We start from the raw sequence: 144,179 nt of genomic DNA, 5'->3' as shown, positions 1-144,179 counted from the left end.
CACCACCCACATTCAGGGTGGGCCATTCTTCCCTAGAAGCACCCTCAGAGACAAAACTCTAGGTGAATCTTAATCCAGTTAAGATGGCAGTGAAGATTATCACATGAAGGATACTAAAAAAATAAGGTATAATGTTTACTTGGTGCTATACATGCTTTGACTGTGTCATGATACAGCTTAAAAGAATGAATACATGTTTGTTAGAAGACATGGACTGTATGTTCTCTAATTAATTACAACAGTTTTCCATGAGAGAGTTGGTTTGAAATTGCTGTTAAACATTAGCAGCTGGAATTCACAAAATTCCTACCAACTGTTTCTTATGAAGTAAGTTTTATAAAGGAGAGATCATTAATTCTGTTGACATTTTGCATGCTAGCTAAAAAACACTGGTCATGACAGAAAGCCAGACTCAAAACTAAAATAATAAGTTTCCATTTATAATTTGAGCTATGTCTAGTGCATGGAAAAACAAGTAAATTATATGAACTTTTTTTCATGATGAGAACAGATCAAGTGGTTTACTAATACTTTGCAAATTGTAAAAAGAGCTTCTGACAATAATACATCAGCTGTGGAAGCTATATGAAGCAAGAAATTAAAGCCTGCCAAGGCATTGCAAGGCTCTTTATTCCAAAACTGAAATTAACAAAGACCAATGAGCTCCCTCACATGTCCAAAAGAAGAAAGCCCCAATGTATGTTTTAACTGATGCTTGGTGTGTGTTATTAGCATGACAGATGGTGGTGCACCAATTACTTCTAGAAGTAAAGAAAACTCCTTTCTTCATTAGTCTCTTTCTAAAGCATCTAGCATTTTTGTTCTTTGTGAAAGCTGACTTTCGGTGCAAGAAAATTCCACACACTGAAAGATGAGGACTAGATTCTTTATCTAAGGAACAAAAACCCTTTGAGAATTCATAGAAACTTTGAAAAAGGTACTGGGCAGTGAACAAGAAAAAGTCTCAATTATTTTTAAGTCACCGAGGGAATGTATTGTTAAGTTGTAAGCAAAACTGTCAGCAGTCTCTTGAGGTCTCAACACAATGGGCAACCACTTGAATTAATACTTTAATTTGCCTTGTGCTTATTAGAGGACATATGGCAGGCTTCTGTCTTGGCTGAGAAATGCTCTGATTTTAATTTTGCTAAAATTCTTAGCAGTCATTTCATGCTGTATTTTGATGGGAGGCTAATTTCCAACACTCTGTTAACAAAGTCTCTTCAATGAGTATGAGGTTTTAAAATGAAATTTGCATATCTACCACATAATGATTTAGTATTCAATCTCATTGCTTCTTTTTTACTGTGAAACATGATGCAGATTAGTAAAAGCATTTGATTTTACACCTTTCCCGTTTTCTCACTGATAGATATGTTTGGATAAATCTGTTATTATGTTAATTTCTTTGTGTTATCTTTGGTTGCCTGAAACTATGGAACAAGAGAATGTGCAAATTTTTGGAAAATAATAAAATGATTCTCAGCAAAGCAATCACAGGAACACATTCAGCTGTGAAATTCACCATGAATTATACAAATACTTTTGTATTTGTCCAGCATCAAAATCACTGAGAGAAAGGTGAAAGCAAGATGTTCCTTTAATAGCAGTATATATTTGGTGATATTTGAAAATTCTGTGTTATCTTTACATGAGTAGAACAGCGAACAGCTGAAAGAGGAAGCACTAGAAGGAAGGATGCTTTAATTGCTTTGAGTTGGATGGATTGGGCTTTGGATTAGAGCCATGGCTTTAAAAATATTGACAAATGGTAAATTCGGAAAAATGACAGATATGGGTTTCAAAAGTGGTCCCCATATAACTAGTCAGTGACAGTAGTAATGCTGAAAGTGAATAGGAATTTGAGGTTGTTATAGAAACATTCTGACTAGATATCTAAGTTTTCCCTCTAGATAACTGAAGTGAAAAGGCTCTATGAATAATAAGAAAGGTGTAAAAGTGAACGAAGATGATTAGATGCAGATCCTCTGGGCTCAGGCATAGCCGAAGAGATGGAAATACTTAGACCTGTGTAACCTATTTGAAGAAATGTAAAGAAGCTAGGTGAACCTGTTCAACATTTTGAGGAGTTTGAGGGAACACTGGTGTATTACAAGGGACCATTCTTAGAAGACTTTGGGTTTCTTAAAGTGTCATCTGCTGTCCACAAAGAACATCATGCTTCGGTAACTTGTTTTGATATGTAGTGAGTTAATTAAAATTACTGAGTGTTTACATTCACTAGAAACTAGGATGAAGGTATCATATTATTATGGAAGGCTTGAAGGTACTTCAAAGTCCCTGGCCGCTAGTTTTAGGCTGTTAATTCATGCAAAATTCAGTATCATTTTGTTAAACCATCACTCTCTCTGACTCCCCCAAAAAATGGAATGAAAAGTCTTTTTTTAAAGGTAATGAAAGTTACAGAGCAGTTTTTACAGTGGTCCCTGTAATAATAATGGACCACAGGATTTAAGCTGTCTTTCCAAAGTGTATAAGAAGGAGCTGTATTAATGGAATGAATATAGCTTATAGTGGTGCAAATCGCCTAAACTGACTCCCTTTTGCTCACTGAAAAACACACACACCCACACCCTCACACACACAGTTATTGTTGTTGGAAGAGTCTTATGTATCCAAAGCTGTCCTTGAAACTACTCTACCTCACAAGTGGTGGGATTGCAGATACGTGACGCCACTACTCTTGGCTCTCATTTCCTTTAGGACAAGACAAGTAGGTACACAAATTTGTGTTTTAAATGAATAACCTTTTTTATTTTATTTTATTTTATTTTTTTAATTTATTTATTTATTAAAGATTTCTGTCTCTTCCCCGCCACCGCCTCCCATTTCCCTCCCCCTCCCCCAATTAAGTCTCCCCCCAGCCCGAAAAGCAATCAGGGTTCCCTGTCCTGTGGGAAGTCCAAGGAACCCCCACCTCCATCCAGGTCTAGTAAGTTGAGCATCCAAACTGCCTAGGCTCCCACAAAGCCAGTGCGTGCAGTAGGATCAGAAACCCATTGCCATTGTTCTTGAGTTCTCAGTAGTCCTCATTGTCCGCTATGTTCAGAGAGTCCGGTTTTATCCCAGGCTTTTCCAGACCCAGGCCAGCTGGCCTTGGTGAGTTCCCAATAGAACATCCCCATTGTCTCAGTGTGTGGGTGCACCCCTCGCGGTCCTGAGTTCCATGCTCGTGCTCTCTATCCTTCTGCTCCTGATTTGGACCTTGAGATTTCTGTCAGGTGCTCCAATTTGGGTCTCTGAGACAGAGACAGAGACCCAAATGAATAACCTTTTAAGAGATCACTTTGTCTTCAGTTTCTTTGTGCTCCTGTAACAATTTGCTTCTTGGGACTGAGGCGATGTAAAGACAGTATAAAGTTGTTTTTGCTTCTGCTGAGAACATTTCACTATTCACCTATCATAAAAATTAGATCTGCTGTGACATGCCTAATTGATTGCTCTGTCCCAAGAAATGATTAGCGCTTAAACAAGGAAAGTTCATAGGTTGATACCAAGGTGCCAAGAAGGCAGGAACCCTATCTTTTTGCACATTTTACTAGTTTTGGAAAGACATTTAAGACAGCTTTAGGTCTTAAATGCTGGAAATACCTAAGTATTTGTTAATTTAGATATATTTCAATTCTAGAAGATTAAAATGAGGATCAGTATTATTTCTTACTAAAAAGGGTTTTTCCTTTTTTGATTATTTATTCTTTAAAAATTTCATATATACCTACAGTATATTTTGATTATGTTCACCACCACTTCCCTCCCTAACTTCTCTTGCCCCACCTCATCTCTTTCTAATTGTACTCAATGCTTTGTTTTAAAGAATCTTTCTTTTCTTGTATCTTCTTATGAAAGGTTGAGATCTGTTTCCTCTTCACTACTGGAAACTTTCCTTTGCTGTCAATCATTTAGCCAGGACATGTCCATTATTTGAGTAAGAAATTCAGCATTACTCCTCAAGAGTAACACTGCAGAGGTGATGTTGGGGTCAGGTGATTAAAAAAATATCTTTTTATGATCCAGAGCACATCATATGAGGTCCAACAAATTAAAAAAATATTAACAAAATCAATGTTCCACTTGACTTGTGAGGTCGGCTTGACTTGTGAAAGTTAAACTACCATAGTAGCATGCCTTTGAAACATGAAAAATTCAACATGAAGTACTGTATTTAGCATTATTTCACCTCATGTAATTTTAAGGTCTGTGCTTTACTTGTATATCTGCCGAAATTTCAGGGTTTAATATGTAAGAACCATGGAGAGACAGGCTTCCTGAGGTTATAATACCAGTATTGTATTAGCCACAAAGCCATTGTTAAAATGAGAAACTTAGAGCCTGTGATATGGCTCAACAGATAATGGTGCTTGGTGCACTTAAGTTCCATCCCTAGGAATCACATGATGGAAGGAAAGATCCACTTCTGAAAGATGTTCTCTGACCTTCACACATACACACACACACACACACACACACACACACACACACTATACATATGTACAAAAAGAATAAATAAATTTTTAAAAATTCTTTTTGATATTATAATATACTTGTATCTTTTCTGCCTTCACTCCCTGCAACCCCCATATAAACTTCTTTGCTCTCTTCCAAATGAACACCTCTTTTTCCATTAATTATTATATAGATTCTTAAATATAACCTGCTCAGTCTGTATAATGTGTGTATGTATGTTTTCAGAGCTGACCATGTACCCAGTTGTGCTCTTCCCTGGTGAAGGCTGTTTCTTCTGCTCTTATCATTTCTCCATTGTCTGTAGTTCTTTGTGTAAGGCTGAGGCCTCTTGAACTTTCCCTTGTCCATGTTATCATGTATATTGGTGTTAGCCTTCTTCAGCCCATGTTTAGGCAGTCACGTTGAACAGAATTTATGGGTGTAGCTTCTGATGTTTCTGGGAGATGCAATGTCACAGGAAACTCCCGGTACCTCTGGCTCTTACAATCTTTCTGCCTTCTAAAATATTCCATGAGCCTTAGCTGTGGGAATAGTTTTGTAGATGGATCCAATGGGACTGGCCTCCAGAATCCTCCATTTCGATTGCTGTAATTTTCTTTAATGGTTTCCATGTGATTCAAAGCCTGGTTTTCTTGATGAATGGTGAAGACTTCATTTACAAGGCTAGACATTGAAAAGAGAATACAGAATGTAGCTGTATGAAGAGGCTGGGTGTGGTGTACGGGGGGGTCTGTGGTTCAGGGCAGGTAATACCTAAAATGAAATTTTTAAGTGACAAATTTATACAACAACTGGTTGATCAGATAGTAAGATTAATCCAGAAATTCCAGAGCCAAAATTTTCTTTGCTCTCTTCCAAGTGAATACCTCTTTTTTACATTAATTATTATATAGATTCCTAAATATATTCTGCTCAGTATAATGTGTGCATGTATGTTTTCAGGGCTGACCATTTACACAGAAACAACCAACCAAAAGGCTAAGAGTATCATCCATTTGAACTCTACAGCAGAGACTTACCTGATTTTCTTTAACCTGCCTACTTAATGTTTCCACCAATGTGTCTTAAAAGTGCTTTTATTTATAAGTTTTTGTTCTGTTACTACACAACCTTCATGAAACTGTTTCTGGAACATGGATTTTTTGTAGTTTGTTCTTTAAGACTTTCCAGCTAATTTCATATCTGCACACTCAACTCTGTTCATTATGGTTTTGTAAAGTACTTTAACTTCATAATGGAGTATGCCACTGACTAGTTTATATTTTATAGATTATATATACTACATAATTTATTAATTAACCTGTAATGCATGTTAATGTCTTGTGACATGAGAATCTCCATGTTAAGATGAAGGCTGATTCAAAAAGAGATGATGTGGCTGACCACAGTGACTAAGCTTGAGACTTTTTCCTGTATTTGAGATTTTGAGCCCCAACTCTGTCTTTCTTTTTTTGTTTATTTTAATATTTATTTATTTATTAAAAATTTCTGTCTTTTCCCCACCACCGCCTCCCATATCCCTCCCCCTCCCCCAATCAACTCCCCCTTTCTCATCAGCCCAAAGAGCACACCGGGTTCCCTTCCCTGTGGAGAGTCCAAGGACCTCCCACCTCCTTCCAGGTCTAGTAAGGTGAACATCCAAACAGCCTAGGTTCCCACAAAGCCAGTACGTGCAGTAGGATCAAAACCCAGTGTGATTGTTCTTGACTTCTCAGCAGTCCTAATTGTCCACTATGTTCAGTGGTCCGGTTTTATCCCATGCTTTTACAGATCCAGTCCAGCTGGCCTTGGTGAGTTCCTGAAAGAACATCCCCATTGTCTCAATGTGTGGGTGCACCCCTCATGGCCTGAGTTCCTTGCATGTGCTCTCTCTCCTTCTGCTCCTGATTTGGACCTTGGGGTTGTAGTCTGGTGCTCCAATGTGGGACTCTGTCTCTATCTCCTTTCATCGCCTAATGAAGGTTAATATCCAGGAGGATATCTATATGTTTTTCTTTGGGTCCACCTTCTTATTTAGCTTCTCTAAGATCACTAATTATAGGCTCAATGTCCTTTATTTATGGCTAGAAACCAAATATGAGTGAGTACATCCCATGTTCCTCTTTTTGGGTCTGGCTTACCTCACTCAGGATAGTGCTTTCTATTTCCATCCATTTGCATGCAAAATTCAAGAAGCCATTGTTTTTTACTGCTGAGTAGTACTCTAATATGTATATATTCCATACTTTCTTCATCCATTCTTCCGTTGAAGGGCATCTAGGTTGTTTCCAGGTTCTGGCTATTACGAACAATGCTGCTATGAACATAGTTGAGCATATACTTTTGTTGTATGATAGGGCATCTCTTGGGTATATTCCCAAGAGTGGTATTACTGGATCTTGGGGTAGGTTGATCGCAAATTTCCTGAGAAACTGCCACACTGCTTTCCAAAGTGGTTGCACAAGTTTGCATTCCCACCAGAAATGGATGAGTGTACCCCTTTCTCCACAACCTCTCCAACAAAGGCTATCATTGGTGGTTTTTATTTTAGCCATTCTGACAGGTGTAAGATGGTATCTTAAAGTTGTCTTGATTTGCATTTCCCTGATTGCTAAGGAAGTTGAGCATGACCTTAAGTGTCTTTTGGCCATTTGAATTTCTTCTGTTGAGAATTCTCTGTTCAGCTCAGTGCCCCACTTCATAATTGGGTTGATTAGCCTTTTACGGTCTAGTTTTTGAGTTCTTTATATATTTTAGAGATCAGACCTTTGTCAGTTGCATGGTTGGTGAAGATCTTCTCCCAGTCAGTGGGTTGCTTTTTTGTCTTAGTGACAGTGTCCTTTGCTTTACAAAAGATTCTCAGTCTCAGGAGGTCCCATTTATTTAATGATGCCCTTAAATGATGTCTGTGCTGCTGGGGTTATACATAGGAAGTGATCTCCTGTGCCCATCTGTTGTAGAGTACTTCCCACTTTCTCTTCTATCAGATTCAGTGTGTTCAGCCTGATATTGAGGTCTTTAATCCATTTGGACTTGAGTTTTGTGCATGGTGATAGATATGGATCTATTTTCATTCTTCTACAGATTGACATCCAGTTTTGCCAGCACAATTTGTTGAAGATGCTCTCTTTTTTTCCATTGTATACTTTCAGATCCTTTATCGAAAATCAGGTGTACATAGATTTGTGGGTTAAAGTCCGGATCTTCTATTCGATTCCATTGGTCAACTTCTCTGTTTTTATGCCAATACCAAGCTGTTTTCAATACTGTAGCTCTGTAATAGAATTTGAAGTCAGGGATGGTTATGCCCCAAGATGATCCTTTATTGTATAAGATTGTTTTTGCTATTCTGGGTTTTTTGTTTTTCCATATAAAGTTGATTATTGTCTTCTCAAGTTCTGTGAAGAATTTTGATGGGATTTTGATTGGGAATGCATTGAATCTATAGATTGCTTTTGGTAGAATTGCCGTTTTTACTATGTTGATCTTCCCAATCCAAGAGCAAGGGAGATCTTTCCATTTTCTGGTGTCCTCTTCAATTTCTTTCTTCAAAGACTTAAAGTTCTTGTCAAATAGATCTTTCACTTCCTTGGTCAGATTTACCCCAAGATATTTTATGCTATTTGTGGCTATCGTGAAAGGTGATGCTTCTCTGATTTCCCTCTCTGCTTCCTTATCCTTAGGGTATAGAAAGGCAACTGATATTTTGGAGTTGATCTTGTATCCTGCCACATTACTAAAGGTGTTTATCAGCTGTAGGAGTTCTTTGGTAGAGTTTTTGGGGTCGCTTATGTATACTATCATATCATCTGCAAATAACGAAAGTTTAACTTCTTCCTTTCCAATATGAATCCCTTTGATCCCCTTATGTTGTCTTATTGCTATTGCTAGAACTTCAAGCACTATATTGAAGAGGTATGGAGAGAGTGGACAGCCTTGTCGAGTTCCTGATTTTAGTGGGGTCACTTTAATTTTTTCTCCATTTAATTTAATGTTAGCTGTCGGCTTGCTGTAAATAGCTTTTATTATATTTAGGTATGACCCTTGTATCCCTAATCTCTCCAAATCTTTGTCATAAAGGGGTGTTGGATTTTGTCAAATGCTTTTTCAGCATCTAATGAAATGATCATATGGTTTTTTCTTTCAGTTTATTTATATGATGGATTAGATTGATAGATTTGAGTATGTTGAACCAGCCCTACATATCTGGGATGAAGCGTACTTGATCTTAATGGATAATTTTTGTAATGTGTTCTTGGATTCGGTTTGCCAGTATTTTATTGAGAATTTTTGTGTTGATGTTCATGAGTGAGATTGGCCTGTAATTCTCTTTCTTGGTTAAGTCTTTCTGAGGTTTTGGTATCACGGTGACTGTAGCTTCATAAAATAAATTTGGCAATGACTCTTATGTTTCTATATTGTGAAATACCTTAAGGAGTATAGGTATTAGGTCTTCTTGAAATTTCTGGTAGAATTCTGCATTGAAACCATCTGGTCCTGGGGTTTATTTGGAATGGAGGTTTTTGATAACAGCTTCTAATTCTTCGTGACTAACAGGTCTATTTAGATTGTTCACCTGATCTTGGTTTAAGTTTGGTATATGGTACTTATCTAAAAATATGTTTATTTCTTTTGCATTTTCCAGTTTGTGGCATACAGGCTTTTGTAGTAAGATTTAATGATTCTCTGAATTTCCTCTGTGTTTGTGGTTATGTCCCCTTTTACTTTCTGATCTTATTTATTTGTGTGTTCTCTCTTTTTCGTTTAATTAGTTTGGATAGGGGTTTGTCGATCTTGTTAATTTTCTCCAAGAACCAGCTTTTTGTTCCATTGATTCTTTGGATTGTTTTCTGTCTTTCTATTTTGTTGATTTCAGCCCTCAGTTTGATTATTTCCAGTCCTCTACTCCTCCTAGGCATGTCTGCTTCTTTTTTTTTCTAGAGCTTTCAGGTTTGCTGTTAAGTCTCCAATGTATGCTTTCTCTGTTTTCTTTAAGTGGGCATTTTGTGCTATGAACTTCCCTCTTAGCACTGCTTTCATTGTGTCCCATAGGTTTGAGTATGTTGTCTCTTTATTTTCATTAATTTCAAGGAAGACTTTAATTTCTTTCTTAATTTCTTCCTTGACCTAGGTGTGGTTCAGTAGTTCACTGTTCAGTTTCCATGATTTTGTCGACTTTCTGTGGGTAGCATTGTTGTTGCCTTCTAACTTTAATTAGTGGTGATCTGATAAGACACAAGTGGACACTGATATTTTTTTGTATCTGTGGAGGTTTCCTTTGTTACCAAGTATGTGGTCAATTTTCAAGACGATTCCATGAGCTGCAGAGAAGAGGGTATATTCTTTCCTATTTGGGTGTAGTGTTCTATAGATGTCTGTTAAGTCCATTTGCTTCATTACCTCCAATGATTCTCTTAGTTCTCTATTAGGTTTCTGTCTGATTGACCTGTCCATTGGTGAGAAAGGTGTGTTGAAGTGTCCTACTACTAGTGTGTGTGGTTTGATGTCTGCCTTGAGTTCTAGTAATATTTCTTTTACATAAGTGGGTCCTTTTATATTAGGGGTGTAGATATTCAGGATTGAGACGTCATCCTGATGAACTGTTCCTGTTATGAGTATAAAGTGTTCATCTTGATCACTTCTGATTGAATTTAGTTTGAAGTCAGTTTTGTTAGAACTTAGTATGGCCACTCCTGCTTGTTTCTTAGGCCCATTTGCTTGAAATTCCTTTTCCCAAACCATTACTTTGATTACATGTCTGTCTTTGTGGTTGAGATGTGTTTCTTGTAAGCAGCAAAATGTTGGATCCTGTTTTAGTATCCAATCTCTTAGCCTGTGCCTTTTTATAGGTGAATTGAGTCCATTAATATTAAGTGATATCAATGACCAGTAGTTGTTTATTCTGGTTATTCTTATTTTTTTTAGTAGTAGAGTTTGTGTGTCTCCCTTCTTTGAGTTGTGCTGGTGAAGGGTCACTAGATGCCTCAGTTATTGTAGGCAGTGTTGGCAATGTTTGATTCCTTGGGTTGTGATTTCCTTCTACTACTTTCTGTAAGGCTGGATTTGTGGCTATGTATTGTTTAAATTTGTTCTTATCCTGGAGTTTTTTGTTTTCTCCATTGATAGTGAATGATAGCTTGGCTGGGTACAGTAGTTTGAGCTTGCATCCATGGTCTCTTAGTTTCTGTAAAACCTCTCTCCAGGACCTTCTGGCTTTCATGGTTTCCATAGAGATGTCAGGTGTAAGTCTGATCGGTTTACCTTTATAAGTTACTTGCCCTTTTTCCTTTGCAGCTCTTAATATTCTTTCTTTAATTTGTATGTTTTGTGTTTTGATTATTATATGGCGAGAGGATTTTTTTTTTGATCCAGCCTATTTGGTGTTCTGTATGCTTCTTGAATATTCAAAGGAATATCTTTCTTTATGTTGGGAAAGTTTTCTTCCATAATTTTGTTAAAAATATTTTCTGGGCTGTGACTCTTCTCCTTCTTCTATCCCTATTATTCTTAGGTTTGGTCTTTTTATTGTGTCCCATATTTCCTGAATGTTTTGTGATGAGAATTTGTTGGCTTTGCTGTTTTCTGTGATCAGTGCATTTATTTTCTCTATGATGTCCTCAGAATCTGAGATTCTTTCTTCTATCGCTTGTATTCTATTGATTATGCTTGTTTCTGTAGTCTCCACTTGTTGACCTAGATTTTCCATATCCAACCGGTCCTTCAGTTTGTGCTTTCTTCTTTGCTTCTATTTCAGTTTTCAATTCTTGAACTGTTTCCATTACCTGTTTGATTGTTTTTTCCTGGTTTCCCAGTGTATCATTTACATATTTACTCATTTCTTCAAACTTTTTGTTATACTTCTCATCCATTTCTATAAGGGCATTTTTTACATGTTGTTTGATGGACTCTATTGCTTTCATAAAGTCAGTTTTTTCCACTTCTTCTGTGCTAGGGTGTTCAAGTCCTTCTGTTGTAAGATCATTGGGTTCTGGTGTTTTCATGTAGTTTTTCAGATCATTGGGTGAATTTTTGCCTTGTCGTCTGCCCATCTCCTCCTGCCGGTGCTATCTAGTGAGTCTTCTAAAACAGGATCAGGTTTCCCTGCTGGCCAGGGGCCCTGCTTACAAAAGCCCCCACTCCATTTCTTGGGTCCCGCTGTGGGCCAGGGTCCCTCACACCACTCAGGAGGGTCTACAGGAATAGGACCAGGCTCCCAGTTCGCCAGGGACCTTGTCAACAAAAGGTCTACCACGCTGTAGGCCAGCCACCAAAACAAAGACACTGCCCCTGCCCTCTGCCTCGAGCACCCTGCCCAGCACCCAAACAGGCTGAATTTTGTGATCCCTTAGCCCCGCAGAAGGGAAGGAAAAAGAATGAGGCCTCTGGGGGCAAGCTGGGATGGACCAGGGAGAGAGACGTCACAGCAGAGGAGGGCAGCCCTAGCAGGCTGACCAGGAAGTCAAGGGGGCCGAGGAATGCCCCCACTCCATTTCCTGGGTCCCGCCATGGGTCAAGAACATTTTCACCACTTAGGAGTGTCTTCAGGGACAGGTCCAGGTTCCCGGTTCGCCAGGGTCCTCACCAACCAAGGGCCTCCCACTTTGCAGGCCAGCCACCAAAACACCTACTTGAATTAGTTGTAGTGGGATGATCTGCTCTCAGTGTGGGCTTCACTATTTCAAGCTTGGACCACCAGAAAATATAAGTTCGCATCTGCCATGCTTCCACCCACATCTGTGTCGGTCTTCCGCGGCACTGCCGCTGCCGCTGCCCTGCGTCTCTTCCAGTCTGCCTGTGCCGCCGCCCATGTCTGCTCCCCCAACTCTGTTTTTCAAGTATCAGTTATTGCTATATCACCCTGTATCTCATTACTTTCTTGTGGATTTCAACAGAAGATCCTAAATTCCTGTTGCAGTTTAGAAATAGTTTCTGAGTGTTTACACATGAAAGGAAGAAAGTATTATGGAACCTAAGGTTGAGATGAAATAGATGACTTAAAAAATGTAAACGTGTCTCTTCAGCACCTTGAGAAAGGGTGCATTCAAAATGAATATTCTAGTAAGCAGCATGATAAACCTAAATTATGATTTTGTGTTGATAAGAACAAGAAGAAAATGGCTTGAGATTTTGAGATACTCCATTTTACTAGTTGGATAATTTTCAGTAGGATACATTTGGCTCTCTCTGATGAGGAGCAAATTTGAGAGAACAGGAAGATAAAAGTTGTGAATTTAATAATAGGGATACACTTTATCTGGTTTGTGAGTCCTATTCAGTGGATTCCCTAACACCAAATTATATAAGATTATTAGGGTATATAGTGCCTAATTGGTTGTTGCTTGTCTTTCCTATGCCCTTGTTTCTGAAAGAAGCATGTTTTGTTAAATGTCCATTAAGGGGCAAATACAGTAGACTTAGTGAATGAATACTATCCTTTCAAGTACGGTGGAACTAGTGTGCAATTCTAGCACTTAGAAGGCTGAGAAAAAAGGAACAAGCAGGACAGTGGTGGTGAACACCTTTAATTCCAGCACTCAGGAGACAGAGGGAGGTGGATTTCTGTGAATTTGAGGCCAGCCTGGTCTACAAGAGCTAGGTCCAGGACAGTCTCCAAAGCTACAGAGAAACCCTGTCTTGAAATTAAAAAATAAAAATGCAGGGCAAGTTCAGATTAAAAAGACAATAAAACCTGCATCCTTACTTTCAAATAATGATTTCAGAAGCTGATTATGATTATTTGGATGTAAGATGTTTTGGTTACAGTTCCATTCACCTTTAGGGGAGAGTCATGGGAAATTATTGCCTCTCTTATTGTTATGCTGCTCACTTCCCCACTGAGGTAGACATGAAGACATTGGCCAACATCTTCACATTCAATAAAGCTGATATCTAAGCACAGTGGATATACTACATATGTCTATTCCTGTGTGACATAGTCATCCTTTATTGGGCAGCAGTGGTTTCAGAAATCCATCATGAATCTCTAAACCAGGATAGAGTTGAAGTGCAATCTAACATTCTTTTTTTTTTTAACCTAATCCTTTTCCTTTTACATTTCTTTCTTGGAAATGTAGTTTGTCTGTGTGCTGTCAAATATTCAGGTGTCAAACTTAGTGCACAATGTAATACTATTATAAAATGAAGCTTGCTACTGGCTAAACTGCTAGATTATACTGAATTGAATTCTTATAACAAAGTTGGGTGGCTCTCAACCACCCGTAACTTTAGTTCCGATTTTCTGATGGCCTCTGCAGACACTCCAATGAATATTACACAGATATACAGACACACACAGACACATAGTAAAAAATATAATAAGATAAATATTTTTAATAAGGTATGGTCTTTTAAAGGTAGAGTATGTCATAAAATCTCTTTCCTTCATGAACAGGATCAAGGTGTCTTGCTATGTAATAAAAAATGGAATGGGCAACGTCCCCAAAGCTTCTTTATAAGTACTCCCATCCCATTTTATAACAACTTTGTTCTTATGTCCTTATAATCTTGCTGGTGATTTCAGTATGTGAGTTTAGGAGTGATGTGAATATTTGGTCCATTGTGGTCAGTAATGACTAAGTTAATAATAGTAAATTTTCCTTATTTCTAAACTATTATGTGGCTACATTAATTTCCTTATTGGTTAAGTGACTTTAAATACAACAGTAATTATCATTTTAATCCCTGTAAGTAATTGAGTAGAGACTGCATAGTGGATATAACAATGTCTGAACATATTAACTGAGAAAATATAGTACATTGCTAAAAGAATGGACTCTAAAGCAAGCTACTTGTTCTCAAATTTCCCACTTACCACTTATTATGTCTCTTGTTTGGAGAAAACAATTTAACATTAGTGTCCTCGTTTAAAAAAAATGGAGCTTCTCATATTCCCTTCATAGGGTCATTAGAAGGATAAATGAATTATATATAAAATACTCTAAAGTTTGAGAGGCATAAAAAGCATTATATTCATGTTTCTTATTAGTAGTAACTGCTCAGTTAATGTTAAGCATAGTTGTTATGTTTGTATTATCATTATCATCATTATTCTGAGTGCAGATGACTAAAGTTGCTGTGAAAATTATATTTAATGGAAAGTATAATTAGAATTATGGTTTCATCAGCAAAAATAATATTTGAATGTTTACTGCATATGTAAATGAGATATTTATGTATACATATTCACTACTATAATAGTTATTTTTATGCACAAAATGGTGAATTCTTAGGATTAACATTGTCAAATCTTTTTCTTGAGATGGTAGCTCTTTCTTACCACAGCATCTCAGGCAGATACTTTCTATTTCAGCACCTTTCATTTTTTTGTTCTGATTAGATGATTTCCTTCTATCAACAGCAGATCCATTGAACCACACATTTTTTTAGTTCAGATCGTTGTCATATTTTCATTGCAATAATATGAAAAAAATATAACTGTGAAAATTAATAATGACAGTGTTTGATTTAAATGCATTATCAGTGTGAGTTACCTATAATTATGGATTTATGTTTCTGTAATTACTGTTCATAAACAGTAATTAAAAAGCCAAGCGTTTTGAACACACATGTGGAAAGGTGTCTACTCTGATTGTGACTGAAAGCTATAATCTACTACAAGTAGATGAAGTCTTATTTATATATATGAAACCCTAGGCAAAGATATTTCAATATATTTCTTTATAATCTGTAGATTTTCATCTTTTTTTCAGGTAATTTTCCCTTCATTATTGAATAAATTTTCATAAATGGTACAAAGATGTAAATTTACAAGTAAAAAAGATATATATCTGCACATATGAAAATATAATCCTAAGGAATCTTATATAGTTCAATCAATGATACAGTAAGTAGATGCTAATTTACTAATTAAATTATATATAATTCTAATGCTATTTATTTATAAGAAAATAAAAGGGATAATGAATCCTCAACAATTTTTTATTCTTAATAATTTCAAACTTAAAGAAAGATAAAGGACTCCCATTTTCTTTCATATACATATATGAATTAGCACTTGCCACATATCCTTTATCCTTTGTCTTCAAGATACAGTGTATTTTAAAGCATATGGATAATATTCATGTCTTACCAATTGCACCAATTATATCATTCAAAATAATACAGGATTACAAATTCCATTCATTTATCTAGGGAATTCATTGTTCCTAGACAATTACCTCAGTCTCATTTTTTAATTTATTTATTTTTAATCTATACATGTGAATGTTTTGCCTGCATGTATACTTTTGTACTGTGCGCATGTCTAGTGCTGATGGAGGCCAGAAAAGGATATTGGATCTCTTGGAACTTGAGTTACAAATGGTTGTAAGTTGCCATGTGGGTGCTGGGAACTAAACCCAAGACCTCTCCAAGGGCAGCAAGTGCTCTTAACCACTGAAGCATCTCTCTAATCCACGTCAGTCAATCCTTATTTTTTAAGATTCATAATTATACACTTATATTTTGTAGAATGTCCCTCAGTTTGTGATTTTCTGATGTTTCCTTTTATTTTGTTTAGCTTATGCATTTGTGGAAGACCTACCTATCATAGAGTAAGATGTATGTTCTTTCTCCTGTGACATTAACTTTGATTTCTTTGTTTAGATTCTGTGTTCCAGTGTTCTCCATTAGAAAGAAAATTGTTGTTCATGCCTGAATTAAGGCACAATTGGTACAGGAATGTTGTACAGTATAGCAATGCTCATATAGCAAGGCATGTTTTTGATATAATAAATTTCTAGTGTCATTGTTTCAAAGTGGTGATTTTTAAACTCCACCATTTTTTTACCATCACTAATTTATACAAAAAGCATATAAACACTATTGACCCTATGACATTCCAGTTTATAGGAGGCTATATTGAACAAGTTAGAAAAGGGGATGTTCAAAAAGGAAGACATAGTGACAACATAAAGGCAAAGATACAGGGCAAACAAGAGAAGGAAAAATATAATGATAAGAATCTAATAATTTAAAAGCTAGAGGAATATATTTGTGTATAGTTGTTCTATCATTATCCAAATTATAACAGAAAAAACTCCACCGTAGCTCTAAATGACTGGCTGAGGAAATCTCTTTAGCCTAATTTTATAACTCTTTGCTTTAAATGTTTATTCTCATAGTTTCTATACTTTTGACTTTGGGCCCAGAATTTCTTACTCTGTTTGGATTTGGGGGGGGGGGGTTGTAGGATATTTCCATTAATTTTATCACAAAAAAGTGATATTTTGGAAGTTCACAGTGGGTTCCACGAGTTGTATCCCTTGAGTAAATATAGATATTCCTTGAGTGACTATAGGATTACATCACAAGAAATCTGTCCCAAGGTAAAAATAAAGTAAGGTTACATGCATTTAATGCATTTAGTGCATAAAACAATATAACTTAGCACAATGCACTGTATATATTGGCTGTTTACCTTTGTGGTTGTGTGGTTCACTTAGACTGTGAGTCTGTTAATGTCTACATCAAGAAAGGGGGGAATTTTACAGCCTACCTCTACACCAGGACAAGATGAACATTCAACATTGTAGGAATAATTTCTAATGAATGAATATTAATTTTGTACCAGCATAGTTTTAGATAGTCATTTAGTCAAGCTATCATAAAAGAGACAGTGCACATTTGGCCTGTTTTACTGCTACATGTTCATGTTCTCCTCCCACACCCATTGATACTCTTTTCCTTCCCAATTAGACCCCCTTCTACTTTCACATCTTTTCTTAGTAACAATATGTTTAATTATAGTTGCTTACAGAAGCATCGGCAACTTAGCAGTGGTTATGTCCCTGATGAAATATTTCTTACTTCCCTGTTGTGGGAGGAGCTGCTTGTTCGTTTCCAGCTGCTTAGACCCAAAATGATCACTCAGAGAGTATACCATTTGAATCACTACTTGGCCTATAGCTTAAGCATATTTTTGCTAGCTCTTATATCTTAATTGAACCCATTTCTATTAATCTGCATATCACCATATAGTTGTGGCTTACCGGGTAAAGTTCTGTCCAACATCCATCTCTGGCAGGGCTACATGGCTTCTCCTGACTCTGCCTTCTTTATCCTAGCATTAAGTTTAGTTTTCCCCTCCTGCCTCTATTCTTCTCTGTGCAGGCCCAAGGCAGTTTTTTTTTTATTAAGCAATGGTATTCACATCATACAGAGGGGAATCCCATATCACTTTTCTAGCTATCATCAACTCCATATACACCTAGGAGTAGAGCTGCATGGACACCCCCTCCCTAGTAAAAGCATTCTGTTCTGTTTACTCCACCTACTTAATTTTCTGTCCTATCAAAAAGCCAAGGCAGTTTCTTTATTAACCAATGAAAGTAACACATAGACAGATGACCCTCCTCCATCATTTCTCCTTTTTCTGTTTAAACAAAAAAGAAAGGCTTTAACTTTAACATAGTAACATTACATATAACAAAACAGTTATCCAGCAAGAATTACAATTATAATATTTAGATCTATTTTATCTTTTATAATAGCAAAGGAAAACTATAACTAACCATTCTTCAACTCCATCAAAGACTCCAAAAGGATATAATATTACCTAAGCAAACAAGAAGTAAGCAACTTCCAAAACTCTAGAAATGACAGAGACATCTTGCTGCCTGTACAGACACCCAAAGTTCTTTTGTACTTCTGGAGCATCCATCTTCAGCCTACAGGCCCATAGTTTCCAGCAGACATTTCCATGAAGCAGGAAATTTCAAAGGCAGTTCAGTCACTTTCTGCTCTGTCCTGCAGAATGCCTCACAGACTCTTTCATGAATCAGGAACCCCAAAAGACCATCTCACCTTTAGGCAAGTTCAGCAGTCCTCTTTCTGTGCATTCTTTGTGTCCAGTTCATGTACCAGTCCAGGCAAGAGCAGTTTCTTGCCCAAATGGCTATCAAACTCCATAAGGAGCCTCTTTGATGCCCATCTTCCTCTTGAAGTAGATTGGTGCTGCCAGGAGCAGACATGTCTCATTGTCATGAAAAGCCCTAACTTATTAAAACATTAAATGTCATATTATGTAGTCTTTGCAAGATATGAAGAATGCCTATCTGAAATATATCTATGCACATCTAGAAAGTCTAACCAACATGACTACAAACTTGACTAATTGATGATTATCCTTTAACAACCTATATTTTCTAATTATACATTATATTTTTAAATGAACTACACAATCACAATACCTTAACCAAGAGCAGAAACACATATACATATAACAAAATTGACCTTAAAATCCATACCAATGCAAATTATTCATATCTATATCATATCCCCCTTTAAATTAAAAGAACATTTATAAACAATATTTGGGAATATGGACGTTGTTATTTCTCTTCAAACTTCTTCGTGCTGTATAGGGGCACTGTTATTCAGGTCTTTCATGGTATACTCTGTGTGCTAGCTTCATCTTAGTCAGCAGTTGAGTGGAGTGATTTTCTGAAGGTGTTCACAGCAACGTTTCAGGAGGGTGTGGTCCATTATACCGTATTGGGATAGAAGCAATCCACAGGGTCTTATCCTTTGTGAAAACAAAAGAAGGACTTTTCCAAAGCATCATAACCTTAGATCCAAATTTTGAAGTCAAGGTATTTTTAAAATATCTATCTTGGATTAGTTCAACAGCATTTATAAACAGAACATAATGCTGGGAAGAAGGCAATGAGGCAAACGCCTCAGGCAGACACCATGGAGCCAGCCATCAGGTCAGACATGCTGAATCTTTCCTGGTAAGCCACCACCTCGTGGTGCCATACAGATTACTAAATATGGGTTAAAGCAAGATGTGAGAATAAGCCAATAAGAGGCTAATGGTCCAGGAATTGTTAAAATGAATACAATTCATGTGTTGTTATTTTAGGTGTGAAGCTAACCGTGCAGGAGCCGGGTGGGACAAAAATCAGGCCTGCCTGCAGCTCCTTCTACAAAGGTAGGCACATTAACAACCTGAACCAAGCAGTGAAACTTGTGATCAACAGATTTGGGTTCAAACAGCCAGTTTTCAGTTTGTCATTTAAAGTGTCTATTTGTAATACGGCTTCAAACACAAAATGAATGGAGGTGCTAACAAAGTCCCTCTTTGCATCACTAATGTTCTACTTTTCTAAATTTTAGTTATGAGAGTGGCTCAGGCCCAGCTCCCCAGGCCAAGTGACCAGGCTCTCACTAATGGACAGACATGATCAGAAAAGCTAATTTGGTTTCTATATTAGCTTCAATCTAAAATCTCTGCCTCCCAGGCATTGGGATTAAAGGTGTTTGCTACTACACCTTGAACTCACAGAGATCTGTTCGTCTCTGCCTTCTAGGCACTGGGATTAAAGGCGTGTGCTACCACACCTTGAAGTCACAGAGGTTTACTTTAAGAATTTTAACTTTTAGTCTGCATATATTCTAACACTGTAAATCATTTAAAATTTTTCTTTGTCTTTGACATTCTCTTTACTGTATCTCTCTCTGTTTTTCTGACCACAAGAGCCTTTAATTTACCAAGCAATATCAGTAGGACTAAAGGCGTGGCTTTGCCGGCTAGATGTAGCCCATTCCTTAGCTTTTCAGCCTCATGGCTGAGGTACTGGCTGTAGCCATGTTTATAGCATTTCAAGGTCCCTGCCAGCCAGCTAGCTACAACAGACAACACTCAAGTCCTCTCTCTGTAGCCGGCCCTCCTGCCTCAAACAGTCAGAGTTTGCCCTGGCAGGCTGGCCCAGAAAGCCGGCATTTTAAAACAACACAGGTTTGTTCCTGCTGCTGAGTCAGGAAAATTTCAAAATGGAGGACGTACCATTTTGTGCTAGCTCTGGGGCCACCAGTTAGGAGCAGCACTCAGCACTTTAATTCTGAGACTGAGCGTGCAGCACAGAAATTCTTTTCATCCAAGTTACATCCAAATCTGACATGCAGAGCACTAGGCAGTCTGAAAACACGTCTCTGTATGGCAGCAGGAATCCGCCATGCTCTTCCGCCTGCCTAAGCCTGATTCTGCCTTCTGCCCAGGAGCAGGCGGGGAGCTCTGAGTGCCATCAGCACGGTCTCAGAGCACTCTCCTTCCGATCCCAAGTGGGAACACAACATAAAGCCAGAGTTTGCACTGGCAGCACAGCCCCAGGGAGCTGTGCTTTAAAATGACACAGCGTTTTTTCTGCTGCTGTTGCCGAATCAGGAAATCTCTCTACAGCACGCCACCAACAAACAGCAAAAATTTCTGTGTTAAACTCTCTCTCCCTTATTTTTAAGCCTTCTCAGGTTTTTTAAGTGGGTTTAGTCCATCACGTGGGCGCCATTTGTAGTAATACGGAGCGGCAGGGCTGCATCCCCAAACACCCCAGCCGCCTGCCCGGCTCGGCTTATGCCCCGAAATAATTACACAGACACTGTATTCTTTTCATCACTGCTTGGCCCTTAGCTCTGGCCCTTACTGGCTAATTCTGATATCCCGATCAATCCATCTCTAATAATCTGTGAGCACCGGTCTTACTGGGAAGATTCTAGTTCAGAGCTTCATCGCGTGTGTCTGCCCAGGAGCCGGTAGCATGGCGTCTGCTCCCGAGAGGAGAGCTGTCAGGTCTGACCTCACTTCCTCTTCCTCCCGGCATTCTGTTCTGTTTACTCCACCCACCTAAGGGTGGGCCTATCAAATGGGCCTAGCAGTTTCTTTATTGCTTAGCCAAAGAAATCAACAGATTGATATATGACACTCCCACATCAAACAAAAACACAGGCAATAAATATTGCCACACAAGCATATTCCTAAGAGAAACACACACACAAACACAATATCACCACCGCCAACAAAAACAAAAATAACAGGAACTAGCAATCACAGGTCATTATTATCCCTTAATATCAATTGACTCAATTTGTTTACAGAAAGACACAGGCTAAAAGATTGGATACAAAAACAGAATCCATTCTTCTGCTGCATACAAGAAGCAAACCACAACTTCAAACACAGACATTACCTCAAAGTAACAAGTTGGGAAAAGATTTTCCAATCAAATGATATGGGGGGGGGAGTTGGTGTAGTTATCCTAATATCTAAATAGACTTTAAAATTAATTAAGAGATGAATAAGGTCATTTCATTTTCAAAGGAAAAATCCATCAAGATGACGTTTGTATTCTGAACATCTATGCCCTAAATACAAGGGTACACTCATTTGTAAAAAGAACCATTGCTAAAGGTTAAATCACACATCAAGCCCCACACACGAATAGTGGGAGACTTCAGTATCCCACTCTCACCACTGGACAGGTCTGCCAGACATAAAGTTAAAAAAGAAATAAAATAACTAACATGTTATGGATCAAATGGGCCTAACACACATCTCTAGAGCATTCAATCCAAATACAAAAGCACATACCTTCTCAACACCCAATGGAACCTTCTGTTGAAAGTGATTTCTGTCCCACCTGGTCCCGCAGCCATTCAGTCCTAAATAAACACACAGAAGTCTATATATTTGTTGACAGAGATTTCCATCCTGCCGATCTCACAGCCAATCAGCTCCCCCAAAACACAGAGGTCTACATTAATTATAAACTGGTTCGTCTATTAGCTCAGGATTCTTAGTAACTAGTTCTTACATCATATAGGAACCCATAATTCTTGTCTATGTTAGCCATGTGGCTTGGTACTGTTATTAGTGAGGCATTCTCATTTTGCTTCCTCGATGTCTGATTTCCTCTGTGACAGTGCAGACCGTTTTTCCTCTTCCCACAATTCTCATGTTCTTGTTGCCCTGCTTCTATTTCCTGCCTGATCGCCCCACTAACAGAGGTAATGAATCAAATGGACTTAGCAGGCATCTATAGAAAATTTCACCCAAATAGAAAAGAATATACCTCCTCAGTATCTCATGTAACCTTCTCGAAAATTGATCACATACTTGGTAACAAAGCAAACTTCCACAGATATAAAAAAAAAGTTTAGTAACTACCTGTGTCTTATCAAATCACCATGGAATAAAGTTAGAATATAACAACAATTCAACCCCCAGAAAACCTACAAACTCATGGAAACTGAACAGGTAACTACTGAACCACCCCTGGGTCAGGGAAGAAATAAAGAAAGAAATTAAAGTCTTCCTTAAATTCAATGAAAATAAAGATACAAAATACCCAATCTTATAGGACACTATGAAATCAGTGCTAAGAAAAAAGTTCATAGCGCTAAATTCACAAATTAAAAAAAGACGGAGAAAACTCACATTAGAGACTTAACAGCACAGGTAAAAGCTCTAAAGAAGAAGAAGAAGAAGAAGAAGAAGAAGAAGAAGAAGAAGAAGAAGAAGAAGAAGAAGAAGAAGAAGAAGAGGAGGAGGAGGAGGAGGAGGAGGAGGAGGAGGAGGAGGAGGAGGAGGAGGAGGAGGAGGAGGAGGAAGAGGAAGAGGAAGAAGAAGAAGAAGAAGAAGAAGAAGAAGAAGAAGAAGAAGAAGAAGAAGAAGAAGAAGAAGAAGAAGAAGCTGACTCACCAAGGAGGAGAAGAAGACTGGAAAAATCAAGTTGAGGGTTGAAATCAACAAAATAGAAACAAGGAAAACAATCCAAAGAATCAATGAAGGAAACAGGGCTAGTTCTTTGAGTAAAATCAACAAAATTGACAAACCCCTATCCAAACTAGTTAAAAGGAAGAGAGAGAACACACAAAATAACAAGATCAGAAATGAAAACGGAGCCATAACAACAGACACTGAGGAAATTCAGAGAATCATTGGGTCTTGTTAAAAAGCTTATGTGTGACAAAGTTGGAAAATGTAAAAGAGATGGACTTGTTTTTAGATAAAATCCAAATACCCAAATTAAATCAAGACCAGGTGAGCAGCACACAATGCCTGTCTGCACTCTATGTGCTACCATACAGTTTGTGAGCAACGAGCAAGGGGCTAGAGGTTAAAATACACAAACACACTGACAGAGAGACAGAGACATGGACCTCTAGTCACTGGTAAGAAGCCCTTTAAACAACAGCACCCTGGAGGCTTAGCACCCAACAGTCAATTGGGCCAACAGGTGAAAACCTTATCCTCTGATCCTCAAGGCTAAGGCAACCTCTTTTGGCTAGAGAAAGAAGAGCTGGAGAGATAGCTCAGTGGTTAAGAGCATTGGCTGCCCTTCCAAAGGTAAGAAGTTCAATTCCTGGCAACGACATAATGCCTCACAACAATCTGCAATGAGGTCCTGTGCCCTATACTGACAACAGAAGGGAAAGGCAGGAGAGATAGCTCAGAGGTTAAGAGCATTGCTTGCTGAGTTCAATAAGGTGGGACCCAGGGACCCCAGGGACCCCAGGGACCCCAGGGACCCCAGGGACCCCAGGGACCCCAGGGACCCCAGGGACCCCAGGGACCCAGGAAAATTGATCACATACTTGGTAACAAAGCAAACTTCCACAGATATAAAAAAAAAGTTTAGTAACTACCTGTGTCTTATTGAATCACCATGGAATAAAGTTAGAATATAACAACAATTCAACCACCAGAAAACCTACAAACTCATGGAAACTGAACAGGTAACTACTGAACCACCCCTGGGTCAGGAAAGAAATTAAAGTCTTCCTTAAATTCAATGAAAATAAAGATACAAAATACCCAATCTTATCGGACACTATGAAATCAGTGCTAAGAAAAAAGTTCATAGCGCTAAATTCACAAATTAAAAAAAGACGGAGAAAACTCACATTAGAGACTTAACAGCACAGGTAAAAGCTCTAAAGAAGAAGAAGAGGAAGAAGAAGAGGAGGAGGAGGAGGAGGAGGAGGAGGAGGAGGAGGAGGAGGAGGAAGGGTCCCTGGGTCCCACCTTATTGAACTCAGCAAGCAATGCTCTTAACCTCTGAGCTATCTTTCCTGCCTTTCCCTTCTGTTGTCAGTATAGGGCACAGGACCTCATTGCAGATTGTTGTGAGGCATTATGTCGTTGCCAGGAATCGAACTTCTTACCTTTGGAAGGGCAGCCAATGCTCTTAACCACTGAGCTATCTCTCCAGCTCTTCTTTCTCTAGCCAAAAGAGGTTGCCTTGGCCTTGAGGATCAGAGGATAAGGTTTTCACCTGTTGGCCCAATTGACTGTTGGGTGCTAAGCCTCCAGGGTGCTGTTGTTTAAAGGGCTTCTTACCAGTGACTAGAGGTCCATGTCTCTGTCTCTCTGTCTGTGTGTTTGTGTATTTTAACCTCTAGCCCCTTGCTCGTTGCTCACAAACTGTATGGTAGCACATAGAGTGCAGACAGGCATTGTGTGCTGCTCACCTGGTCTTGATTTAATTTGGGTATTTGGATTTTATCTAAAAACAAGTCCATCTCTTTTACATTTTCCAACTTTGTCACACATAAGCTTTTTAACAAGACCCAATGATTCTCTGAATTTCCTCAGTGTCTGTTGTTATGGCTCCGTTTTCATTTCTGATCTTGTTATTTTGTGTGTTCTCTCTCTTCCTTTTAACTAGTTTGGATAGGGGTTTGTCAATTTTGTTGATTTTACTCAAAGAACTAGCCCTGTTTCCTTCATTGATTCTTTGGATTGTTTTCCTTGTTTCTATTTTGTTGATTTCAACCCTCAACTTGATTTTTCCAGTCTTCTTCTCCTCCTTGGTGAGTCAGCTTCTTCTTCTTCTTCTTCTTCTTCTTCTTCTTCTTCTTCTTCTTCTTCTTCTTCTTCTTCTTCTTCTTCTTCTTCTTCTTCTTCCTCTTCCTCCTCCTCCTCCTCCTCCTCCTCCTCCTCCTCCTCCTCCTCCTCCTCCTCCTCCTCCTCCTCCTCCTCTTCTTCTTCTTCTTCTTCTTCTTCTTCTTCTTCTTCTTCTTCTTCTTCTTCTTCTTCTTCTTCTTCTTCTTCTTCTTCTTTAGAGCTTTTACCTGTGCTGTTAAGTCTCTAATGTGAGTTTTCTCCGTCTTTTTTTAATTTGTGAATTTAGCGCTATGAACTTTTTTCTTAGCACTGATTTCATAGTGTCCTATAAGATTGGGTATTTTGTATCTTTATTTTCATTGAATTTAAGGAAGACTTTAATTTCTTTCTTTATTTCTTCCCTGACCCAGGGGTGGTTCAGTAGTTACCTGTTCAGTTTCCATGAGTTTGTAGGTTTTCTGGGGGTTGAATTGTTGTTATATTCTAACTTTATTCCATGGTGATTTGATAAGACACAGGTAGTTACTAAACTTTTTTTTTATATCTGTGGAAGTTTGCTTTGTTACCAAGTATGTGATCAATTTTCCTGGGTCCCTGGGTCCCTGGGTCCCTGGGTCCCTGGGTCCCTGGGTCCCTGGGTCCCTGGGTCCCTGGGTCCCTGGGTCCCTGGGTCCCTGGGTCCCTGGGTCCCTGGGTCCCTGGGTCCCTGGGTCTACAGGTTTATTCTAATACCGGTAAGATACATGTATGTATGTGCTAATTGTCTGAAAAATATGTATGTTTGTGTGTGTGTGTGTGTGTGTGTGTGTGTGTGTGCTTTATGTTTCTCTAAACTCTTTGTCTGAGGGAGACTCGCTATGAGGAGACGCTGTCTGGGAGAGAGAGCTGAGTCCCTAGGCCAAGTGACCAGGCTCTCACTAATGGACAGACATGATCAGAAAAGCTAATTTGGTTTCTATATTAGCTTCAATCTAAAATCATTAATTTAAAGATTAAATCTGATAACATATGATGTAAAATACCCGGGCAGTCCTAAATATTTAGGATATGGAATATGGCATATAAAATAATGATTAAAAAGTTTATATCAGACAGAGACTCCCAGATCCTAGCAGTGACCCAAGGTCTCCAAAGAAGATTATGGGACACCATGATGTCTCTACCTGGATAATGATGACGTTGACCACTGGGTGAGATGTCCCAGTGAAACACCTGTTGCCAGTACCCAGTCCAGACTATGGACACTATAGAATTGATTGCACCACTTTTGCCTACACAAAATAAGGCCAGCCTTTTCTCTCTTTAACAGGAACCTCTCATCTTACGGGCCTTGTTAAGCCTGCTTTCCTGATACTTTGTCTCCAATGCTATGGAGACCTGGGTATGAACTGTACATGGGCTGCACTCTGTCACTTTTTATTAGTTTTGAAAGCTGTTTGGTCTGTACTTAAATATAATGTATTTATCCTTTTGAGATCTCTGACAGTATTGATGGCTACACTAGTTATAGTTTTGTTAATTTGACAGCATCAAATTTTAGGGTATAAATATAAATTAATTAAAATATAACCACTTATTGTTTGGATCACAAGCTCAAGATTTTAAATTTCTTTTGGTTGTCTACACACTTTTAACAGAAATCTGTGTTTTTGCTATGACTCGAAGGTATGAATTTAGCATTGCTGTTTTATAGATATCTGTTATTTGCTTTTTCTAAAAGTTTCAAATGTATTAAACTTCTGTTTCTAGTTTGAATTTGTCCCTTGATTGATAGAAACAACAAAGCATTATTTGCTAACTACAATCTGCTCCAAATGACTATGAACCCTGGAATTGCTGAAAACTGATATGGACCAGTCTAGCTGATGTGAATGCTCCATGGCTCTTCAACAGAGTCCACAAACGAGATGCTCCTGATAAACACTCCATTGCCTAAATTTTCTCTTTGTTTTTGACTAGCATTTCACCTTTGTTAACCCTGGACAATGACACCCCAAGTCACCTGGGAGCAGTTAAAAGAATACACCATCCTGTACTTTCTGGTTGAAAGACTCTGCAGTTTTAGGATAGAAATTCTGTTTTTAAATTTACTATTTAAAAATTATAAGAGACAATTTGGCCAAAATTAGGAAAGGATTAGAAAAGTGTAAAAAGGAGTATGAGGCTTCCCAAAGATGGTTTGAGTCCTGGTTTTCATCATCTCCTTGGCTAACTACTTTAATAACTGGATTAATGGAACCCATAATAATACTCCTGCTACGGTTAACATTTGGACCATGCATCATAAATAGCCCCCTTGACCCCTTGAAATCAGGGAAGAAAGGTATGTTGCCCCTGTTTGGCCCTAAGGTGGAACCAAGATTGGTCCTCCAAGTTACAAGAGAAGGGAGAAATGTAAGGACATAAAAAATTCCAAGAAAGTTTGCTTGATCAGGAGCTGATTAAGACACTGGGTTCAAGGAACTTTGCAACATCAAGAGTTAGCTGGAAACAGGAACCTTTGTAAAAGTGCAAACCAACTGTCCCTAGCAACTAGCCACCTGCGGTCTAGCACTGTGGTCTAGACAGAAGATGTAACTACTTGGGAGGAGGGCAGGGACAAGCACAATAGCAGAAGTACCTGCTTAAAGAAGGAAGGGGGTACCCAGAAATGGTCCACACCCTGTGTATAGCAAGTTGACCATAAATAAACCTGGCTTGTGGTTTTGGCCTATATATGTCAACCCCAAATGAGGAACAGGAGCTTTCCCCACTGTGCCAAATTGTGAGTGGTGGCTTTGAGCTCCCAGCTATCTGGAAAAAACAAACATTGCTTTTGCTTTCTGGACTTGACTAAAATCCTATGGTCTCTCTGGGGGTCTCAAATTGGGCACAACCGAGACCAAGCCAAAAACAGTACTCTTCCATGCTCTCTACTTTAGTTAACACCTCCACATTCCTGTCTTAGTGTCCTGAATTAACTTTCTTCATGGTGAACCTGTAAAGCAAATAAACCCTTTCCTCTCCAAGTTTCTTTTGGTCATGGTGTTTTATGACAGTAATAGAGATACTGAGACAAACAGATCATGGGAAAATGATTGATTCATGAAGGGATCATCTTAGTTCCTTTATTAATTGGTGACCAATTTTAGTACCATTTGGAGTCCAGAGCAATTTTAGAAGTGTCATTAAATAAAAATTTTAACTAAACTCAAAATTTGAAAAGTAATTATTATTGCCAGGCAGATGCATTTAATCCGAACACCTGGGAGTCAGCCTAGTTTGAGTTTCAGGACAACCAGGGCTGTTACACAGAGAAACCTAGTCTAGAAAAGAAAAAAAAGAAAAAAGGCAATAATTATTATTGAAGAAAAACTCCATATGTAATGGACTATGGATTGTCAAAACTGAAGAAGAAAAGTGTAAAGGAGAGATACGTACCAGTTCAAAAGGTGCCAGGAAAATGAAGTCAGGAGCTCAAGTTGAAGGATGAGTCCTGAAGGGACATGGGCAATGAAGTTATGAACTCTATGTTAAATGTTTAGTGTTTCTTAATCACATTATATATTTTCCTCTTTTAAACAACATGACAAGACTCTAACACTGAAAATGATCTGGATGACTTTCAAATTTGAGTTATCAGAGTTGAACTCAAGTTTTGTTCATATTTTAGGAAGGGAAATTTCTTCTATCCAAATTTGATATGTTTCTACATACCATCTTCCTATCAATTCTTTCTTTTTTTCTCTGAAATTATAATCACATAATATCACATAAAACAACTTTTCTGTTAGTTTGTTTCCATTTGCTAATTCATAATGCTTCATGTACACAAACCTCTGCAAACTTAAAAGATGGTTTCCTACATAAATAATCCTCTCTTTTTTAGAAGAAAAAAACAGTGTATTTACATGCAGATGCCCATGAGGGCCAGAGACATCAGATCTTCCAGGAACTAGTTATAAGTAGTTGTGAGCCATCTGATATGAACATCAAAAACCAAGCTTGGGTTCTCAGGATCATCAATATGCTTTTGTAACTACTAAATCACCTTCTTAGGCCTTATCCTTTCTTTTATCAAAAGTTAAATTTATCAGGCATGTGATTCACTCGCTATCTCCATTACCATTTTTGTATTTATACTTCATTGCCACTCTATTTCTTTATAAACTCATTGAACTATAGTTAATGAAAGTTAGATAGAAATGTGATATGTGTTTCTCAGAAGTTACTCTCACATGAAGCAGATGTTCATTTTCTCCTTTCTTCTTCATGCTTAATGGAGAGAGATGTGATTGTTGGAACTCCAGCAACTACTTGGAACATGAAGTAAAAACTATTGCTTAAAAATGATGGCTTAACACACTAGAGAATTAACAGAATGTTGGAAAACTTTAGAAGAAAAGGGAGCAAGAGAACTAAATGTCAGGAAATAATCAAATTGAGAGCTAAAATCAACAAAATAGAAACAAAGAAAACAATACAAAGAATCAATGAGACAAAAAGTTGGTTCTTCGAGGAAATCAACAAAATAGACAAATCTTTATCCAAAGTAACAAAAAGGCATAGAGACACTATCCAAATTAACAAAATCAGAAATGTAAAGGGGGACATGAAAACAGACACGAAGTAAAAAATACATAGAATCACCAGGTCGTATTTCGAAAACCTGTACTCCACAAAATTGGAAAACTTAAAGGAAACGGACAACTTTCTGGATAAATATCACTTACCAAAATTAAATCAAGACCAGATAAGCAAATTAAATAGACATATAACTGCTGAAGAAATATAAAGTCATAAAAATCTCTCAATGAAAAAAAAATCCCAGGAACAGATGGTTTCAGCTCAGAATTCTACAAGATTTACGAAGGAGAACTATTATTAATACTCCTCAAATTATTCCACACAATAAAAACAGAAGGAACATTGCTAAACTCTTTTTATGAGGCTACAATTACCCTGATACCCAAACCACAGAAAGGCATTACTAAGAAAGTGAATTACAGACCAATCTCATTTATGAACATTGAAGGAAAAATATTAAGTAAAATATTGGCAAATCAAATCCATGAACACATAAGAACCATCAGCTACCATGATCAAGTCGGCTTCATCCAAGAGAAGCAGGGATTGTTCAACATACAAAAATCTCTCAACATAATCCACCATAAAAACAAACCGAAAAATAAAAACCACATGATCATCTCATTAGATGCCGAAAAAGCTTTCGACAAAATACAACATCCCTTTATGATAAAGGTCTTGGAGAAAGCAGGGATATAAGGAACATACTTAAACATAATGAAGACAATAGACAGCAAGCCAACAGCCAACATCAAACTAAATGAGGAGAAACTCCCGGCATTCCCACTGAAATCAGGAACAAGACAAGGTTATCCACTCACTCCATATCTATTCAATATACTTCTTGAGGCCCTAGGTATAGCAATAAGACACCAAAAGGAGATCAAGGGGATACAAATTGGAAAAGAAGTCAAACTCTATTTGCTGATGATATGATAGTTTACATAAGTGACCCCACATTTCTACCAAGGAACTTCTACAACTCATAAACAATTTCAGTAATGAATACAAGATTAACTCAAAAAAAATCAGTAGCCCTTGTGTACACAGATGATAAAAAAAACTGAGAAAGAAATCACAGAAATATCACCCTTCTTCACAATAGTCACAAATAGCATAAAATATCTCAGAGTAACTTTCACCAAACAAGTGGAAAAACTTGTATGACAAATACTTTGCATGTATGTCTGTTTATTAAATCATTTATATTTATTTATAGTCACTTTTAAAAATTTTTGTTGCTTTATAAATAATACCATTCAAAATTTCCACTTCCTCCCCTCCTCCCATTTCCCTCCCACTCCCCCACTCCCCCCCTCTGCCTCCAGTCCCCAGAGAGGGCAAGGTACCCTGCCCTGTGGGAAGTTCAAGGCCTCCCCCGCTGTATCCAGGCTTAGGAAGGTATGCATCCAAATAGAATAGGATCCCAAAAAGCCAGTACATCAGTAGAGACAAATCCCAGTGCCATTATCATCGGCTTCTCAGTCAGCCCTCATTGTCAGCTACATTCAGAGAGTCCAGTTTGATCACATGCTCATTCAGTCCCAGTCCAGCTGGCTTTGGTGAGCTCCCATTAGATCTGGCACAGTGTCTCAGTGGGTGGACCAATCCCTCATGGTCCTGACTTCCTTGTTCATATTAACCCTCCTTCTGCTCTTCAACACTAATCAAGGAAGTGAAGATCTATTTGACAAGAACTTTAAGGCATTGAAGAAAGAAATTGAAGAGGATACCAGAAAAAGGAAGAATCTCCCATGGTCTTGGATTGGTAGGATCAACATAGTAAAAATGGCAATTCTACCAAAGGCAATCTATAAATTGAATGCAATCCCCATCAAAATCCCAACAAAATTCTTCACAGACCTTGAGAGAACAATAATCAACTTTATATGGAAAAACAAAAACCCAGGATAACAAAAACAATCCTATACAATAAAGGAACTTCTGGAGGCAATACCATCCCTGACTTCAAACTCTATTACAGAGCTACAGTAATGAAAACAGCTTGAAATTGGCATAAAAACAGAGACATTGACCAATGGAATTGAATTGAAGACCCGAATATTAATCCACAAACCTATGAACACCCAATTTTTGATAAAGGAGATAACATTATATAATGGAAGAAAGAAAGCATCATTAACAAATGGTGCTGGCATAACTGGATGTCAACCTGTAGAAGAATGAAAATAGATCCATATCTATCACCATGCACAAAACTTAAGTCCAAATGGATTAAAGACCTCAATATAAATCTGACCACACTGAACCTGATAGAAGAGAAAGTGGGAAGTAACCTGCAATATATGGGCAATGGAGACCACTTCCTACATATGACAAGAACTTTAAATCTTTGAAAAAAGAAATTGAAGAAGACACCAGAAAGTGGAAAGATCTCCCATTCTCTTGGGTAGGTAGAATTAACATAGTTAAAATGGCAATCTGACCAAAAGCCATCTACGGATTCAATGCAATGCCCATCAAAATCTCCGCAAAATTCTTCACAGACCCCAAAAGAATGGTACTCGACTTCATATGGAAAAACAAAAAAACCCAGTATAGCCCAAACAATCCTATACAATAGAAGAATTTCTGGAGACATCACAATCCCTGACTTCAAGCTCTACTACAGTGTTACAGTACTAAAAACAGCCTGGTATTGGCATAAGAACAGACTGGAGGAAGAATGGAACTAAATTGAAGACCTGGATATTAATCCACACACCTTTGAACACCTGTATTTTGACAAAGAATCAAAAAATATCAAAGGGAAAAAAGAAAGTATCTTCAACAAATAGTACTAGTATAACTGGATATCAACAAGTGGAAGAATGACAACAGACCCATATCTTTCACCATGCAAATAACTCAAGTCCAAATGTTTCAAAGTCCTCAACATAAAACCAGCCACACTGAACCTTATAGAAGAGAAAGTGGAAATTATACTTGAACACATTAGCACAGGAGACCACTTCCTAAATGTAACCCCAGTAACACAGACACTGAAAGAAACAATTAATAAATGGGACCTCCTGAAACTGAAAAGCTTTTGTAAAGCAAAGGACATGGTCAACAAGACAAGTAGACAGTCTACAGAATGGGAAAAGATCTTCACTAACCCCACATCAGACAGACATCTGATCTCCAAAATACACAAAGAACTCAAGAAATTGGTCATCAAAGAATGAATAATCCAATAAAAAATGGAGTGCAGAACTAAACAGAGTAATCTAAAGTGGCTGAAGACACCTAAGAAAAGGTTCCACATTCTTAGTCATCAGAGAAATGCAAATCAAAACAACTTTGAGATTTCATCTTACACCTATAAGAATGGCCAAGATCAAAACACGGATGACAACTTATGATAGAGAGGTTGTGAAGTAAAGGAACACTCCTGCATTGCTAATGGGAATGCAAGCTGGTACAGCCCCTTTGGATGTCAGTGTGGCAATTTCTCAGAAAATTAAAAATAACCTTCCTCAAGATCCAGTAATACCACTTCTGGTTATATATCCAAAGGATACTCAATTGTGCCACAAGGACATGTGCTCAGCTATGTTCATAGCAGCATTGTTTGTCATAACAAGAACCTGGAAACAATCTAAATGCCCTTTAACCAAAGAATGGATAAGGAAAATGTGGTACATTTACACAATGGAGTACTACACGGCAGAAAAAAAACTTAATGTTAAAATTTGCAGGCAAATAGATGGAGCTAGTGAGGTAACCCAGACCCAGAAAGACAATTATTCCATGTACTCACTCATAAGTGGCTTTTAAACATAAAGCAAAGAAAACCAGCCCACAAATCACAGTCCCAGAGAACCTAGACAACAATGAGGATCCTAAGAGACCTAATCTACATGGTAGTAAAAAAAATAGACAAGACCTCCTGAGTAAATTGGGAGCATGGGGACCTTGGGAAAGGGATAAAGGGGAGGGGAGAGGCAGGGAAATGAGCAGAGATAAAATGTAGAGCTCAACAAAAATCAATAAAAAAATTTCAAAAAATGATGGGTTAAGAAGTCTGTGTTCAGTGAATTTGAGAAACCATTCTACCTGGACTAAATTGTCTTTTCCTGAAAACACAAATAAACTTGTTGATTAATATTAATTTATTTTGGATTTTGTTACATTTGGTCAACAAATTAACACATTGGGAAATAGCAACCACTTTAATGGCTTAGTATATGACGAATGTAGCAATGACTTCAATCTGAGATATTTTTTCCTGAATTTCAGAAAATTCACATTTCAAATTTGTAGACAAAAAAAAACATTTAAACTTGCAGATACTTGCATTCTTCTCCTTCTCCTCTTATTTTGAGGTACAGGGGAGAGAACCTAGAGCCTTGCACATGCTAGGCAATCTCTCTACCACTGATCTGCATTTAAAGCCCTTGTCATTTTTTTTGTTTGTTTCCATTCTTTTAACTTTTATAGATTCTTTGTGAATTTCACATCACCTATTCTGATTCCAGGTATCTCCCTCTCCCCTTGCATCCACCCTCTGCCCTCGCAATTTCCCCCACAAAAAAAAATTAAAAGAAAAACCAAAAATCAAACAAAACAAAACAACAACATCAACAAAAAAGAATTGTGTTGCAGAAGCTCTAGTATGGCCTGTGGAGTCACAGTTTACCCTTTAGTCCTTTCATTTTTATTTGTAAGTGTTTATTGCTATGTGTTATTGGACTGGATTAAGGCCTCTGGTTTCTGCTACACTATTGCTAATGGGCACTTTCTGGGATTCACCGTAAATATCCTGTTGTTGTACTGTGACCTGGAGATCCTGCAGTTTGAATCTCTAAGTTCATTCCCTTCACATGCTCCAACAGTTCATAGATGTGAATGTTGGGTAGGCTAACTCACAGCCACCAGTTCTGGACCTGGGTAATAGCTGGGTTGCTCAGCCCTCCAGCTTTCCCTTATCATCACTACCAGTGTGAGTTCTCCAGAACTGCCTCTGTTAGCTCATCCAATGCAGCCTGAAGCAAGGAATGGGGCAATTTCTCCTGCTCTCCTGCCCTCAGGGCTGGCTCACCCACACTCATACTACCAGGGTCAGCCTCACTGTCTTGCCAAAGCAGTGTACAGTGCTGTCCTTCAAATTGCTGTAGGCTGAATAAAAGGGGGTGGGGTGGGGTCAGCTCTCCTGATTTTGCACCCTCAGCATTGGCTCACCTGTGTCCCTGACATTGGGGTTAGCTCTTGTGTGTTTTTCAGGTGGGGCACAGTGCCCATTCTCATGTGTGATGTAGTTAATTGGTAGGGAGAGGACATCTTTCCATCACCCATGCCTCCATATGGCAGACCAGGGAGAGGTGGGTCTTCTGATCCCATACCCTCAGGGCTGTTTCACCTGCTCCACTGACCAACATGGTTAGCTCTCCTGTGTGCTGCAGTAAATAAAGGGCAGGGCCAGTTCTCCAGCTTTCTTGATTCCAATGTCAGCTCTCTTGCCTGCCAAAGGTAGCAAGGAGTGGATGGAGGGCATCTTTCCCTTACCCATGCCACCACAGGACAGATGAGGGGGTGGAGTCACTTCTGATGTTCTCCATCCCTCAGGGATGGCTCTCCTGTGCCCCTGCAACAGAGTCAGCTCTCTTGCTGTAATATCCAGTGAGAGGCAGGGCCAGCTATGCCAGGGCCAGTAAGAATGGGTCCAGTTAAAAAACCCTTGGATTTTAACATGCATGGTGGTTCCTTTGACCCCTTGTGATAACACAGGCCATGGACATCAACACAGACCCCAATTACAGCAAGGCCATGGATCCAGACATGGCCCTCAGCAGCATCTCGGACCTGGTTATCTCCCTGGCCATAATGGTAGCACAAGCCATCCAGACAAATTTGGCCCTGACAGCATAGACCTAGGATAACAACATGGTCTCAAATGTCTGAACAGACCCTGAGCATCTGCATGGCTTTTCGTGGTAACAGGAGACAAGGTCATCAACTCTGACCCTGGCTGAGGTAGACCCATGGGCCCAGACATGCAGCAGTCCTGGGCTGGAAGACAGTATGGTCCCAGGAGACAGTATAGAACACTCAGACAAGCATGGCCCTGGTGACAGCACAGTCCATGGATATCCACATGGGCACAAGTTTTTACCTAAACCCTGGACAACCATGTGGCCTTTGGTAACTACCTGGGCCACAGTCACACATACAGATTTTGGCTATGGTAGAATCATGGAACCGGAAATGGTCTTAGGCATCAACCTAGGCTCAGATGTTATTAAGTAGCAACCTGTGCTCAGATGTCACCATGGCCCCAGGTGACAGCAAATGGCACCTGCTTCAGCATGACCCTTGGATACCTACACAGCTCCAAGTGGTGGCCTAGATCCATAGCATCTATATGTTCTTTGATGATATCAGGATTTACAGATATCACCACAGACCCTGGCTGCAGTAGGATTATGTACTCAGAGATGGCTTTTGACAACAGCCTAGGCCTGGTCAACACCATGGCTCCAGGTGTCAGTGCAGGTCATTTAAATCAGCATAGCCCTGGCAGTGGCACAGCCACTGGAAACCAACAAAGTCTCAGGTTGTAGCCTAGACCCTGGGAATTGTATGACCTTTAGTGGCAACATGGGCCACAGAACATCAACATAGACCCCACCTGTTAGAAGCACAGGCCCAGATAATGGTTCCCAGCTGTAGTCTGGGCCTGGACATCACCATGGCGCCAGGTGACAACACAGGCCTCTCAGATTAGCATGGCTCACCATGGCACCATGGCTCTTGGATACCTACATGGTCTCAGATGGTAGTCCATAGATTAGGTCTCTGCTTAGCCTGCAGTGTGAAAAGAAGCCACAGACAAACATGGGCCACAGACATTGATAAAAGTATCCTGTGGCTGCTTCTAGGCCGTGGACTCAGACTAGGCCCTCAGCAGTAGCCTAGGTGTTGCAGGAGGTCCTCCCGCTCCTCCAGCCTATAGCCACTGAGATACCAGCCCATTGGGGCGTGGTCTCTCTCCCTTTAAAAAAGCGGCCACTTCCCTCTCCTCTCTCTCTTCACTTCCTGCTCCGCCGGCAACTAGACTCCCTTCCTGGTTTCGCAGAGGGCTGTTGTCTGGGACGGTGATCTGTAAGTTTTTCCCCTTTAAATAAATACCACCCTATTAATCATAATTCCAAACTGGTGTGGCATTGTTTGTGACTTACGCCGTCAGTTGGTGCCCAACGTTTGGTGTTAGGACCTTTCCTTCCCCCGCTCGGCTGCTGGCTGCAAGTTCGGTTTGGCGCAAGCCTCCCTTCCTCAGCCGCGGCCTGTGCCTTGCAGCGGCGGCGGCCTCGTGGCCTGTGTCTTGTGCGTGGAGCCAGCAGCTTAATATAAATCATCACGCACTGACTTTTCTTGCTGTAGTTCTTTATATTTTCCCTTTAGACACCTCAGATTGACTTCCAGTCCCCACGCACCCTACCGTCTGCCTCCCCATGTGGATTTAAACTACATAGGCCTGTGTAGTCTCTGCCCCCGTGGTTTGCTCTTTTCTGGGTCATTTTTAAATCTCCCTTGCAAGCACAGCTCTGAAGTGGCATGAACCAGAGCACATGGTTGCAGGTTGCTGAAAGCTGCAACCCCTCAGGGTGATTCTGTCACGTGGAGGCATAAGTGGCTTCCAGGTTACTCTTCTCTACCCCTGGATTCTGGGTTTCTGGTTCCGTCTCTGGAATTGATTTAATTACATTTACTTTAATGAGAAACTTGCATTTTCCAGTTTTTAACATCTACTAAGGCACTGAAACAGGACCCCATTTTCATCATGACTCGGCAACAGCACCACCTGCTGAATAATAGGTAATATGGCAGTTTTCGTTTTTAACACAAATTTTACTGCTTTGTTTTCACTAATACAATGGATTAGTAAATTTATATTTACTAATACAATGGATTACATCATACAAGGTTTATATGATTATGGGGATACCTTAATTTGCTTGTTACTAGGTTTCAGTTTTCTTTTCCATATGCTATCATTAAGGAAGAATATGGCACTTATAAGAACGATAGAATCTTTACGAACTAATAATTGACAGGATTAAAATTATTGAAAATCAGAGGTTATCTGAACAAGTGGATACTACAACAGACAAAATTGACTCCATATCCAAGGATATTAGAAAATTACCTGAAAGCGTTCAGGCTGTTGAATTTGACCTTCAGAATTTATCACAAAGTTTTGAGAAGGTAACAGGCAGAATGTACCTCCAAGATGGGAATCTACATGATATACAACAAAAGTTTAAGGAGGACATGTTATCTTTGAAGGAAAAAATTAAAGCTTTGGAATCACAGGTGCAGAATGGGGACCAAAAAATTGATACCTCAGTGAAATCACTGGAAATATATACAGGTCAGGAGATTCAGGATTTAAGAGAGGCAATGATAAAAAGATTTGAAAAGATTGGAGAAATTATTGCAGCTGCTGAACAGAGTAAGGAGGCACAAGGATAGGATACAATGCCTCCACCAGCTATTAGAACTGGTTTACCCAGGGTTCTAGTGACATACCCTATACTTAATTGTGACAAAGCATCAACTTCTAAAGACTCAAAGGGAGTCAAAGAAGCTAGATGGACGCCAATAGCAATGAATGATCTGAAAGAAATTAAGCAAGCTGTTGTTAATTTTGGCTTGCACAATGCATATGTAAAGGAAATGATAAGGACTTGGGCTTCTAATGCTAGAGTTACCCCTCATGATTTCCATCAGTTAGTGTCTGCAGTTTTAGGTAATGGACCTTCCTTGATGTTTGGAATTTATTTCAGAGAAGAATCCAAACATATGGACCAGCAAGGAAGAGCAAAGGGTGTTGAGGTTTCCCAAGATCAAATTCTTGGTGCAGGAGAATATGCTGATCCACAGGTCCAAGCTCTTTATGACGATGAAGTACTGTGTCTATGTCACCAAGCAGTTTTAAATGTTTGGAATAGGATACAAGATCTAGCAAAAAGGGTTGAATCATATACCAGAATTAGGCAGGGACAGAGAGAACCCTTTATTGATTTTTTTTTGCAAAGATTAATTAAGGCTGTGGACATAGGGGTAACAGACGCAGAAGCTAGACGAATACTTCTTGAATATCTAGCTTTTGAGAATGCAAAGATAGAATGCAAAAAGATAATTGGGCCTTTAAAGTCTAGTTCAGCATCTATGGATGAATGTATTCAGCATATGATGAATGTTGAGACGTTTAGATATAATGATGAATCTTGCATAGGAGAAGCGATTTCCAAACCAATGAGGAGACATCAAACTGCCAGGTGTTTTAATTGTGGTAAATTAGGACATTTGCAAAGGGATTGCAGGCAAAGAAATTCTAGGAATAATATCACTTCTGGGAATGACAAAAATAGGAGACCTTGGCTTTCAGGTATATGTTGGAGATGGGGTAAAGGCCGGCATTGGTCCAATGAATGCAGGTCAACAACAGTCAGACAGGGCAATCCGGTATCATCGGGAAACTACTGGGGGGGGCCTCTCGCAGGCCCCCAAGCCAACAGAGGCCCAGACATTCCCAGTCACAGTGGAGAACGTGCCTCACCAAGAAAATTAAAAGCTCCAATTTGCTGTAAAAAGTAATACTGGTCTAAATGATGAATTACATGTGGAGGATGAGTCAAAAAACCGAGTAGGACAGAGTAAAGGTATATTTTGGCAGAGTTCTATTAATGATCAAAGACCAAAGCTAAGAGTCTGTATAAATGGTACTTTTTATAGAAGTCTTATTAGACACAGGTGCGGATGTAAGTATCATTACCCCAGAATCTTGGCATCTGAATTGGCCTCTTCAAGAGGTAGATGTACAGTTCCTTGGAATTGGAACCCTATATCGTGTAAAACAAAGCACAAGATGGGTTGAATGAAGGGCAAATAGGAAGACTAAGGCCATATATAGCCAATATTGCCATAAATTTATGAGGCCGTGACCTGCTACAGCAATGGAATACCCAGATTAACATTCCTGTAGTTCCAGGAACTCATAATTCTGGGAAGGATATGATGAGGTATTATGGAAAAAGGTCACCAGCCATTCAGGCTATACAAGAACATATAGCAAATACCAAACCTTTAGAGGTACCAACAGCCCTACCTTTAAAATGACTAACTGAGAAGCCAATATGGATCAAACAGTGGCCTCTAGCTGAAAATAAACTACAGGCATTGGAATAGCTGGTGCAAGAGCAACTAGATGCTCACCATATTGAAGAATCAACCAGCCCTTGGAATTCGCCTGTGTTTGTTGTAAAAAAGAAATCTGGTAAATGGACAATAGTGACAGATCTAAGAGCTGTCAACAATGTAATTCAACCTATGGGCCCACTACAATCTGGAACTCTTTGCCTTCTCTGTTACCAAAAAGATGGCCTCTTATATTATTGATTTGAAAGATTGTTTTTTCACAATACTGTTATAAGAAAAGGATAGAGAAAAATTTGCCTTCACAGTGCCTACTTATAATAATTCTCAGCCTAATAGAAGATATCAATGGACTATCCTCCCACAGGGTACACTCAACAGTCCTACACTGTGCCAATATTTTGTATGTAAGCCACTGGAAATAATCTGCAAACAATTCCCCAAGTCCATAATTTATCATTACATGGATGACATCTTGTTATCTGATTCAAATAAAGATACTTTAGAAAGGATGTTTGAAGAAGTAAAGGAAGTCTTGCCTAGGTGGGGATTACAAATTGCCCCTGAAAAGATTCAAAGAGGAAATTCTATTAATTACCTAGGTTACAGAATAAGGTTAGAGAAAATTAAAACGCAAAAGGCACAAATTAGGAGAGACCGGTTAAAGACTCTTAATGACTTCCAAAGATTGTTAGGAGACATTTCCAGTCTACGACCAGCTGTTGGGATAACACCTGATCTAATAGTTCATTTAAACAAAACCTTAGATGGTGATAAAGATTTGAATAGTCAAAGAAAACTGACAGCTGAAGCAGAAAAGGAACTGACAATGATTGAGGAAAAATTATAGGAGGCACATGTGGATAGGGTGAACCCAAATCTTAGCTGCATCTTAGTCATATTGCCTTCCAGAATTTCTCCTACAAGGATTCTAATGCAGAGGGAAGATATTATTTTAGAGTGGATATTTATACCTAATAAACCAAGTAAAAAATTAAAAACTTATTTGGAAATATTCTCTGAATTAATTATAAAATTTAAGCTGAGACTTCGTCAACTAGCAGGTATAGACCCAGGAGAAATTATAGTGCCTTTTACTACTGAAGAAATAAAAAAGTTATGGGAAGACAATGAACCGTGGCAAAGACCTTGTGCTAAGTTTTTGGGAGAAATTAATAGCAACTATCCTAAAAGTGGTAGACTTAACCTCATAAAAAGAACTTCTTGGATTCTTTTTAGAATTGTACATGATGCTCCAATAACTGGAGCTCATACGTTCTATACTGATGCAAATAAATCAGGGAAAGCAGGTTACAAGTCAGATGAATTGAGTAAGGTGGAACAAAGCCCTTATATATGCCATTCTTATGGCGCTAAGGGATTTGAAATAACCTATACAGTTACAGATTCATCATATGCAGAAAGAGTTATCTTGCATTTTGATACCTCTGAATTTATACCAGATGACACAGAGTTGACTTCATTGTTTATCCAGGTACAAGACATTATCGGGAACAGGCTTTATCCCATACACATAATACACATCCGTTCCCATACAGGTCTGCCTGGTCCTCTAGCCCAAGGCAACGCTGAGATTGATCAAATATTAATTGGAAGTGTGTTGCAGGCCTCAGAATTTCATAAGAAGCATCATGTCAATAGTAAAGGCCTAAAGAAAGAATTTTCCACTACTTGGCAACAAGCTAAGGACATTATAAAGAGATGTCCTACTTGTTCTTTCTATAATCAAACACCGTTGCCTGCAGGGAGTAACCCAAAGGGTACTAAGAGAAATGAAATCTGGCAGATGGATGTGTTCCACTTTATGGAATTTGGTAAATTAAAATATGTACACCATACCATAGACAGGTATTCAGGTTTTCAATGGGCTACTGCCCTGAGCTCAGAAAAGGCTGATTCAGTAATCACACATTTATTGGAAGTTATGGCCATCATGAGTATACCTGCACAAATAAAGACAGATAAAGGTCCAGCATATGTATCTAAGAAAATGAAATGCTTTTTTGATTATTATAATATAAAACACATTACAGGTATACCAAATAATCTTACAGGTCAGGCAGTTATAGAAAGACCAAATCGTACTATAAAAGATATGCTGAACAAACACAAAGGGACAGAAAATACCCCCAGAAATAGATTACATAATGCTTTATTAACCTTGAATTTTCTTAACGCTAATGAGAAAAGAACGACAGCAGCAGAAAGACAGTGGATAATGGAAAAGTCTGCTGAACTAAATCAACCGATTTATTTCAAAGATGTGCTGACCTCTCAACGGAAGCCAGGAGATGTGCTACGTTGGGGAAGGGGTTTTGCTCTTGTTTCCACAGGAGAAGAAAAATTGTGGATACCATCAAAATTAATAAAGTTTCGATTTGAAGAGGAGAAACCTCTTGGAAAGGAGAAATGACAACTCATCCACAATGATGATATTCATACAGGTGGTAAGAAAAACATATAAAATGGGGGCAGGATTCTGTTCTTATCTCCACAGGAAAACACTCATGTTTGAAAAATTCAAGGGACCCTGGATGTTTGGATACTGACAGATGGAAAAATACCTGCCCAATAGGAAATATCAAGAAAACTGATTAAGTTGTGTAATTAAAATATTTTAAACCATATTTCTAAATTTATAGAGCTGGTTTTGAAGTTGGACTCTGGCTCAGTCCCTCTCCAATTCCAAGCCTGTTAGTAAGAGAAAAACCCAGAGTTTCTGTGTCATGTCAAGAGCCATTATATGGGACAGAAAGAAATATGAGTTTAGAAAACATCTTTGCTTTTCTTTATATCTATCATACTTTTCATTGAATATATCTATCATGCCTTTCAGTGAATATATATATATATATATATATATATATATATATATATATATATGCCTATATGATTAATGTTTAAGTTTTTCACAATGAACAATGAGTTTTTCCTGAAGTGACATTTGAAGTTTCCAGGAAGAAGATGTGGCCCCATAACAACAACTCCACCTGGTTGATATGACGTCATGATACTGATAGCGCTACTACAAGACCTGCTTTGGGTACCAGCTGCACAAGACAGTTCCAACTTGGTTAGCTGAAATGGTGCACATCTTATACAACATTTTGGCCAGACCCGCACAAAATACTCAGAGACTATTGGCAATTTTAAAGGACATTAATCTTGAAATTTAACCATCATTTTACTTTCACAGGATCCCCCAGAAAGAACGTCGCCCCCATGACAGCTGGAAGTATTTCTAGAGGACGATGTCCCCTCTCCCAGTAAAGTTTGCCCTTAAGTTTAGGGACATCATTTAGGGGTTGATTATAATTAGTATACGATTGAGGGTTGGGGGAGGAATTTTATAAGCTCAGGTATTATTTTGAAAAAAAAAAAAGAGGGATGATGGGATAATAGATTTGTAATTGTGAGTTACTGTTTTAAGACAAATATATTGGTATCGATTCTTGTATATTGATAAAAAGTTAAATTATATTCACTATTGTATGCATGAATGATTCTACCTCTGTTTAAACTTTTTTTATGTATTGACATATATTCTATTGATATATATATATATATAGTATATATTTACCATATTGCAGTGTACATTTCTGCATCTGATTAAGATACTTATATAATGTTTGTGTATTGATATATATTTACCTACTGCAATGTATATTTGTACATTGTTTATATTTGGAGGTCATTGTCCTCATTTCTTTCACAGTCGTTTATCTTAGTCTTTAAGTTAGATAGATATTGAGAATTATATAGATTAATAGCCATCTAAGTTTGTCATTTATAATTAGACTAATCAGGTTCTTTAGATATATAGAGATTATACTCAGTATAGATAGATAATCTTCAACTTCTTCAAAGAGCTGTAGAAAATGGCCTGTAATCTAACTCAGAGTTTTGTGGTAGTGAGACACAATTGCTCCTGGCAACACCGCTCTATTCCCAAGAGAATGTTGAGCACCAAAGACACTCCACCTGGAGTCTTTCTTTTTGGAAGAACTGGCTTTTGGGCAAAGAAATGTCCATACCTCAACCACTGACAGAGATACAGAGCATGCATCAATGGATAAAACAGGGCTGTCATATCCTGCCAAGACAGGGTTAGATAGTTTTGATAAGTTGCTTGCCTTTGAAAATGGTATGTCAGTTATGTTAGGCCTTAGCCAAAGTTGGTTGCTTCAACGCTGCCAATGTGACTTTGGATGATTGCCCAGGTAGCTAGTTGTCTCTGTGATTTGTTGCATGTTTTGGAAGTTGTTTTACTGAACTTCCTAATTACCCAGGTAACATTATTTCCCTTCTCAGATCTTCGATGGGGTTGAAGACTATATAAATGTAGATACTTTCTCTCATTACTTGGCCAAGTTATTTATTATACAAGACCTAAGCTAGTTAGAATAGGATATTTGTACTTATTGTATATAATTTCATAGTAGGTTTAGACCTCTCTTATTTAAACAAAAGGAGGAGGTGTTGCGGGAGGTCCTCCCACGCCTCCAGCCTAGAGCCACTGAGATACCAGCCCATTGGGGCATGGTCTCTCTCCCTTTAAAAATGTGGCCACTTCCCTCTCCTCTCTCTCTTCACTTCCTGCTCCGCCGGCGACCAGACTCCCTTCCTGGTTGCGCAGATGGCTGTTGTCTGGGACAGTGGTCTGTAAGTTTTTTTTCCCCTTTAAATAAATACCACCCTATTAATCATAATTCCAAACTGGTGTGGCATTGTTTGTGACTTACGCCTTCACCTAGGCCCAGACATCACTTTGGACTTGGGTGGCAAGTAGGCCATTCAGGTATGCCTGCTCCTCACCATCCTCACCTCTTCCAATTCTGCCCCCTCTCTCTCTTCTGTTTCCCTACCTTGCGAACACTCACCATAATGCTGCCATACCACTGGGAGCAAGGGACTCCTGGTGAAGTCCTGCTACAAGGAATGTTGTGGAGCTGTTGTTCTTCTTTTCTTTTGTATCTGGGCATTTTTCAAGGATTCTCACTATGTACCCTAAGCTGTTCCCAAACTCATTATCCTTCTGTCTCTGCCTCCCTAAGGCTGGTATTACAGTTATCGTATGTACTATCAAACCAGGCAGTTCCTTCTCTTTAATCTAAATTTAGGCCTTTGTCATTCTGCTGTACTGCCTCTATAATTCTCTCATCAACCTCCACTAGAGCATACCATTTTCTGATTTACTTATGAATCTGCCACCACAGTTATGTTTCTCAAACAGAAGTCTGATTATTTCTGAAAGAGATTTTCTTGCTTAAAATTCTTCTATGATTCTATGTTTTTCACTAAAAGGAATAGACTTTATTTGTACCACATATAAAGCTTTTTAATATCTATATACTGCCAATCTCTCTTTACTGTCTCTGCTAAAGAGAACATTAAATTTATGGTTCATTTATATTACATATCACTCTCCCCACATTTTTTTCTCCACCTTCATACACTTCTCCATCCCCAGTTATACGTTTAAACTCTTCCCCTTTTTTAGTGTTTTGACTCTCCTTATGTTGCTTAGGCTGGACTTGAACTTTTCATCCTCTTGCCTTGGTCTCTATGGTGCAGGGATATCCCAATAACTACATCTAAGGTGTCCATTGAATAATAATAGCTAAATCTGATTCTGTTGTTATTTCCAATAGGATGACTTTTCACCACTTTTGCCTGGACAAAATAAGGTCAGTTTTTTTTCATGTCCCTCTTCCACAGGAAAAAAAATGCCATATGGGCATGGCTTAGGCAATAAGATTGCTGTTTTGGATATTTCTGCCTCCAATGCTATGGAGACCTGGGTATGACTAACTATATATGGACTCTTCTCTCTGCCATTTTTAATAAATTTGGAAGCTGCTTGGTCTGTACTCAGGTATAATTTATTTATTCTTCTGGGATCTCTGATAGTATTAATGGCTAGAGCAGTTATAATGTCCAGATAAAGACTTGAACAGCCCCAGAGAATTAACAGCTGAAGCAGAAAAGGAACTGACAATGATTGAAGAAAACTTACAGGAGGCACATGTGGATAGGGTAAATCCAAAGCTTAGTTGTATTCTCATCATATTGCCTTCCAGAATTTCTCCTACAGGAATCTTAATGCAGAGAGATGATATTATCTTAGAATGGATCTTTTTACCACATAAACCAAGTCAAAAATTAAAAACTTATGTGGAAAATGTTTCCGAATTAATTATAAAAGGTAAATTGAGGCTTTGCCAACTAGCAGGCATAGACCTAGTAGAAATTATAGTACCTTACACTTCTGACGAGATAAAATAAAAGTTATGGGGAGACAATGAACCATGGCAAAGAGCTTGTGGTAATTTTGGAGAGAAATTAATAGCAACTATCCCAAAAGCAAGAGGCTTAACTTTATAAAGAGAACTTCTTGGATTCTTCTTCAAATTGTCCATTATGCTCCAATAATTGTAGCCCGTACATTTAATACTGATGCTAATAAATCAGGGAAGGCAGGTTACAAATCAGAAGACTTGGGTAAGGTGGAAAAAAGCGCTTATGATTCTGTCCAGAAGGCAGAATTATATGCCGTTTTTATGGTGCTAAGGGATTTTAAAGAACCTCTTAATATAGTTATTGACTCGCAATATGCAGAAAGAGTTATCTTGCATATTGAAACAGCTGAATTTACACCAGATGATAAAGAACTGACTTCATTGGTTATTCAGCTACAAGACATGATCAGGAATAGGCTTTGCCCTGTGTACATAACACACATCTGATCCCATACGTGTCTGCCAGGTCCTCTAGCACAAGGTAATGCAGACATTGATCAGTTGTTGATTGGAAGGGTGCTACAGGCCTCTGAATTTCATTAAAAATAAATCACGTCAATAGCAAAGGCTTGAAGAACGACTTTTCTATTATGTGGCAACAAGCTAAGGAAATTATGAAGAAATGCCCTTCTTGCTCTTTCTATAACCAAACACCACTGCCTGCAGGGAATAATCCAAAGGGTACTCAAAAGAATGAAATCTGGCAGATGGATGTGTTCCACTTTGCAGAATTTGGCAAATTAAAATATGTATACCACACCATTGACACCTATTCAGGTTTTCAATGGGCAACTGCTTTAAGCTCAGAAAAAGCTGATTCAGTAATCACTCATTTATTAGAAGTCATGGTCATCATGGGTATACCTGCACAAATAAAGATGGATAATGGCCCAGCTTATGTCTCTAGGAAAATGATACGTTTTTTTTTGCTTATTATAATATTAAGCATGTTACAGGTATACCATACAATTCTACAGGTCAAGCAGTCATAGAAAGTTCAAATCACACTCTAAAGGATATGTTAAACAAACAAAAAGGGGTGGAAAATACCCCCAGATGTAAGTTACATAATGCTTTATTATACTTGAATTTTCTCAATGCTAATGAGAAGGGGACATCGGCTGCAGAAAGTCATCGGATAATGGAAAAGTTTGCTGAATTAAATCAACCAGTTTATTTCAAGGATGTGTTGACCTCACAATGGAAGCCAAAAAATGTGCTGCATTGGGGAAGGGATTTTGCTCTTGTTTCCACAGGAGAAGAAAAATTGTGGATACCATCAAAATTAATAAAGTTTCGGTTTAAAGAGGAGGAACCTCTTAGAAAGGATAAATGACAATTCATCCACAATGATGACAATAATACCCATGGTAAGAAAAACATATAGGATGGGGGCAGGGTTCTCTTCTTATCTCTGCAGGTAAACATTCATCTTCAAAGAATTCAAGGGACCCTGGATAGTTTGAATACTGACAGATGCAAACTATTTACAACCCAAGGATCAGCAATAAAACTGAATAGGTTCAGTAAGTGAAATTATTATGAACATATATTTAAATATGTATTAATGTGCATTTATTTATAAATATATAGAGCTGGTTTTGGAGTTGGACTCTAGCTCAGTCCCTCTCCAATTCCAAGCCTGTTGGTAAGAGATATCCCAGAGTTTCCGTCTCATTTCAAGAGCCATAATATGGGACAGAATAATAATAATAATTTATAAATTTTCTTTGCCTTTCCTCATATCTGTTTCTGTCTTTATTATACCTTTCTTTGAATATATATGTCTATATATGTCTTTATAGATAATGCTTAAGATTCCCATAAGAAACAATAAATTTTCCTGCAGTAATTTTTGAAGTTTCCAGGATGAAGATGGGGCCCTACAACATCGACTCCACCTGGTTAATATGACATCATGATGTTGATAGCGCTACTACAAGATCTGTTTTTTTTGTTGTTGTTGTTGTTGTTGGGTTTTTTTTTGGTACCACCCACACAAAGACAGTTCCAAATGGTGCACATCTTTGACAACACTCTGGCCGGGCCTCCTCTAAACATTCAGAGACTATTTGCAATTTTCCCAGACCAAATACTAATCTTGGAATTTTACCATCATTTACTTCCACAGGACCCAATAAGAAGAATGTCATCCCCAGGACAGCTGGAAGCAATTTTAGAAGACAATGTCCCCTCTCCCAGCAGAGTTTGCCCTCAGGTTTAGGGACATCATTTAGGGGTTGGCTATAATTGGTATATGGTTGAGGGATGGGGGAGGTGTTTTGTAGACTCAGGGGTGTTTTTGAGAAAAAGAGGAATAATTGGTGATGGGATATTAGATTGGTATTTGTGAGTTATTGTTTTTAGAAAATTATATTGGTATTGATTCTTGTATATTGATACAAAGTTAAATTATATTGAACATTGTATGCGAGTATGCTTCTACCTTTATTTAAAACATTTGTTATGTATTGATGTATATATATATATATATATATATATATATATATATATGCCATATTGCAGTGTACATTTCTACCTCTGATTAAAATACATATATATTGTTTATGTAATGATATACATTGTTTACATTTGGTGGTCATTGTCCTCATTTACTGAACAGTTGCTTATTTCCTTAGTCTTCAAGTTAGATAGGTATCGAGAATTATAAATCAATAGTCATATATATTTGTCATATTTACATTTAGGCTAATCAGGTTCTTTAGATACATAGAGATTATATTTAGTATAGATAGTATAATTTTCAACCTCTTCAAAGAGCTGTAAAAAATGGCCTTTAATCTAAACTAGAGTTCCGTGGTAGTGAGACACAATCACTCCCTGCAACACCGCTCTACTCCCGAGAGAATGTTGAACACCAAAGACACTCCACTTGGAGCTTGTCAACTTCTTGGAAGAACTGGCCTTTGGGCAAAGAAAACCCCATACCTCGACCACCAACAGAGATACGAAGTGATGTAGGAAAGTCATCTGTCTATGTGTTAGTTTCATTGGTTAATAAAGAGACCACCCTGGCCTTTTGATAAGGCAGAAAATTAGGTGGGCAGAGTAGACAGAACAGAATGTGGGAAGAAGGGGAGTGAGGCAGATGCCATGGAGCCAGCCACCAGGTCAGATATGCTGAATCTTTCCTGGTAAGCCACCCCTCGTGGTGCTACAGATTATCAGAAATGGGTTAATCAAGATGTAAGAATTAGCCAATAAGAGGCTAGAACTAATGAGCCAAGCAGTGTTTAAATGAATACAATTTGTGTGTTGTTATTTTGGGGCTAGCCAGGCAGCCGGGAGCTGGACAGTAGGAATGCAGCCCTCTGCTCCTTCTACAAATGGTGCCCAGATGTGGATAACTGAATCCACACAAAGCCTGAGAAAGCTTGGGAAAGAGTAGAGTAAAGCATGTTTTCTTGGTAGCAGCAATTTCTTGGCTCTGCTCCGCTTGCTAGAGGCAAGCAAGTGCTCTCATCTAAGAGAGGCTTCCTGACTCAGCTTTAGCTGCAAAACCCTGCAGCTATTTTAAGAGGTCCTGCCACGAAACACTTAGATGATGTTGATAAAAATCTGAACACATGCTTTTCCCTTTTCAGTTGTAGTAGGAAAAAAGCTGTGCTGTCTTAAAATGTCAGCTTTCTGGGCTGTCTTGCCAGGGCAAACTCTGACTTTTTCAGTCAGGCAGTCTGACTGTGGTCTGTGAACAGAATGCTGCAGCTTCCTTGCTGGCAAGGACCTTGAAATGCCATAGAGTTGTGGCAATAAAAATGGCTACAGCCAATACCTCTGCCACGAGGCTGAAAAATTAAGGAATGGGCTGGATCTAGATGGCAAAACCATGGCTTTAATCCTACCCATATTGCTCAGTAATTTAAAAGCTCATGTGGTCAGAAAAAGAGAAAGAGATACAGTAAAGAGAGATTCAAAAATAAAGAAAACCTCTAAATGATTTACAGTGTGTTAAAAATATATGCAGCCTAAAAGTTAAAGTTCTTAAATTTAAAAAAAGAGAGAGAGAAAGAGAGTAGTTGGGTGTGGTGGTACACACCTTTAATCCCAATGCCTGGGAGGCAGAGACAGAAGGATCTCTGAGAGTTCAAGGACAGTCTGGTCTACAGAGTTATTCCAGGACAAAGATATACAGAGAACCTGTCTCAAAAAATAAAAGTACAAATAAATGAAATAGAGGTTAAAATAAAGCCACACAAAGATGGAAAATACACAGAGAATCTTGATACTGTATGCTATTATGCTCTCTTTAAATTGTTTGAATGCTGAGAAAGGAACAACAGTTGCTAAAAGATATTTGTTTATAAATGCTGCTGAACTAATCCAAGATAGATATTTTGAAAATAACTTGACTTCAAAATTTGGATCTAAGGGTATGATGCTTTGGAAGAGTCCCTTTGTTTTCACAGAGGATGAGACCCTGTGGATTGCTTCTATTCCTATATGGTATGATAAACCACACCCTCTTGAAAGGTTGCTGTGAATACCTTCAAAAAATTACTTCACTCAACTGCCAACTGAGATGAATCTTGCACACATATAAGACCTAATTAACAGTGCCCCCATTCAGCATGAAGCAGTTTGGAGAAAAATAACTATGTTCATATTCCCAAATATTGTTTATAAATGTTCTTTTGCATTTAAAGGGGGAAATGATATAGATATAAACAATTTACATTGGTATAAATTTTACTCTATTGATATAAATTTAAGGTCAATTTTGTTATATGTATATGTATTTCTGCTCTTGATTAAGGTATTGTAATTGTGTAGTTCATTTAAAAATGTAATGTATAATCAGGAAATATAGGTTGTTAATGGATAATCAATAATAGTCAAGTTTGTAGTCATGTTAGTTAGATTTTCTAGATATGTAGAGATATATTTCAGATAAATAGGCAATCTTCATATCTTTCAAAGACTACAGCATATGGCATTTTAAATGTTTTAATAACTTAGGGCTTTTCATGACAATGAGACACATCTGCTCCTGGCAGCAGCAATCTACTTCAAGAGGAAGATGGGCATCGAATAGGCTCCTTATGGAGTTGGTTAGCCATTTGGGCAAGAAACTGCTCTTACCTGGACTGTTACATAAACTGGACACAGAGAACCCGCAGAGAGAGGACTGCTGAACTTTCCCAAAGGTGAGATGGTCTTTTGGGCTTCCTGATTCTTGAAAGAGTCTGCAAGACAGTCTGCAGGACACAGAAGAAAGTAACTGAACTGCCTTTGAAATTTCCTTCTTCATGGAAATGTCCTCTGGAAACTATAGGCCTGTAGGCTGAAGATGGATACCCCAATGGTACAAAAGAACTTTGGGTGACTGTACAGGCAGCGAGATGTCTCTGTCATTTCTGGAGTTTGGAAGTTGCTTACTTCTTGTTTGCTTAGGTAATATTATATCCTTCTGGAGTCTTTGATTGAGTTGAAGAATAGATAGATGGTTATAGTTTTCCATTGTTATGATAATGATAAAATAGTTATAAATATTGTAACTGTAATTCTTGCTTTATAACTGTTTTGCTATATGTAATTTTACTATGTTAAAGTGAAAGCCTTTCTTTTTTGTTTAAACAGAAAAAAGGGAAATGATGTAGGAAGGTCATCTGTCTATGTGTTACTTTCATTGGTTAATAAGGAGACTGCCTTGGCCTTTTGATAGTGCAGAAAAGTAGGTTGGTGGAGTAGACAGAATAGAATGCTGGGAAGGAGACTGAGGCAGACGCCATGGAGCCAGCCGCCAGGTCAGACCTGCTGAATCTTTCCTGGTAAGCCACTACCTCGTGGTGGTACACAGATTATTAGAAATGGGTTAATCTAGATGTGAGAATTAGCCAATAAGAGGCTAAATATAATTGGCTAGGCAGTCTTTAAATGAATACAGTCTGTGTGTCATTATTTCGGGGCATAAGCTAGCCAGGTGGCTGGGAGCCTGGCAGCAGGAATGCAGCCTGCTACTCCTTCTACAACAGAGTATCCGTAAATGGATAAAAACAGGATTGTCTTATCCTGCCAAGATGGTAAGATGTTTCTAAAAGTTTCTTGCCTTGAAAATGGTATGTCAGTTACATTAGGCCTTAGCCAAAGTTGGTTGCCTCAACATTGCAAATGAGACTTTGGGTGATTGCCCAGGTAGTCAGTTGTCTCTGTCATTTGTTGGACATTTTGGAAGTTTATCATTTGTACTTCCTGGTTGCTAAAGTAATATTACTTCCCTTCTCATTTCTTTGATGAAGTTGAAGATTAGATAATTGTAGTTACCCTCCTCATGATTTAGCTAAACTTAATTTCAGTACATTATTTAGACTCCTTGAAATAGAATGCTTAGTAAAACTTTTGTTCTATGTTTCTTGCTTAATATTGTTTGTTGCCTGTAATTTTATATTTGGTATCTATTCCTATTGTATATAGTTGTATTGGGTTTGGTTTGATCCTATTTAGACAAAATGGGGAGATGATGGGGAAGCTCAGCCAATCACATTTGGCTAGGGTGTGGCTTCCTGGGGCCAAGGAAGAAGGACTTGGGCATCCAGGTGCCAGCCCCTTGTTTTGTCTCTCTCTCTCTGCTGCGCATGGTGCTCGCAGGACCCTGGTCATGTGAGTTTCTCTTTTTTTCTAATTATTAAATTTTATATTCCTTGTTTTTGAGCTGGTCTGGTTAATTCTAACTACTGGTCAACCATGCCCATCCGGATCCATGCTGGATCACCTGCCAGCACACACTCACCAGGACACCCCTAGACAAATGTCAGCCAATTAGGCGTCCTGAGCCTGAAAAATCCCTCATCCCCACCTTTACTACTATAAAAATCCCAATTCTAACTGAGCTCAGGGCTTTTTGTTTATTCCAATATGTTGGACAGGCAGAGAAACCAAGTTTGGAAACTAGAATAAAATAAAGGCTCTTTGCTTTTACATATGGGACACAGTGTCCTTGTTTGCTTTTGGGGTACTTTGTGAATTTGGGCATAACACAGAACAACTTATTTCAGATTTAAACTTGATGTCTCAGTTTCTTTCCTAGTCTGCCACAGAAACAATAACATTGAGAAGTCACACATAGCTGGGTAAGATTTCATTTATATTACCTTCTACCAAAAAATGCTAACACAAAAACAAAATAAATACCCTCATAGTAGTTTCATTTTTCACTTTATGAAAGAGGCAAGAAAACAAAGGTGCATACAGTCTCAGCAATTCTTCATCTAGAGGCCTTTGCAGCAGTCTGCCATGAAGATCTCTCTTCAGAATTATTATCAGTGTTTGATAAGAATATCTGAAAGTGCAATCTCCATATTGACCTGGAATCCAAAAAATAAATTCAATGAATGACACATTAACTGAACATGCTAAATCCTGAGGATGAAAATTAAAGGAGACACTATTTCCTGCCCTCAGGAATCTCACAGTTTAGTGGAGACTTCCCATTTATAAATGGTTTCAAGGCCTGCCTTATCTCACAAATACAGTAGCAGGAAAATATTCAAACACAATTGTGCTTATCCTTTTTCAGAGAGCAGCCGTTTTAGAGGACTAATCATAGCAAACAGCAGGAAATCTTTTGGATTCTTCAGTGGCTATCTTTAGAGAGGGTGATAGAGGAACAAAGATATAAAATTGTTCCTGTATTAATGTTACAGCCTTTCTAGAGCTTTAGCCGGAATAGTAGTTCCAGAACTTTTAATTAAACTAATCTATAATTTGTCTAAACTCAACTTATCAAATGACAAAGGGTAGTGTAGACTTTGGGGTAAAACTTCAAACAAAGCTACAGTGTCCCTAGGAGTGGTTGTTTCTGAAACTCTATCCAGAGCTTTGTAAGATATTTTGAATTCACTGGATAGATTTGCTGCTTTTATCTTGGATTAGTTAGGTAATGCTGCACTATAAGTTAGAAATACATTTGGAGGTGATAATAGTTTATTATGACCCATTGTGCTAAAGGCTTATTTCTCATTGATGCCCCTGTCAGCAAATGAGGCCAGAATCTGGGAGGAGTTCAAAATGGGAATGATCAAAGTGAATCATTAAGCCCTGGGAGTTGCAAGGTGTCAGGCGACAAGCTGGAAATGAGCATTGAGGAAACAATAGCTACCGTTCACAGGAATGATTTCTCAGACCCTGAGCACACCTTGCCATTATTTTCATGTTTTCTTTTTTTTTAATTTTATACCTTGACAAAATTGTATTAGACAGGATAAATAATTTTCCCAAATTCCATAGCTAATAATTGCTGACAGGGACATTCAGCTCTAAATCTGACCAATGCTGACAGCATTGCTTTTCGAGTGTCAGAATATTGAATGCATGGTTTTGAACACAGTAGGTAAGAGACAGGCTGATTAACCAATTTGAGGGACCGAGGGGAAAGAGAAGTTTCATGCAAATTTCGCTCCATCTTGGGGGCTGAGTCAGGAGACAGCAGACAAATCACTGACAACCTGGAGAGATTCTGGCATGTTAAGCACCTCTTCATCCCGATTTACATCAGCTATGAAGTTCTCTATTTATAGCTATAGATTGAATAATTAATGTGATTCTGATACTGTGACTGGGAGCTATGGAAAACAGAATTCTTAAGCACAGTGACAAAAACAATTTTAGCCTGAATAAAAAATATCAAGGACCCTCTAAACTAGCTAGTTCTTTTCTCTGCATATAGGGGTGGCTGTAACTAGTAATGATATTATGATTTTTGTTCCTTGCAAAAGAATTGCTAAAGTCTTGTTCACAGAAGTTTACTTCTGCAACTCATTGCATTCTGCACATTTTCATTTTCTTCAGTCCCAGCTCTCATTCTCCATTTTGTATGAAGAATTTAATAGTATATTATTTATGTTATCCTTTATATCTGCACAAGTCTCATTAGGTGTAACTTATCAATGGCAATCTTCAAATATTATTTTGCCAATTGCACATTTATTTATGTATTTTAAGATATGTAAGTTGATGGAGGTAGAGGATCCATAGATATATTTCATGATGGGGTCATCATTACATAGTATTTACATTCTAATTGCATCAGTCCTAGGGAATGTTTTTGTGTTGTCTAATATCACAGAAATGCTTTATAGTTGATACTAGATTTTTTTCATTTTTGCTTTTCTTTGTTATTTAAAGGAACTTGGGTTTTTATGTTTATTACCTTCCTAGGCATACTATCTGGAATACACTTGTAGAATCTGTAGGTTTCTTGGAGGAGATAATTCTGTGAGTACTTATCAACCTCAGATATGTACTTGTAAGTACTTTATACGATTTCCAGGACATTGTCAATTCTTACTTTCTAACCACTCACTTAGTCACAGTGTTGAGCAAGATAGTCACTCTGTGAAAAATACATCTATTATATTCCTCTTTATCTTTGTTGGACCTACAGTTTATGCTTACTGACCCCTGTCTAAATAATTGATTGTGTGGAACTTCAGATCTACACATAACTACATATTCCACTATGCATACATAAAGGCAGAGTTTGTTGCAGAAACTATTTTTCAATGAATTAGTCAAAGTGTCTCAGGGGATAAATTTCCTGTGTTATCTGTGTTAGAATCTTCTGGAATGCTTAATAAAACGGCATTTGTCTTGTTTGCATTTACAAGGTTCCAGAGCAATGTTTGGAATTCTGGACATTAACAAGCTCTACAGGGCATTTCAGTGCACCTCAATTAATGAGACTCCTCAACAACATTTACTAAGCACCATCAGGCATTATGCTAAGCATTTAAATAACTCACCCAATTCTTATAAAAGTCCTAATATATGATTTTTATTGATATCAGAAGAGATAATTAATGCATGGGGAGATTATGAAATATTGAGGCCTACTATGTAAGTCTATTCTTTTCATTGAATTTACTTGGTACCAAACATTATTCAGATAGCCCATTAAAAATGCAGAAACTTAAACACATTGAGGTGAAAACATTCATTAATCTTGATCACTTTGTGTCTGACTTTTACTCAATATTTGTACTGCTATTCTGTTGTTCCTTCCTTATGAGAAGCTGGGTTTCAAGACAGTCTTGTCAGTATTAAATCTATGATACCATTTGAAGACTTGCATTTGAATGCTTACCTTTTCTCTCTTCTTAAACGTACTGCACAAAAAGGATAATCAAAAAGTACCACACTAACTGTATGTAGGGCTTGTGCTTCTTCTGCCTATTGTTCTGTGTTTTAGAAGCAACTCTGCTTGAGAGTCTTAAACTATTAGTAGTAAAATTAAGGGGAAAATGGGGCATAGGCTTATAATCTTGCCATGTATATCAATAACCATGACAAAGTATGTAACTGAAAAATTGATTACTAGATTTTAGTTATCTATTGTATTGTAAGTATAGCTAAAATGACCTAAACTCTATTGTAGTTGTTTGTTTGTTATGCTTTGCTTTCGGGGGGCCTATCACCCATCTCCCAAATAAATACATAGAGACTCATTCTTATTTATGAATGCTGGGTCTTAGTTTGGCCTGTTTTTAGCCAACTTTCTTAAATTAGCCCATCTACCTTTTACTTCTCGTCTTTTACCTTTTTCTATTCTATAAGTATTTCTTTACTTCTTAGTTCATGATTGGCTTTGTGACTAGGTGGCAGGCCCCTGGTGTATTCCTTTCCTTCTGCTTTTTTCACTTCTCCCTCTCTTTTCATTGTTCTTTTATTCTTTATACATGCCAGCCCAACCTATCTTCTCTCTTGCCTATTTAACTGTTCAGCTCTTTATTAGACCAATCAGGTGTTTTTAGACAGGTAAAATAACACAGCTCCACAGAGTTAAACAAATGCAACATAAAAGAATGCGACACATCTTTGCATCATTAAACAAATATTCCACAGCATAAAGGAATGTAACACATATTCAACTAATATTTTATAACACTCTGTGATCATTTAACTTTGGGAGTGTTTTTGACAAGACAAGGGAAGTGATCCTAAATGACATAGATAAGACAAGTCTCTAAAGCTTAGACCAGTTTCTAGTTTTTTTTTTTTTTTGACACAACATTTATAACAATGGGCATTGTTCTGAGTCCTTCCATTTGCATACTCAAAAGGCTAGCACATTTTGATATATCTTTTTAAGAGAAATCACCTGTGAATTGGAAGTAGGTTTGATGCTAAATTGTTCATTATTTATTCTTACTTGTAGCATCTTCATAAAAGAATCCTTACATATGGCATTGAGAACCATCATTGCCTCTGACTATTTCCAATGTTTTAGATTGTGTTATATGGATAATTTTTTTTAATTTAGAAAAATTCAATAAAGGTTAATCACTAAGCAATGAAAATATTTTTTCTAAATATGCATGACATAAGGCAATGACATAGTTTAGACAAAAAATAAAGCATGCTATGTAAACAAATGAAATCTAGTTATATTTTCTAAAAAAATCATTAATATTAGTATTTTTGTTGAATAATTTGTCATGATCTATTTTTGGATGAATGAAATGTGTGAAAAGAGATTATACCCTTTTCATTTAACTGGATTATTAGATACATTTATATTATTTATATGTAAGCATACAGAACTGTTCAGTTCTGTCCATTAATTAGTATAGCTTCCAGGACAGGTGACATTTGGAGGTCAAGAATATTTAAAAGAAAATCATCAGCCTTTATACTTTGGTTCTACAGATCAAGATAAATAAAAGTAAATGTTCTCCCAAAGGCTTTAAACACATAAAGCAGAAGAAAGTAAGATTAAAGTTAAACTTGAAAGAGATTCATTTTATATTTTAAATATATAAAAGACTAATTACCATAGGATATTAGTTACATATTATACTGAATAAAACCAATTGTTTGAAGTTAGAAGAACCTTCAGCGAGTTGTTTTAATAATATAGAGAAAAGAAATAAAATATTCTTAGCTTTCAGAAAACTTCCAAAATATTTAATTCCCATGGAAGTTATTTGTAAACATGACATAAGGTAAGTGAGCACTTCTTATACATGCTAATTCATATTTTAAATTTCTGTGATTAACATAGGTAAGTCCTAGAGAAGAATTGTCAAGAAGTGACTAGATTATAAACTACCCATAAACAAACTAAAAATGAATACATAAAAATTACTAAGTAAACCAAGTACTTTTTCAATAATTCAAAAATGATAAATATATTTTGAGATAACATGGAAAACCAGGCCCAGTTAATTAATTAGAGTGTTGAAATGTGTTATAACTTTTTAACTAGAATATAAATCGAAAGTCCATATGTTTGATTAAATTCAAACTAAAATACAAAACATTTAGCAAACAGCTGATTTTGGCAATACAATAGCAAATTTGCAAACTCTCTAAACAATCTGCTCATAGAGAAGAAAAAAAGAAATTAGAAGACACTTGTGAAATTATAGGGAACGAAAAGTCTGACGGCTTTCTTAGGCACCATAAGCGCCCCAGTCAACACTCTTTTAAGAAGACAAAATTATAGCATGAATACTTATAATACTAGAATGTTGAAGGCTGAGGGAGTATTGGGAGTTCAATAGTTAAGCATAACCCTGTTTTTGAATGTAATCACACATGATCTTCATTGCACAATTTTCTTTGTTGTTTTCTTATTTGAAAATGATTTTAACTATTTATGTATTTTAAAAACTAGTAGTTCTACTTTTGAAATTTATTAGCTATTACCTATACCTTTAATTATTTTTGTCATGGCCACATACTTTTCATAGTGTAGCAATGCTGACATAAAGAAGTACTTTAATGGAAATATGGTATAATTTTATTGTCAGGTAAATATGAACTACCATGGCCCAGGATCATAGATTTAAGCCACTTTATATCTTGGGAGCCATTACATGAGCTTCTATAATCACCAAAGAACAGAAAGTCATAAGTCAATACATTGCCAATTACATTTGTGAAAGTATCAGTTAAGCAGGTTGCTGCAAAATGGGAAAATGTATAATTTACAGATGTTATTTTACAGTGTTCTCAACTTTAGATTGATGGAAGCTAAAGATTTTATTAATCTATCAAGAGAATGTTAGGCTGCACAGTCTATAAGAACTTTACAGAAGATGCTAATTGCAGCTTCATCAGAAAACTTCTGACCAAAGGTAATGTATATCACATTATTTTAATAAAATGAGAATAGGCTAATCCACTTTGGATTGTTCTGAGTAAAAGATTATACACATAACCTTTCATAATAGTTTTAGCTAGAATATTGTCCACAATATTTACTAATTCTTATATAAGCAATGCATGATCGTGTGCTTTGGCTGCACAGTCCTGTATAAGAATGTGTTATTAACAAATTTGCATTGTGTTAATAACATTGGCCAGCTTTCCCCACATGAACTTGCTGCTTTGAGTTTCTATTTAAAATGCAAGAAGTCCATAAAATTTTTACAAATAAGTCCTTTGCTACATTACAGTATGAAATTTTTTGCCATTTAACAAATAATTCCTTCGTTACCTCAAAACTGTAATGTTTCTGAAATTCATTTTATGCAGACAGTATAACCATATAAAAGCCAAATAAGCACAAAAGAACAGGAGATTAACACTGTGGTTATACAGAATAAATGGATAGATAGGTTGATAGAGCCTTAAGGACACAATCAAATCCAGAAACAACTGTCTTTTTCTCCGTATTTAAAATGTTGACATCAGACTATATTCTGTTGTAAGTTACTTCATACTATATAAAGCTGTTTTTAGGCTATGCTTTGCTTTAGAAGACCTCGTTTTATAAGCAGTTTTTGACTACATTTTAATAGAAAAAGGATAACTATAGACTTGGATTGAATGTAGAGACTGTACCAACTATTAGGCTGCATCCACTAAAGACTTAGGTGGGTTACTCAAACCAAATTGGATCTAAGATGATTGACATAGTGATTACTTGATATACTGTCACTTTATTATAAACTCATCCACATGGACTATAGGAATTGAAAATCGATTGGAGAGAAGCATGAAAGAACTCAAAATCAGTAGTGGCTAGCTTTCCCAGAAAGACCCTGCTGTTCTCATAAAAGACAAAGATATTCCTAACCTTCATTTATTTTATCCTGTTCCCGTAGCCTCTCAAACTATCAAGATTGGGATGTTTATTTGTGAGTTTACTTTTTTGCCTCTCTTATTCTTAGCCATAAGCTTCCTTTGAATAAGTTTTCTTTCATGTTCAATTAGTGCTCAGTCTTGTCAAGGATTAAGTTGAAAAAACAAAGGCAAAGCAGGCAAAAACTGGGGAGTAGAGAGAACATCATATAGATGTATGATATGTAGCTATACCTGTATATCAATTAGTGAGATTTTTATTATTGTATTATCTAGCAGAATTATATATATATTCTCTTAACAAATGAATAAATATAATACTTGAAGAAGATAAATTAATTTTTAAATAATGTAATTATGTATACTGAGGTTTTTATTTTTTATTTTTTAGATTTTAGTAAGTAGTAAGAAGTTTGGCAGGCTATAGATGCAATAATGTACTGCACAAAGCATAAAAAATCTAGATGGATTTTAATGTTATCACCAGTTAGAAATATTAATAGAAAATATATGCCTAACATCATTTTCAAATAATATAATGTCTATGTGATTTGCAATACCACCTTAACCCATTGCTGTATAATTTTTATGAGTTTATATTTCAGTTAAAATTTTAAAATTAAATTTAATAAGAAAGAAAGAAGTAAATAAGTGAAGCATGCTTGTAGTCAGAATTTTTTTTGGGGGGGCACCAGCTCACAAAAGAATGGCACAGACTTCCTTTTAATTATGATAACTTGGCCTTTAGCTTAGGCTTGTCCACAACTAGCTTTTATAATTTAAATTAACTCATTTACATTAATCTATGTTCTATCACATAGCATTATCTGTTCCACCTTCCACCTCATGTTTCCTCTCTGTGTCTCCTGGCTTCTCCTGCATGCCTAGATACCTCCTCCTCTTCCTTTCTCTCCCTGGAAGTTGCACCTATACCTCCTGCCTAGCTATTAACCGTTCAGGTTTTATTACACCAATCGCACCAATATATCTTAACATATTGTACAAATATTCCACAACATGTGCTGGCAGAATTTGCTATCCATATGGAGAAAATGATACATATTCCTATTTCACTTCATTTACAAAAATAAATTAAAAATGTTATAATGTTATAAATGTCAAAACTAAAATGCATTATTATTAGAAGGAAATTTCATATTCTGTCTTTAATTTTAAGCAAGAAAGTAACTACAAATGTCACAAGTGAACTTTTCACAGATTTTTCTGGGTAAATGTTTAAAACTCATTTCCTGCCAAAATCAAATAAAATTCATATATAGCTTTGAAATACAGCAGTCTGGGAAAAATGGTAATGCATTTAGTGAGTTGCTATCCCTCACCAACATAGATCCCAACAAAAATTAAAAGACAAACAAATTAAATGAAGTAGCAACTCCTAGTGGAGCAAATTATATAGCTCTAAATTTTGAAGCCAGTTATGTGCATTACTAATAAGAAAATCCTGCTATGATGTTTGTGTTATAAAATCAAATCACAAGAAAATGTTTTATTTCGGATGTTGTGGCTTATGCAAAGTTTATTTTATCACTTGCCTGCTTGTTTGGACTCTGGGAACAATATACTGATGTAACAAGTCTAGCAATTTGGATTTTGGCCTTAAAACCAACTGGAAAATATGTTCTATTTGAAGTCTTTAGACATCCAAAATCTTCTCAAATGTATTATTCCACTTGTTATTAAACACTTACTACACATGCAGTCCCTAGGGCCATCCACATCATATTATATCATTTAATCCTCAGAATGACTTTTTTTCTCAAGGATATTTAATATCATTGATCAGAGACTGTTGATATCCCCCAACACACATGCCATGTTTTATTGATTTTATTAAGCTATAAATTTTTCTCACAATGACTTCTAAGATAGATACAGTATGTATATATCAAACATAGTCAAGGTTTTATAAATTTATGCTATTTGCTCATTATCATAATAGTAAATAAAGATACTTGATACTAGGTTTATGTGACTCTCTAGCTCATGTTCTGAACTTATTAATTACATTCATTGTGGCAATAAAATGCAAACTAAAACATTTTGCAAGATTAGATCCTAATTGTTTCTTTTATTTTTATGTTTTTATTAATATCGCTGTTTTATTGCAACACATCAGTTACAGTGGTTGAATGAATATTGTTGTATTATTATTAACTAAAGCTCATGGCTCATCCAGATCCCCTTAGGTTTATTATCTGGTGTCCTTTTCTGTTCTAGGATCTCATCCCTGGCACCAAGATGCATTCAATGTTGCTGTTTCTCTAGGTTTCTCTTGGCTACGGCACCACCCTAAGTCTTCTTGGGTTTAGATGACCCTGGCAGTTTTGGAATATTGGTCAAGCATATTATAGGATGCTCCTCTGTTAAGATTTTGGTTCGGGGAAGGGAGATAACATATGTAAAGGTCCATTGATATCTCATCATTTCAGCATGACTTGAACTCGTGACTGCCAATGCTGCCCTGATCAGTTGGAAGAGGTTGTGTTTCTCCACTGTAAATTATTTCCTCCCATTTCTATGGATATTCCTCCTGAAGACAGTCACGTGTGTAGCCACACAGCAGGATTGAGGTGCTAGGATGGAAACACTCCTGTCGGGTAGAGCAGCCACAGAACTAACTTGGAGTTATCCTAGATCGAGGATTTGCCTCTTGCTCTCCACATTTGATTCACTTGGTCACTTGCTTATATTGGTGTGGACCCGAGGGCATTGATTTTGTCGTTTGAATTATAGTCCAGTGCTGTTTCTCTTGTTCTCTCTATTCTGCCAGCCTTGGCGTTTGAGAAGTCTTCTAATTGGTTCTTGTGCCCTTTGACATACCCCAATATGTGGGGTTTTGTTTTCTGCTGTTTTGTGTTTGGTTGGCTCCTTGTTTGTACACTGACTTTTTTTAAATTTATTTATTTATTAAGGATTTCTGCCTCCTCCCCGCCACCACCTCCCACTTTCCTCCCCCTCCCCCGATCAAATCCCCCTCCCTCATCAGCTCAAAGAGCAATCAGGGTTCCCTGACCTGTGGGAAGTCCAAGGACCGCCCACCTCCATCCAGGTCTAGTAAGGTGAGCATCCAAACTGCCTAGGTTCCCACAAAGCCAGTATGTGCAGTAGGATCAAAAACCCATTGCCATTGTTCTTGAGTTCTCAGTAGTCCTCATTGTCCAATATGTTCACCAAGTCCGGTTTTATCCCATGCTTTTTCAGACCCAGGCCAGCTGGCCTTGGAGAGTTCCCAATAGAACATCCCCATTGTCTCAGTGTGTGGGTGTACCCCTTGCGGTCCTGAGTTCCTTGCTCCTGCTCTCTATCCTTCTGCTCCTGATTTGGACCTTGAGATTTCTGTCTGGTGCTCCAATGTGGGTTTCTGTCTCCTTTCATCGCCTGATGAAGGTTAATATTCAGGAGGATGCCTATATGTTTGTCTTTGGATTCACCTTCTTATTTAGCTTCTCTAGGATTGCGAATTATAAGCTCAATGTCCTTTATTTATGGCTAGAAACCAAATATGAGTGAGTACATGTCATGTTCCTCTTTTTGGGTCTGGCTTACCTCACTCAGGATAGTGTTTTTTATTTCCATCCACTTGTATGCAAAATTCAAGAAGTCCTTGTTTTTTACTGCTGAGTAATACTCTAATATGTATATATTCCATACTTTCTTCATCCATTCTTCCATTGAAGGGCATCTAGGTAGTTTCCAGGTTCTGGCTATTACGAACAATGCTGCTATGAACATAGTTGAGCATATACTTTTGATGTATGATAGGGCCTCTCTTGGGTATATTCCCAAGAGTGGTATTGCTGGGTCCAGGGGTAGGTTGATCCCGAATTTCCTGAGAAACCACCACACTGATTTCCAAAGTGGTTGCACAAGTTTGCATTCCCACCAGCAATGGATGAGTGTACCCCTTTCTCCACAACCTCTCCAGCAAAGGCTATCATTGGTGTTTTTATTTTAGCCATTCTGACAGGTGTAAGATGGTATCATAAAGTTGTCCTGATTTGCATTTCCCTGATAGCTAAGGAAGTTGAGCATGACCTTAAGTGTTATTGGCCATTTGAAATTCTTCTGTTGAGAATTCTCTGTTCAGCTCAGTGCCCCATTTTATAGCTGGGTTTATTAGCCTTTTACGGTCTAGTTTCTTGAGTTCTTTATATATTTTGGAGATCAGACCTTTGTCAGTTGCAGGGTTGGTGAAGATCTTCTCCCAGTCAATGGGCTGCCTTTTTGTCTTAGTGACAGTGTCCTTTGCTTTACAGTAGCTTCTCAGTCTCAGGAGGTCCCATTTATTCAATGAGGCCCTTAATGTTTGTGCTGCTGGGGTTATACGTAGGAAGTGGTCTCCTGTGCCCATGTGTTGTAGAATACTTCCTACTTTCTCTTCTATCAGGTTCAGAGTGTTAAGACTGATATTGAAGTCTTTAATCCATTTGGACTTGAGTTTTGTGCATGGTGATAGATATGGGTCTATTTTCATTCTTCTACAGATGGACATCCAGTTTTGCCAGCACAATTTGTTGAAGATGCTCTCTTTTTTCCATTGTATACTTTTAGCTACTTTATTGAAAATCAGGTGTTCATAGGTTTGTGGGTTAAAGTCAGGGTATTCTTTTCGATTGTTGTCTATGTACACTATCATATCATCTGCAAATAACGAAAGCTTAACTTCTTCCTTTCCATTACGAATCCCCTTGATCCCCTTATGTTGTCTTATTGCTATTGCTAGAATTTCAAGCACTATATTGAAGAGGTATGGAGAGAGTGTATAGCCTTGTCGTGTTCCTGATTTTAGTGGGATGGCTATAAGTTTTTCTCCGTTTAATTTAATGTTAGCTGTCGGCTTGCTGTAAATAGCTTTTATTATATTTAGGTATGACCCTTGTATCCCTAATCTCTCCAAGACCTTTATTATAAAGGGGTGTTGAATTTTGTCGAATGCTTTTTCAGCATCTAATGAAACGATCATATGGTTTTTTCTCTCAGTTTATTTATATGGTGGATTACATTGATAGATTTTTGTATGTTGAACCAGCCCTGCATCTCTGGGATGAAGCCTACTTGATCATAATGGACAATTTTTCTAATGTGTTCTTGAATTCGGTTTGGCAGTATTTTATTGAGAATTTTTTGCGGCGATATTCATGAGTGAGATAGGCCTATAATTCTCTTTCTTGGTTGGGTCTTTGTGTGGTTTTGGTATCAGGGTAACTGTAGCTTCATAAACTGAATTTGGCAATGCCTCTTCTGTTTCTATATTGGGAAATACATTAAGGAGTATAGTTCTTAGGTCTTCTTGGAAGTTCTGGTTGAATTCCGCATTGAAACCATCTGGTCCTGGGCTTTTTTTCGAAGGAAGATTTTTGATAACTGTTTCTAATTCTTCACGCCTAACAGGTCTATTTAGATCATTCACCTGGTCTTGGTTTATCTTTGGTATATGGTACTTATTTAAAAAAATGTCCATTTCTTTTGTATTTTCCAGTTTTGTGGCATACAGGCTTTGTAGTAAGATCTAATGATTCTCTGAATTTCTCTGTGTCTGTGGTTATGTCCCCCTTTTCATTTCTGATCTTATTTATTTGCGTGTTCTCTCTCTGTCGTTTAATTAGTTTGGATAGGGGTTTGTCAATCTTTTTGATTTTCTCCAAGAACCAACTTTTTGTTTCATTGATTCTTTGGACTGTTTTCTGTGTTTCTATTTCCGCCCTCAGTTTTATTATTTCCAGTCTTCTACTTCTCCTGGGTGTGTCTGCTTCTTTTTTTTTTGTAGAGCTTTCAAGTGTGTTGTTAAGTTCCCAATGTATGCATTCTCCATTTTCTTTAAGTGGGCACTTAGTGGTATGAAATTTCCCCTTAGCTCTGCTTTCATCGTGTTCCATAGGTTTGAATATGTTGTCTCTTTATTTTCATTAAATTCAAGGAAGACTGTAATTTCTTCCTTTACCCAGGTGTGGTTCAGTGGTTAACTGTTCAGTTTCCTTGAGTTTGTCAGCTTTCTGTGGGTAGCATTGTTGTTGCCTTCTAACTTTAATCCATGGTGATCTGATAAGATACAGGTGGACACTGATATATTTTTGTATCTGTGGAGGTTTCCTTTGTTACCAAGTATGTGGTCAATTTTTGAGAAGGTTCCATGAGCTGCAGAGAAGATGGTATATTCTTTCCTATTTGTGTGGAGTGTTCTATAGATGTCTGTTAAGTCCATTTGCTTCATTTCCTCCAATAATTCTCTTAATTCTCTATTAGGTTTCTGTCTGATTGACCTGTCCATTGGAGAGGGAGGTGTCTGGAAGTCTCCTACTACTAGTGTGTGTGGTTTGATGTCTGCCTTGAGTTCTAGTAATATTTCTTTTACATAAGTGGGTGCTTTTATATTGGGCACGTAGATATTCAGGATTGAGACATCATCCTGATGAATTGTTCCTGTTATTAGTATAAAGTGACCATCTCGGTCTCTTCTGATTGATTTTAGTTTGAAGTCAGTTTTGTTAGAAATTAGTATGGGCACACCTGCTTTTTTCTTAGGACCATTTGCTTGAAACACCTTTTCCCAACCCTTTACTCTGAGTAGATGCCTGTCTTTGTGGTTGAGATGTGTTCCTTGCAAACAGCAGAATGTTGGATCCTTTTTTCGTATCGAATCTCTTAGCCTGTGTCTTTTTATAGGTGAATTGAGCCCATTAATATTAAGTGATATTAATGACCAGTGGTTGTTTATTCTGGTTATCCTTATTGTTTTTGGTATTAGAATTTGTGTGTCTCCCTTCTTTGAGATGTGCTGTTGAAGGGTCGCTCGATGCCTGAGTTATTGTATGCAGTGTTGGCAATGTTGGATTCCTTGGGTTACTATTTTCCTTCCATTACTTTCTGTATGGCTGGATTTGTGGCTATGTATTTTTTAAATTTGTTCTTATCCTGGAATGTCTTGTTTTCTCCATTGATAGTGAATGATAGCTTGGCTGGGTATAGTAGTTTGGGTTTGCATCCATGGTCTCTTAGCTTCTGCAGTACTTCTATCCAGGACCTTCTGGCTTTCATGGTTTCCATAGTTACTTGGCCTTTTTCCTTTGCAGCTCTTAATATTCTTTCTTTAACCTGTATATTTTGTGTTTTGAGTATTATATGGCGAGATGTTTTTCTTTGATCCAGTCTGTTTGGTGTTCTGTATGCTTCTTGAATATTTAAATGAATATCTTTCTTTATGTTGGGAAAGTTTTCTTCCCTAATTTTGTTAAAAATATTTTCTGGGGCTTTGAGCTGTGACTCTTCTCCTTCTTCTATTATTATTCTTAGGTTTGGTCTTTTTATTGTGTCCCATATTTCCTGAATGTTTTGTTTCGAGAATTTGTTGGCTTTACTGTTTTCTTTGATCTGTGCGTTTATTTTCTCTATGGTGTCCTCAGAATCTGAGATTCTTTCTTCTATCTCTTGTATTCTATTGATTATGCTTGTTTCTGTAGACTCTGCTCATTGACCTAGATTTTCCATATCCAGCTGGTCCTCAGTTTGTGTTTTCTTCCTTGCCTTCATTTCAGTTTTCAATTCTTGAATTGTTTCCATTACCTGTTTGATCATTTTTTCTTGGTTTCCCAGGGTATCATGTATGTATCTACTCATTTCTTCAAACTTTTTGTTATACTTCTCATCCATTTTTATAAGGGTGTTTTTTACATGGTGTTTAAGGTACTCTATTACTTTCATAAAGTCAATTTTTTCCACTTCTTCTGTATTAGGGTGTTCAAATACTTCTGTTGTAAGATCATTGTGTTCTGGTGTTTTCATGTTGTTTTTCAGATTATTGGATGAATTCTTACCTTGGCACCTGCCCATCCCCTCCTATTGATCCTATCTAATGGGTCTTTTAAAACCAGATTAGTTTTCCCTGCTGGCCAAGGGCTCTGCTTACAAAATGCCCTTGCTCTGTTTCCTGGCTCCTGCCGCAGGCCAAGAACCCTCTCACCCTTCCGAAGGGTCTTCAGGAACAGGACCATGCTTCCCATTTGCCAGTGATCTCACCAACAAAAGGCCTACCTCTTTGATTTAATTGTAGTGGGGCAATCTGCTCTCGTTATTGCGTGCCCATCCCGGGGCTTGAGTCTGCCACTGCGCTGGTCCCCCAAAGCCTTTTCCTGATTGCCGCGTCTGCGCCACGCCTCCTAGATCCTAATTGTTAACATATCAATAGATTCATATCTTTTGTCCCCTCAAGTACCTCGCTGGAAATTTTATAAAATATGTATACTTGCGGCTGAGATCATTGCAACACACATGTACAAATGCATATGTTTACACATAAACAAGCACTCACAATATTCTGTATGATTTCTTGAAAATTATAGACCTTCTGAAGCTCATATGGAATCCTTCCATCATTAGGTTATGGCTATGTGCTCTACAGATGGAGGAGACCTAGGGATGCTTGTTAAACTGTTCATGCAAATATCCTGTAACTTGGAGCTGTAGAAATGACTCACAGGTTACCAGTACTGGTTATTCTTCCAGAGGACATGAATTTATTTCTTACTGTCCACCAAGTGGGTCACACGCAGATTTAACTACAATTCTAAACTCTCTTACACCCTCTTCTGGTGTCCTTGGACACTGGGTATGCATGTCATATAGAATGAAAAAAATGCATTATAATTCCAGAGGAGCTATGTTTCTGCTTTTAAAATCTATTTTCATTTTAAAATCTAATTTATTTTATATAAATTTAGGTTAAATAGAAATTTGCATCTGGTGACTAAATAAAGGAAAAGAACTTCCAAGGAAGACATAAGAATTATCATATTTCTAGTGCTCCATTTACATAGAAATAATGGAGAGTCATCCTCAAATTTGAATGGCATCTGATACTGACATTAAGAACATAGGATACTTTAAGAGTGACTCTGTAATTTCCCACACAGTTCAATTCCAAAGAATCCCTTTTTAAACAGAATGGCATTCCCTACCCTTGTCCCTAGATTACCCCAAGATTTCCTTGTCAGTACTCAGACCAGCTCCTGAAAACTTTAAGGGGGGTCCTGTACCAAGCCAATACTAAAATATTGTTTTCATTGTGTGTGCGACATTCCTACTAAATCTACTGCACAGCTACTTTGAAAAACCACTTTCCATTCATAAAAAAGACCACTTATCCTCATTGGATATGATCTTTCTGTTGCTGAGAGATGGAGTGTTCAGCTAGTAAATATATAACATATACTAGGAATTTTGATTAACCAAACTGTCTTCCACAATAAACTATAATATCTAGTTTGTGGCTAGTCATATAACAGATAGGAAATTCTAGAGCACCGTGGACTATTGTTGAGAATGAATAATGGTAAAAGCTCCTCATAGTACTGATGAAATGTGAGTTATTGGCAGTGATGATATGTTTAAAAGTGTGTAGGTGGTGATGGATCCTTTTGAGTTAACTGTTGGAAACCCCTGCTTGGTGAATAAGTGTCAATTATGTTCTTAAGGTTTGCTTTTTTGTTATTCTTTAACACCTGTATAAATTGAGAACAAACAGCCAAAACTTTTCTTCCCTAATCATATCTCTATGCTAATGAATTCTCTTTGACATTGTGACTGAGCAATTTTATTAAAGCATTAAAAAAAAAAAAAACAATGGGCTACCTGGAATGAAGTAGTGACAGTTAAACTATTATCTATGTGTTATGCAGCTTTTTCTCTAGGTGGTTCATCTGGATCTTGGCTGGACGAAAGTGCCTTATTTTTACATACTTGGAGTAGCTGAAAATTGATATGCACCCCTTGCATTAATCTTTCTTTTGAGACATAAACAAATGTCCCTTTGTCCCAGTTAAGGCAAAAAAGAAACAATTCCACCCAAGTGTGACATAATGAATCAGTGAGTATTTTGGGATTACACCTACAAGACCAAGAGTGGGGTTCCTTACATGAGCATGAATGACACCAAGGCAACTACATCACTGAAAGTCCACTCCAGTCTGGGCCATAACTCACTACACAATGTAGAGGCTGTGTCCCTCTATCTTCCCACAGCACTACAGATATTTTGGTGATCAGAGTCTCCCTCCTTTGCAATTGTTATTGCTTGTATCATTTTCTGAAGGAGCATTGTGTAGCCTTTGAATTTCACTTCAGACCTCTGGGTTTTGTTTGTTTTCTGAGGTTTAAGGGGTCCCCTCCCCCAACCCACAAGGAAGAAACGTTTCTGTTTGGAGAAAATAGGAACAAAAAGCACCAGAATGCTTTATTTTAGTTTGTCAAAATTGTGTAATCCTTTATTTTACCATATCTTTTGTCCTCTAAATGTTTTCCACTAGTAAAATACTATTTCTTTTGTATTTCTCATTTAATTTAATGTTTACTTTCATATGTAGGAGAAAAAACATTATTTTGAAGAAACCTGAAGATGAAAGCTCACTTCATTTCCAGTAATGCGGTACTTAAAGTTATGAAGATTTCTCTTAGTATCTCCAGGTTTATGTCATCTTAGGATAGACTGGTTACTGTATTCCTCACTCTTCCCCTCTACCTCTTGCCATGTCTCTGCAAGTCCCTCTCAACTTTATGATATTTTCTCATTTAATTATAATTGTTACATACATATTTTAAAAGCCTTAAATTCTAACATTCTCCTTTTGGGCAGAAATCAATATATTTTATTGCTTCCTCATTCTCATGCGATTGTTTAGGAAGAAAGGATTCTTAAACATTCTTCGAGGTGAGAAACAACTCTATACACTATAGTTGACTCCTGTTTTCTCCAGTGTGCTTCATCCAATCAACATCTTCAGTATGGTCTATAACATGAGTAAGTGGCTCATTTCATCTCAGCAAAGCAATATAGGCTTTTCACTGTAGCAAAGTGAAAATGATTCCTGAGCCTTTTAAAACTATGATCAGGAAATACCATTGTAATGAAGCTTCCCCCTCAACTTGTATTATGCCTTTTATGGCATAATATTATTGCATTCATTCTACTAAACAGAATTGATATAAAACAACTTCTTAGTAGTGTGACTACCTGTCTCATTAATCATTATTAATACAAAGTCAGGAAGCTGATGTGGAAGCCCTAGATATGTGCATATATTTGTGTGAATGTGTGCCTGTCTGTCTGTCTGTGTCTGCCTGGATGTGTGTAAGTGTGCTTCATTAATTGATAAGAATAAAAGATTCTTTCTTTACAGGACCAAAATAGACTTGCTGCAATTGGAAAACAACAGGTAGGTAGCAAAATGACCATGGTTTGATTGATTATATTTGTAAAGTTATAAAATAAATCAAAATTTCCACTCTGCACTATATTCTCAATGTACTTACTTCCATGAAATGCCTGTAAAACTACCTAAATTTGTTACAACTATCATATGAACTAAGTGAATTTATTATTTCAAATTGACGGTCCAATGCTGTTAAGATTGAACGGGGTCTTGGATCATGTTAAAGGCAAATGGAGGAAATACAGTGTTCTATTTCCATTAGCGGATATTTGTTGGCTTCTTTCTTCATTCACTGAATTTTCAGAATCATTATGAATTGCTGTCATGATGAATGGAATGTCTGTGGACAAGTGTAACAAACCAGAGATCAAGAAACAAATTTTATGATCTTTGCTTTGTCACTAACTAGATAGATGATTGAAGGTCTCTTCTTGTCCTTGGGCTTCATATTATTTTCAGACAACAGCAATGCAGAATGTTTATCTGCCCATTTATCCAGAAGTATCTGTAAACTGTGGCTTTAACGTTACCATTGTCAGATAATAACATTTATTATGAGGCACCATTTTTCAGTCTTGTTGGGAAAATATTTTCTATTACAGAATTTTAGCAGCCATTTAAAGTCCCTGGATAATTTTTTATGCCATTTTGAGAAATAATTCCTCATTGAAGTGCAATAATATCTATATCTTCCTTTAACCTGCAGCTTTTTAGCAGTGCAGCAATAAAGAAGCTGACAAAATTTATTGACAAAAGTGAAGTACATTGAATGAGTTCATCTTTTTATCCTGTGATACATGAATGCCCTTCAGTAAATACTATGCAATTGCATGACTATATTTCAAGAGAGAAGTTTAAGATATATTTGCATCATTAATGCTTACATTTAGAGAGTCAGTTTCAGAAAAACTGACTGGAGATGTGTGTAGCTCTGTGGTAGAGTGGTCACAGCAAACAAATAAAGCCCTGGGATTTGACAAAAATAGCATATTTTCAAACAAATAATTTTTTTTATCCAGAAGTAAAGGGATGCTGTGGTTGAAATGCGTGTTACTTAAGGTAACAAAGCCAAGGATTCATTTTTGTTTCCATCTACTGTTAATTAGAGTGTCTCCTAATGACATTGCTTGTGTCTGCTGGCCATTGGGGAGCAGAAGGGTAAGCCTTTGAATGAGAAAGTTAAAAGAAAGTTCAGTTTATATGGGCTGAGTTTCAAAGTTAAATTATTTATTTATTCATTCATTCATTCAATATGTTAAGAGTGGCTATATGCTAGGCATTTTATTTTGACCTGTATGTGATTTCTGTCAACTACAGTTTTCCTTCTTCTTACAAATTCTGAGCTGTATGAGAATAGGTTATAAACATCTTTGTACTTACCACTAGGATTTATTCAATCTCAATGTTATGTTCAGATAATTTTAAAATCAAATAAAATACTGCAAATACATTGTCTCTTTCTTTTACTTTCAATGTTTCCCAAAGTCCTTCATTTCTCACATTTTTGTACATATACATACATTCCTATATACAAAAAAAAATCTATGTATTCCAATTTTCTATATTGATTTGCATGTTTTAAACTTCTGGATAAGGGACTAGAGAGATTGTTCAGTTATTACACACTGCTCTAGCAGAGGATCTGGGTCTCGTTTCCAGCACTCTTAACAGGTGAATGACAACCACCTATAATTTCAAATTCAGGATATCTGACACCTTCTATTGATCTCTGAAAGAACCCATACTCATGTACACATACAAAAATCTTTATATAAATATTTAAACACAAAATCTTAAAATAACAAATTCTGTGTAATCCGAATAGAAATAGTAACATTCTATTTTCATTTACCAATGATTTCTTTGCATTTTTCAATTTAGACTCAAATTGATTAAACAGCTGTAACTCTTCATTGCAGGCTAATTTCTGCTGCTTTTTGTGCAGTTCCCATTTCCTGGGGGCAGGGGTGAAAAGACACAAAAGCAGCAACACAGACTCTGAAAGATTCCAATACAGAAGCTCGTTATTGCAAAAAGAACAGGGGGTTTTATGGGATTAGGGAAATTAAACTACTGCAAGAACATTTTTGGTTGGTCCTTTTAAAACTGGTGGTCATTGCTGGTGTGTTTTGATTGGCTAGGAATCCATGCATTTAGCTACTGTACTTTAGATTTGCTCACAGGTTATTTTGGCCAATTTTGCTTATTCATTGTGAGTTTGCATGTGTTTGTGCTTGCACTATTCCTCTGTCTCATATCACCCTTTTAATTTTATTCTTATTGGATGACCTAGTGGGAGTTATGAATGTTTATAACCCCACCTTGGAGACCCCCAGCACTTTGGGCTGTACCTGTCTTAGGCTGGCCTCCTGGACAGGCTCCTATCTATCTTTAACTACTAGTACTTGAAGGGTTGGGTCTCTAGAAGTTTCCAAGAAGTTAGAAGTGGAGTATTTTAGGAGAACTAGGGATTTAAATGGCCTCCTGTATTTGTGTTAGCCAAGCATGGACCACATCCCTCAGAGGTTTTGGTATAGTGTGTTCCATAGCTGTTAACACCTGGAGTGTTGCCTTGTTCACTTGCATTGTCAGGATCTTAGCTGTAGGAGACACTTAAGCAGAAATATTAGAGCCATCACCTTCCCTCCCATAAGGCACCATACAATAAGTTTAAGAGGGGTCTAGAAGGGATTTTATGTGATCCCATACTAAGCCAAAGAATGTAGTAGATAGGTCCAATGGATTGACCTGTGTTAAGTTCCATAGGTTCCGATTAAATGTTTATAGCTGAACAAGGGGAAACCAAGTGAAAGCTTGTGAAAATTTTGAGGGGACAAATGAAATTGCTGATGGAAGAGTCTAGCCTGTTCCAGCAAAGGCAAGGACTATGTCATAGGTTATAGTCATAATTAGGCAGTTTATTCTACGGTTACCTATGGATAGCATTCCTGTCAGTCCTGTATGTGATCTCATATGGTATATGTACCAGGAATGTCTTCTGGACTGTAGTAAGTCTTGAATAGTTTGCATGGTTTTGGAAATGGAATCCTTTTGGGACTTTAATTTACAAAAGATAGTATTTTACATGCTTGTGTGGCATAGCAGATATCTGAAAAAATATTTATGGGTTCTGATGGGGTCATTTCCAATACCTTAAGGACTGCCAATAACTCCCCTAGTTGTTTTGATCTAGGAATTGGTTGGCTATAGGCCTTTTCCTTATGATTAACTACCATTATTATTAACCCAAAATTAGTTTTACTGGAATTGTCTGTAAAGGTTATAGCAGCCTGGGGGATGGCATTTTTTGATGGTGTGTCATAACTTTTTATCTTTAATTTTAAAAGGGGGAGTGCAGAAAGTCATCTGTCCTGAGGGAAATGATTATCCAGCATGCCCATACTGGACCTAGTAATCACTTTAAAACAGACTTCCTCTCCAAATGGTTTATTGTTTATCCTGGCTTTGCTTATGACAATGTTTCTTCAGTTTATATCTATTACTGTAACTCCTGGATCAGGGAGTACACCAAGTACCATGAGTGGCTGCTGACTGGCCTGAAGGGCATAAACAGCTCATTTTCAAAGACTGTCCTGGAAGCTGGCTGAGCACATAGAACATGAGCAACAGAAACTTCCTCTTGCCACCTTGGCTCTTGTGTTTCACAATACTCTCAAGCTAGCTCACAAAGACACCAAAGTCTCTATTAAGAGTGGTTCTGTTGCTGTTCAACTAACCTCAACAGAGAGAACAAAAGTATTTGGTCAACCCATTTTTTTTTAAATGACATTTACTATGCTTCTGAAGTTGAAGACATCTGCCTAGTGGATCAGAACCAGTTCACCTTATCCATTACAAGCCAAGGCACACCACTTAACTTCATGCACCAGGAGTGTGAAGCCTTTGACCAGTCTATCATTCAGATCAGGACCTGCTGGGAGCTTCTACACTCTCATGCCCAATGATAACCATTTTGGCATTAGGTCATTGAATCTTTGGATGAGCCCTGAGACAATCCCTATGTAAATGGCCAGACTGTCCACAAACCCAGCAAGTACGGTCTGGCGGGCAGAATTACTGTCCTTGTCAAATCTGGCATTGATCAAGGCATTGATAGAAGCTATAAGGGCAGAAATGTGCCTGTTGTGTGTCAATATCATGGGAAGCCAAGACCCACTTATGAATATTTTTTTTATTTCTAGCAGGTGTGATGACATTACAGGTGATTGTGTTGAGCTCCTCCCAGGTTTGCAGGATAATAAGGATATTCCTGGTAGAGCCAGATGGGATGTGTTTTTAGCACCATTGGTGACACAGGTCAAAAATTCAGAAAATGGTTCCACATCCTGCTGGACAAGATTACAGAAATAGCCTATGCTTTTCTGGGGCTTACAAAGTTTAAGGGTCTTGAAGGCCCATAAACTTGTGGGAAATAGGCAAGTAAGCCAATCATAGATTGTGAGACAGAATCATTGTATTGCCCATGTCAAGGGTAACATTAAGTCCAAACTGCAAATTTATATTGGCTTGGGTCTCTGCTCCACAATCATATACTGAGGACCATTGGAGAAAATCTGAGGGGTCAAGGACTGCCTTCAACATGGGGTAAGAATCATAATGGGTTTGAAGATTCATGGTCCATTGTCTGAGTACTTCTCCAAAATAAGGAGAATCAGGATAGCATTGGTCACCTTCACACACCCCTTCATGGCTCCAAGCCTACTCCCTGCACTGGAGCTGATGAGGAGTGGGGGACAGATATCTGACAAGGACAACATCACTGGAGCCTTCAGACTCCACAGGGATGGGGTACACCTGGAAATGTTCAAACATATCAAAAATGAACTGGAACCACAGATGTTGGACCTGGCACTGAGTCTCCTCATTCAGTGACAAAAGCAGATGCTTTGCCTTTTCCTAGAAGTTAGAAGTGAGGACATATTCACCACATCTTGTATCACTGTGAAGTACCAGGAAGACACCATGTGAGCCAGTGCATCCTTCCAGCACTAACTGGGCAGCCTTGAGTTGAGAGAGAACATGCCATGAAACAAAGGATATTCTGAGAGAGGCTGATCCCCCCCTCAGTACCCTCTGATTCCCCCAGAACAGGAATGAACCTGTGGACACTTCTGTAGTATCCACAGGAGGGTAGGGACTTGAGAGAGGATGAACTGTCCCTGTTGGGTGCTCTCCTCAATGGGAATATGAGGGGACCATTCCAGAGGAAGCAGTTCCATTGACTCAAAGTGGGAGGTGGCAATGGAGGTAGAACTCGGAGAGAAGGATGCTGATGGTTGGTCCGAAAGGCCCTTATAAGCCCCCTGCGACAGGAGGTCATTAGTCTTGCTGGTCCCAGCAGCAGATCCTGGCTAGGCAGACTCTCTGAATGATTCAGTCAGGGAAACTCCAGGCTGCCTGCTGCCTGAGGAAGGAGGTCCCAGGGGCCGGGGAAAGGGTCATGGGACAGGGACTGATAGCAGCGCAGAGTCCTGAGCTTAGGCACTTGTGGATATCAGACACCCAGACCTTCACATGAAGTGCATCAGTTATCTCCAGAATGTATTCTGAAGGGCATTCTACCTTAACCACAAATATGTTCTCACTGTGAAGAATCTCTAGTGCCATGGCTGTGTGGACATCCATGATAGTAGAACAGAGAATGCTGAGTCAGGACCACGATGCCTTTGTTGGTACAACAAACTCCAAGCAACTTTTTCATCCTCCTTCTTTTTCACTTTGGAGCAATAGGCAACACTTCTGCCACTGAAACTATAATCCTCCCCCTGAGGTCAGCCCGGTCACCCCTCTTCCATAACCCACTCCTGCTGGATCAGGGGCAACTTTATCCCCTACAAAACTGAGCAGTTCTTCTCTCTGTACCGTTCTTGCTCCATCATTCAAGGTTCCCCCTCCACGACTTAGTCTCAGCCTCTCAAAGCAGTGAGTCCATCTCTCCCCAGGGGATGTGCCATCACTAGCCAATCCCTACCAACTGTCCCAGCACTACCAGAGGAGTTGGAGTTACTATTTCCACCTAGGACAGGAGGGCATGATGTGGTCTTCAGAGGCTCAACTGGAGAAGAAGTGTCAATGTCCTCTCGCCACTGAAGGATGCCTCATATAGAACTTCTGACTGAGCTATTCACTGAACAGAGGGAAAAACATTTCTTGAGCTTCATCTTTGAGGACATTTTAGAGATGGAAGAGACTGAAGAAAGAAGGGGACCAGCTAGATCCTTAGAAAATAGAGATGGGTCCATCACTGCCAGGGGCCTGCCTACCCTGCAGCTATCAAGGGACAAGTCATGTGGTGGTGCACTCTCCACACCAGGGTTCAATAGGGACAAGAGAGTTGGGGAAAGTGAGCCAAAGGCATGGGCCACTTCAGCTTCAAAGTGCTTCAGAAATAGCTCAGCAAAACGGTCAGAAAAGGCGGCTTCTGCTCCAGGCTCTGCATATTATGTGTGAGAGGCCAGGTAGAGGCAAAAATGGTGGGAAAGATCCAGGGCAGCATCCCTTACATGAGACTCACAGAACTCTTGCCAACTTGGCTGTGGGAGTGTTTGTGGAGAAGGGAAGGCCCCATCCTCTGGGGAAGGAGCACCATCTATGATGAGCCCCAGGAGGAGCCTGTGAGGAGGGGTACCAAAGAAAAAAACAACCAGAAGACATGGGGTGAGTGACAACAACTGCATCTCAGTCACTGTGCTCAACACCAGGATGAAGCTACTGGAATGAGGAGAACATTCCAATCCTGAAAAGAAAGGGGATTCAATTACAGTTGAATGGTCAAAACCTTTCTGTGAATTAAGAGACTGACCACCGCCTAATGGCCTTTAATAGGTGGTCATTTAACCAGATTAGTTGAGAAGAGAGACTGGGAGAAGTCCCCCAGTCCACAGTCCAAAGAGCCATAGGGACTCCCTACGAAGCAAGAGAATCTTCAGACAATCCTGGAGAGTGACCCCAAGCAAAATTCATCAGTTTCTCTCAGGCCACAAGGGAGTCCCTGTGAGGAAAGGAAAAGTAGTATTTAGGACTGAGTGTACTATCTATAGTGAGGGACTTCCACAGTTTGTTAGGCCACAGCTGTATGCTCACACAGTCTCTGGGCAAAAAGGACCTGTCAGAGGGTACTTTATTGGTTCTACCTCCTGGGTGGTCAGCCCTTATGTGGAGGTACTGTGATGAACCGAGTCATGATGGAGAGTTCCTAACTAGGAAGACAAATGAGAAAGAAAATAACATGTAGGGATGGGAAAGAAAGCCCCAAATCACCAGGGCTTAGAAAAAAAATAGGTGTCAACTCACCAAAAACAGCTGAAAGGGGCAAACTCAAGATGTTGTTCGAGAGTCGGGATAGAAACAGGGGCAGGGCATCAAGCAAGGAAGAAAAATGGTCCAAAGAAGTTAAGGAGGACCCAAAAAGTGAGCAAAAGAAAAAGGTCCAGCTTGTTGCTGCTATCAATGTAAAGATAGGAACAGCCCAAAATATGGGGGGGTCCCAAAGTGGGGTTATAAAAACTCATTATTCCCACTAGGTTGCCCAATAAAAGTAAGATAAAAAGGGTGAGATGAGGCAAGACAATAGCTCAAGCATAAGAAAGCACATGCAAACTCACAATAAATAAGCACAATCAGTCAAAACACTCTGTAAGAAGAAAAACAGCAGAGTAACTAATGACATGCATTTCTAGCAATCACAACACACCAGAAGTGACTGCCAATTTCAAAAGGGCCAACTAAAATCATTCTTGCAACCAACAGCTTAATTTCCCTAAATCCATAAAAATCCCTGGCCCTTTCACGATAAAGAGCTTTTACACTGGAATCTTGCAGAGTCTGTGTCATTGCTTTCTTGTCTTCTCATCCCCTGCCCCTTGGGAAATGGAGATCACACAACTAGCAGAAACAACAAGCCAGCAACAACTCTTGTGTTTGAATTACTGCAGACTATGCCACTGTTTGAATATTCTAAAGTTTGTCTATTCTTTGTTAATAAACTTTTTAAATTGACTTGTTTATTTTAAAAAAAACATTTTCTCATTTTACATATCAATCCCAGTTCCCACTCCCTTCCCTCCTCCTGTTCCCTTCACCTTCTCCATCCACCTCTACTCCTCAGAGAAGGTAAAGCTTCCCATGAGCAATCGACAAATTCCAGCACATTGCTTTGAAGAAGGACCAAGGCCCTCCCTAGTATATCTAGACTGATCAAGGTATCATTCAAAAGAGAATGGGCTTCAAAAAGGCAGTTCAAGCAGGAGGAATAAATCCTGGTCCCACTGCCAGTGGCCACACAGACTACCATAGCAATACAACTGTCACCCACATTCAATAGTCCTAGTTTGGTCCTATGATGGCTCCTCCAGTGTCACTCCAGAGTCAGTGAGCTCCCCTTAGCTCAGGTAAGCTGTTTCAGTGAGTACCCCCATCGTGATCTTGACCCCTCTGTTTGTATTATTGCTCCTCCCTCTTTTTGGCTGGACTTTGGGAGCTCAATCTAGTTCTTCATTGTGGATCTCTGCATCTCTTTTTTTTTTTTTGGAGACAGGGTTTCTCTGTAGCTTTGGAGCCTGTCCTGGAACTAGCTCTTGTAGACCAGGCTGGTCTCGAACTCACAGAGATCTGCCTGCCTCTGCCTCCCAAGTGCTGGGATTAAAGGCGTGTGCCACCACCGCCCGGCTTTCTGCATCTCTTTCCATCAGTTGCTGGATGAAGGTTCTATGATGACAATTAAGATAGTCATTAATCTGATTATAGAGGAGGGCCAGTTCAGGCACCCTTCACACTATTGCTTAGGATCTTAGTTTGGACCATCTTTGTGGATTCCTAGATATTTCTCTAGTGCTAGTTTTTTTGATAGCTCCATAATAATTCCCTTAATCAAGATAACTCTTTCCATGTTAACCCTTTCTGTCCTTCCCCCATTTCGACCATCCCATTCCCTCATGTTCTCCTCTTTGCCCCCTCTTCTCCCCTCCTCCTCCCCTTCCAATCTCTCTTCTCTTCCCACCTCCGTGCTCCTTATTTTTTAAGAACATTTTGTCTATTTTCCCTTCCCAGAGGGGTCCATGTATGTATCTCTTAGGGCTCTCCTTGCTACCTAATTTATCTGGTATCATGGACTATAGGCTGGTTATTCTTCACTTTATGTCTAATATCCACTAATGAGTGAGCACATACCATGCTTATTTTTCTGAGGCTGGTTTACTTCAATCAGGATATTATTTTTCTAGTTACATCCATTTGCCTGCAAATTTCAAGGTCCTTGTTTTTTGCTGCTGAGTAGTACACCATTACATAAATACCACATTTTCTTTATCCATTCTTAAGTTGAGGGGCATCTAGGTTGCTTCCAAGTTCTGACTATTACAAATAATGCTACTAGGAACATAGTTGAGCAAATGTCCTTGTGATACGGTTGAACATACTTTGGGTATATGTCCATGAATGGTATTGTTGGATCTTGAGGTAGGTTGATTCCCAATTTTCTGAGAAACCACCATACTAATTTCCAAAGTGACTGTACAAGTTTGCACTCCCATGAGCGGTGGAAGAATGTTCCCCTTATTCTGCATCCTCTCCAACACAGGCTTTCATCAGTGCTTTTATTTTTAGCCTTTCTGTCAGGTATAAGATGGTATCTCAGAGTGTTTGTTTTGATTTACATTTACCTTATGGCTAAGGATGCCAAGAAGTGTCTTTCAGCCATTTGTGATTCTTCTGTTAAGAATTCTCTGTTTATATTTTAACCCCATTTTAATGGAATATTTGGTATTTTGATGTCTAGTTTCTTGAGTTATTTATGTATATTTGGAGATAAGTCCTCTGTCTGATGTGGGACTCGTGAAAATCTTTTCTCATTCAGTAGAATGTCATTTCATCTTATTAACCATGTCCTTTACAGAAGCTTCTCAGTTTCAGGAGGTCCCATTTATTTACTTTTGCTCTCAGTGTCTGTGCTACTGGTGTTATATTTAGGAAGTGACCTCTTGTGCCCTAGTGTTCAAGGCTATTTTCTACTTTCTTTTCTAACAGTTCAGTATAACTGTATTTATATTTGGGTCTTTGATCCATTTGGACTTGATATTTGTGCATGGAAATATATATATATATATATATATATATATATATATATATATATATATATTTGGATTCTTCTACATGTTGACACTCAGTTATATCAGCACCATTTGTTTAAGATGCTTTTTTCCACTGTATAATTTTAGCTTCTTTGACAAAAGTCGGGTTTTCATAGGTGTGTGGATTAATACCCAGGTCTTAGATTTTTTTTTTGTTTTTCCATATGAAGTTGATTATTGTTCTTTCAACATCTGTGAAGAATTATGCTGTGATTTTACTGGGGACTGTACTGAACCTGTGAATTGCCTTTGGTAGGATTGTCATTTTTATTATGTTGATCCTACCTATCCAAGAGTATGGGGAATCTTTTCATTTTCTGGTCTTATTTTCAGTATCTTTCTTCAAAGACTTAAAGTTCTTTTTGTACAGGAACTTTCACTAGTTTGGTGTAGTTACTCCAAGATATTTTATGTTATTTGTGGATATTATATTGGCAATTTTTCTCTTATTTCTTTCTCAGCCCCTTTATCACTTGTATATAGGCAGGCTACTGATTTTTTTAGTGGATTTTTTAGTCTTCCACTTTACTGGTGGTGTTTATCAGCTGTAGGAGTTCCCTCAAAGATTCTTTTATGGTCACTTATTATGCTATCATATCATCTGCAAGTAGCAAATTTTGACTTTTTCCTTTCCAATTTGTTTCTACTTGATCTCTGTCTTATTGCTTTAGCTAGAACTTCAAGTACTATACTGAAAAGATATGAAAAGAGTAGACAGCCTTGTCTTGTTTGTGATTTTTAGTGGAATTAATTTGAGTTTCTGTCCATTTGATTTGATATTGGCCATTGGCTTGTTGTATATTGCTTTTATTATGTTTAGATAAGTTCCTTCTATTCCTGATCTCTCTAAGACCTCTGTTATGAAAGGGTGCTGGATTTTCTTGATTACTTTTTCAGCAACTAATGAGAAGATCATTTTATTTTTTTTTCTTTCAGCTTACTTACATTGAAAGATTGTCAAATGTTGAACCATCACTGCATCTCTGGGATGAAACCAACTTGATCATTTTTGGTATTTTTTTAATGTATTCTTGGATTCAGTTTGCCAGTTTTGATTGAGTATTTTTCATCATTGTTAATGAGGAAGATACATCTGTAATTCTTTTTTTTTTTTTAGTTGAGTCTCTCTGTGGTTTGAGTATCAGGGTAGCGGTAGCCTCATAGAAAGAGTTTAGCAATGTTCCTTGTTTTTATTGTGTGGTACAGTTTGAGAATATAGGTATTGGCTTTTCTTTAAAGTTCTGGTAGAATTCTGCACTGAAACCATTGGACCCTGGGATGTATTTGTTTGGCAGACTTTTGATGATTGCTTATATTTCCGGGGTGGCTTTGGGTCTATTTGAGTAGTTTATCTGGTCTTGATTTAATTTTAGTATTTTTTACCTATCCATAAAATTGTTCATTTCCTTTAGGTTTTCCAATTTTGTGGAGTACAGGTTTTTAAACTATGGCCTAATGATTCTCTGGAATTCCTCAATGTCTGTTGTTATATTCACCTTTTCATTTCTGGTTTTGTTAATTTAGATGTTCCCTCTCTGCCTTTTGCTTAGTTTCAAGAAGAGTTGTTCCATCTTGTTGATTTTCTCAAAGAATAAGCTCTTTGTTTCATTCATCTTTGTATTGTTTTCTTTTTTTCTATATTATTGATTTCAGCCCTCAATTTGATTGTTTTCGGTCATCTGCTTCTCTTGGGTGAGTCTTCCTTTTGCTCTAGGTCTTTCAGGAATGTTGTTAAGTCGCTAGTGTGAGATTTCGCCACTTTCTTTTATGGCTCCCTTGCTCTTATCTCTTTCCTTCCTCCATCTCAACTATCTTGTTCTCTTAAATTCTCCTTCCCCTTCCCTTCTCCCCTTGTCTTCTTCTTCCACCCTCCCTACTCCCCTCAACCCCATGCTCCCAATATTATCAGGCAATCTTCTCTATTTTCCCTTTCCAGGTATATCTATACACATTTTTTAGGGTTTACCTTGTTACTTAGCTTCTCTAGAATCATGAACTAAAGGCTCAATATCCTTTGCTTTACAGCTAGTATCCACTTATGAATGAGTACATACCATGTTCATATTTCTGGGTCTGGGTTACTTCACTGAGGATGTTTGTTTTCTTGTTCCACCCATTTGCAAGCAAATTTCAAGGTGTCATTCCTTTTTACCCCTGTATAGTACCCTAATGTGTAAATGTGCCACATTTTCTTTTATTCATTTTTGGTTTAGGGGCATCTAGGTTGTTTCCAGGTTCTGGCTATTACAAATAAATCTGTTATGAATATAGTTGAACAAATGTTCTTGTAGTATGAGCATCTTTTGGGCATATGCCAAAGAGTGGTATTGCTAGATCCTGAGGTAGGTTGATTCCACATTTACTGAGAAACTGCCATACTGATTTCCAAAGTGGCTTACAAGTTTGCATTCTCACCAGCATTAGAGAAGTGTTCTCCTTAATCCACATCCTCTCCAACATAAGCTATTATTGGTGTTTTTGATCTTAGCCATTCTGAATGGTGTAAAATGGTATCTCAGATTTGATTTGACCTGAATTTCCCTGATGGTCATGGATGTTGAACATTTTCATAAGTGTCTTTTGGCCCTTTGAGATTCTCCTGTTGAGAATTCTCTGTTTACTTCTGTACCCCATTTTTTAGTTGCGTCATTTGGAATTTAAATGTCTAATTTCTTGAGTTCTTTATATATTTTCGATAGCAATTTTCTTTTTGATGTGGTGTTGGTTGGTGAACATCTTTTCCCCTTCAGTGGGCTTACTTTTTGTCTTATTGACTCTGTCCTTTGCTTTACAGAAACTTCTCACTTTCGGGAGGTTTCATTTATTTATTGTTGTTCTGAGTGTCTGTGCTACTGGTGTTATATTTATGGAGTGGTCTCCTGTGCCCATGAATTGAAGGCTACTTCCTACTTTGTATTAGGCTCAGTGTGGCCAGATTTATATTGAATTTTTATTCCATTTGGGCTTGAGCTTTGTGGATGGGGTTAGATAATGGATCTCTTTTCATTCTTCAACATGTTGACACCAGCTATGCCAGCACCATTTATTGAAGATGCATTACTTTTTCCATTGTATATTTTTAGCTTCTTTGTCAAAAATATGTCGTCCCTAGGTGTGTGGATTAATATCTGGGTCTTCAGTTCAATTCCACTGATCAACCTCTCTGTTTTTATGCCAATACTAAGTTGTTTTCATTATTGTGCCTCTCTAATAGAGTTTGATATCAGGGATGGTGATGCCTCCAGAAGTTCCTTTCTTGTATGGAATTGTTTTGGCTATTCTGTGTTGTTGTTTTTTTTTTTTTGGTTTGTTTTCCCATATGAAGTTGATTATTGTTCTTTTGAGGTCTATCAAGAATTGTGGTTTTTTTATGGGTATTTCATTGACTCTATAGATTGCTTTTGGTAGGATTGCCATTTTTATTATGCTGACCCTACCTAACCAAGTGCATGAGAGATCTTTCCATTTTCTGGTCTCTTTTTTGTTTTTTTTTTTTCTTCAAAGACTTAAAGTTCTTGTCAAATAGATCTTTCACTTCTTTGGTTAATGTTACCCATAGATATTTTATGTTATTTGTGGTTATTGTGAAGAGTGATGCTTTCTGATTTCTTTCTCAGCTTGTTTATCATTTTTATACAGGTAAGCTACTTATTTTTTTTTTTTGGTTGATCATGTATCCTGCCACATTACCGAAGGCACTTATTAGCTGTAGAAATTCCCTAGTAGAGTTTTTGGGGTCTCTTATGTATATTACCATATCATCTGCAAATAAGGAAAGTTTGACTTCTTTCTTTCCAATTTGAATTCCCTTGATCTCCTTTTGTTGTCTTATTTATTTAACCATAACTTCAAGAACTATGTTGAATAGATATGAAGAAAGTGGACAGTCTTGTCCTGATTTTAGTGGAATCACTTTGAGTTTCTCTCTATTCAATTTGATATTGACTGTCTTGTTTGTTATATATTGTTTTATCATGTTTAGATATATTCCTTGTATCCCTGATCTCTCCAAGACCTTTACCATAAAGAGGTTTTGGATTTTGTTGAATGTTTTTTCAGCATCTAATGAGATGATCATATTTGTTCCTATCAGTTTATTTATATGGTGGATTACATTGATAGATTTTGGTATTAGTTAAACCATTCCTGCATCTCTAGGACAAAATTGGCTTGATCATGGTGGATGATTTTTTGATGTGTTATTTGATTCGGTTTGCCAGTATTTTATTGAGTATTTTTGTATCTATGTTTATGAGTGAGATTGGTCTGTAATTTTCTTTCTTGCTTGAGTGTTTGAGTGGTTTTGGTATCAGGGTAACTGTAGCCTCATAAAAAGAGTTTGTCAATTTTTCTTCTGTTTCTATTATGTGGAACACTTTGGGGAGTATAAATATTAGCTTTTCTTTGAAGTTCTGGTAGAATTCTGCACTGAAACCTTCTGGCCCTGGGTTTTTTTTTGGGGGGGGGGGCTGGATGAGAGCTTCTATTCCCTTGAAGGTTATAGGTCTATTTAAGTTCTCCACCCTGTCTTTATATAATTTTGGTTTGTGGTACCTATGCAGAAAATTGTGCATTTCTTTTACATTTTTGAACTTTGTGGTGTACAGGTTTTCGTAGTGTGACCTAATGATTCTCTGGATTTCCTTGGTCTCTGTTGTTATGTTATGTTACCAGTTTCAGTCCTCAATTTGATTATTTCCTCCTCCTGGGTGAGTCTGCTTCTTTTTGTTATTAGCTTTCAGATGCACTGTTAAGTTCCTAGTGTGAGCATTCTCCACTTTTCTTTATATAGGCACATTGTGCTATAAACTTTCCGCTTAGCTCTGCTTATATAGTGTCCTATAGGTTTGGGTATATTATGCCTTTATTTTCAGTGAGCTCTTGAAAGTCTTTAATTTCTTTCTTATTTCTTCCTTGATCCAGAGGTGGTTCAATTGTGTGCTGTTTAATTTCCATTTGTTTGTCGGCTTTCTGAAATTAGTCTTGCTGTTGAATTCTAATTTTAAACCATGGTTATCCAATAAGATACATGGGTTATTCCAATTTTTTTGTATATATTGAGGTTTCCTTTGTTACCAAGTATGTGGTCAATTTTAGAGAAGGTTCCATGAGGTGCTGAGAAGAAGGTATATTTTGTGTTTGTGTGGAATGTTCTGTAGGTGTCTGTTAATTCCATTTGAGTCTTGATATCTCTTAGTTCTCTTATTTCTCTATTAGTTTTCTGTCTTGTTGACCTGTCCATAGTAGAGTGGGGTATTGAAGTCTCCTACTTTTGTAGGAGGCCACTTGTTTATTCCTGGCTGCCCAGACTCAAAATAACCACACAGAAACTGTATTAATTAAATTGCTGCTCAGCCTGTTAGCTCTAGTTTCTTATTGGCTAGCTCTTACATTTTAATTTAACCCATTTATATTAATCTGTATATTGCTACATTGCTGTGGCTTATTGGCAGTGTTCTTTTTGTCATCTGTCTCTGGGGGAGCTACATGGCTTCTCCTGACTCTACATTTTTTCCCAGCATTCAGTTTAGTTTTCTCCACCTACCTCTGTTCTGCCATGCTATAGGCCCAAAGCAGTTTTTTTATTAATCAATGGTAATCACAGCATACAGGGGAATCCCACATCATACTACTATTAGAGTGTGGGGTTTGATGTGCCATTTAAACTTTAGTAATTTTTCTTTTACATATGTGGATGCTTTTGTATTTGCGACATTGATGTTCAGGACTGAGACTTCAACTTGATGTATTGTTCCTGTTATAAATATAATGTATCCTTCTCAATCTCTTTTGATTGATTTTCAGCATGAAGTTTATTTTTGTTAAATATTAGGATAGCTACACCTGCTTGTTTCTTAGGTCTGTTTGATTGGAAAACCATTTACTCTGAGATAATGTCTGTCTTTGAGGTTGAAGTGTGTTTCTTGTACACAACAAAAGGCTGGATCCTGTTTTCATATTCATTCTCTTTGCCTGTGTCTTTTTATAGGTGAATTGAGATTATTGGTATTAAGAGATATTAATGACCACTGATTGTTAATTCCTGTTAGTTTTGGTGGTAGTGTGTATGTTTTCCTTCTTTGGGTTTTGTTTGTGTGAGGTTATCTGTTGCCCATGTTTTTGTGGGTGCAGTTAGCCTTCTTTGGTTGGGGTATTCCTTCTAGTACTTTATGTAGGACTGGATTTGTGGACAGGTATTGTTTAAATCTGATTTTGTCATGCAATATCTTGTTTTCTTCATCAACGGTGGTTGGAAGCATTGCTGGGTATAGTAGTCTGGGCTTGCATTTGTGGTCTCTTAGTGTCTACAGTATATCTGCTCAAGACCTTCTGGCATTCATGGTTTCCACTGAGAATTCAGATATAATTCTGATATGTCTATCTTTATATGTTACTTGACCATTTTGCTTTGTAGCTCCTAATATTCTTTTTTATTCCTTATGTTTTGCATTATGTTTATCATATTGTGTGGAGACTTTTTTGATCCAGTCTACTTGGTGTTCTGTAAGATTCTTGTACTTTCATAGGGATATCCTTCTTTATGTTGGGAAAATTTTCTTCTATCATTTTGTTGAATATATTTTCTGTGCCTTTGAGCTAGAGTTCTTATCCTTCTTCTATCACTATTATTTTTAGGTTTGGCCTTTTCATGCTGTCCCAGATTTTCTGTATGTTTTGAGTTAAGATTTTTTAGGATATAGTTTTCTTTGACTAATGAATCTATTTCCTCTACAGTATCTTCAATCTCTGAGATTCTCTCTTTTATCTCTTGTATTCTGTTGGTTCTGGTTGACCCTGTAGTTCCCATTAATTTACCCAGATTCTCCATATCCAAAATTTCCTAGGTTTGTGTTTTTATTGCCTCTATTTCAGAAATCAAGTCTTAAACTGTTTGCTTCACCTGTTTGATTTTTTTTCTTGGCTTTCTTGTGTTTCTTGAGAGATTTATTAATTTCTTCTATTTTTGGCTTTTCTTCCATTTTTTAAGGGAGTTTTCATTTCCTCTTTAAAGGTTTCCATCATGTTCATGAAGTTGTTTAAAATTGTTTTCTTCTGCTTCTCCTGGGTTTGTATGATCGAATCTTCTTGTTGTATGACCATTGGTTTCTTGTGTTACCATGTTGCTTTTTAGGTTGTTGGATGAATTCTTTTTTTTTTAAATGTCTTTTTTTTTAATTTATTTATTTTTTTTAAATTTATTTATTTATTAAAGATTTCTGTGTCTTCCCCGCCACCGCCTCCCATTTCCCTCCCCCTCCCCCAATTAAGTCTCCCCCAGCCCGAAAAGCAATCAGGGTTCCCTGGCCTGTGGGAAGTCCAAGGAACCCCCACCTCCATCCAGGTCTAGTAAGTTGAGCATCCAAACTGCCTAGGCTCCCACAAAGCCAGTGCTTGCAGTAGGATCAGAAACCCATTGCCATTGTTCTTGAGTTCTCAGTAGTCCTCATTGTCCGCTATGTTCAGAGAGTCCGGTTTTATCCCAGGCTTTTCCAGGCCCAGGCCAGCTGGCCTTGGTGAGTTCCCAATAGAACATCCCCATTGTCTCAATGTGTGGGTGCACCCCTCGCGGTCCTGAGTTCCATGCTCGTGCTCTCTCTCTTTCTGCTCCTGATTTGGACCTTGAGATTTCAGTCCTGTGCTCCAATTTGGGTCTCTGTCTCTGTCTCCTTTCATCGCTTGCTGAAGGTTAATATTCAGGAGGATGCCTATATGTTTTTCTTTGGGTTCTCCTTATTTAGCTTCTCTAGGATCACTAATTATAAGCTCAATGTCCTTGGTTTATGGCTAGAAACCAAATATGAGTGAGTACATCCCATGTTCCTCTTTTTGGGTCTGGCTTACCTCACTCAGGATAGTGTTTTCTATTTCCATGTTGGATGAATTCTTGCATTGACATCTACCCATCAATCTTTGCAGTGGCTGTCTGTGTCTTGGGAACTGTTCTTGGTCTGCTCTGTACTGTCACTTCCTGTGTCTCGGGAGTTTTGGAGCAGCATATCTCTTAGTGTTCTCTGTGTAGCAGCAGACTGCGTTTCAGAGTTCCACTGAGGTTGCATGGGATAGGCAAGTTTGGGGACAGGGTGGGATTTGTAGCTTGCAGGATTCAATGGCTATGATGGGGGTATTGGAGCAGCCTGACAGCAGGAAACTCTCCTGCTGGGTAGCTAAAGAAGCTGAGGAAGGTGGAGGAGGTGCCTGGGGTTTTGACCCAGTATGGAGGACATAGAGAGTTGAGTATCACACCCATACCGGCAACTGTTTACTCACCACTTGGTCCTCTCTGTGTAGTAGCAGGCTGTGTTTCAGAGTTCTGCTGAGGTTGCGGTGGGGGGGAGTGAGATAGGCGAGTTTGAGGCTGGGGTGTAGCTTGCAATGTCTGATGGTTGGGATGGAGGTAAAGAAGCAGTCTACCTGCAGGAAACTCTCTTGCTAGCTGTTTAGAGATACTGAGGCAAGTCAGGGAAGGCAACAGTATATTTTCTGTGCCTTTGAGCTAGGGTTCTATCTATCCCTATTTTTCTTAGGCTTTGTCTTTTCATTGTGTCCCAGGATTTCATGGATGTTTTGTGTTAAGAATTTGATGGATTTAACATTTTATTTGACGGATGAATCTATTTCCTCTATCGTATCTTCAAGGCCTTAGATTCTCTCTTCCTTCTCTTGTATTCTATTGGTTATGCTTCCATTTGTAGCTCCTGTTCAGATTTTCCATTTCCAAAATTTTCTCAATTTATGTTTTCTTTATTTCCTCTATTTCAGTGTTCAAGTTTTTAATTGTTTGAACTGTTTGCTTTATATTTTGATTGTTTTTTCTTGATTTTCTTGGCTTTAAGAGATTTGTTGATTTCTTCAAATTTTTGTTTGTCCTTTCCTCCACTTACTTAATGGATTTTTCATTTCGTCTTTAAGAGTTTCTATCATCTTCTTAAAATTTTATTTGAGGTTGTTTTTTTTCCACTTCATCTGGGTCAGAATGTTTAGTTCTTCTTGTTATATGACCATTGAATTCTGCTGTTGCCACGTTACTTTTTATGTTGTTCAGTGTATTCCTGCACTGTTACCTACCTATTTCCTTCTCTAATTTGAGCAGGCAGTGACTTTGCCTCTTGGTCCAATCCTTCGAGTTGCTGTCTGTGTCTCAGAGAGCTGCTGAGGTCTCCAGGCAAGGGTAGGTTTGAAGGTGAAGTGGAACTTGTAGTTTTCAGAGTCTGATGTATGGGGAGTTATTGAAGCATCTGCCTGAAGGTGGCTTGCCTATTGGTCTACTAGTGAAGCTGAGGCAGGTGGGGGAGGGCCCTGGGTTTTGCCTTGTTGCATAGGGCCTAGATTATCTAGCTATGGAGATATCTATAGCTATCTAGCTATGGAGCTGGTAATTCACCTCTTGATCTGATATTTGCAGTTGCAGTCTGTGCCTCAGAGAGCCACTGAGGTCACAGGTGATGTGTGATTTTGCAGATGGAGAGGGACTTGTAGGATACAGGGTCCAATCAATGGGGGCTGTTGGAGTAGCCTGCCTGCAAGTGGCTTGACTGCTAGCTGGCTAGTGAAGCTGAGGTAGGTGGGGGAGGGGGCTCACAGTTTTGCCCTGTGGCCTAGGGCCTAGAGACTGGGCTGTCCGACTGTAGAGGTGGTCACTCACCTCTTGTTCTGTTCTGTGCACTTGTAGTCTGTCACTAATAAACTTTCAAATTTTTGTTTTTATGTACCATTTCTCTCTAAAGAAAACAAGATTAGAGAGTCATTCTTATGTGTTGTATGAGAATTTGTCCAGTTCTATACATAAGACTGGTTAACCAGGCTAAATCAATTGTACTAGGATTATATGTTCCATCTTCAAGTATGATATTTTTGACAGTTTTATTTCTAAATAATATGTGTGAAATTATTGCAATTTCTATCAGTGGAGTATTAATGTTTCTATTATTTTACTACTCTATCATTTGGTTGCACGGTGTTGATTCTCTCGTTTTTCTCTCAGTATTTCACTATAATTAGGAATTCTAGTTCCTTTCATTTTGATAAACATTACATGTGAAAACCACCAGGAGCTATTGTCCTATTGTAGTGAAGATTTTAATTACCATTATAATTTATTTAACAGTTATTGATTCATTCACACTTTTTACTTTTCATCAGCCAATTTTGGTAATTTGTTTTGTCTAGGTAATTATTCATTTAATTGAAGGAGAAATTCAATGAAATGAAATTCAAGTTATTGATATGTTGTTTATTTTGTTTATAATATTTTTGTTCATGTGTAATTGAAACACAGACTTTTATTTTTTTACTTGCTATTTAAATTTGTCCTCTTTTAAAAGTATTAGGATTGTCCACTTTTAAATGGCCTACTGGGTATTTGTAGAGCAAACCATAGCAAACATTTTGGAAGTGTACAGAGTAAGTTCTCTTGTAGAAAATTGCATCTCGAAGAGAATATATGAATATGATCTGCAAAAAATTGTGTCCTACAGTAAGATTATAGCTGAGTTCCCAACTTTTTCTTCTTTCATCTCTCTTTTCTGAAATTTTTAACTTGTTATCCTTGCCACTTAGTGACAATGATTGAGATAAAGGCATTTAAAGATGGACACAGTTTAGGGGACTGAAACTTTCTCTTTTTATTTTATTTATTTATTTACTGGTACTCAGCATAGAACCCAGGGTCTTGATTATGCTTAGTAAACTTATGTTCTAACAGTGAACTAAAGGGCCAGACTATGAGGAATGTTTCTTTTTAAAAAGAGGGCATTTTAGTAAAAATAATATTGAGATCTTAGGCCTCAATGCTTAATTAAACGCAATATCCTAAAAGAAAATAAAGACACAATTTATAATGTTTATAACCCTAGAGAAAAAGATCATATTTAAATAGTTTGAAGTGCACAGTATTCTTATAAGTACTAAATTGAATTTTTCCATTTGTTCTATACCCCTTTGTACTCTTTAAAATGATGTTATTTGTTTATGATGGTTAATTCTAAGTACCAAAATGACTGACTTATGGAATGCCTGGATAGGTGGTTACCATTTTGTGTGTGTTGGGGAGGATGGGTGGGTTGGTAGACTAAGTAAAGCAGGCTGTCCTTTCCAATTTGTTGGACCTCTAGTAATCCACAGCTGAATGTCTGAATATGACAAAAGAATGCTTATTTCCCTTAAGACATGGTGGATGTCCTCTGCCTGACTTTTCGAGTTAAGATAGCATTTTTTTTCCTACCTTTTGATTCACATTGAAACATATTGTTTCTTTGAGTCTCAAGACTACTGGTTTTTAAGTCTTTGGACTTTAACTCAAGCCATATAGTATTTGCTCATCTGGGTCTCCAACTTGTTAAACAAAGTTCTTTACATGTCCAAGATTCCTAAATCATGTAAGTCAATACTATCTGATAATTCTCTCTCCCTCTCTCTCTCCTTCTCTCTCTTTCTCTGTACATACATTTATATGTGTATATACACATTTATATGTACACATGTAAGAAATTTAAGCTCTAATTTTAACACAGATTTCTTGCAATTATATGTGTAGAAATATTTGTGTATGGGTTTTTTGCTTCTTTTGTTTTTCTGTTTCTCTCACAATCTTCATTAAGCCTATTATTGAATCAGTATACTTATATTTGATTGGAAAATAAGTAAAAAAAAAACTTCAGATATAATGGTCCTTAAAAGGTTTAAGCCAGGATACAAACTAAGAGGAAAATCCCCATGGAATAATGACTCTACTTTGATTTTGAGAAGTATCTTTCAGTTACTATTCCAAATGTAATAATGAATTAATTATTTCTTATTAAAATAAGCAGAGGAATCAAAAATTTTACAGTTATTATTTAAATAACATTTTATCTTTAAACCTCTTTGTATTTATTTGATTATTATATGTGGTAAGTAGGTAACTTGATCATTATGAATAGTTAGCAAGAGTTCCCAAAGCTTTATGCTTAAACTTCATTTTTCTCTCTTGTATGTATTAATGTTTCTAACCATAAATTTGTTAGTTCAATGTCTTATTCTGGCTTGTCAATTCTTTTCCACTGATATGCTTATCAATTTTTCACCTATGAAACTGTATTATATATGTGATAATTATTCAGAATCTTAATTTTTCCCAGTAATAATATTATGTATTTGGGGATGATAGATAAACTGCTTGCCATACAAGTATGTGGATTTGAGTTCAGATTTCTAGCATCCACATAAGTTTCATGTATATGGGGGTTGACTTGTTTGCTTACCCCTATAATCTAATTTTGAGATAACAAAGATACAAAGATCCCTGGAACTCATTGGTTACCTACTCTTATAAACTGATAAACTCCTGTTTTAGTGAGAGACCCTGTCTCATAAAACAAGGTAGAGAGGGGTAGAGGCTGACAACTTCTATTGATCTCTGGGCTCCACAGCAAGCATCCTTCAGTTAGTCCAAGTCTGAGGTAGCTAATTTAGAACCAACCTGAAGAAGTTTAAGAAATACCAAATAATGTCCATGAAACTAATAGCCATAAACTATCCTTTAGTCAAGTCCTATTTGAGTTTCAGTGCATAAAACAAATACTACTAAGACTTATTTTTTTTTTCTATACAGGAATAACTATCCAATAACAATAATGCATTTTAACATATGTCAGTATACCAAATCACTATTTTCTTTTAAAAATTTATTAGTACTTATTAATTGTATATAATAATGGGTTTCATTGTGATGTTTTCATGTGTATATTTAATATATTTTCATCATATTAAGTCTCAGTTATTCTCTCTGTCCCCCTTTTTATTTTTTCTAATGCCCTTTTTCTTCTCTAGCAACCACTATTCTACTTATGTATCTGTTTGTGACTCATTGGATTTCATTACGATTGTTTGTAGGGGAATGTGTACCTTACCAGTAGCCGCATTACCCTTTCTCCCAACAAAGCATTAGCTATGTATACATCTTCAGAGAGGAGTGAGCCCCATCCTACTTTCAGTGCTGTGGTGTTAACTTCTCTGTCATGCAACTAAGGTATATGGCGATTTTAGCAATAGTACACTAGATTTTTGATGTTTATTGTTTGCAGCTATTCTTGGCTGTTTATACTGATTGACTTATATCTAATTTTCATGTATGTCTTATTTTTTACCTTGTCCAATATAACTCTGAGATCTTTGAAAGCAGACAGTAATTCATTCACTTTGACATAGCATTTCTTTCTATATCTAGCTCTCAGCTTGTTCGTTCATGACACTACTTGCTACTTAGGCACTAATGAACTAGTTTGAACAACATTGACATATCTTCTGAAACCATATACTGAATCCTTATAATCCCATTTACTTTGTTATCAATAACTTAATATAGAATATTTGATGTCATGCCATAAGATGTAACCTATATTTAGATGTCTTATTCTATTTCATAGTCTTTTCTCCACTGTAACAAAGGTTATTAAAATTCGGTTTTAAATATATATGAAAAGAATTGAAACAGGGAACTAGAACTGATTTATCCAAGTAAAATATTTTCAGGTTTTTATGCTTTGTGTGTGTATGTGTGTTTGTATGTGTGTATACAATACTTTTTGAGTAAACACAGAGTAGATTTTTTTACACAAATTATGAGAAGAAGTCAAAATTTTCAGGGTTTTAATTCTACAAAAGAACAGTTTTAATTTTCCAGTCAGGATTTGCCAGAACCAACTTCCCATCACCGTTTTATGGAGTTGAGATCTTATTAACAGTAGTTTACTCTTTTGGCAGACCTTTCCCTCTTTTTACCTTTTTGGGGAGAATTTTAGTAGCATCTCTTGATCTCCACTAAAACTAAATGTTTTCTGAGGCAGCCTGCCTATGATAGATGGTTCTGCTGTTGTGTTTAATCATTTTCATTAAATATTATACTAAATCTGTATTATGATAAAATTAAATGAGGGAATAATATATTACATTGGTTTTCATTTAGAAAAACTCATTAATTTATGTTTGCATTTAATAAAACCAACCTCTTAAATCATTTGTCCAAAGTTTAAAATATGTTTCATGGAAAGAAAAGGAGCTAAGAAAAGGTAACTAAATTACAAAATGTGGTGACATAATTTTATGACAGATATATGTGTATGAAGCAGGCAATTTCCCTAATTCTCATTCAGTCAAGAATTTCTTAGGACTTTGTGCAGGTCATATGACCTTTTCCCAGTTACATAATGTCTTTGAACATCTGCTTTTTATATTTTTTATTTTTCAAACTAATTACCTTTCTTTGTACATGGTTAAAGGAGGTAGTTTTGCTACTTTAACAATTATTCTTCAGGTATACTAACTGTACAAGGACTATACAGGTATATATTAAGAGAGACAATATGCCACTTTCCTACTGTCTCCTAGGCCACACAAATATAGTTGCTTGTGTGAAATGAATAAATATGGCCTCTTAATTGTATATATATTTGACTGGTATATATGATGAAACAACAGTGTTAACTATTATACCATAATCATCATTAAAATAATTAAAATCTGTTTATTGAATTGAATTGCCACTTCATGGAAAATATTTTTTCATGAGACATTTAGACACTTATGTATATGAGTTGGTATCTATATCCAACATTTATATATATACATATATATACATATGAAGAAACTGATACCAAAAAGAAGCAATGATTAGAAGAGTTGAGAGAAAATCTTGTTGTTAAGGTATTTATAGTTTGACTAAGATATTGATTGAAAAAAGCCAAATGGATTTTATTTATATCTCTTCAAATAGCCTGCCATTTCGAAAGCACAATGTCAATTTCCCTTCTCTACCTTCCTTTACCCATAAATCTGTTTTATTCTTCTCTTTATATTTTCAATGTATAGTAATATTCCACATTTTACTTTTAAGATTTAGTACAAAATGAGAAATAATCTGACATACAGGTTCTGATGATCTGCTCAAAAAGAGCCAAAGAATGCTAAAATGAGACTTTATTTAGAGGTTTAGAAGGAAAGAAGGAAGAAATAAAGTTTTATTTCATAAAGAAAAATAAATAGTCCAATCAAGAGACAAAATTTAGTGTTCTTCCTACATACAGATGGGAGATAAACTATAATGAATGGGTATATTTCTCATATTTTCATGCTCTTATGAGTTAATGATTCCATAAAAATTAAATGTTGTATTAAAGGTCTACAATAGACATGTGCCTCTGGTATCAGATGACATTCTGGGCTCCTTGAGACAAATATAGAGACCAACAAAGAGTCAAAGAACCCATTTTACGAGCCATCATTGGGGTGAGCCCGGGACACGGAACTCAGACATTCCTCAACCTCCCTATACTTCCTGGGCTTCCTGCTGGGCCTATACTCCCAGCATACTGCATCTCTCTTCCTATGCCACCCAGCTTACATACAGAACCCTACCCCCTTCTACCTCCCTACACTCTTCGGGGCACTGGAGCCAAATCCCGAGGGCAAACGAGCAGGTGGGAGCTCCTTTGTTTCAATAGCCTGCTTGCAGCAAGCAAGGTAGGCACTTTGTTTACGAGCTACCCAACCAGCACGGAGATCTGATCTCGGCACCAGGAGAACCACCACTGGAGCACCATGAGAGCTATCACTGGGAAGGTATATCAGTAGGCAAGGAGACCTGATCCTGTAAAAGAAGATACATAGGGGAGCATTCAGAGGAAGAGATGGGAAGGCGCCAATGCAAGAATTCACCCAATAAGCTGAAAAACAACATGAAACCACCAGAACCCAGCAACCTCACAACATGTGGACATGAACACCTTAATCAAGAAGAAGTAGAAAAAAATTGACTTTATGGAAGTGATTGACGCCCTTAAACAGCATGTAAAAAATGCCCTTATAGAAATGGATGAGAACTATAACAGAAAGTTTGAAGATTTGAATAAATCAGTGAATGATACCCAGGAAACCAAGAAAAAACAATCAAAAAATAATAGAAACAGTTCAAGACATGAAAACTGAAGTGGAGGCAAAGAAGAAAACAAAAACAGAGAGCTGGCTGGACATGGAAAATGTAGGTAAACGAATAGAGACCACAGAAACAAGCACGACCAGCAGAATACAAGAGAAAGAAGAAAGAATCTCAGATTCTGAAGATACCATAGAGAAAATAAACACGCAGATCAAAGAAAACAGCAAGTCCAACAAACTCTCATCACAAAACATTCAGGAAATATGGGACACAATAAAAAGACCAAACCTAAGAATAATAGGAGTAGAAAAAGTAGAAGAAGTGCAGCTCAACGGTCCAGAAAATATATTTAATAAAATTATAGAAGAAAACTTTCACAACCTAAAGAAAGATGTACCTATGGAGGTTCAAGAAGCATACAGAACACCGAATAGGCTGGATCAAAAAAAAAATCCCCTAGCCATATACTAATCAAAACACGAAGAGTACAGAATAAAGAGAGAATATTAAGAGTTGCAAAGGAAAAAGGCAAGTTACTTATAAAGTTAAACCTATCAGACTTACACCTGACTTCTCTATGGAAACCATGAAAGCCAGAAGGTCATGGATAGATGTACTGCAGAAATTAAGAGACCATGGGTGCAAGCCCAGACTACTATACCCAGCCAAGCTTTCATTCACTATAAATGGAGAAAAAAAAATTTCCAGGATAAAAACAAATTTAAACAACACGTAGCCACAAATCCAGCCATACAGAAAGTAATAGAAGGAAAATCACTAACCAAGGAGTCCAACAATGACCACAATAACTCAGACATCTAGAGATCGTTCACCAGCATAAATCAAAGAAAGGAAACACACAAACTCTACTACTAAAAAATGACTACAGTTAATAAGCACTGGTTATTAATATCACTTAATGTCAATGGACTCAACTCACCTACAAAAAGGCACAGGCTAAGAGATTGGATACAATAACAGGATGCAACATTCTGCTGTTTACAAGAAACACACCTCAACCAAAAAGACAGACATCTACTCAGAGTAAAGGGTTGGGAAATGACTTATCAAGCAAATGGACCTAAGACAAGCAGATGTGGCCATACTAATTTCTAACAAAGTTGACTTCAAACTTAAATCAATCAGAAGAGATGGAGAGGGACATTTTATACTCATAACAGGAACAATTCATCAGAATGAAGTCACAATCCTGAATATCTATGCCCCTAATATAAAAGCACCCACATACATAAAAGAAACATTAGTAAAACTCAAGGCAACCATCAAACCGCACACACTAATAATAGGAGACTTCAACACTCCTCTGTCACCAATGGACAGGTCAATCAGACAGAAACCTAATAGAGAAATAAGAGAATTAATGGAGGTAATGAAGCAAATGGACTTAACAGACATCTATAGAACATTCCACCCAAATAGGAAAGAATATAACTTCTTCTCTGCAGCTCATGGAACCTTCTCGAAAATTGACCACATATTCAGTAACAAAGCAAACTTCCACAGTTACAAAAAAATTATTAGTAACAACCTGTGTCTTATCAGATCACCATGGATTAAAGTTAGAATTTAACAACAATCCTACCTTCAGAAAGCCTAAAAACTCATGGAAACTGAACAGTCAACTACTGGGCCATACCTGGATTAAGGAAGAAAAAAAGAAAGAAATTAAAGTCTTCCTTGAATTCAATGAAAATAAAGAAACAACATACTCAAACTTATGGGACACTATGAAAGCAGTCCTAAGAGGAAAGTTAATAGCACTAAGTGCCCATTTAAAGAAAACAGAGAAAGCACACATTGGAGACTTAACAGCCCACCTGAAAGCTCTAAGGAAAAAAGAAGCAGACTCACCTAGGAGGAATAGAAGACTGGAAATAATCAAACTAAGAGCTGAAATTAACAAAATAGAAACACAAAAAACAATTCAAAGAATCAATGAAACAAAAAGCAGGTTCCCAGAGAAAATCAACAAGATTGATAAACCCCTATCCAAACTAATCAAACGGCAGAGAGAGAATATGCAAATTAATAAGATCAGAAATAAAAAGGGGGACACAACCACAGACACAGAGGAAATTCAGAGAAACATTAGATCTTACTACAAAAGCCTGTATGCCACAAAAATGGAAAACGTAAAAGAAATGGACACTTTTTTAGATAAATAACATATACCAAAGTTAAACCAGGACCAGGTAAACAATTTAAATAGACCTGTTAGTTTCGAAGAATTAGAAGCTGTTATCCAAAACCTCCCTACGAAAAAAAGCACAGGACCAGATGGTTTCAATGCAGAATTCTACAAGAAATTCCAAGAAGACCTAATACCTATACTCCTTATTGTATTTCACAATATAGAAACAGAAGAGTCATTGCCAAATTCCTTTTAAGAAGCTACAGTTATTCTGACACTAAAACCACACAAAGACTCAACCAACAAAGAGAATTACAGGCCAATCTCACTCATTAATATTGATGCAAATCCTCAACAAAATATTGGCAAACAGAATCCAAGAACACATTAAAAAAATTATCCATTATGATCAAGTAGGCTTCATCCCGGAGATGCAGGGCTGGTTCAACAGACGAAAATCTATCAATGTAATCCATCATAGAAATAAAATGAAAGAAAAAACATATGATCGTTTCATTAGATGCTGAAAAAGCATTTGACAAAATTCAAGATCCCTTTATGATAAAAGTCTTGGAGAAATTAGGGATACAAGGGTCATACCTAAATATAATAAAAGCTATTTACAGCAAGCTGACAGCTAACATCAAATTAAATGGAGAGAAACTCAAAGCCATCCCACTAAAATCAGGAACACAAAAAGGATGTCCACTCTCTCCATACATCTTCAATATAGTGATTGAAATTCTAGCAGTAGCAATAAGACAACATAAGAAGATCAAGGGGATTCAAATTGGAAAGGAAGAAGTGAAACTTTCATTATTTGCAGATGATATGATAGTGTACACAAGCGACCCCAAAAACTCTACCAAAGAACTTTTACAGCTGCTAAACACCTTTAGTAATGTGGCAGGATACAAGATCAACTCCAAAAAACCAGTCACCCTCTTATACACAAAGGATATGGAAGCAGGGAGGGAAATCAGAGAAGCATCAGCTTTCACGATAGCCGCAAACAGCACAAAATATCTTGGGGTAAATCTAACCAAGGAAGTGAAAGATCTATTTGACAAGAACTTTAAGACATTGAAGAAAGAAATTGAAGAGGATACCAGAAAATGGAAGGGCCTCCCTTGCTCTTGGATTGGGAGGATCAACATAGTAAAAATGGCAATTCTACCAAAGGCAATTTATATATTCAATGCAATCCCCATCAAGGTCCCATCAAAATTATTCACAGATCTGCAGAAGACAATAATCAACTTTTTATGGAAAAATAAAAATCCCAGGATAACCAAAACAATCCTATACAATAAAGGAACTTCTGGAGCCATTACAATCCTTGACTTCAAACTCTATTACAGAGCTACAGTAATGAAAACAGTGTGGTACTGGCATAAAAACAGCGAAGTCGACCAATGGAATTGTATAGAAGACTCAGATTTTAACCCACATACCTATGAACACCTCAGTTTTCTATAAAGGAGCTAAAAATATACAATGGAAGAAAGAAAGCATCTTCAAGAAATGGTGCTGGCACAACTGGATGTCAACCTGTAGAAGAATGAAAATAGACCCATATCTATCACCATGCACAAAACTCAAGTCCAAATGGATTAAAGACCTCAATATCAGTCCGAACACACTGAACCTGATAGAAGAGAAAGTGGGAAGTACCCCATAACAGATAGGCACAGGAGATCGCTTCCTATGTATAACCCCAGCAGCACAGACATTAAGGGCAATACTGAATAAATGGGACCTACTGAAACCGAGAAGCTTGTGTAAAGCAAATGACACTGTCACTAAAAAAAAGGCAACCTACTGACTGGGAGAAGATCTTCACCAACCCCATTACAGACAAAGGTCTGATCTCCAAAATATATAGAGAACTCAAGAAACTAGACTTTAAAATGCTAATTAACCCAATTAAAAAATGGGGCACTGAACTGAACAGAGAATTCTCAACAGAAGAAGTTCAAATGGCCAAAAGACAATTAAGGTCATGCTCAACCTACTTAGCGATCAGGGAAATGCAAATCAAAACAACTTTGAGATATCATCTTACACCTGTCAGAATGGCTAAAATCAAAAACACCAATGATAGCCTTTGTTGGAGAAGTTGTGGAGGAAGGGGTACCCTCTTCCATTGCTGGTGGGAATGCAAACCTTTACAACCACTTTGGAAATCAGTGTGGTGGTTTCTCAGGAAATTCAGGATCAACCTACCCCTGGACCCAGCAATACCACTCTTGGGAATGTAACCAAGAGATGCCCTATCATATGACAAGAGCATTTGTTCAACTATGTTCATAGCAGCATTATTGGTAATAGCCAGAACCTGGAAACAACCTAGATGTCCTTCAATGGAAGAATGGATGAAGAAAGTGTGGAATATATACACATTAGAGTACTATGCTGCGTTAAAAAACAATGACTTCTTGAATTTTGCATGCAAATGGATGGAAATAGAAAACACTATCCTGAGTGAGGTAACCCAGAACCTAAAAGATCAACATGGGATGTACTTACTCATAATTGGTTTCTATCCATAAATAAAAGTCACTGAGTCTATAATTTGTGATCCTAAAGAAGCTAAATAAGAAGGTGAACCCAAAGAAAAACATATAGTTATCCTCCTGGCTTTGGGAAGTAGACAAAATTGCCTGGCAAGAAATTGGGATCTTGGGGGTGGGGTGGGATGGGGGTAAGGGGAGATGGGGAGAGAAAAGTGAGAAGGGGAGGATGGGGGGAACTTGGAGAAACAGGATGATTGGGATAAAGGAAGGTTGGATAGGAGAACAGGGAAGCACATATCTTAGTTAAGGGAGCCACCTCAGGGTTGGCAAGAGAATTGAACCTAGATTGGCTCCCAGGTGTGGAAGGTGATGTCCCCAGTTAGTTCCTTGGGCAGCTGAGGATAGGGAGCCTGAAATGACCCTATCCTATAGCAATACTGACGAATATCTTGCATATCACCATAGAACCTCATCTGATGATGGATGGAGATAGAGACAGAGACCCACACTGGATCACTGGACTTGAGCTCCCAAGGTCCCAATGAAGAGCAGAAGGAGGGAGAACATAAGCAAAGAATTCGGGACCACGAGGGGTGCACCCACCCACTGAGACAGTGGAGCTGATCTACTGGTAGCTCACCAAGGCCAGCTGACTGTGACTGAAAATGCATGGGATAAAACTGGACTCTCTGAACATGGCGAACAATGAGATCTTATGAGAAGCCAAGGACAATGGCACGTGGTTTTGATCCTACTTCATGTTCTGTCTTTGTGGGAGCCTAGCAAGTTTGGATGTTCACCTTCCTAGACATGGACTGAGGGCAGAGGACCTTGGTCTTTCCACAGGGCAGGGAACCCTGACTGCTCTTTGGACTGGAGAGGATGGGGGAGAGGAGTTGGGGGAGGGGGAGAATTGCGGGAGTAGGGGGAGGGAAATCGGAGGCTGGGAGGAGGTGGAAACTTTTTTTTTCTCAATAAAAAATGCAAAATACAAAAAAAAGAACCTATTTTTCTTTGGGGATTCTCTCTTTTTTTTTAATTAAACAATCCTTTAGGAATAGTGAGTGATGTAAATGTTTTTAAAAGTGGGTAAGCTTTAGGGTTCTCTCCTATATTTGACAGTTAGTGTGCATATGTCTGGAATGCAAATATCTAAAATAATTACTCCGGAAGATTTGCTTTTAAATCACTTGTGTATGTGGGTCTGTTCATGTCTGAGAGCAGGTATTTCATAGTCTCGTATATGGTATCACATTCATTGAAGCTGAAGTTACAGACAGTTGTTAGATATTAAATGTTTGTGCGGTCCACCAAATCTCTGGTCTTCTGCAAGGATGGCATGTGCTCTTAAATATGTTGCCATTTCTCCAGCCCCCAAAAGTTTTCCTTCCTTGTTAAAAACAAACAAAAAAAGAAAAAGAAAAACAACCCTTTGCTTTCGTCATCATTGTGTGTGTGTGTTTCACAGAACAATTAACTCATAGTAGATTCTCTCCATCCACCACTCCACCACCCAGGACCTGGAAACTAAACTCAGGTTTTCAGCCTCAGCAGCAGATGTCTTTACCAGATGAGCTACCATGCTGGTTCAAAATGACATTTAGTTAGTCACAAAGACTGCACACTAAGTGGCTGTCTTACTTTTCTCATTGCTGTGATAAAATGTATCAGAAGTTATTTAATAAAGGAAGAGTTTAATCTGGCTTACAGTTTAGAGAATACAATTCATTACGTTGGAGAATGCATGGAGGCAGAAATAGGAGGTTGGGTGACCATATTGTATTTGCAGTCAAGAATAGATCATTGACATGTGGTAGAGTTAAGCTATAAAATCTTCAAGGCCAACTCTACAATGACCCATGTCCTTCAGTGAGTCTGTGACGGTCATTTTCCATTCAAACCTCATCAGAGTAAATGCATTAGTAAACACAAACACATGAACACTTGTTCAGGTTTCCTAGAAAAATTCTCTGAAAATAGAAAACAACTGATTCTGAGAATAATTGTTAAAATCAGTGTGGCAAAAATAAAAGAATCAAAGAAAGATGTATATTGTGAATGTAGGCTTATTTTCTTCTTAATCTTACTGCCACACATCTTAGTTTACTTGTCAATATGTAAATGGTGGATACTACCTTTTCACTTTCAATAATAATCATTTTGTCTTTTTTTCTTTGCACATAAATTTGTTGGTTGTAGAGACAATTTAGTACACAAAAATTACATTTATATCACATTATACAGAGTGTTTGACTTATTTAATATTATATCCATTTATTGTGCTGTCTTCCACAAGTCTCCCCCTGGCTTCAGAGGCTGTTTGACCATTGGTGTATCTACTGTCTATTGGTACCACCTCACATCTCTATCTTACTTTAAAAAAGTAATGAGTGAGGCTGCTTGCCACAATGCTTGTGGCCCATGTTCATGGTGTGTGATTCTTTAAAATACTTGATAATTTACATGGAATAATGAAGGAGGAATAGGACCTTCATTATGTTACTGCTAAATCCAGGTAGGCCAAGATTTGGCTACTTTATGTGAAAAATAGCATTTGAGAATGATGGAGAGATATACAAGTGTGGAATTAACTATAGGAGGAGAGGACGTGTAGCGAGAAATGGTACATTTTTACAGGTACTAACTATCATTGGACAGAGGCAAATAATCCCAGATTTTAATCTGGGTTTTGTTTGCTACTTGTTGCATTACTCAGGTCAATACTTTGGCTACTTTGCATTTCATCTGAGTAAATTAAGGCTAATTCCTGTAACTCTTAGGTTGCTATAAGAAAGAAATGGGAAACACAGTATTGAGTGAGCATTAATAAATGGCCCTTCAGCTTATCTGAGAACATAGTATATAGAGCATGAAATGCCAGTGTGAATAAACTATCATTTCCATGGCCATAGGGTATCTCACCAGGCTAAATTCAATAAGTGGTATGAGAAAGAAGGCTTTGAAGATAGGAGGAACAACATAAACAAAAGAATAATTATGTATCGAAAATGAGCTGCTCAAACCAGATAAAACACAGCAGCATTACACTCTGTCTCATTTAGACAAATTCCAAGGAAGAGAAAGAAGTTCTTCAAAAAATCAGATTTCAGACATTACTTTTTATGTGTACCATTCCTATTGCCAGAAGCCTGATTAAGTTGGAAGTACAATCAGTTTTCTCAGGAAACGGTATGGGTGTTAATTAGACTTGTGTGAAGCTAGCAGGTCTTGTGTGTCAGTAAGGTCAATGGAAATTTTAGTCACTTCAACTTTGAGAGAATTCCTGAAACCATGAAGTTGGCATTTTTTCACATATCCTAAATAAGGAAACCTATTAGCTATAGTACCAGCTATTAACAAGATTACTGATACTGACACTTTCTGATGGGGGGGGGTATTTGGAGAATGGAAGCACTTAAAGACTAATGTTGCTCACACCATGTGGCATATTTTACTATTTTACTGTTTGAATATATTTGTGAATGCTGGTTACTCCGGTCTTTCATTATACCCTATGATGTGTGTTCACTGTTGGAAAACCAACTTGATATATATATGATATTCATATAAATGTAATATTCATATATATATATATATATATGAATGTATAGTGAGGAACTAACTGCATATGATCCTCTTTCCAGTAACAGAATTGCATATCCCAGAATATCTCTACTTATATTTGTGAAAATCATTAATAATTCTATAATTAAGAGTCTGATGGTCCCCTATAAGCTATTAATATCCTTGAAGAAAATATTATATTAAGCTAATCTTTAAATGATAATTAATTGATCAGATTCTTTCTAGAAAACAAAAATGTTACTTGAGACAGATTTTTCAAAAAACAGGACAGGAAATTCATGGAAACAGGAATATGAATGTCAGTAAGTTTGAATAGTATGAATGGGTGTGGCCATCCAGTACAAAGTTTCTGTGAGAATACCCAAATAATGGTGCAAAAATATCTGAGATTCAGGAGAAGATACTGAAAAATAACAAAGAGAGTAGGCTTTTTTATTTTTTATTTATTTTTTATTTATTAAAAATTTTCACCACCTCCTCTCCTCCCATTTACCTTCCACTTTCTTCCTCCACCTCCCTCTCCATTCCAAAGAGCAGTCAGAGTTTCCTGCCCTGTGGGAAGTCCAAGGTCCTCCCCCCTCCATCCAGGTCTAGGAAGGTGAGTATCCAACCAGACTAGGCTCCTACAAAGCCAGTCCATGCAGTAGAATCAAACTCCAGTGCCATTGTCCTTGGCTTCTCAGTCAGCCCTCATTGTCCACGATGTTCAGAGAGTCTGGTTTGATCACATGTTCCATCAGTCCAAGTCAAGCTGGCCTTGGTGAGCTCCCATTAGATCAGCCCCAACATCTCAGTGAGTAGACACACCCCTCGCGGTCCTGACTTCCTTGTTTATGTTCTCCCTCCTTCTGCTCTTCATTTGGACCTTGGGAGCTAAGTCCAGTGCTCCAATGTGGGTCTCTGTCTCTATCTCCATCCATCGCCAGATGAAGAAGGTTCTATGGTATATTCATCAGTGTGGCTATGGGATAAGGCCAGTTCAGGCACCCTCTCCTCTGCTGCCCAAGGTACAAGCTGGGGACATCTCTTTGGACACCTGGAAACCCCTCTAGAGTTAAGTCTCTTGCCAACCCTAAAATGGCTCCCTTAATTAAGATACCTACTTCCCTGTTCCCATATCCACCTTTCCTCCATCTCAACCATCCCATTCCCCCAAGCTCTCCCCTATCCTCTCCTTCTCCCTTCTCTCTCCCCATCTCCCTTTACCCCATCTCACCCCCATCCCCGTGCTCTGAACTTTTGCCTGGCAATCTTGTCTACTTCCAATATCCAGGAGGATAACTATATGATTTTCTTTGGGTTCACCTTGTTATTTAGCATTAGCTTCTCTAGGATCACGAATTATAGGCTCAATGTCCTTTATTTATGGCTAGAATCCACTTATGAGTGAGTATATACCATATTCATTTTTGGGGGGTCTCGGTTATCTCACTCAGTAAAGTGTTTTCTATTTCCATCCATTTGCATGTGAAATTCAAGATGCAATTGTTTTTTACCGCTGAGCAAAACTCTAAAGTGTATATGCGCCAAATCTTCTTTATTCATTCTTCTATTGAGGGGCACCTAGGTTGTTTCCAGGTTCTGGCTATTCCAAATAGTGCTGCTATAAACATAGTTGAACAAATGCTTTTGTATTATGATTGGGCATCTCTTGGGTATATTCCCAAGACTGGAATTGCTGGATGCTGTAGTAGGTTGACTCTCAGTTTCCTGAGAAACTGCCACACTGATTTCCAAAGTGGTTTCACAAGTTTGCATTCCCACCAATAGTGGATGAGTGTTTAGTAGGCTATATTTTATCAAGTGATTACTATGCACCAAACATTGAGTGAAGTACATTTACATTTATTTTTTTTATTATATTAAAGGTAAGGCTTATATTCTTTACAGTTTTCCTAAAGGTCAGCTATGTGTATACTTCCAACTATTATTTTAAGATCAGTTGAAGACTGGAAATATAGTACAATGGCTAATAGTATCTACTCATTTTGCAGAAGACCAGAGTTTATTTCCAAGCACCTATGTTGGTTTGTTCTCAACTGAATGTAACTCCAGCTTTAGGAGATCTGATGTTCTACTCTGCACTCTGTAGAAAGTATCATTCTCATTCAGATTACCCCACCCCATCCCAACTCTACATAATTAATAATAAAATTAAAAAAAAAATTAAGAGGAGAGTGCATTTTGTTTCCTGATTGTTCAGACCATAATAATCACACAGAAACTGTAGTAATTACAACAATGTCTGGTCTATTAGCTCAAGCTTCTTATTAACTAACTCTTGTGCCTTAAATTAACCCATTTCTATTAATCTGTGTATCACCAGGATGCTGTAGCCTACCAGTAAGATTCCAGTGTCTCTCTCCTTTGGTAACTATATGGCAATTCTTTCCTTGACTCTTCCTACTTTCTCTCTATATCTCTGTTTGGATTATCTACCTGGCTTTATTCTACTAAGTCATTGACCATAATAACTTTATTCATTATCTAATAAAAGCTGCACATGTACAGAAGGACATACCATGCAAACTTGCCTTTTCTGTCTAAATAAAAAGAAGTTTTAATTTTAATATAGTAAAATTACATATAATAAAACAGGTATCAAACAAGAACTGCAGTTAGAATATTTCTTTGTGAGTCTTAAGATTTATATCTTATATTTTATCATAACTAAGAAAAATTATAACTATAGCTATTTGTCTTCAATGTAGAAGGAGTGGTGGGCTGCATTCCTACTGGGCTCACTCTCTCATGGCTAGCTTTACACCAAAAATAACAACACACAAACTGTATTCATTTCAACACTGCCTGACCCATTAGTTTCAGTCTTTTATTGGCTAATTCTCACATCTTGCTTTAACCCATATTTAATGATCTGTGTAGCACCATAAGGTGGTGGCTTACTGGGAAGGATCTTAACCTGCATCCATCTTGGAGAGAAGAGCTATATCATCTGCCTCACTGCTGCCTTCCTCCCAGCATTCTGTTCTGTCTTCCCCACTTACCTATGTTCTTACCTATCAGGCCAAGCAGTTTTCTTTATTAATTAACCAATGAAAGCAACACATAGAAAGAAGATCCACCTACATCATTTCCCCTTTTTCTGTTTAAAAACACATAATAAAATTACATATAACAAAAGTTATTAAGCAAGAATTAGTTATAATATTTATATCTACTTTATCTTTTAAAATAACAAAGGGAAACTATAACTATCTATCTATTATTCAACTCCATCAAAGACTCCAGAAGGATATAATATTACCTAAGTAAACAAGAAATAAGCAACCTCCAAACGCTATAAATGACAGAGACTTCTCACTGCCTGGACAGTCACCCAAAGTTCTTTTGTAACATTGGGGCATCCATCTTCGGCCTACAGGCCCATAGTATCCAGCAGACATTTCCCTGAAGCAGGAATATTTCAAAGACAGTTCAGCCACTTTCTTCTGTGTCCTGCAGAATGTCTTGCAGACTCTTTCATGAGTCAGGAACTCCAAAGGACCATCTCACCTTTAGGCAAGTTCAGCAGTCCTCTTTCTGTGGGTTCTTTGTGTCCAGTTCATGCATCAGTCCAGGCAAGAGTAGTTTCTTGCCCAAATGGCTAATCAAACTCCATAAGGAGCCTCTTCGATGCCCAACTTTCTCTTGAAGTAGATTGGTTTTTTTTTGTTTTTTTTTGTTTTTTTTTTTTTTTTTTTGGTTTTTCGATACAGGGTTTCTCTGTGGTTTTGGAGCCTGTCCTGGAACTAGCTCTTGTAGACCAGGCTGGTCTCGAACTCACAGAGATCCGCCTGCCTCTGCCTCCCGAGTGCTGGGATTAAAGGCGTGCGCCACCACCGCCCGGCCTCTTGAAGTAGATTGGTGCTATCAGGAGCAGACTTGTCAATTGTCATGAAAAGACCTAAGTTATTCAAACATTTTAAATGCCATATTTAACAGTCTTTGAAAGATATGAAGAATGCCTATCTAACTGAAATATATCTCTATATATCTAGAAAATATAACATGACTACAAGCTTTACTATTATCAATGATTATCCATTAGTGACCTATATTTCCTAATTATACATTACATTTTTAAATGAACTACACAATCACAATATCTTAATCAAGGTCAGAAATACATATAAATACAACAAATTTGACCTTAAAATCCATACCAATTCAAATTATTTATATCTATATCATATTCCCCTTTAAATGTAAAAGAATATTTATAAACAATATTTGGGAATATGGACGTAGTTATCTCTCTCCAAACTGCTTCATGCTGAATGGGGGCGCTGTTAATCAGATCTTTCAGGGTGTAACCTGTCTGGTAAGTTCATCTCAGTTGGCAGTTGAGCAAAGTAATTTTTTTAGGGTGTTCACAGCAACCTTTTAGGAGGGCATGGTCTATCATACCATATTGGGGTAGAAGCAATCCACAGGGTCTCATCCTCTGTGAAAACAAAAGAAGACCCTCTCAAAGCATCATCTCCTTAGACTCAAATTTGGAAGTCATGATACCTTTAGAACATATATGCAGGTTCAGCTTAGCAGCCCATTTAATGAATTTTTTTTACTTATCTCCTTCACAGTCAAAAATTTTAAAGAAGATACTATAAAATACATAATCCAGACCCTCTGTGAATTTTCCATTTTTACGTGGCTTACTTTCTTTATTTCTTTTAGTCTATAGCTATCTTTACTGTCTTTTTAAAGACTTTACCCTTTTTAAGGCATTAATTTTATTCTCTATATTCTTTTTCTTCTCTCTCCCAAGCCTATATACACTCATCCAACATTGTGATACATTTAGAGATCTTTTATGTCTGAATCTGTCCTATTGTGAATCTGTAATTCTTTATTATCCACTAGCATTTTTTAAAATGCTAAACACTTCTTAAAAACTTATATTGCGTGCCATGTAGAGGTAATAGGGTACAGCCTGTTTCCAGCCCAGTATAAACCTTAACTGCACTGTTATTATGGTAATTTTGATAGATCGTGCCTGAGATCAGCACAGTTCAGCATGGCTGAGCTGGAGCCATGGACACCGGTGCCTTAAAGCCATTTGGTACCCCTGAGCTGTGCTTAGTTCCAGGCACACAGCAGTCCACATTGCCATTAAGCAAGCCATATCACTTTAATTACAAAACACCATTCAAAAGCTCTGTCTCCTGCAGGAGCCAGACAGAGATCACGATGGTGGCACAGCCCAGAAAGCCAGCATTTTAAAACAGCCAGTTTTTTCCTGCTGCTGAGTCAGGAAAATTTCTTTGCGGCAAGCCACCCACAAACAGCAAAAAGCTGTGTCAAATTTTCTCTCTCCTTTTTAAGCCCTCTCAGGTTTTACATGGATGCAGTTTACCACGTTGAGGTGCCAATCTGTAGAAGGAGCAGCCGGCTGCATTCCAGCCCTGCTCGCTCCCACATGGCTAGCTTTACACCCAAAATAACAACACACAAACTGTATTCATTTAAACACTGCCTGGCCATTAGTTTCAGCCTCTTATTGGCTAATTCTCACATCTTGCTTTAACCCATATTTAATGATCTGTGTAGCACCATAAGGTGGTGGCTTACTGGGAAGGATCTTAACCTGAATCCATCTTGGAGAGGAGAGTCTGCCTCACTGCCGCCTTCCTTCCAGCATTCTGTTCTGTGTCCCTGCCTACATACGTCCTGACCTATCAGGCCAAGCAGTTTTCTTTATTAATTAACCAATGAAAGCAACACATAGAAAGAAGACCCACCTCATCACTTCAACTTTCCAAAGACCCCAGAAGGATACAATATTACCTAGGTAAACAGGAAGTGTATTATAAGCAACTTCCAAAACTGTAGAATTGACAAGAACATCTGGCTGTCTGGGAAGTAACCCAAAGTTCTTCTGTAATATTGGGGTATCCATCTTTAGCCTACAGGCCTGTAATATCTGGCAAACTTTTCAGTGAAGTAGGAAATTTGAAGGTCTCTTCTGTCTTGTAGTGGCAAAGTTTCTCAGTTGCTTGCTTCTTTGTCTTGCAGAATGTCTTGCAGTTTCCTCTGTGAAGCATGAACCTGAAGGACCATTTCATCTTTTGTAAAGTTTAACAGTCACTTTTCTGTGAATCCTGCATGTTCAGTTCATACAGCATACCATTAAGCAGTCCAAGCAAGAACAGTTTCTTGCCCAAATGGTTAGCAAACTCCCTAAGGAGCCTCCTTCATTCCCATCATCCTCTGGAAGTAGATTGATGCTGCCAGATGAAGATGTGTCTCACTGTCTAGAAGTCTAAGTTCTTAAATCATTTTAAATGTCATATTCTGTTAGTCTTTGAAAGTTTTGAAGAATAACTATCCATCTTAAATATATATATGTACATCTAGAAAACCTAACATGACTATAAGTTTGACTATTACAAATGAATATGTATTAATATATAATTTTAAATTCTATATTACATTTGAAATGTGCTCTATAAACATAATTCCTTAAATAAGAGTAGAAATATACATATAACAAAATTGATCTTAAATTTGTATCAATAAACGAAAGTCCATACCAATGTAAAGTATTCATTTCTATATATCATATTTCACATTTTTTTCTTTAAAAATGTTACCATTAGCCATTTATACCCAACCCTCTTCAAATGAAAACAAACATTTATAAGCAATCATTTTTGAACTTTGGACACAGTTTTGAACTTCTTCCTCCTATTTTTTAGATGAAGTACTTTTGGGTTTCATGAAGAACTTTCAGGAGTTTCTGTTCCATTAATCCAAATTTATAGGGAAGGGATCCACAGGGTTTCATTTTCTGTGGAAACAAAAAGAGAACCTCTTTTTCAAAGTAATATATCCTTAGACTTTAGACTCAATTTTGAAGTCAAGATATCTTCAAAATATATATGTTGGTTTAGCTTAGCAGCCGTACAATAAACTGTCTCTCTGTACTTCACACATTCACAGTCAAAAAACTTCAAAGAAAACACAAAAATATACATAAACCAGACTCTCTGTGTGTTTTTCATTTTTACGTGGCTTATTATTTTACTTTACTACTTTTTAATTTATTATTTTTGCTCCTTTAATCTATGACTTTCTGTACTCTTTTTTTCTCTCTCATAAGCCCATACTCATTTATCCAATACTATGACCCATTTAGAGGTCTTTTTCATCTGAATCCGTCTTTATTGCATATTTATAATCATTTTCTGACCAGGAACAACTTTTATTTTTTAAATGCTAAGCAGGCATGGCCAGGGCCAACTCCACAGCCCTGCCTTTTGACTTCATCCCACTCAACATGAAGGAGGTATGTTCACCACATCTGTGAGCCATGCTCACTGCCCCAGCTTTAGGAACACAGCTGGTTTATGTTGCCATTAAGCAATTTGTACCACAATGCTCACAGACCCCATTTAAGTGTAGCATCTCCCAAGAAAGCCAGAGTTCATGTCACCAGCATGAACCAGGAAGCAGGCTCTTAAGCAGTTGCACAGTTTTTGCTGCTAATTCTGAGTCATGAAGCTTTCTCTTAAAGGAGCCATACCTCTGCTCACTACCAGCAAACAGAGCCTATCTAAAAACATGCAGCTTCCAAAGAGTTGTGCTTGGCTCCCATTTTTGTGGGTCTAGAAGCCCTCTTTCTTAGGTCTTATATAGATCTATGACTCAGATGGTGGGTACCATTTTATAAATGGAGACTACCCTTTTAGTTCCTGATTGCTCAGACCCAAATAATCACACAGAAACTATATTAATTACAACAATGTTTGGCCTATTAGCTCAGGTTTCTCATGAACTAAATTCTATATCTTAACATTTCTATTAATCTGTGTATCCCAATGAATTTGTGGCCTACTGGTAAGGTTCCAGCATCTTTCTCCTTCGGTAGCTACATGGCATCTCCTTGACTCTGCCTATACATTTTCTATATCTCTGTTTTGATTTTCCACCTGAATTTATTCTACTAGACCATAGGCCCAAACAGCTTTATTTATTATCTAATAAAAGCAATGCATATACAAAAGGGCATCCCACATCAATTTTTAGCCTCATAGAAACATATGCCTTTAATCTCAGCACTTCACAGGCAGGTAGATCTCTGAGTTTGAGGCCAGTTTTGTCTACAAATAGAGTTTCAGGAACCCAGAGCTACACAGAGATACCCTGTCTCAAAAAAAAAAAAACCTTTTTAAAAATAAAATTTGCTTGTTGATATATTTTTGAATCAGTTCCCATTTGTTGTTCTTATCTTCTTATATTTAAATGTTAGGATGAGTAAAAATAAAAATAAATTCCTAACCAATACTGATAATTTTACTTAGGAAATAAAGTAAAAATATTTGATTAGTTATATCTTGATGAAAGGAAAGCAATGCACTGTAATTATTCCTGGCTATTTTTAAAGTATTTATTTTAAACAAAGTCTCATTTCCAAAACCTTCAAATCCTCCTGCCTTACCTTTAAAAGAAAAAAAGTCATATGCATCTTATATTCCAGCTAGGCAAATATTCTAGGGAAAAATGCAGGCTCTGTAATGGGTACTTACAGCAGAAACACTCATCCTACTTTTTATACCTGAGCTTGTGTATCTGGTGTGAGATAAATGAGAAGTGAATAATACTTGGTTTTGTAAAGTGGGTGTGGGACCAGGTCCTTATGTCTATGTGTTGCTTTTATTGGTTAATGAATAAGGAAACTGCCTTGGCCTGTTGATAGGGCAGAACTTAGGTAGGCGGGGAAAATTGGACTGAATGCTGGGAGAAGAAAAGTAGAGAGAGATTCCATATAGCCCCACTGGAGACAGAAGACTGGTTGGAATCTTGCTGGTAAGCCACAGCCACATGGCAATACTCAGACTAATAGAAATGAGTTAAATTAATATGTAAGAGTTAGCTAATAAGAAGCTAGTGTTAATGGGTCAAACAGTGATTTAATTAATACAGTCTCTGTGTGATTATTTGATTAATTTGGGTCTAAGATAGCCAGGCATACAGGAACCAACAAGCCCACTCCCTCCAACAGAAGTCATATTTTATTGTGGATAAAGATTTATTTTAATCTTATTTCTTTATTAATCAACACTAGATTCAGAGGAAGTGATTTTAGGGTTTAATTCAAGAGCATAAACACCAGTAAATAAAAATAAATGTAGAGAATGATTTTGTTTCACATGCATGAGAATGGGACTCTAGTCAAAGAAATTCAGCCTTCTAGGATATTTTTCACTTGTGTATGTTCTGTGATATGATGTGATGTATAATGTACTCTGGAACCACATATCAACAAGTCTTTGAATGAGTTACTATCTACAAATATGAGTTTAGAGAAAATATAACAACTGTGAACATATGCAAAGCACATTTGCTATTTATGTGCATGAATGTGACATCCCTTTGATGGGAAATATTATAATTCTGAAACCATTATTAACAAAAGAATACTATCTTTGACTGAATACTATGTTAGTACAAGAAAGTACATTAATTCTGAGAAGCCAATGATGATAACTGTGTTTGGCAATCATTTGGAAATGATTTTAATAATTTGTTTTCAAATCAATCAGCTTAATAGATTTACTCAATCACGTGTAGTTTTAAATTCACAATTAAATTGGAACATACAAATGTATTTGTATTATTGTGCAATTAAAATCTCCATTAACTGAACAAATAAGACATTGTAAGCAGGTAGATTGTGAGGTAAAAGAAAGAGGAAATCTAGAAGTGAATGAAAATGCAAATTTCCCAGTGAAGCATATTGGTTTTAACCTGTGAAAAACATATTTTGATAAAAGCACAAATGATTCCCCCAAATTACGCATGTGTTTGAGATGGTAAAATAGAAGGTTTAGAAGTTGTGGTATTGTTGGAGGAAATATAGCACTTGTGGTAGACTTGGAGGTTTGACAATTCCATTTCTCTGTCTCATTATGTCTCTTTCTCTCTCTCTTTCTCGGTCTATCTATCTCTGTCTTTGTGTCAGGATGCAGCTCTCAACTACTTCTCTAGCATCATTCCTGCCAGGTCTATTGTCCCACTCCATGCCATGATAATGCACTTAGCTCTGAAAATATAACCAAGGCCCCAATTAAATGTTTTCTCTTATTAGAGTTGAGTTAGTGTCTCATAACCACAGAAGAACGATGACTAAGACAGTGTCATTCTGATAATAATAGTTTTCAGGTATCTTGTGTCTTTTATATGAGTAATCATATATCATCATGCCTTAGTTTGTTGGAATTTGGAGAAATGATGCTTTGAGTCTAAAATATACAGGGAACTAATGATCATTAGGAAATTTTTTAAACTTAAACCTATAGAAATATTCAACACCATCCTTATTTTTATCCTGAAATATTGGCAGAAAAAAAAGCAATCTAAGAATTTGAGACATTTTTCAACTCTTGAGCCAGAAAAAAATTATTAATTACTATACTTTATCTCTAGTGCATTGAATCTCAGAGGGAGACTGTGATTTAAGGAGCTAAATGTGAGGTTCATGACATGATGTTTAAATACTGTGATAATCAAAATAAAATGAACATACTAACCTTAATTTGAATTAAATCAGTTTGTATTTTAAATGTTATTTTTTTAAAAAAAAAACATTGTTTTGAGAAGAAAGACAACAATGTGAGATGAATGAATTTTACTGAAAATTTCCAGGAAGTATGTTATGTTTAGAGATAATACTTTATAATTTGGAGATTAGTAGAGGTTCTGTTCGATTTCTTAATTATATAATTTATAAATTCCTTTCTTTCTTAAAGACATCTTATTTGTAATGAAATAACAAAATATTTGTTTGAGCCTATGATTGTTTTATAACAATAGCTATTTAAATTCAGCAGTCTGTAACTCACTCTAAAATATATGAAACTTTCTTACTGTTTTAACTTAAGGAAAAATAATTTTTATTTATGTGAGAGCAACGAGAATTTAAATAATGTAAGAGATGCATTCTTTTCATCATATTTCTAGATAATATTAGAGAAAAAAACAGTAGAACTATGAAACTATTTTGCTGATATAGATATTGGCAAATAATTATAATTAGATTTTCAACTAAATTATTTATTTGAGTGAGCACATATCCTTGATGGATTTATATATTGTACCTAGAAAGCTAGACAACCAGAGTTAACCCTGATGATCAGTGTCTTGAATGAAAAAGTCCTTATGATTCACTTAATCAGAAAATGCAATGATATACTGGTTGTGGTAGTGAATGCTTTTAATCCCAGAACAGGGGAGGCAAAGGCAGGTATATATCTGAGTTTAGGGACACCCTATCCTACAAGTTTCAGGCCAGTCAGGGCTTCACAATGAGATCATGTCTTGAAAGTAAAGCATATCACACAAAATACAATGACTATTAAGATATGAATATTATCCACACATAAAATTATGATATGCATAATGAATTTGTATATACTTGAGAAAACTTTTCTATAGTAATGGAAGCACATATGTTTGACATACCCAAATATGTACAATTAGTCCCATTTCACACATTTCTAAAGTGACTAGAAAGAGCTATAATATATCAAATAATACATTTTAGTATTAATTTAAAAGAAACACTTTCTGACAAGTTGTAGTATATCTATATGCATGTTTGTCAAATCTGCATTTTTTTTGCCTAGGTCACTCCATAGAATTTCTGTTTTGTATATTTTCTTACCTAAGCTCCTTTCTTTGCTAGTTCTGCCTGTGGTATAAATATAGGCCTTGCTGTTCAATTTGAAACCACTTATTGATGTCTTGATCTCTTCAGCACTTTTGATATTTGACTTTACTACCTCAGTTTTAGTTTAGTTTCTATTCATCACAGAAAACTCTTGAGCTGTTTTCCAGTATTATTTTTCTCAAAATCATTCTGTCCTCAGTACTGCTTGAGTTATATGCTATTAAATACATATCTATTCAGATTATTACCATAACTAAAATACTTCCAGGAACATTTAGATAAACATGTATGTTCATATGAGCATTTTCTTAAAGTCCATTACTGAACTGGAGAGTTCATATCTTATCATAAGGCATCATTCTATAGAATGGAAGTTGGAAATTATAATACTTTTATTTCCTGTTTTTTTTAAATAAAGCACCCCAGAAAATGAACCTCCAAATACAACCAAGAAATGTCATTTTTATGAATCAGTAAGCTGATGAAATGTGGCTATGCTAAAGATGCAGATCCAAGATGTCCAAGAAGACAGCCATTGAGCAGAAAATCAGTTTGTGCCTTCCTCTCGACTCTTTATCTAGCCAGAGACAGTTCTACCCAAGACACAAGCTTCTCTATCAACACATCAGGGAATTAGAAAGTAAAATCTGATGGACATTTTTCTTGAAATATTATAGCTGTCATGCCCATCCTGAGATTGTGGCAGGCTAAGCTACTTAATTTATATTTTCTTAGAACTCTTCCTGTGCTGTTGCCATACCAATGATAATTCAGGCAGAAGCACAGGTTATTTTAAAGAATGAACTGCTTGATCGCTCTCTTTATAAAACATCCAATCTCTCAAGCAGGAAGCAATGCTCATCTGAAGTTTATACTATTTTTGAAAAGGATTATTGCTTTCTGAAATCTCTTTGCCAAGAACAATAATGATGGGTGTATATTATAATCGTCAATGTTTTAGCATTTAAACTTCAGTTGTAGAAACCAAAATGTCAAGATGACCCCCAAAGAAAAGCATGATGTGGACAAAAATGAAGTGTTTTAAAAATTAAATCATGTTATGCTGTTTCTGTTTTTTATTCATACAACTATGAATATAATTCATGAGAAGTTTACTGAGTAGGGAAGTAATCAAAATGACATATGAGTTTGTCTTTCCTTTCTTTGCATTTAATTTTCACATATATCCATGTTTGCACAATGGCTTTGAAGATGTCTCCTGCAGGTGGTTTCTCATGTGTATTTAATATAGTAAAAGCAGTAAAATGAACATCAATGAACAAAAGACTATACATCAGGCAATGTTGACAGTCAGAATACAGTGCATGAGTGGAATGCAGGGTTCTGATATCAAAGGGATACAGACATGTGTTTTTATACTGAGAATCAGTATAAAAATATTATTCCACATCTGACCCTGGTGCCCTCTTTTATTTTTTTCTCTTCTCTCTGATGCTGGTATTATTTCTCTTCCCAAATAGACATCCTTTTACTTTCATGATTTTTAGGGTGGTGGTGACACAATTGCATTTAATTCAGGTTACATGCATGGGCATTGGTGATATTTGATTTACAGGAGCATGAACAACTTACCAGTTATTACTGCAAGAAAGAAAAGATCTCTCCAATTCTCAGCAACCATTAACTGTTTATTGCTCTGCCAGAAGGGCTGGGGTCTTATGAGGTTATCCTGCATCCTTGACAGATTCTTGTCAGACCTATTTTTGTAGGTTTTATAAAGTTAATCATAGCTGGTGTGAGTTCACAACTACACAGCACCGTCTTCTTAGTCTTTTCTTTGTACATCTATATTTATACTATGTCCTGTATGGGTCTTTTTTTTGTTTTACTGATATAATTTTGCTATATTACCCGAGGCTGCACTTAAACTAGCTATCTAGCATAGAGTACCTTCAATTTTTCAGCTCTCTTTTTTCAGCCTTCAATTTGCTGGAATTACAGCATTGTCCCAACACATCAATCTGGCTATAGAATGTGTTTTTGAAGTGATTTATTTAAGGAGTTTTCATTGTAGTTTTAATAATGCTAAATTATTGTCTTTTAGGACTATTAATAGGGAACTAGCTGAGAAAACTTTACCCAAGTACACATGCTAAGCTAGGGACCTGGGGATTGGGGAATGAAATGATCTAAGATGATATGGGGAACAAACAGCTCCTCTCTCATTATTATTTTCTCTCAACAAAGGGACTGTATATGCTGTTTTACTCTTTAAAAATTATGTGTATATAATATATGATAAGTAATATATTGTATATGATATGTTATACACACACACACATCACATATAATCTTTACTTGGTAATTTTCACAAAAGCAAATCTATTAACACATATAATGTTCCAGGCATTTTTAATAATGTTTTATATCTGGCAGGAAATTTCAGTCATCCAACCCTGTTTGCTAGGTGCTAATATTATTCTCATTGTATAAAAGAGATAGATTTGTGGTTCTATTCTAAATGGTAGGGTTGGAGAGGCTTCAATAAAGGATTTTGGATCTTACTTTATGACGGAACAAAAGTTTAGATGAATCTATGGCTTGGTGCAGTTTGCACTGTGCTTAGTTCAGTCCTGCTTGACTTCATCATTTCATTCTTTTCCTGAATGTTCTTCCCTCCATCATCCCTATTTCTTAACCCATGGACCCTGCCCCCTATTTTCCCAGGCTTTACTGTTTTCCTGATTTATTTATCTAATGATAAAACACCTGATAAAATACATTCCTTTAAATATACATTATGTTATCCTTCTGATAAGCATAACACATCATGTAAATAAAGTATTAACCCAGAAGTATTTGCATTGTCAAAAAAGATATCTAGAAAGGAGATTGGAAAATTTTATTAAGTAAGTCATATTTTTCAGAGTTTCTCAAATCACAAAATCTACATAATTACATACTTCCTTCACAACTTTTGTGCACAGTAAGATTATGACACTATCAGATTTTACTTATGAGCTGCAAAGGTCATAAAATTTGAATAGTTCTCATATCACTTAACAAGTGTCTACTTCCTCAACTCTCTCTGAATTTATCACTGCTCTGTGAATTTCTGTAGGAAGAACAATCTCTTACCATTTCTGGTATTATGGGTATCAATTCATGGCTCACTGAATTGCTAGGCTTAACAGATATAAATAAATGACTCTAATATAAACTTAAATTTCATGTTCAGAATAACTTATAGTATAAATACAACCTCTTCAAAATTGAAAGCATGGCATGAACAAAAATCATTTATGCTTTAAAATTCAAATATAATGCCTTAGATTTTATCAAGTAATAACACAAAGGGTAGATTTTCATTATTTCCGGTCTAGATAAATTCTAGTGATGTGTATATTATAATAGTCTAAGTATATGATGAAAAGTAAAGTGAACTGTTGGTTACTGAGAAAATGGTAAATCCATGAACCTTATAATCTCTGAGGATAAGGATGAACAATGGTACTTGAAATCCTAGCTGGATTATTTTATTGTTGGTTTGTATAGAATTATACATCAAAAAACAAAAGTCATTGCAAAAGACTAAGGACAAAACCTTTTTAGTGTGGGGATGTAAACTGCTTGTATAAATTCATCATATTACAGAGTGACGTGAATTTATATAGTCAAATTATGTGTAGAGAGTTAAAAAATTAAATAACAAATTGTACGGCACTGTACTATTGACTGTCTAACAATCATAGATAAATCACTAAAGTAAAATTCTTTTCAAATCATAAAATCATGCTTCTAAATGAGTTAAAATATTCTCTGAATTTAACAAATTAGTTAAATTGTTTTACCTAATATGATCATTGGATATGACCAAAATGAAGATTGAAAAATGACACACTCATCCTGTCTATGTTCTAGAAAGGGAGAAAAATTCAGACCACTTGGTTTGATTTTCTGATGTCATAAAATACTTCAAATATAAAAAAAATCTATTTTCATTGGATTATGGGTTTGCCCCCCCACGAGATGATTCCTCAAGAGTGGATGACAACAGATGACTAAATGAGGAAATACAAATTAGAGTATAAAATGGGTTGCAATGTAAATCTTATTTTTATTTAAACTTTGATTTATTTAATTTTCATTATATTTAAAAGTGAATACATCATTGTTCATATTGTAAGGTGAATATTTAATCAGATTGATCTTGCAAAATGTTTATAATGAGAGTTTGAATGTGTTGTAGGAAGAGCACTTTAAATATAAAGGTAGTGTTGTAAGGCACAAGCAGTACGGAAAGAGTGGGGTTACCGTGGGAACTTTAATCCTGAACTTTATGACTTGACTTTTGTGATTACTAATTTAATGCTGTAGGACGATTGTGTGACTTTCTTCCTTATTTTGAGAATGGTTTATTTGTGAATATTCAGAGAAATATCTGGCTTAGTTGTGACCTGAATCTTCCCAAACACAAAATTCTTTAGGAAGGTAGATGTGAAGAAAAACAATATAGAGGGAAGTCTTTTCAAAAGTACATGTTCTCAGCACAATGTGATTTTAAATGTAGAGAAAGAGAACAGTTTTTCACTTTGATTTCATTTACAGCTAAAGATTTCCAAAGTGTCTCAAATGAATTCTTAAGTTTTGTGTTTTCACAGACTCTGCTAGGGCAATCATGACAGTGAATGAATTCAATGAAATAACATGTAGCTGGAAGCAGAAGGTGAGAGAAGAAAGGGAAACAAATTTTGCATAAATTTACTGAGGTTCAAATTAAATACTTAATTGTCATTGTAATTGTCTTGGAAATAATAGCAACAAACTGCCACTGTGTTAGTTCTCTGTGTTATTTTTTAAGACCTGGAGTTAAATATGAACACGAGATTGTTTACATACAAAATGGTGTGTAGTAACGCCAATCTGTTGTAGGGGGCTGCTTGTTCATTCCCAGCTACCCAGACTGGAAATAATCACTCAGAAACTATATTATTGAAATCAGTGTTTGGCCTAATAGCTTATGCATATTTCTTGCTCACTCTTATCTATTAATTTAACCCTTTTCCATTATTTTATATTTTACCATGAAGCTCATGGCCTACTGGCAAAGTTCCTGCTGACAGCTTGCATCTTTCTGCTCTGCGGACTCCATGGCATCTCCTGATTCCACCTTCTTTCTCCCAGCATTCAGTTCAGTTTTCCCCACCTAGCTCTACTATGTTATATCACAGGGTAATGCAGATTCTTTATTCATTAACCAATAAAAGCAACACATATACAGAAATACTTCCTACATCAAAGGTATATGAAACTGACCATATATTAACTCCATACTTGTTTCCATATGCCATGTATTTTTACAGAAAGAGAAGTGATCAGGCAATTACTAGGGTGTTTGTACTAGAGTTTTGAACATATAGATGTCTAGATCAATGGTTAAGAGCACATCTTGCAGAGGCTTTAGGTTCTTGCACAGATTTCCTGCCTTGACTTCCCTAGATGATGGACTACAAGTTGTAAAATGAAACAAACCCTTCCTCCCTAATTGCTTTTCATTATGGTAGCCTGTAGTAGAAGCTGCAGGCTGCATTCCTGCTGCCCCAGCTCCCAGCCGCCTGGCTAGCTTATGCCCCAAAATAACAACACACAAATTGTATTCGTTTAAACACTGCTTGGCCCATTAGCTCTAGCCTCTTACTGGCTAATTCTCACATCTTGATTAACTCATTTCTAATAATGTGTGTAGCACCATGAGGTGGTGGCTTCCCAGAAGATCTTAACCTGCATCCATCTTGAAGGGGAGAGGCATGGCATCTACCTGACTCGGCTTCTTTCTCCCAGCATTCTGTTCGGTTTACTCTGCTTACCTAATTTTCTGTCCTATGAAAGGGCCAAGGCTGTTTCTTTATTTAACCAGTGAAATCAACACAAAACAGAAGACTCCCACATCAGTAGCCATTGCTACAATAGAAACCAAGTAAGACATGTGAATATGTGTACAGGTTCCCTGGGAAGCCAGAGGCATCAGATCTGCCTGGAGCTGTTTATGGGCAGTTGTGAGCCACACAGTGTGGATACAAAAAAAATCAAACCCAGGTCCTCTGGAAAAGTAGAAAGTACTCTTTTTTTGTATTTTCAAGACAGGGTTTCTCTGTGACTTTGGAGCCTGTCCTGGAACTAGCTCTTGTAGACCATGCTGGTCTCGAACTCACAGAGATCTGCCTGCCTATGCCTCCCGAGTGCTGGGATTAAAGGCGTGTGCCACCACCGCCCAGAAAGAGAGTACTCTTAATCACCAAAGCATTTTTTTCAGCCCTATATAAATAAATCTTTTTTTAAAAATCAATAACATGCTTATTATCCTTGGCTATTGTAGAAGGCATGAATTTTTGAGGCTATGGACATTCTGGTAATATATATTACTTTGTTTTGTGTTGCTAAGGTATAAAAAATAGATCTACTTTCTCACTAGGTAGAAAGCATGTAAAAAACCTATTTGGAACTTTGATGAAAATTCAATAAAGATCATTAATAAATTGAGTCTATATTATTAGCATTTATATAATATGTGCACTATTGCCTTCTGGTTTCATTCTCTTTTCATATTAAACTGTAACAATACTAAAATCAACCACTATAAGCAACTGAGACCTGTTCTCTATGTTCTGTACAAAAGAAAAATTAGAAATTATTGCTACAGATATTTCAAGGACAGCCTGGACTACATACTGAAATCTTATTTTTAAAAAAGTTGGAGGAGAGAAAGAAAAATAATATATATATATATTTCAAGTTACAGAGCATCAAGGAAGGATTTGGGTTAATGGAGGGGAAAATTGCTAAAAGTGTTACAGAGTGCTAGCACTAGGACAATGATGCCAAAAATGAAAGAAATAAAATCTAGACTCTCAGTAAAGTGAATCATTATTGTCACTTATAAAGTAACCATGAGAAAATAATCTTCCTGGATTTGGTCAAGTTAGTTACTATAAAGTTATTTTTGAATAGAAAAATAAGCACAAGGAAGACAAATTTTAATTTTTACTGAATATCTATATCTATATATGAATCTAATAAGTTAGGAAAAATATAAAAACTTCATAGCACACAATAAAATAAAAACAAATTGATTATAATATATTGTTCTGCTCCTCATTGGGACCTGGGGAGCTCTGTCCAGTTCTCCAGTGTGGGTCTCTGTCTCTATCTCCATCCATCACCAGATGAAGGTTATATGGTGATATGTAAGATATTCGTCAGTATGGCTATAGGATAGGGTCATTTCAGGTTCCCTATCCTCAGCTGCACAAGGAACTAACTGGGGACATCACCTTGGGCTCCTGGGAGCCACTCTAGGGTCAAGTCTCTTACCAACCCTAAGGTGGCTCCCTTAACTAAGAATTGTGCTTCCGTGCTCCCCTATCCAACCTTCCTTTATCCCAATCATCCTGTTTCCCCAAGTTCCCCCCATCCTCCCGTTCTCACTTTTCTCTCCCCATCTCCCCTCACCCCCATCCCACCCCAACCTCAAGATCCCAATTTTCTCCCCGGCAATTTTGTCTATTTCGCATAGCCAAGAGGATAAATATATGTTTTTCCTTGGGTTTAACTTCTTATTTTGCTTCTTTAGGTTCACCAATTATAGACTCCGTGACCTTTATTTATGGCTAGAAACCAATTATGAGTGAGTATACCCCATGATCATCTTTTTGGGTCTGGGTTAGGGTTACCTCACTCAGGATAGTGTTTTCTATTTCCATCCATTTGCATGCTAAATTCGAGAAGTCATTGTTTTTTACCGCAGCATAGTACTCTAATGTGTATATATTCGACACTTTCTTCATCCATTCTTCCATTGAAGGGCATCCAGGTTGTTTCCAGGTTCTTGCTATTACAAATAATGCCGCTATGAACATAGTTGAACAAATGCTTTTGTCACATGATAGGGCATCGCTTAGGTATATTCCCAAGAGTGGTATTGCCTGGGCCAGGGGTAGGTTGATCCCGAATTTCCTGAGAAACCACCACACTGATTTCCAAAGTGATTGCACAAGATCGCATTCCCACCAGCAATGGATGAGGGTACCCCCTTCCTCCACAGCCTCTCCAGCAAAGGCTATCATTGGTGTATCTGATTTTAGCCATTCTGACAGGTGTAAGATGATATCTCAACGTTGTTTTGATTTGCACTTCCCTGATTGCTAAGGAAGTTGAGCATGACCTTAAGTGTCTTTTGGCCATTTGAACTTCTTCTGTTGAGAATTCTCTGTTCAGTTCAGTGCCCCATTTTTTAATTGGCTTAATTAGCATTTTAAAGTCTAGTTTCTTGAGTTGTCTATATATTTTGGAGATCAGACCACGAGGGGTGCACCCATCCACTGAGAAATTGGAGCTGATCTATTGGGAGCTTAGCAAGGCCAGCTGGCCTGGGACTGAAAAAGCATGGGATAAAACCGGACTCTCTGAACATGGCAAACAATGAGGGCTGATGAGAAGCCAAGGACAATGGCTCAGGGTTTTGATCCTACTTCATGTTCTGGCTTTGTGGGAGCCTAGCCGGTTTGGATGTTCACCTTCCTAGACATGGACGGAGGGCGGAGGACCTTGGACGTTCCACAGGGCAGGGAACCCTGACTGCTTTTTGGACTGGAGAGCGAGGGGGAGAGGAGTCTGGGGAGGGGAAGAAGAGTGGGAGGAGGGGGAGGGAAATGGGAGGCTGGGAGGAGGAGGAAACTTTTTTTTCCTTTTCACAATAAAAAAAAAATTAAAAAAATAATATATTGTTCTGGAACAGACAGTACTGTTAATGAAATTGGTGAAACTATTTGCGTGGAAAATTGAGAGATTAGATTTCAGAATTTGTTACATATTTTAAAAATACTGTAAATATTATAGTCAGAGTTTGCTGCTTTTTATCACCATTTTTCTCACGAAATATCTTGCCTTCTGGTGAAAATGTGACTTAATAAGATAGCAAGGAATATAGTACTCATTACTGAAAGACAAAAGATTGGGCTCTGTGTCATCATCTTACTTTAAAAACAGAGAAACCAGAGGCCCTCTAGGTGAAAAAAAAAAAACAAAGGAAAAAAAGAATTTTCAGGATAAAAATTTATTTGGAAATAAATGCAGTATCAAAACTGATCAAAAGTTAAGAATTAGTTAAATATGTGTTTTCATAAAAATTATAGGAACAGACAATTGTAGAGAAGAATACAATGAAACATCTATAGATCCAGCACATGAGAGAAACTAGACTAACAATGTACATAGATATCCAAATGACTCATGTTGTATCTCTGTGATTTCCTGAATATTTTGATTTGCGCAGGTCTTGTAGCTTATAAATTCTAAATGTATGACTGTGTCTGTGCACACAAGGAATTTTTTATAGCTTATTCATAATTAGAAAAAACTCAGCTTTACCCCTTTGGCTCTTTAGTCTATACTTTCCATGGGAGCTCTATTGCATGGTTTACATGCAACAATGACAATAACAATGATAAGTTGTTCAGAACATACGTAGATTTCTCCTCAGGTTAAGATCATATATTAAAAATTATATTATGCATTCCTGAGTTAAAAAGACATATTGCTTTTATACATCGAACTGTAGAGAACATAAATGTCAAAATAACATACACAAGATGGTTTATTAAAAAGTAAATTTGCAGGTAGGAGATTTGGTTCTACCCCTCACCTGGGCAAAGTGGAAGAGTTGGCCCTGATGCATTGGTTTAGGAAAGTGAGAAAGCTTATCAACTTGTCTACCACCTAGGCCCAGATCCAGGGCTTTGAGTTGCCCCAGTCCAGCATCTATACTATCTAAGAAATCCTGGAGCAAATGAAGAGGCAGAGGACAGTCCTGCAGAACCAGAGTTGCAGGATCTCCACAACACAGGGCAATAACAAGCTATCCCAGACCAATGACTTATTAGTAAGAACATTTACAAGTAAAGTCATTTGGAGGAAAAGGTAAACTGGTTGGCACATCATCACATTCCACAGATTCCATGATGAGATTTTGCTTTGTTTTCTCCATTTTTAATTTTATATTTTATTTTTTATTTTCTTTGTTAGGGAGGTTGCAAACGCAAAGGGCAGATATGAAAGGATGGAAAGATGAGTAGAATTGAGGTGCATAATATGAAATTCACAAAGAATCAAAAAAATTAAAAAAATAAATATAATAAAAAGTAAAACTGATGGAGGTGGGTCTTGTATCTTATCTGTTGCTTTCATTGGTCAATAAAGAAAACTGCTTGGCCTGATAGGACAGAAAATTAGGTAGGCAGAGTAGACAGAACAGAATGCTGGGAGAAAGAAGCTGAGTCAGGCAGTCGCCATGATTCTCCCACCCAACACAGCCGCAGGTTAAGATCTTACCTGGTGCCGGGCGGTGGTGGCGCACGCCTTTAATCCCAGCACTCGGGAGGCAGAGGCAGGCGGATCTCTGTGAGTTCGAGACCAGCCTGGTCTACAAGAGCTAGTTCCAGGACAGGCTCCAAAACCACAGAGAAACCCTGTCTCGAAAAACCAAAAAAAAAAAAAAAAATAGGTTTGCAAAAGTTAAGACACAAAAGGCACAAATTAGGAGAGATTGCCTCCGGACTCTTAATGACTTTCAAAGAATGTTAGGAGATATTTCCAGTCTACGACCAGCTATTGGCATAACACCTAATCCAATAGTTCATTTAACAAAACCTTAGATGGTGATAAAGATTTGAATAGTCCAAGAAAACTTACAGCTGAAGCAGAAAAGGAACTGACAACGATTGAGGAAAAATTACAGGAGGCACATGTGGATGGGCACATGTGTACGGGCACAACTGGAGCCCGTACATTCTATACTGATGCCAATAAATCAGGGAAGGCAGGTTACAAATCAGAAGACTTTGGTAAGGTGGAACAAAGTCCTTATGATTCTGTCCAGAAGGCAGAATTATATGTCATTCTTATGGTGCTAAGTTTAAAGAACCTATTAATATAGTTATTGATTCACAACATGCAGAAAGAGTTATTTTACATATTGAAACTGCTGAATTTATACCTGATGATACAGAACTAACCTCATTGTTTATCTAAGTACAAGGTATGATCAGGAACAGGCTTTGCCTTATGTATATAACACACATCCGATCCCATACGGGTCTGCCAGGTCCTCTAGCACAAGGTAATGCAGAAATTGATCAATTATTGATTGGTAGTGTGCTACAAGCCTCTGAATTTCATAAAAACATCATGTTAATAGCAAAGGCTTGAAGAAAGTGTTTTCTATTACATGGCAACAAGCTAAAGAGATTGTAAAGAAATACCCTATTTGCTTTTTCTATAACCAAACGCCACTGCCTGCAGGGGCTAATCCAAAGGGCATTCAAAGGAATGAAATTTGGCAGATGGATTGTTCCACTTTGCAGAATTTGGCAAATTAAAATATGTTCATCACACCATTGACACTTATTCAGGCTTTCAGTGGGCAACTGCTTTAAGTTCAGAAAAAGCTGATTCAGTAATCACTCATTTATTAGAAGTCATGGCTATCATGGGTATACCTACACAAATAAAGACGGATAATGGTCTTGCTTATGTCTCTAGGGAAATGAAATGGCTTTTTGATTATTACAATATCAAGCATGTTACAGGTATACCATACAATCCTACAGGTCAAGCAGTCATAGAAAGATCAAATCAAACTATAAAAGATACGTTGAACAAACAGAAAGGGGTGGAAAACACCCCCAGAAATAGGTTACATAATGCTTTTTTAACCTTGAATTTTCTCAACGCTAATGAGAAGGGAACAACGGCTGTTGAAAGACATTGGATAATGGAAAAGTCTACTGAACTAAATCAACCAGTTTTTTTCAAGGATGTGCTGACCTCACAATGGAAGCCAGGAAATGTGCTGCGTTGGGGAAGGGGTTTTGCTTTTGTCTCCACAGGTGAAGAAAAATTGTGGATACCGTCAAAATTAATAAAGGTTAGGTTTGAAGAAGAGAAACCACTTGGAAAAGATAAATAACAATTCATTTACAAGAATGGCAATCAAACTGATGGTAAGAAATACAGATAGGTTGGGGGCAGGGTTCTTTTCTTATCTCCACAGGAAAATACTCATCTACAAAGAATTTAAGGGATCCTGAATATTTAATTACTGATGGATAGAAACTAGTTATGACCCACTAATGATCGGCAGTAAAACTATATATGTAATGTTAGTATTAATTATATATATATATACATATATATGTCTTATCAAACATTTCTTTATTAATATGTAGAGCTGGTTTTGGAATTGGACAATGGCTCAGTCCCTCTTAAATCCCAAGCCTGTTGATAAGAGGTATTTCAGAGTTTCTGTCTCAGGTCAGGAGCCATAAAATGGGACAGAATAAGAATAATTACATACTTGATAAACTTTCTTTGCCTTTCCTCATATCTGTGTCTTTCTTTACATGTCAGTATATGTCCTTGTTATTCATGTTTAAATTTCCCATAACAAGCAACAAATTTTCCTACAGTAATCTTTAGAGTGTCCAGGATGAAGATGGGGCCCCACAACATCAACTCAGTCTGGTTATTATGACATCATGATTTTTTTTTTAGTGCTAAAATTAGACCTGTTTTTTGGTACCAACTGCATGAGACAAATTCGAATGGTGCACATTTTTGACAACACTCTGGCTGGACCTTCTCAAAATGCTCAGAGGCTAGTTACAATTTTTTTTAGGTCAAAGATTAATTTGGGAAGTTTACCATCATTTGCTTTCACAGGACTCCCTAAGAAGAATGTCGCCCCCATGTCAGCTGGAAGCAGTTTTAGAGGACGATGTCCCCTCCCCCAAAAGAGTTTGCACTCAGGGTTAGGGACATCATTTAGTGGTTGGTATAGGATTCAGGGAATGTGGGAGATATTTTATGGAATTAGGGGTACTTTAAAAAAAGGGGGGTATTTACTGGTTTGATGGGATGATTGGTATTTGTGAGTTACTGATTTTAGAAAATTGTACTGGTACAGTCTTGTATATTGATATATTGAATATTGAATGTGAGTGTTCCTACCTCTATTTTTGTATAAGAGCATGTTTATAACTTTGTCTATATTATATTGATACATTTACCTTATTACAATGTACGTTTCTGCCTCTGATATTATTTATATAATAACATTGTTTACATTTGATATGTAATGACATTGTTTACAGTTGAAGATCATTGTCTTCATATATTGCACAGTTGTTTATTCTCTTAGTCTTCAAGTTAAATAGCTATTGAGAATTATATGTTTGTCATATTTATTTTTAGTTTAATCAGGTCTTTTAGATACATAGAGATTATTTTTAATATAGATAGTATAATCTTCAGCCTCTTTGAAGAGCTGTACAAAATGGTCTTTAATCTAACCTAGAATTCTGTGCCAATGAGACATAATCACTCCTGGTGACACCACTCTACTACCAAGAGAACGTTGAGCACCGAAGACACTCCACTGGGAGCTTGTCTTCTTGGCAAAACTGGCCTTTTGGTTAAGAAAAACCTATACCTCAACTACTGACAAAGATATAAAATATACATACGTGGATAAAACAGGATTGACTTATCTTGCCAAGACAGGGTAGGATAGTTTTAAGAAAGTTCCTTGCCTTTAATAATGGTATGTCAGTTATGTTAGGCCTTAGCCAAAGTTGGTTGACTCAACATTGCAAACAAGACTTTGGGTGATTGCCCAGGTAGTCAGTTGCCTCTGTCATTTGTTGCACATTTTGGATATCTCTTGTTTGTTAAGTAATATTAATTCCCTTCTCAGATCTTTGATAGAGTTGAAGATTAGTAATTGTAGTTACCCCCTACCTTATTTAGACTCCTTGAGATAAAATATTTAGCAAAACTTTTGTTATATGTTTCTTGCTCAATATTGTTTGTTATATTTATTATTTGTTACTATTGTATATAGTTGTATTTGGATTGGCTCTATCTTGTTTAGACAAAAAGGGGAGATGTAAGAGAGACCCAGGCAATGACATTACTTGTAGGGCAGGGTCCCCTGAGGATAATTTATACTTATAAAGATTGTGGGCGCACTTCCTGCCACCCCTTATCCTTTCCTGTTCTCCACTGGAATGTCTGGTTCTGTAAGTCTATTTCCCAATTAAAGCTATATATACTATTAAAATTTCTGTCTGCATTCATTTTCGCTGATACACCACAGAAACCACTAACCTGGCTCATAGGTGCTCACAGGTTTTAGATGGACAGCTAGTAAGGCTGCATGGGACCGACCTAGGCCCTCTACATATGTGTGACAATTCTGTAGCTTAGTTTATTTGTGGGATTCCTAGGAGTAGGATCAAAGCCTGTTTGTCTTTGGCATTTGCACTGGCTTTTGGGAACCTATTTCTCATACTAGGTTGCCATTGTCAACCTTAATACAAAGGGAAGTGAAGGCTTAAGTCACAAACAATGACACACCAGTTTGGAATTATGAATAATAGGGTGGTATTTATTTAAAGGGGAAAAAACTTACAGTTCGCCGTCCCAGACAACACCCCTCTATGCAACCAGGAAGGGAGTCTAGTCGCTGGCAGAGCAGGAAGTGAAGAGAGAGAGAAGAGGGAAGTGGCCGCTTTTTTAAAGGGAGAGAGACTACACCCCAATGGGCTGGTATCTCAGTGGCTATAGGCTGGAGGAGTGGGAGGACCTCTTGCAACACCTCCCCCTTTTATTTAAATAAGAGAGTTCTAAACCTACTATGAAATTATATACAATAAGTACAAATATCCTATTCTAACTAGCTTAGGTCTTGGATAATAAATAACTTGGCAAAGTCATGAGAGAAATTAACTACATTTATATAGTCTTCAACAACATCAAAGATCTGAGAAGGGAAATAATGTTACCAGGGTAATTAGGAAGTTCAGTAAAACAACTTCCAAAACATGCAACAAATCACAGAGACAACTAGCTACCTGGGCAATCACCCAAAGTCACGTTAGCAGCTTGAAGCGACCAACTTTGGCTAAGGCCTAACATAACTGACATACCATTTTCAAAGGCAAGCAACTTTTCAAAACTATCTTACCCTGTCTTGGCAGGATATGACAGTCCTGTTTTATCCATTGAAGCATGCTCTGTATCTCTGTCAGTGGTTGAGGTATGGGCATTTCTTTGCCCCAAGGCCAGTTCTGCCAAAAAGAAAGGCTCCAGGTGGAGTGTCTTTGGTGCTCAACATTCTCTTGGGAATAGCGTGGTGTTGCCAGGAGCAATTGTGTCTCACTACCACAAAACTCTGTGTTAGATTAAAGGCCATTTTCTACAGCTCTTTGAAGAAGTTGAAGATTATCTATCTATACTGAGTATAATCTCTATATATCTAAAGAACCTGATTAGTCTAATTATAAATGACAAACATAGATGATTATTAATAATCTATATAATTCTCAATATCTATCTAACTTAAAGATTAAGAAAATAAACGACTGTGAAGCAAATGAGGATAATGACCTCCAAATATCAACAATGTACAAATATACATTGCAGTCGGTAAATATATATTAATAAACAAACATTACATAAGTACCTTAATCAGAGGTAGAAATGTACACAGCAATATGGTAAATATATACAATATACATATCAATACAATATCTGTCAATACATAAAAAATGTTTTAAACAGAAGTAGAAACATGCATGCATACAATAGACAATATAATTTAACTTTGTATCAATATACAAGAATCAATACCAACATATTTGTCTAAAAACAGTAACTCACAATTATAAATCTATTATCACATCATCCCTCTTTTTTTTTTCAAAATGATCCCTGAGCTTATAAAATTCCTCCCCCAACCCTCAATCGTATACTAATTATAATCGACTCCTAAATGATGTCCCTAAATCCAAGGGCAAACTTTACTGGGAGAGGGGACATCGTCCTCTAGAATTACTTCCAGCTGTCATGGAGGCAACGTTCTTTCTGGGGGATCCTGTGAAAGTAAAATGATGGTTAAATTTCAAGATCAATGTCTTTTAAATTTGCCAATAGTCTCTGAGTATTTTGTGCAGGTCTGGCCAAAATGTTGTATAAGATGTATACCATTTCAGCTAACCAAGTTGGAACTGTCTTGTGCAGCTGGTACCCAAAGCAGGTCTTGTAGTAGCACTATCAGTATCATGACGTCATATCAACCAGGTGGAGTTGTTGTTATGGGGCCCCATCTTCTTCCTGGAAACTTCAAATGTCACTTCAGGAAAAACTCATTGTTCATTGTAAAAAACTTAAACATTAATCATATAGACATATATAGACATATATGTATATATTCACTGAAAGGCACGATAGATATATTCAATGAAAAGTATGATACATATGAAGAAAAGCAAAGATGTTTTCTAAACTCATAGTTCTTTCTGTCCCATATCATGGCTCTTGATATAAGACAGAAACTCCAGAAACTCTGGGTTTTCCTCTTACTAAAAGGCTTGGAATTGGAAAGGGACTTAGCCAGAGTCAAACTTCAAATCCAGCTCTATAAATTTAGAAATATGGTTTAATATTACTTACACAACCCATTCAGTTTTCTTGACATTTCCTATCGGGCAGGTATTTTTTCATCTGTCAGTATCCAAACATCCAGCGTCCCTTTAATTTTTCAAAGATGAGTGTTTTCCTGTGGAGATAAGAACAGAACCCTGCCCCCATTCTATATGTTTTTCTGACCACCTGTATGAATATCATCATTGTGGATGAGTTGTCATTTCTCCTTTCCAAGAGGTTTCTCCTCTTCAAATCGAAACTTTATTAATTTTGATGGTATCCACAATTTTTCTTCTCCTGTGGAAACAAGAGCAAAACCCCTTCCCCAACGTAGCACATCTCCTGGCTTCCATTGAGTGGTCAGAACATCTTTGAAATAAATCGGTTGATTTAGTTCAGCAGACTTTTCCATTATCCACTGTCTTTCTGCTGCTGTAGTTCCTTTCTCATTAGCGTTAAGAAAATTCAAGGTTAATAAAGCATTATGTAATCTATTTCTGGGGGTATTTTTAGTCCCTTTCTGTTTGTTCAGCATATCCTTTATAGTACGATTTGATTTTTCTATAACTGACTGACCTTTAGGATTATTTGGTATACCTGTAATGTGTTTTATATTATAATAATCAAAAAAGTGTTTCATTTTCTTAGATACATATGCTGGACCATTATCTGTCTTTATTTGTGCAGGTATACCCATGATGGCCATAACTTCCAATAAATGTGTGATTACTGAATCAGGCTTTTATGAGCTCAGGGCAGTAGCCCATTGAAAACCTGAATATGTATCTATGGTATGGAATACATATTTTAATTTACCAAATTCCATAAAGTGGAACACATCCATCTGCCAGATTTCATTTCTCTTAGTACCCTTTGGGTTACTCCCTGCAGGCAACGGTGTTTGATTATAGAAAGAACAAGTAGGACATCTCTTTATAATGTCCTTAGCTTGTTGCCAAGTAATGGAAAATTCTTTCTTTAGGCCTTTACTATTGACATGATGCTTCTTATGAAATTCTGAGGCCTGCAACACACTTCCAATCAATAATTGATCAATCTCAGCGTTGACTTGGGCTAGAGGACCAGGCAGACCTGTATGGGAACACATGTGTGTTATGTACATCAGACAAAGCCTGTTCCTGATTATGTCTTGTACCTGGAGAAACAATGAAGTAAACTCTGTGTCATCTGGTATAAATTCAGAGGTTTCAATATGCAAGATAACTCTTTCTGCATATTGTGAATCTGTAACTATATTAAGAGTTTCTTTAAAATCCCTTAGCACCATAAGAATGTCATATAGTTTTGCTTTCTGAACAGAATTATAAGGGCTTTGTTCCAGCTTACTCAATTCATCTGACTTGTAACCTGTTTTCCCTGATTTATTTGTATCAGTATAGAATGTACAGGCTCCAGTTATTGGAGCATCACGTACAATTCTAGGAAGAATCCAAGAAGTTCTTTTTATGAGGTTAAGTCTACCACTGTTGGGATAGTTGCTATTAATTTCTCCCAAAAACTTAGCACAAGGTCTTTGCCACGGTTCATTGTCTTCCCATAACTTTTTTATTTCTTCAGTAGTAAAAGGCACTATAATTTCTGCTGGGTCTATACCTGCTAGTTGACGAAGTCTCGGCTTACATTTTATAATTAATTCAGAGATTTTTCCACATAAGTTTCTAATTTTTTACTTGATTTTTTAGGTATAAATATCCACTCTAAAATAATATCTTCCCTCTGCATTAGAATCCCTGTAGGCGAAATTCTGGAAGGCAATCTGACTAGGATGCAGCTAAGATTTGGGTTCGCCCTATCCACATGTGCCTCCTGTAATTTTTCCTCAATCATTGTCAGTTCCTTTTCTGCTTCAGCTGTCAGTTTTCTTGGACTATTCAAATCTTTATCACCATCTAAGTTTTTGTTTAAATGAACTATTAGATTAGGTGTTATCCCAACAGCTGGTTGTAGACTGGAAATGTTTCCTAACAATCTTTGGAAGTCATTAAGAGTCTTTAACCGGTCTCTCCTAATTAGTGCCTTTTGTGTTTTAATTTTCTCTAACCCTATTCTGTAACGTAGGTAATTAATAGAATTTCCTCTTTGAATCTTTTCAGGGGCAATTTGTAATCCCCACCTAGGCAAGACTTCCTTTACTTCTTCAAACATCCTTTCTAAAGTATCTTTATTTGAATCAGATAACAAGACGTCATCCATGCAATAATAAATTATGGACTTGGGGAATTGTTTATGAATTATTTCCAGTGGCTTAGTTACAAAATGTTGGCACAATGTAGGACTATTGAGCATAGCTGTGGGAGGATAGTCCATTGATATCTCCTATTAGGCCGAGAATTATTATAAGTAGGCACTCTGAAGATAAATTTTTTTCTATCCTTTTCTTGTAACGGTATAGTGAAAAAACAGTCTTTCAAATCAATAACTATAAGAGGCCATCCTTTTGATAACAGAGAAGGCAAAGGAATTACAGATTGTAGTGGGCCCATAGGTTGAATTACTTTGTTGACAGCTCTTAGATCTGTCACTATTCTCCATTTACCAGATTTCTTTTTTACAACAAACACAGGCGAATTCCAAGGGCTGGTTGATTCTTCAATATGGTGAGCATCTAGTTGCTCTTGCACCAGCTGTTCCAATGCCTGTAGTTTATCTTCAGCTAGAGGCCACTGTTTGATCCATATTGGCTTCTCAGTTAGCCATTTTAAAGGTAGAGCTGTTGGTATCTCTAAAGGTTTGGTATTTGCTATATGTTCTTGTACAGCCTGAATGGCTGGTGGCCTTTTCCCATAATACCTCATCATATCTTTCCCAGAATTATGAGTTCCTGGAACTACAGGAATGTTAATCTGGGTATTCCATTGCTGTAGCAGGTCACGGTCCCATAAATTTATGGCAATATTGGCTATATATGGCCTTAGTCTTCCTATTTGCCCTTCGGGCCCTATGCATTCAACCCATTTTGTGCTTTGTTTTACACGAGATAGCGTTCCAATTCCCAGGAACTGAACATCTACCTCTTGAAAAGGCCAATAGGATGCCAAGATTCTGGTGTAATGATATTCACATCTGCACCTGTGTTTAATAAGCCTTCAATAAAAGTGCCATTTATACAGACTCTTAGCTTTGGTCTTTGACCATTAATAGAAGTCTGCCAAAATATACGTTTACTCTGTCTTATTGGGTTTTTTGATTCATCCTCCACACATAATTCATCATTAAGACCAGTATTATTTTACAGCAGAAATTGGAGCTTTTAATTTTCTTGGTGAGGCACATTCTCCTCTGTGACTGGGAATGACTGGGCCACTGTTGCCTTGGGGACCTGAGAGTGGCCCCCCAAGGTGTTTCCTGATGATATCGGATTGCCCCGTCTGTCTGTTGTTGACCTACATTCGTTGGACCAATGCTGGCCTTTACCGCATCTCCTACATATACCTGAAGGCCTAGGTCTCCTATTTTTGTCATTCCCAGAAGAGATATTATTCCTAGAACTTCTTTGCCTGCAATCCCTTTGCAAATGTCCTAATTTACCACAATTAAAACACCTGGCAGTTTGATGTCTCCTCATTGCTCTGGAAATCGCTTCTCCTACCCAGAATTTATCATTATAGCTAAAGTCTCAATATTCATCGTATGTTGAATCCATTCATCCATAGCTGCTGATCTAGACTTTAAAGGCCCAATTATCTTTTTGCATTCTATGTTTGCATTCTCAAAAGCTAGATATTCAAGAAGTATTCGTCTAGCTTCTGGGTCTGTTACCCCTATGTCCAGACCCTTAATTAATCTTTGCCAAAAGTCAATAAAGGGTTCTCTCTGTTCCTGCCTAATTCTGGTATATGATTCAACCATTTTTGCTAGATCTTGTATCCTATTCCAAGCATTTAAAGCTGCTTGGTGACATAGACACAGTACTTCATCATCATAAAGAGCTTGGACCTGTGGATCAGCATATTCTCCTGCACCAAGAATTTGATCTTGGGAAACCTCAACACCCTTTGCTCTTCCTTGCTGTTCCATATGTATGGATTCTTCTCTGAAAAATTCCAAACATCAAGGAAGTTCCATTATCTAAAACTGCAGACACTAACTGACGGAAATCATGGGGGGTAGCTCTAGCATTAGAAGACCAAGTCCTTATCATTTCCTTTACATATGCATTGTGCATGCCAAAATTAACAACAGCTTGCTTAATTTCTTTCAGATCATTCATTGCTATTGGCGTCCATCTAGCTTCTCTGACTCCCTTTGAGCTTTTAGAAGTTGACGCTTTGTCAGAATTAAGTATAGGGCATGTTGCTAGAACCCTGGGTAAGCCAGTTCTAATAGCTGGTGGAGGCATTGTATCATGTCCTTGTGCCTCCTTACTCTGTTCACCAGCTGCAATAATTTCTCCAATCTTTTCAAATCTTTTTATCATTGTCTCTCTTTAATCCTGAATCTCCTGACCTGTATATATTTCCAGTGATTTCACTGAGGTATCAATTTTTTCGTCCCCATTCTGCACCTGTGATTCCAATGCTTTAATTTTTTCCTTCAAAGATAACATGTCCTCCTTAAACTTTTGTTGTATATCATGTAGATTCCCATCTTGGAGGTACATTCTCTCTGTTACCTTATCAAAACTTTGTGATAAAATCTGAACGTCAAATTCAACAGCTTGAACCCTTTCAGGTAACTTTCTAATACCCTTGGATATGGAATCAATTTTGTCTGTCATAGTATCCACTTGTTCAGATAACCTCTGATTTTCAATAATTTTAATCCTGTCAATTAGTTGTTCATTATTAGTTCATAAAGATTCTATCGTTCTTAGGAGTGCCATATTCTTCTGTTCATTATTAGTACGTAAAGATTCAATCGTTCTTAGGAGTGCCGTATTCTTCCTTAATGATAGAATATGGAAAAGAAAACTGAAACCTAGTAACAAACAAATTAAGGTATCCCCATAATCGTATAAACCTTGTATGATGTAATCCATTGTATTAGTAAATATAAATTTACTAATCCATTGTATTAGTGAAAACAAAGTAGTAAAATTTGTGTTAGAAATGAAAACTGCCATATTACCTATTATCCAGCAGGTGGTGCTGTTGCCAAGTCGTGATGAAAATGGGGTCCTGTTTCAGTGCCTTAGTAGATGTTAAAAACTGGAAAATGCAAGTTTCTCAACAAAGTAAATGTAATTAAATCAATTCCAGAGACAGAACCAGAAACCCAGACTCCAGGGGTAGAGTAGAGCAACCTGGAAGCCACTTATGCCTCCACTTGACAAAGTCACCCTGAGGGGTTGCAGCTTTCAGCAACTGCAGGCTCTGGTTCGTGCCACTTAAGAGCTGTGCTTGCAATGGAGATTTAAAAACGACTCAGAAAAGAGCAAACCACGTGGGCAGAGACTACGAAGGCCTGTGGAGTTTAAATCCACGTGGAGAGGCAGACAATAGGGTGCGTGGGGACTTGAAGTATTAAGCTGCTGGCTCCATGCACAAGACGCAGGCCACAATTCTGCCGCCAACAATGCCGCGGCTGAGGAAGGGAATCTCGTGCCAAGCCGAACTCGCGGCCGGCAGCCGAACGGGGGAAGGAGAGGCTCTAACACCAAACGTTGAGTGCCAACTGAAGGCGTAAGTCACAAACAATGCCACACCAATATGGAATTATGATTAATAGGGTGGTATTTATTTAAAGGGGAAAAAACTTACAGGTCGCTGTCCCAGACAACAGCCCTCTATGCAAGCAGGAAGGGAGTCTAGTCGCCGGCAGAGCAGGAAGTGAAGAGAGAGAGGAGTGGGAAGTGGCTGCTTTTTGAAAGGGGAGAGACCACGCCCCAATGGTCTGGTATCTCAGTGGCTATAGGCTGGAGGAGTGGGAGGACCTCCTGCAACAGGGAAGAGCTTGGTCCTACCTCAATTTGATATGCTATGCTTTGTTAACAACCATAGAAGGCTTGACTCTTTTGAACAAAAACAGAAGAGGAGTGGATGAGGGGGCAGAGTGGAGGCCACAAGAGGGAACAGGAAGAGAAGTGGGAAGGGAAACTGCTCTCAAGTTATAGAAGGAGCTTTGGGCTGTGTTTCTGCCACTAGGCTCCTGGCTGCCTGGCTAGCTTATGCCCTCAAATAACAGCACGCAAACGGTATTCATTTAAACACTGCTTGGCCCATTAGCTCTAGTCTCTTACTGGCTTACTCTCACATCTTGCTTAACCCATATTTAGTAATCTGTGTAGCTCCACGAAGTGGTGGCTTATTGGAAAGGATTCTAGTGTACGTCCATCTTGGGCTGGAGCTTCATCGTGTCTGCCCTGGAGAGGAGCAGCATGGCATCTGGCTCAGAGAGGAGTGGCATGGCGATTGCCTCACTTCCTCCCAGCATTCTGTTCTGTTTACTCCACCTACCTAATTTTCTGACCTATCCGATCAGTTTTCTTTATTGATTAACCAATGAAACAAAAGATTGACAAATGACCTTCCCACATCATCAATGTATAAAATAAATGAAAAAAATAAGTGATTAAAATGTAAAAAAAATGTTGAAATATCGGTGCTGCCATAGAATTATCACATGCTTTAAGGACTTATTAACTAACTTAGAAACATGTGCTAGAAATAGTAAACTATGTTTTTTTTTTAGAATGGATTTTCTAGATTGAATCCTATTTGAACAACTGTTCTTTGCAAGATCTTCTTAGTTTATTTTGTTTTCAGTAAAATATTTTATGGAGCTAAAACATCTTTATATATTCATGCAACCATCTTTTTCTAAAATCTGTGCTATGAGAAAAGAAATTCTTATGCCCACTGCAATGACTCAGGCTTCCATATGTAGTATGAAAATACTATCTCTATCCTCTTCATACCAATGGTTATACTTCAGAGCTTTGAACTCTCAACTTTAATAGGAGTTTATAGTCCCTCCTTATCCAGAGAGAATAGGTTCCAAGTCACCAATGAAAGCCCAAAATGACAGATGATGCAATGTTTCATTTATATTGCTTGATTTCCCTACTCATTTATACCCACGATTACATTTAATTTACAACTAAGACATAAGAAAATTTTGGTTACAATGATTACTATTAAAATAAGGAATCTATATACATACAGTATAATATAATATATTAAAAACTATAAATTCTATATTTCTGAATTCTTCTATATTTGTGTGTGTGATTTGTATTTGCATGTGGTGTTTGCAGGTCTGTGTGCATGAGTAAAGGTATGAGGGGACCACAACATGCATGTGTAATATCTCAGGTGTTGATCTTCACCTTTACATTTTTGAGACAGGGTATCATTATTTCATAGTCTACACAGTGCTACTTTAATCTTGATCTCCCATCTCACAATAGGAACATTGGCCTTATAGAGTTGTGTTAACACTTTTCAATTTTGACTTGGGACCTGGTGATCCAAACTCAAATCCTCACACTTGAACAGGAATCACTTTAGTAGCTGAGCCATCTTCCTAGATCTGATTTTTTTTAATTTAATGTTTTTGGACCATTATTGACAGCAGGTAAAATGTAAGCTTAGAAACTGAAACCACAAATCTGGTAAGTGTACCTTTTTAGGTATCAGAGGAGCAATAGTACCCTGAACCAATATAGTACAATACCAGTTTAAAAGTACTTTCCGTCAATTCTCTTATTGAGTTTTCAAACCAGGCTAATGTTAGAAGTACTGTCATACTACATTCATAACTAGAAACAAAAGAGTGCTTAGTGGGAATAATTACTCATCTAAGAGTACAACAGACAAACAAACAAAAAAACTAAGGCTTGGAAAAAATGATGGTTTGGTATTAGGTGCACTTCCATAGTTTTATGCTTTGTCAAAAGTGTGAGCACCTGAAATCCTCCACAAATAAATAAATAATTAAATAAATAAATAAATAAATAAATAAATAACAGTGTGAGCAGTCTTAGGAGATTCCTTAGATCTGTGTCTTGCTTCAACAGTGTTTGGATGGAACAGAACCTGGGCCCCCCTTTGTTAGCTTCCACCTCTCCTCATCTGCAGCCACAGCCTCCGGGATCATCTTCTCACCGCCTTCAGCTCCCAGGACCAGACAGTACCATCTCTTTGCGGGTAGCTCCAGACTGAGTCTCAGCCATGATCTCCCAGATTTGTCAGAATTATTCCACCGAAGTGGAGGCTGCCGTGAACCGCCTGGTCAACCTGCACCTGTGGGCCTTCTATACCTACCTCTCGCTGGGTTACTTTTTTGACCGGGATGACATGGCTCTGGAGGGTATAAGCCACTTCTTCTGCGAATTGGCCAAGGAGAAGAGCGAGGGCACCGAGCGTCTCCTCAAGTTACAAAACAATTGTGGAGGCCATACACTCTTTCAGGATGTGAAGAAGCCATCTCTAGATGAGTGGGGTAAAATCCAGGAGGCCATGGAAGCTGCCCTGGCCTTGGAGAAGAATTTGAACCAGGCCCTCTTGGATCTTCATTCCCTGGGCTCTGCCCATACAGATCCTCAACTCTGTAACTTCCTTGAAAACCACTTTCTGGATGAGGAGGTGAAGGTCATTAAGAAGATGGGAAAACACCTGACCAAGCTCTGCAGTGTTGAAATGAGAAGAGGCAGGCCGCTTCCCACCACCTGGCTAGCTTTACCAGAAATAATGACACAGAAACTGTATTATTTTAAACACTGCGTGGCCCATTATTTTTAGCCTCTTCTTGGCTAGTTCTCACATCTTGATTAACCCATTTCTAATAATCTGTGTAGCACCACGAGGTGGTATCTTACCAGGAAAGATTCAGCATGTCTGACCTTGTGGCAGGATCCATGGCATTTGACCAGAGAGGAGAGGCATGCTCACTTCCCTTCTTCCCAGCCTTCTATTCTGTCTACTCCACCTACCTAATTTTCTGACCTATTAGACCAAGCAGTTTTCTTTATTGATTAACCAATGAAACAGCAGATTGACAAATGATCTTCCCACATCGCCACAGGTTGGCTGCTGGACCCCAGGTATCTCTGAGCGAGTACCTCTTTGAGTGGCTCACTTTCAAGCATGACTCAAAGGCCTCTCCTTCCGAGGGGCTCCCACCTCTGCTCTGCACCAGCCCACCTCAGTACCTTCACCTAAATCTCTCAAGAAGCCACTAGGCAGCTTTGTAATGCCCTGGAGCCCCTCTCAAGTCTTGGACCAAGTAAAAATAAAGCCTTTGAAAGAGCATAAATAAATAAATAAATAAATAAATAAATAAATAAATAAATAAATAAAATTAAAATAGCAGTGTGACATGGAGAAGGGTGTAAGAACATAGTAGCAACATCACTACCAAAAAACTGTAGAGATCATTGCCTTCTCTCATCCACTGTTTTACAGAAGAGAGAAATGTCCTCAATTATAGAAGTCTCCCAAGTGATGTTGCAGAGCTTAAGGACTAGATTCAAATAAGAGAACATACATTAACTTAGGATGTGAAAAAGGATAGCAAATGATTTTGATTAATTAATCTTACATATTTAACTAGCTCATACAGTACAGTAACTTTGGGACAGAATATGAAGCTCAGTGGTAGAATACTTGTCTAGTATGTAAAAAGTTCTCAAATTGATCTGCAGCACCATTAAAATAAGTAGTGTTAGGAATATTTTCTAACACAAGCTCCCTGCCAACACAATATGCCCAATCAAGCCAAATGAAAACAAGCCAAATTAAGAAATATTCAGGTTTAATGGGAGTTCTGAGCTCTCAGGTGTCCCTGAGGGGGAACCAGGAAGCTACAGGACGTACCCCCTGGGAAGAAGAAAGGGAGACCATGTGTTCCTTTTGGGGGGGATCACTTAAATACCCTGGGGAGTGGTTCTGACCTGGACTGCTGGGATTTGGAGTCCAGACCAGGCCTGGGGGTTGGGATAGATGCAAGGGGTAGGGGTCTATGCTTCCAACTTGAAATTCCAGACTCTTTGGATATAGGGGTGACAGAAAATTGGAATGGTAATTATGACAAACATTTAGGCTCTCTTTGGAACAAAGGGCATACACTCAAATCTGGCTACTTCCTGTGGGCACAGGGCAGTGTGGTGTAGTGAGGGGAGATCCAGGTGACCATGTTTAGTGAGAGGTGTGGCTGGAAAGGCATCCCACTAACTGTCATCCCAGAGAAGGCAGGCATCTGTTCCTTGGGGGAGATGAGAAGGCAGGTGTCTAGGAAAAAAATGTTATTGCTTAAGATGAGTTTGCCAGAATGAGGATCAGGGAGGCCCTTCATTATGGCATCCTGGAAAACCGGAGGGTGGAAGGTCCTGTCTGCTG

The 144,179-nt window shown here is 37.4% G+C and overlaps 1 protein-coding gene and 1 pseudogene across 1 annotated transcript in view; one reads left to right on the top strand and one right to left on the bottom strand.

Moving 5' to 3' along the window:
* Positions 1–53,411: 53,411 nt before the first annotated feature.
* LOC142840271 (SH2B adapter protein 1-like) lies at positions 53,412–90,445 on the bottom strand (annotated as a pseudogene).
* A 51,407-nt stretch (positions 90,446–141,852) lies between these two features.
* The window catches only part of LOC142840270 (ferritin light chain-like), a 10,002-nt gene continuing 7,675 nt past the window's right edge, over positions 141,853–144,179 (top strand). The window contains exons 1-2 of the mRNA XM_075956870.1: positions 141,853–142,464; positions 142,857–142,989. Of these exons, the coding sequence (XP_075812985.1) occupies positions 142,014–142,464; positions 142,857–142,989 (584 nt within the window). The 5' untranslated portion in view covers positions 141,853–142,013. The remainder of the gene's footprint in view (positions 142,465–142,856; positions 142,990–144,179) is intronic.

This window comes from Microtus pennsylvanicus, chromosome X, assembly GCF_037038515.1.
Source record: "Microtus pennsylvanicus isolate mMicPen1 chromosome X, mMicPen1.hap1, whole genome shotgun sequence".
NCBI classification, from domain to species: domain Eukaryota; kingdom Metazoa; phylum Chordata; class Mammalia; order Rodentia; family Cricetidae; genus Microtus; species Microtus pennsylvanicus.
The sequence above is the reverse complement of the archived record's forward strand: the minus strand, read 5'-3'. Positions and strand labels throughout refer to the sequence as shown.